Source organism: Hippopotamus amphibius, chromosome 5, assembly GCF_030028045.1.
Source record: "Hippopotamus amphibius kiboko isolate mHipAmp2 chromosome 5, mHipAmp2.hap2, whole genome shotgun sequence".
Lineage (NCBI taxonomy): Eukaryota > Metazoa > Chordata > Mammalia > Artiodactyla > Hippopotamidae > Hippopotamus > Hippopotamus amphibius.
Genome location: NC_080190.1, coordinates 56,976,829 through 57,119,140, shown reverse-complemented (window position 1 = coordinate 57,119,140; position 142,312 = coordinate 56,976,829). Strand labels below are relative to the sequence as shown.

Here is a 142,312-nt window from a genome sequence, read left to right as displayed (position 1 = left end):
ATTTATTTATTTTTTTCCACCAGGCTTCACCTTTTATAGCTTGTTGGGGAAGTTTGCTTTCTTCCCTCTGTGAGCCCGACCCTAGGCTGTTTGCCTTGCTCGGAGGCCCGATGAGCCCCTGACTGCCCAGGGCAGGATTAGGGAGTGCCCCCAGTGCTGACCTCGGAGTCAAGCGGGGTGGTTGGTAATCTTAAAACACAGTATGTTGTAGTGAACTGTGCAATTTTGGTTACAAAGATTTTGAATATCTTAGAGTCACAATATTTTATGCCTTTTAGGCATGGAGAAATAGAGGAAAAGTAGTAAATGTGTATAATTCTGAGTTCTCCTGTATAGTTTCTTTGTGTTGGGGAAGAGGAGGGTGGGGGTGGGGCAACCCCTGCAAAGAGAACGTTTCCCACCTACATTAGACCTGCAGGTCACATCCTTGCACCACACTAGAGCAGCTCCCCTAAGGGCTGCCCAGGACTCAGTTATTGGAGCAGAATTTATTTCACTCTGAGAGCAGGTCCACTTGTCACTCACTCAGTACGTCTGTGGCTGTTAGGAGTGGCCCCTACCCCAGAGCTGAGGCCACACTGGGGCTCCGTTGAGACTGTTGCTGCCGCCATGCTGGGTTGTAGTGGTTAAACCCACTGCTCTGGGGAACATTTCCTGACCAGCTTCCCACCTCCTCCTCCCTTCCTTCCTGGGCCCCATCCTGCCCTGCACCTGCCTGATTGCATTTAGCAGAGGGAAGCGTGTCCTGAGCTGCCTGCATCAGGGACGGGTCTCACTCAAGTTCTTGGTCTCCACCGCCCTATTCTAGGTGCCTGGCACACAGCAGGTGCCAGGACACGTAGAAACAGGTCCTGGGGTGTTCATCTCCCAAAATGAAAGCCTTTCCCCCAGGGACTCACAGAACGAGTGAGTGCACTGACGGATTGCTGTGCACTTGGCGGCTGTCACGTCATGGCCTTTCCTTAGGCCCTTCGTGGAGAACCTCAGGGTGGACAGAGGGCCCAGCCCTCTGGGTCCTGAGGTCCAGAGGTCACAGCACTTAGGCCTCATGGGTTCTTTTTATTTTTTTAATTTTTAAATTTTTATTCTATTTTTTATTTGGTTGCTCTGGGTCTTAATTGTGGCTGGTGGGCTCCTTATTTGCGGCTCCCTGGCTCCTTAGTTGGGGCATGCAAACTCTTAGTTGCCGCATGCTTGTGGGATCTAGTTCCCTGACCAGGGATCAAACCCGGGCCCCCTGCATTGGGAGTGCAGAGTGTTAACCACCGCACCATCAAGGAAGTCCCCGGCCTCGGGTTCTTGTTCACATTGGAGATGCCGCTGTAGACTGGGTGCAGATTACCATGTCTTGTGTGCGCCTGGCTTCTGGGTGTAAACATTTCGTGTGCACTTAGGTTTTCAGAAACAGGCCTGTCGTGATGAGCTGGGCATGGGTGCCATGCACCATGGCAGCGGGGTTCCCCATCCTCACGTGAGCAGGCGGCTTCACCTTCAGCAGCGGAGGGAAGGCAGCTGGGAGGCCTCCTTCCCTGCAGCCTTTTCAGAGGCTGGCGGCAGCAGCTGTGGATGAGCCGGCCCTGCCTCACCTGGGTGGGCAGGCGCCACCCTGGTGCTGCCTGGGCAGTTGAATACGCTGCCTGATGAATCATTTTCAAGATCTCTGTTTGGGCCTCAGGCTTGTTACCCAAATGTTTTATTTCCTTTTTTGAAGGAAAATGGCCACAAATTCTACATTTATGTGAGGCAAGTTATTTTTGTAGAGTCTCCCTTAATTTGTTTTGTGTTTTGATCTTTTCTCTTGATGAGATTCAGGTTATGCATTTTCGCCAGGACTACCACAGAAGTCGCTAGGTGTCCTTAGTGCATCCCCTCACAGGGGACGACTGCCGGCTTGACTCGTTACTGGCAATGACAGTGGTGGTCACTTGGTTAAGGTGGTATCTGCTGGGTTTCTCCACTGCTGAGTTACTGTTACGCTCTTTGTAATTGATAAGTGTCCTGTGGGGACATACTCTGAGACTGTGTAAACATGCTGTTTTCTCATCAGACTTTCATCAACTGCTTTTAGAACCTGTTACGGTCTGAATGTTTTTGTGTCGTTTCTCCCCCCTCCACCCCCGACCCCAGTTCACATATTGAAATTCTAGGGCCTGATTTGATGATGTTAGTGTAGGGGGGACCTTTGGGAGGTCCTTAGGTCATAGGGGTGGAGCCCTCAAGAATAGGATTAGTGCCCTCACCAGAGACCCCACAGAGCTCCCTTGCTGCTCCATCTTGTGAGGACACGGCGGAAAGGTACCAGCTTTGAGCCAGGATGAGGCCCTCACCTGGCCGTGCTGCTGCCTTAATCTTGGGCTTCCCAGCCTCCAGAACTGTCAGGAATAAACTTCTGTTCTTTAGAAGCTGCCCTGTCTGTGGTATTTTGTCCAGTCTGGTATTTTGTTATAACAGCCAGAACAGAGTGAGAACCCATTATCAGTTATTTCTGTCGTGGTTCCTGAATGGTGGTGATTTAATTACGTTAATTTTACATTTATCGTTCTGCTGTAAAGAACTTCCCCTTCACTTGTTTATCCATTTATACATATTAGAATGGACTCGTGGATTCTTACTTTATTCAATGAGTTAAAATGAGTTAGGATCATTGTTTATTTTTATGCTCACATTGTTCCACATTGGGCCAGTGGGAGTCCCTTTAAACTGACTACTGTGAAGGACAGCTCTTAAAAATGTGAATTTCCAGGTCTGTCACAGCCCTATTGAACCAGGTGCTCCAGGTGAGTCTCCAGGTGCAGTTTGGGAAAAGCTCCTTGAGTGGTTCTCCTCTTCTGTGGAATTTGGGATCAGCTGCGCCAGGCCCGTCATTTCCAAGTGTGTACCTCACGGAGCCTCCCCTTTCCCCCAGCCACTTGAAGCCACTGCTCTGCCCACTTCCATGCTGGGTTTCTGGGTCAGAGTCTCTTTGTACAGAAGCTCCTGTAGCTTAAAAAGTAATAAAAATAGTAAGTTTGAAAATCGCTGGATTAGGTGACCTCCATTCCAGGCCCAGCATTTCACCCGCTGAGCCCTCGCCTGCCCGCTTCCCTCCTCTGACCCACATCGCTTCCTCCCTCTGCTTCTTTCCTGGTGACAGCACTAAGGCAGACAGATGTCTCCTCACCAGAGTAGCAAGGGGCCCCTTGGTGCTCCTCAAGCTCAGCGGGTTTGGGGTTGTGGGTTTTTGGTGGTGGAGCTCATAATGCTCTGTTTGCTAAGAACAGAGTTTCATACAGGAAGCCAAGCACTTAGTATCCCTGGCCTGTAGGAGAGCCTGGTGGGGCTCAGAGCTGGCAGCCTAGGCTTTCCTGGACCTCCACCTGGAGGCCATCCCAGGTCCCGTAGTCAAGGGCCTGAGGGTCTCTGAACTCTGGGAACTTCCCTTCTCCCACACCTGTGTGGCAGGGCCCTGTGACAAGGGACGGTGGCCCACCCTAAACCCTGGCTGGCTTTGTAGTGTCTTTCCATGGTGAAGAGTCAAACTTCTGGACCCCTGTGAGTGGCTGCTGCCACTGTGTCCAATTTTGCACTGTTTCTGGCGGACTCTGAGTAGGGGAGTTGGGTCCTAAGGGGTATGGGTGAGAATAGGACTTAGACACTTCTGACTCTGAGGGTGAGTCAGAGCTGAGTGGGGATCCCGTGGACCTGAGCCCCTCCTTCCCCTCTCAGGGTGGCGGCGCCCTGGGGCTGAGGCACAATGTCCTCCCTCTCTGGGAGATTCCCATGGGCGGTGAGGCAGCCTACTCTGGCCTGCCTTTGTGACCACCTCTCCTACTGGAACCCATTTCCCTTGAAAGTCACCTGTCTCCTCCTAGACGTCTCCCCTTGGGCCTACCTGTTCCTTTGGCCTGTAAATGCTCCCCAGTACCCACTGGGCTCTGAGGACCTGGAACATCCAGGCCTAAGGTGTGCTATTTGGAGGTGTAGCAGGGCCTCCAGCTTCGTTGGGAATATGGCTGCCCTTCCCTAGGGTGGGCCTGTGTCAGGTACAAGCACTGGGAGGCTTGAAGGCCAGGTGGAAAGATTGAATCTTGGTGAATGCCTGAGTCTGAAGAATGAGCCAGCAGGATAACTTGGGTTCTAGCTCAGATGTGAGTGGATGCTTTTGTCCAGGTCAGCGTGGTTCAACTGAGTTCTTTGCTTAGGGGTCTCGTGTGGCCCAAATCAAGGGATTGGCAGGGCTGCATTCCTTTCTGGAGGTTCTGGGACAGAATCTAGTTCCTTGCTGTTTGTTGTAGGACTGAGGTCCTGTTTCCTTGCTAACTGTTAGCCAGGGCTACCCTTAACTCCTGGAGTCTCTCTTATCTTGGCATTTGTCTCCTCTATCTTAGGTCCAGCAACAATATATTGCATCCTTCTCATGCTTGGAATCTCTCTGACTACTTCTGCCCTCAGCTGGGAGAAAGCTCTGCTTTTAAGGGCTCATGTAATTACATTGGACCCACTCAGATAGTTTCCCAATTTTAAGGTAAATTGATTATTCATCTTGATTACATCTTCAAAATCTCATTTGTCCTTTTTTTATATGGTTATAAATTATACTTCCTGTTTTTGACTTGCTCAATAAAAACATGGCAACGAAAAATTTTTGAAGTCTTCCCAGAGATCTGTATAAAAACGGTGGATTGACACACCTAATTTTACTTCATCCTAAAAGCCCACAAAAGTTAAGATAAAAGGCATTTTTAAAAAGGAGTCAATCTACGAGAACATGGAGAATGGGAAAGGAAAGCAAAAAAAAAAATTTGCAAACAAGGAATTACTAGATGGGTGAGTGACCCAGTTTGAAATGTAGGAGTTGGTGTCACCATATTATTATTTTAGGGGGGTCTGGGGTGGGGAGGAGCATCAGAGGTGGCTAAATATAAGAACTGTTTGAAAGCAGGGGATGTGGTTAGAGCCCTTTCCTTTCTCCATAGTTCTTGGTGACTGCCTCTTCCCTTTAGCTGGACCCTGGAGATTCCTTCTGCTGAAGCAAAAACCAAGGGCCGGGGATTCTTGGAGGTTCGTATGAAGACCATCTCCACTCCCCAGCCTTCTATCCCACTTGGCTTCTAGAACACTGACAGCCAGCCCCTTACCTTCCAGGCAGGAGATTAAAAGAGACCTCACTGGGGAACCTGACTAGCCTAAGAGGAAAGAATGAAGATGCTGACAACAGGGATTTTCCAGCAGATGGCCCAGGCCAGATCTCCCTGCATAGAAGCTCACCTGCCCAGGGACTCAGTGCGTCTAGTCAGTTCTTAGGCGTTTACTCTTAGTCATGAGCATTACCAAGGATTGCTAATATTTGAAGAAAATAACTAACATGAAAGGAACCAAAAATAAAAGGGGAGGGGAAGCCACTTGAAATAAATATCCTATTTAGAGAGCATATTTTGAAAAAAAATCAGACATTTTCTCAGAGATAAGAGAAACAATATATCTATAAAAGATGAATAGGATGCTATACAAAAGGAACATTTAGAAAACAAAAAACTATTAAAAGTTTAAAACAATAAGAGCAGAACAAAAATATTAAAATTTTAGAATAATTAGAATTATTATGAAGTTGAAAGAATCAGAAAACAGACAAAGATGAAGAGATGGATAACAGAGCAGAAGAGGTAAGAAATTTAAAGAATCAGCCTAGGTTCCCATATCCATTAACAGACATACATGGTCTGAAAAACTTTCCTTTTGCCCTGAAGATTTCCTCCACAAAGGTGAACAAAGACTGGCTCTCTCATATCCTAAATGAGGCAAAGGGAGTTCTGGGCCCCCATCCAGATGAAAGTGGCTCAGAAGGTTCCAGGAGAGGTTTCTTCTGGAAGAAGAACTAGAAACAGAACACCTGATGTGAGTGAACTTATTGAGAAGAGATTTGGACAACTGGCATTGAATTTGGGGTTGGGGTTGAATATTAATAAATTTGTAGAAAATTAAACAAACAGGAAAGTAAGAATTATTAACTCTAGAGAACAAGAAGCTGTCTAGGGAAAGTAATCGTGGTTTACCTGGCTCAGTGTGCTGGCTCTCGTGGTCCTAATAATGTAAACTCTAAAAATTACTCTAGCCATCATTACAGTTTAGCTATAATTGGAGTGCAGATATGGGAAAGGAGTATGAGGGGGTGGTTTGGGGGGAGAAGTGGTTTGTACAGGAGTAGAGAGAGTAGTATCCTCATCTTCCAGGGCAGGAGGTGGATAGGTAATACCTAACACTGAAAAACCAGGGAATAGTAATACAAGCATATTACATGCAGAAATTCCTGAGAGGTATTTGGGATGTTAACATCAAGACCAGCTAGAAGTTGAGGAAGCCCCTGAAAAGGGCAAGGCCCGGCCTTGAGGCCTAGGATCTGTTGTTTTTCTCAGCACAGCTTTTATAATCATTGATTCTTAGATTATGTACAGGGATAATTTTGAAGAAAAAAACCCCAAAACCAAAAAACAACAGCAGATCTAGAACACGTGGCCTGTGATAAGAGGAAGTACTGTTTCATGAAACTCAGACGCACATGCGAGTACGTGTGCACTGGATTGGTGGTTAAATGTGTTTACTGTGGGCCATTGTCAGTGGCTTCTCATTGCCACTTCCCTTTGCACACTTCTAAATTGCCCAAGTATTTTACAGTTGAGCATGTGCTACTTTTTTTTTTATAAATTTATTTATTTGTTTATTGGCTGTGTTGGGTCTTCGTTGCTGCACACGGGCTTTCTCTAGTTGCTGCGGGCGGGGGCTACACTTCATTGTGGTGTGCGGGCTCCTCATTGTAGTGGCTTCTCTTGTTGTGGAGCACGGGCTCTAGGCGTGTGGGCTTCAATAGTTGCGGCACATGGGCTCAGTAGTTGTGGCTCACGGGCTCTAGAGCACAGGCTCCATAGTCGTAGCACAGGCTCCATAGTCGTGGCGCATGGGCTTAGTTGCTCCGTGGCATGTGGAATCTTCCCAGAGCAGGGCTTGAACCCGTGTCCCCTGCATTGGCAGGCAGATTCTTAACCACTGTGCCACCTAGGAAGTCCTTGTGCTACTTTTCAAATTAAATAAAGGGGGGAGAGGAGGAAGAAGGAATCTTACAAGTTAATATTATCCCAAAGTAGAAGAGCCCTGTTTTACAATGACTACAGAAGTCATCACACTTGGGGGGCCAGCATCCTCCACCAGCAATGGCCTCAGTTTACATTTTTAATGCAAAGGTGGTCATGGCAGGTGTGGCAATGGAAACCTTTTTAGGAAAATCACTTGTAAGTCTACCAATCCGCGAAACCATTTTCATGCTTTTAGCTTCCATTTTGACCTTTAACCACATGCTTACAAATTGTTTCATAATTGCAAACCAGGATGTTTAGATTTCCTTCTTAACTCATATTCTTTTTCTTCTTTTGGTTTCTTTCCTTAAGGCAAATTCTGAGTCATGAGTTTACTGGATTAAGGGTCTGACTTTTTTTTCTTTTTCTTCCTTTTTTTTTTTAAATTTTGAATGTCTGTAACTGCATTGCTTACCAAAGGGTAGTAACAGTTTACTCCGATGCCAGCAAGGTATGAATGCACCAGTCTCACCGTGGCTTGCCAGCAGCAGTGGTGGTGATTTTGTTAAATTAAAAAGTGTAAAACACTATCTGTGGGTTGTCTTTAAGTTTCATTTCTAGTGACTTTGTATATTTTTCCATTTATGAATTGTATTGTCCTTCCATTTCAGTATAATGCCTGTATCATTTGTCCAATTGTCTCATTTGTCCATTTGTCTCTTTCGTGAAGTGCGAATTTTTATATGTTGTAACTAGTATTTATCCTTTGTCATAATGGCTATAGCTGCAGGTAGCTTATCATTTGTGTTTCCTTAAAAGTAACTTTAATGTTACTTTTAATCGTATGGGAATTGAAAAACTTATCTGTTTTATATTGATATTTTTGTACTTCGGATTATTTTTTCCTGTTGGCTCAAAAGTGAAGACGATTAACATGAGCCTGAGGTACCGTGTTCTTATGCGTATGCGTACATGTAGCCTTTAATGTTGATGTTGATTTTAGTATAGTCAGTTCCTCTCTGATTGCTAACGGCTGTCTCAACACTTAATTCTGACTTTCCCCCTTGTTTTAAGAAGTTGATGTTTTTATTGATACTATGTATAAAATGGATAACTAATGAGAACCTACTGGATAGCACAGGGAACTCTACTTGATGCCCTGTGGTGACCTAAATAGGAAGGAAATCCAAAAAAGAGGAGATAAATGTGTACGAATAGCTGATTCACTTTGGTTTACAGTAGAAACTAACACAATGTTGTAAAGCAACTATACTCCAACAAAAATTAATTGAAATAAAAAGAAGTTGATGTTTTGCTAAACACATGAGTCCTATTTGCTACGTGAATGCTTTATTCTGTTTTAATAACTTTTGGAGTTGAAACAGTTTGAGGACTTGGAATTAAATTTTTCTGGAATTGTTTTCTGTGCAAAAACCACAAAATAGCTTTTGAAGATTCTTCTCAGGTGTGGTGGTAACTATTATTTGTGAAAAGTTTATTCATCTTCTGTTAGGAAGCAAATTTCTTAGTCTGTGTATGTATTTTAGGGTAAATGGTCTTGGTAGTAATTCAGTTTGTTAGCTGGTAGAGAGCTGAGTTCTGCCTTCCTCTGACGTGACTCACTCGGGTTAGTAAATAAGGTGAGAAGTCAGGGACCACAGTCACTCTGGAGTCATTTTGACTAACTTTTGGGTCAGATCTGGTTCCAGTTTCAGCACCACCATCCTCATTGCCTTCTGTTCTTTGGTTCTTTGTAAATGCGAGTAACACCTCAGACTGGTGGCTGCGGAGTGCTCATCAGTCTTTTCTCCTTCTTCAAGGTTCTGAGGCTGCCAAGCCAGACCTCTCATGCTCATTGGCTTCATTCCCCTCCAAACCCAGGGCCCTGTGTTGGAGGATGTGGCATAGACCAGACAAGTCGAACCGTTACCGCCTTCTGTTTACATTCTGGGACTTGCCTATGTGGAGGCCAGGACCTTCTGGTTGAAGTTCAGGACCTGCTTCTCCAGCCCCTGGTCCCAGAACAGAGCTGAGCAGCTCAGGAGCGGGAGGCAGCCTTTCCTCACTGCTCCTTAGGCCCAGTGTGGGGTGGGGTTGCTCTCCCTACCTCCTGGTCAGTTGAGTGGCTTCTCTTCCCTTGGGGGGGGAATAAACAAGTGGGTGAAGAAAGACTAAACTGTTTCTCTTCAACAGTTTCCTCTTCTGTGGGTTGGAATGGGGAAATAAGTGTCATTGAGACACCCCACCCCGAGACCTCATAAGGTTATTTTGGTCCAACAAAAATGGCGCAATGCCCGTGCGTGTGCTCTGGGCATGTGTGGCAGGCACATAGGGGACGTACCTGAGCGTGGCACATCATCTCATGGGTGATTAGAGTGTTTCTTTCTAATCATTCCCTGGCATGGACCTGGCTAGTATAGTTCCAGGCCAGTAAGTTACCAGGGAGTGAGAGCTTGGGGTGTATGTCATGGTTGTTGAGATTCTCTGGCTGTGGGTTTGGACCCTGACATCTGTGAAAGCAGAGTTATTTCTTGACTGGGAGTCTTTGTGGGGTGAGACCCTGGGAGCCCAGTGCAAGAGGAGGGAGTAGATGGTGAGAAAACCAGCCCCCCGCAGAGAATCCACACTTCAGAGCACTGGCTCCCTGCAGCCGGCGTGCCAAGGAGCTCCCTGGGGCCTTTCCGTGTTCTCCCTGCTTACCTGGCTGGAGCTGAAGGAGACCAGGGATCTCCACGTAGAGAGTCCCTCAGGGTCATGTGTCTCACGGGCCTTGGGCAAGGGGGTAGGGATGAGGTCTGCAACGCTGTAGAAAGCATACAGGCCCTTGCTAATTAGCTGGTTTCTTTGTGGAACCAAGATCAAGGAGAAAGAAGGGAGCCTGGCTTTGTTCACTGCTTCAGAGCTTAGGGGAGAGTTCTTCACTCTGGTTAGGTTAAATGATGTCCAAGGAGCACCCTTGAGGATTCCTGAACTTTTGGGTACCAGGCCTGAGCAGCCCTCCCCAATCTCTGGGGCCCTCCTTCCAGCTTCTTTGGGATCCACAAGGAGGAGGGATGTGCATTTGGCATTCTAAGGAGTAGAATTGTCCATAGAAAGAACAGGGTTTCTACCACTTAGAACATTTTTCTGCCTCATAAGTCATTTCTAGCCAAGTTGGCTGTTCTCTGTCTTAAACTTACTTGAGTTTTAGTTAAAAAAATTTTTTTCTTATGTGGATTAATCCACTCATCTGTAGCTAGGAAAACAAACCAGTGCTTTGGGCCTTTTTAATCTGTGAAACACAAGTGGGTGGATTTTGATTACTTTTAGTCAGTTGCCTACCAGGAGCCATCACTACCGCACTCCCAGTGTCTGTGTGCAATACAGCTGACAAGGTCCTTCCACCTTTGCAAGATCCCCAGAGGGACCACAGCCTTTGGTGCTCAAGCTGATACCGGGTCCATTAGGCATGGCAGAGTCATCTGGGGAATGTGTCAAAAATGGAGATTCTCTGCCTCAACCCAGACCTGCTTATCAGAATCTCCAGGAATCTGTATTTAGGGTAAGTCATTTTGATGCTGCCCGCTGGCCTCAACACCAGTGACATTAGGAGGATGCTGAGGTCCTGAGAAGCAGACTCTTTCCCAGGGTCAGGTCATGTGGCTGCAGGAAGGAGTCTCTATCTGGGAGCTCCTGTTCCTCTCCCTGAAGCCACCCTGTGTGGCCCAGGCTGTGCTCAGGCCTTCTGTGTGTCCTTGTGTCCAGTATTGTCCCTTGTTACCTGGGGTTGTGTTCACATGCGTTCTTGGTGGGGAGTTTTGTGGAAATGCTGCTCTGCTAGTGGGACGGGGAGGTGGAAACGGGGCTGCTGGGTCACTGCCCCTCCCTGGCTGGGTCTGAGGCAGGGCCTTGACCAAGCTCCCATCCCTCCCGGAGGCGGGGGGCCAGCGGATGGCGGGGTCCAGGCTCTGCCTGTTGGTTCTGCTCTGTGGGAAGGATGGTGGAGCAGTCAGAGCACCCATTTCCAGAGGGATGTGGTTTTCACGTCCCTGCTTGGCAGCACTTTCTCAGAACATTGCAGACCAGTGGCCAGGCCTCTGAGGCAGCCTCACAGGAAGGGATTTTGCAGTGGCCGCTCTGCAGCAAGGGGCAGAAGCTGGCCTCTTACTGGCGGTTGTGGGCGGGTTGTCTCCTCACCCCAGGGCAGCCTTGTTTGTTTTTGCCTTAGGCCCTGGATTACCTCTTGTTCGTCTCCTCACCCTGGGGAGTGGGGTGAATAGGGGGCTGGGTGGGAGCATTCCCCGTGAGCCTCAGATCCCACCCTGAGGGTCAGCTTGAGGCAGGCACCTCCTTCCTTCCCCACCATTCAGCTGCTGTTTGGCAGCAGGGGTAGTGGAGGAGTTAGGGGTCCACCTAGGCTGCCATTGGGGTTCAAAAAGGAACGTTAGTAAAGGTGGGCCAGGCCCTCGGAATTCATTCCCCTTCAGGATACCCTTCTTTGTGTAGGCTTTGGGGAATGGACACAGATAAAAAAGAGCGGACCCGCCCTTTACCCTGTGCAGTTCAGTGTGCTATAATCCAAGCTTCACTGCAGCCTCAGGAGGCCGAAACAGTGGTCCTGGCGGGCGGGAGGTTAGGCACGGGAAGCGGGAATGGGGTGAAGGCTGGCTGCTGTGGGCTCATAGGGTCTCTCCGCCCAGGCCAGGGTCCCCTGTCTTCCTACCTCTTGAGGGCTGAGCTTGGGAGGTTGTCTCAGAAACTGTCAGATGAACAAATATGGCTTTTCCTGACTGGCCACTGTTAGGCCATGCCAAGACCTGCACTTTCATCTCTTCTTCCCAAACGTGGCTTTCAGTGGTCGAGCTCTCATTTCTGCCTTTGGTTCCCTCAGCTCCTGGCTGCTCTGCCCCAGGTAGTGGTGGGTGGCAAGACGTCGACTCTGGGGACCACCCCCCTCCCCCAGCCTTGGTTTAGATCTTGGGCCCTGTTGTTTTTGTCTTGCCCTTGGGCAAGTCAGGGGACCTTTCTGAACTCTTGTTTCCCTTCAGGGGAAATCAATACCCAATGGAGAGGTAATGAGATAAAGAGATAATGTTTAGGAAGGTTCCCAGCAGACGTCCTGGTATTTAGAAGACACTTTTTAAAAATCACCATTCTTCATTCTTTCAAAAACTCTCCTCTTATTCTTTTGACTGTTTACGGAAAGTCGACGTCACCTGATTTTTATCTAACCTGTAGCTGGCATTGATAATAAACCTATGTCTGGACTAGTAAAAGAACACAGGAGACAATTTGGGGATTTCTGTACCCTGAGTCTGTATCTCGCCTTTGCTCTTTCCTTGGAGAGCAGGTTTTGGGGAGATGTTTTGAAGCTGAACGTTCTGTCTCATCACGCTTCCTCTCTCCACAGATCCTGCTTCTCAGAAGATGCACTATTATAGATACTCTAATGCCGAGGTCAGCTGCTGGTACAAGTACCTCCTTTTCAGCTACAACATCATCTTCTGGGTGAGTGGATGAGAGCAACCATGTTCCCTGGCTTAGTCCTTAATTAGTAAATCATGCTTCTTCGCGTACTTTTGTCAGGCCCCTGTGGGGCTCTGGCTGAGGTGGTGTTCAAGGTCCTGCCCTCATGAAAGCAGCGACGTGTGTTGAATTGACCAAAAAGTTCATTCAAAAAACCAGAAAAACTGGTTCCGTTCAATACAGAAAAACCCAAACAAACTTTTTGGCCAACCCAATAAATGATAAAATAGATCTTCAAGTGCTGTGATGGGGAATGCCAAAGTGATCAAAGACCAGGTTAAGGGGCCCTACCCCAGCCTTGGGGGTTCAGGAAGGCTTGGGGCTCTGACCCAGATGCGTGTCAATTTCCCTCCACCCACACCCCAGGAATGCCCCAATGAGACATCAGCTGCCGGGTCCTTTGTGTGCACTGGACTGTGGGCCCGGCCCTGTCCTGGGCTCTGGGAGGTAAGAGTGGACAAGGGCAGTAAAGCCCTGTCCTTGTGGTGCTGGTGTTCTACCAGAAGGAGTAAGAGCCTACTGAGCCTCAGAGCAGGGATGATGAAGCCACTTGGCCAGGGTGGTTGGGAAGCACATTCCAAGGAGGTGGCTTGTGGACTGAGACCTGAGTACTAGTGAAGACAACAGCCATGTGGCACCTTGGGAAGAAAGCTCCAGGTAAGGAGAGCAGCATGTGCAAAGGTCCTGAGGCAGGAATGAACTTGTCATGTACAGGAAACAGAAAGAAGGCCATGTGGCTGAGCTGAGTGAGTACAGGGCATAGTACAGGTGAGGACACAGACACAAAGAAGCCAGGTCATGTACAGCTGTACAGTTCCCAGTAAGTAGCTGGAATTACTTTCTGCTTCTTTTAGTAACTCTTGGTAGGTTGTAAGTTGCGTGGTGTCATCTGATTTTGGAGTGCTTCAGCAGAGTGAAGTGATGGATTGTGGTCCTGTGTTCTGAGATGGGAATTTGGGACAGAAGGGTTTGAATCATCTCTTAGCCAGCCACGTGGAGATGTCAGTTTCTGTACCAGTAGCCATCCTGGAGATGAACGTCTTGGCCACCATCAGAGGAAGGAGTGACCAGATCCTCAAAGGAGAGTGTATTGATTGAGGAGAGGAGCGGTCTGAATATTGAGGCGGGAATGCTGGAGGTGGGGTTGAGGAGGAAAGTCTACTCCAGAGTTGGCTGTGAGTGAATGGCCTGAGGTAAGAGGAAGACCAGGAGATTTTGTGTTGTGGAAGCCTTGCAAGGAAGCCCTTCATGTAGAGAGGAGTAGGATGAGGACAGAAAGTTGAAGTTGGCTTTGGCAGGTATAGGTTGTGACCTTGACCAGAACTGCTGGGGATGGAAATCCACGTGGAGTTGGCCCAGGAGCCAATGGGACATGGGGAAGTGGAGACCAGTGACTCGTGACAGTTCTTTCAAGGGCTCCTTCCTTAAAGAGGAGCAGAGAATTTGGGTACTGGCTGGAGATGGTGATTCCTATGGGCCCCTCCTAATGGGAGGGACTGTGGCTGTCCGGTGCCTGAGATGTGTGGCTTCCCAGACCTGCATTGCTCCCTGTCTGGAGGAGAGACTTCTGGCCCCACCTGGAGTCCCCAGCCCCCAGCCAGGTGCGCAGCTGAGGGCCACCTGGCTTAGGCAGGTGGTTTGACACTTTAGACACTTGGTCCACCCAGCGGTTGTACCCCTTGCCAGCTGGCCAGCTGTGCTTGCTTGGCCCTCTTTCCTGACCTCTGACTCTCATTCTGATTTTTGCAGCTGGACTGAAACTCTCCTGCTGCTGCTGTGGCTGAGGGCCCTGGAAATCTCCGTTTCTTCAGAGCCTCTTTAGGAAGATTCTTTCTTACTAACTTGCCCAATATAATACATTTGCAGCACCAAATTCAAACAGTGGAGTCCGTGAATCCAGCATTGTAGCAAGTCTGCTTGGTGATTGAAGCGGGCTGCAGAGTTATTGGGGTTTTGCAGAATTGGCAATGTGTGTGGTCGAGAGTCATTTTTCAGTTAGTGTGCACTGGGGCATAACAGGACAGGACAAAAAGGAACAGTCAGGAAAACGAGGCATGAGAGCTTGGCTGGGAAAATGAGTGGGGGTTGGGGTGGGGTGCTGGCGGGCCCCTCCCTGCAGGGTTCTAGGCGGTGATTTGTTGCCTTCATCTGCACAGGAGCTGGGACTGTGGAGTGAGCCTTGAGAATTGGGGCACAGAGCCCTTAAGGAAGTGCATGGTACAGCGGGGGCTCCTGGGTGCCAGTCTGGACTCTCACCTGAGCTGATTTCTTTGTGAAATATTGCTCTCAGCTGCCTGCTGCCTGCCTCACAAGGCTGCTGAAAATATATAAAGTGATATGCCAAGCGCTTACCTCCTCAAAGTTTTTTAAATGGAGAAAATACAAAAATAGAAAATATAATGAACCCCCCCACACCCCGCACCACCATGTTCCCATCAGCTAGCTTCAAAAATTACCAACTCAGCTGATCGTCTTTATTTTTGTTTGTTTGTTTTTTGGCGCACGGGCTTGGTTGCTCCGTGGCATGTGAGATCTTCTGACACAGGGATCAAACCCGTGTCCTCTGTATTGGCAGGCGGATTCTTTACCACTGCGCCACCTAGGAAGCCCTGATCGTCTTTAATTTATATCTTCCCCCACCTTGGATTATTTTGAAGCAAAGCACAGATAGATTGTTTTGCAGAGAGGTTTTGTTTGGTTTTGATAATTTAACAGTGAGCCATGGAGCAGAAGGATGACAGCCTTGATGGTGGACTTGGGCTTGGTAAGCAGGTTTGAGTATGCAGAAGCAATCTGTTGATTCTTTGACCAATTCTCGGTGCTGAAACAAGCAGAGGTTTTATTTAGCAGTTTGCCCCATCCAGAATTATTTTCACAGTAACATTCTTTATAGCAAACACCTGTAGCGCTCTAATTGTTTGTTTGTTTTTTTCTTAAGCTGTCACTTTCCAACTTCAGGGCCAAGATTTTTCCAGGGGACCTTTAATACTTGCTGGAGGCGAGAAATGTGGATGCCCCCCAGTGTGTGTGTCTGTTCTGAACTGCATGTTTTACTGGGTGAGCATGGAGCTGGGCTTTATGGGGTTCTTATCACAGGGATGTCAGGGAAATGCTGCCAACACAGCATTTTGAGGACACTAGCACTTTTTACCCTTTTCTGGTTTTTTAAAACTATAATCATTCCTTGGTTTTGTGTTAGACCTGTTTCTAGGACAAAATCTCACTTTGACAGAGGAAACTGTAAATCAAAACCACAATGAGATATCACTTCTCACCCATTAGAATGGGTATTATTAAAAACCAAAAAATAACAAGTGTTGGTGAGGATGTGGAGAAATTGGAATCCTTGTGTACTGTTGGTGAGAATGTAAAATGGTGCAGCTGCCATGAAAAAAGTATGGCGGTTTCTTAAAAGTGAAAAATATCATTACCACGTGATGCCGCCATTCTCTTTCTGGACATATATCTAGAAGAATTGAAGGCAGGATCTCGAAGAGAGATTTGCACACCCTTGTTCACAGCAGTGTTGTTCACGATAGCTAAGAGGTAGAAGCAACCCCGGGGTCTACGGAAGGATGAATAGTGGTCTGTACAGGCCATGGGATATTATTCAGCCTTAAAAATAAGGGAGATTCCTACACGTATTACAACATGGGTGAATCTTGAGGACATCATGCTGAGTGAAATAAGCCAAACACAAAAGGACAAATACTCTATGATTCCACTTATATTAGGTACATAGAGTGGTCAGATTCAGAGACACAAAGGAGAATGGTGGGTACTGGGGGCTGGAGGGAGGGGAAATGGGAGGTTACTGTTTAATGGGGACAGAGTGACAGTTTTGCAAGATCGAGTTCTGTGGATGGGTGGTGATGGTTTCACAATACTGTGAATGCGCTTAATGCCACTGAGCAGTACACTTAAAAATGGTTAAGGGGGTAAGGTTTATATTATGTGTACTTTACTACAGTTAAAATTCTTAAAAAAAAATCTTGCTTTGACTTGCAGAGGAAGGGAGGCTGGGAGAGGCTTACAGCCTTTGCCTTTGTTCATTCTCACCCCACCTGATTCCACAGAGCATTTGAGCTTCCCTGGTTTTGCTGAGTGAATCTTCTCAAGGGATGGTTCCGATGATGCCTGCAACTCCAGGATCACTTCCGACCACAAACACTGAGTTTAATCTGCAAGGGTTCTGATAAAGCCCTTGCCTGGATCTATTTCAGAGATGGATTAAAAGTGAAGAACCCAGGCTGCTTGTAGGCACAGCCGATCAGCCTGTGTTTCACAGAGAGCCCCCTGCTGTGGGCCTTCTCAGTTTCCTGGGCAGGTCTGAGCCACAGCTTCCCTGCTTGTAAAATGCAGGAATTCACTTCTACAGCCTGTTTCTGGGTAAGAAACATGGACATTTGTAGTCTGTGACCAGCAAGGCTTGAGGCCACTTCCTTCGAAGTAACAGATGCCTCCCATCAGTAGGGTGAGCATGTAATTTGTGGTCCAAGTTGGGAAACTTTTAAGAATGAAAGAGAGGTTATTAAGAATTTTGCCAGAACAACAAACGTGCCCCAGGACGGCCCCACGCAAACCAGGACTGTCCCTAACCCTAACCCTACCCAAGAGAGGCAAAGCCAGTCTGATATGGAAGGACCTGACAGCAGCTCCCTGCCCTTGCCCCCGTTTTTGGCATCTTTGTCAGTGGACGGTCTTAACTGTCTTTGTCTGGCCCTACAATGGGCTGTTGACTGGGTCATTCTAAGTGCTAGAGAATTGCCCTTAGTCGAGCTGAACTCTGTCCATGTGATATCAGACCCCAAGGCCTCGTCCCCAGGTCTGCGTGCAGATGGTTTCCTCTGTTTCCATTTCCTGGTAATTTAATGCAGTCAGAAAGGAAAAGTCTAGTGTTTTAATAATGTGTGTAGAGCATTTCACTTTCACTGCTGAGAAGGTACCTTTTTCTCTTCCAGTTTTATTTACTAAACTTTTATAATTTCATGGGGAGTCTAGAAGACTACACAAGGTATCCCAAGTTTGCTGTGTTCACTCTTCCAGGCTCCATTTTCCTGTCTGCGGTCACACATAGTTTCGCATCTTAGTGAGAGTATCCACGTAATCTTGAAGTGTGTTTTTATATCAGCATCACCTCGTATAGAACATTCCAGGTTGTCACATTGTCTTCCTGATTGTATTTTTGGAAATTCCCGTATTGGACATTTAGGTTGTTTCCAATTTTTCTACTATCCTAGATAAGGGTGCAGTAATTAGCTTTTGTAACACAGATTCTTCACTTCGGGGCAAGGAGAGAAATTATTTGCTGGGATAGATTCCCAGGAGTGAGAGTAAATGGGTCAGAAGGTGTGTTGATTGTTTTGACCGGCCTGACATATTTATATAGTTATATTCTCCAGAAGGGCTGCCCCAATTCATAGGAAATAGACTGCCTTATCTTTTGGTGCATAGGGGTGTGTGTTTGTGTGTGTATTTTTCTATATTTTGGCTTGCCGAGACAGAGGGCGAGGATTGCTTAATTAGAGACTCCACTAGGACTAGGAGTTGCTGATCCCTGTAGGGCCTTAGCTCCTGATCTCACTGGCTCAGGTGCATCTGAGGCTGGGACCACCAGGAGGGATTTTCGAGGATGGGCAGTACAGTCACTGTGATTATTCCCCAGGACATATGCTTAATACACACCCACAGGGTGGTGTCAGCTCTGAGTAACTGGTGGTGTGTATAACTCTGCTTCCTTGGCCAGTAAATAGGCAGCATGGCCCAGTCTGCTGGGGTGATTTGTCACCTATGGGGGAGTACTCTAGTCCCATCTTGTTTGTACCTTTTTCTCCCCCCCAAAGAAATGCTTTTTAAAAAAATCACTTCTATTGAAGTGTAGATTAAATAGAATAGGCCACTCTCCTTCTGAGATGGCTCACACTCTGTGGAGTGTGTTTCTCCCAAGGCTGTTCTTGCCTTTGAGATGGACTGCATTCTGTCTAAATAAATCCACTAACTAAATAAATAGAAAGAAAGAAAGAGGGAGAGGGGAAGGGAGGGAGAGAGGGGGAAGGAAGGAAGAAAGAAGGAAAGAAACGTGCCCATTTCAAGTGTTCAGTTCGCTGAGCTGGCAGCTGTACACTCCCTATAATCGTGACCAGCACAATGAAGATATCAAACATTTCCATCACTCTAGGAAGTGTCCTTGTGCCCTTCTATACTCCCTGCCTCCCCACCCTTCCTCCAGCAACCATAGATTTGCCTCCTGTCACTATAAAGCAGATTTCACTCTCGGATCCAGCTTCCTTTAGTTTAGGTGATGTTTCTTTCTTGTTTTTCTGTTTTTAATTTTATTAATTTCCTTAAAAAATCTTTTAAAATTATGTTTTTATATTTAAAAATTGTGGTAAAACATATATAACAAAACTTAGGATTATAACCATCTTTAAATGCCCAGTACAGTGGCCTTAAATGCATTCACATTGTTGTGCAACTATCACCACCACCTCCAGTCTGTTGAGTTGATTTCTGCTCTTTTTAGTATTTTCTCTCTTCTACTTGTTTTGAGATTATTATGTTCTTTTTCTAGCTTCTTAAGGTAGAAGATTAGGTCATTGGTTTTAGATCTTTCTTTCCTGTAGTATAAGTACAGGCATACCTCATTTTATCCTGCTTCCCAGACACTGCATTTTTAACAAATTGAAGGTTTGTGGCAACCCTGCATCGAGCAAGTCTATCAGCGCCCTTTGCCCAGCAGCATTGGTTCACTTTGTGCCTCTGTCATATTTTGGTAATCCTTGGAATATTTCAAACTTTTTCATTGTTACTGTATTTTTTTTAAAATTTTGTTTATTTATTTATTATTTTTTGGGGGGTACACCAAGTTCAATCATCTGTTTTTATATACATATCCCCGTATTCCCTCCCTTCCTTGACTCCCCCCACCTCGAGTCCCCTCCACCCTCCCCACCCCAGTCCTCTAAGGCATCTTCCATCCTCGAGTTGGACTCCCTTTGTTATACAACAACTTCCCACTGACTATCTGTTTTACAGTTGGTAGTATATATATGTCTGTGCTACTCTCGCTTCGTCTCAGCTGTATTTTTTATGGTGATCTGTGAGTAGTGATCTTTGATGTTACTATTGTAAAAAGATTATGACTCACTGAAGGCTCAGATGATGGTTAGCATTTTTTTTTAGCTGTAAAGTGTTTTTTAAAAAATAATTTTATTTATTTTGTTTATTTATTTATTGGCTGCATTGGGTCTTCATTGCTGTGCGCAGGCTTTTCTCTAGTTGTGATGAGCGCGGGCTACTCTTCGTTGTGGTGCTCGGCTTCTCATTGCGGTAGCTTCTCTTGTTGCAGAGCACGGGCTCTAGGCGCGTGCTCTTCAATAGTTGAGGCACATGGGCTCAGTAGTTGTGGCTCACGGGCTGAGTTGCTCTGTGGCACGTGGAATCTTCCCGGACCAGAGATCGAACCCGTGTCCCCTGCATTGGCAGGTGGATTCTTAACCACTGTGCCACCAGGAAAGTCCAGCAGTAAAGTATTTGTAAATTAAGGTATGTACATTGTTTGCTTGGACATAATGCTATTGCACACTTAAGGGACTACAGTATATTGTAAACATAATCTCTATATGCGCTGGGAAACCACGCAATTAGTGACTCACTTTATTGTGGTGGTCTGGGACTGAACCCAGTGTGCCCAAGGTATGCCTATATTTGATGCTCTACGTTTTCTGCATCCCACACATTTTGATATGTTTTCATTTCATTTGGTTAAATGTCTTGTATATGTGTACTGTTTATATAATGTGTCTTTTCTTTCCCTCTTTTGCTTACTTCAGGAGTTTCTCTTTATTATTGGATTTCAGCGATTTTTATCGTGATATGTACTAGTGTGTTTTCTTTGTATTCTGTTCAAAGTTCATTGCACTTTTTGGATTCGTGGGTTTATATTTTTCATAAAATTTGGGATGACTTTGATCATTATTTCTTCAAATATACACCCCTCCCCCCCCACCTTGAGCTCCTTATTGTCCCACAGGTCACCGAGGTGCTGCTCAGTTTTTTTCTTTACCCCCTCCACCATAATTAGGTAGTTCCTGTTGCTTTTTCAAGTTCACTCATCTTGAAGAAGTGTCTAATTGGTGGTTGAACCCATTTAGTGAATCCTTCATTTCTAATGTTGTATTTTCTGTTTCTAATAGTTCCATCTGGATCTTTTTTATATTTTCTAGTTCTCTCTTCATTATGTTTATTTTCCTTTAAATCTGAGCATATTTACAGTGTCTGTTTTGAAGTCTTTGCTAATTCCATCTTCTCTCTCATTCCTATGTCTTTTTCTAGTTATTGATTCTTTTCCCCTTGTTTTAGGTCATGTTTTTGTTTTCCCACTTGCCTATTTGGTAACTTGACTGAATGCTAGATATAGTTCTTCTGCCCAAGTATTCTTCCTGTCTTGGTCAGCTTGGGCTGCCATGACAACATACCACAGGCTGCTTGGTTTAAACAACAGAAGTGTATTTTCTCCTGTTTCTGGAGGCTGAACGTTTGAAATCAGGGTGCCAGCATGGTCAGGTTCTGGTGAGGGCTCTCTTCCTGGCCTGCACGTGGCTGCCTTTTTGCTGTGTTCTCAGGTGGCAGAGAGAACAGGAGATCTGGTCTCTCTTCCTCTAATCATAGAGGCTCCACCCTCATGACCTCATGTAACCTCACTTACCTCCCCACCTCCAAATACCATCACACTGGGGACTAGGGCTTCAAGATGTGAATTTTGGAAGGACATCTTTTGAGTCTGACATCTTTTGTTAAGTCTTGTATGTGAGATTCATTCATGCTGTGGTACACAATTGTATGTCGTTGATTCTCATCGTTGTAGGATATTTCATTGTGCGACTGTATCATTGGGGTTATTTGCAGTTTTAGGCCATTAAGACCTGTTGAAGTAATATAAAAACATACCAGGGTTGGAGACCCGAATTATTGGGATGTCGTGGGGTTCATGTGGCTGAGCTGAGGGAAATCCTGTCTAGGTCCAGATGGTGATAGTTTAGTGCAGGACTTGGCAGACTGGCTCGCTGGCTAAACCTGGCTCTCTGCCTGTTTTTGTACATACAGCTTTATTGGAACACAGTCCTGTCTGTTTCTTTACATATTATCTGTGACTGCTTTCCTGCTATAACAGCAGAGTTGAGTAATTGAAACAGAGACCATCCGGCAGGCAAAGCTGAAAATACTATCTGGCTTACAGAACTGTTGACCCCTAGCTTAGTATCTTGTTTTCTACTCACTGTTAATCACTGAACTGTGCCAGTGATGGCAGGGACCTGGACTGGCAGACATGGGAATGAGGCTGGGGTGAGGGTTCCTTTTCTCCATCGCCTGGGGCACTGCCTGTAACCTCCCTTGGAGGACTCTGCCTCCCCGACTTCCTTCCTTTCAAAGGCTGATACAGTCAGATTCCAGGGCGGGCCGTGGTGGGTGTGGTGGGCGTTGGCTCCCTGTTATCAGGGAGTCTGTGGAAGCTGCCCCCAAGCCCTGTGGGTAGTCCTCCCCTCTCCTCGCAGGGCCCCTTGCAGGAGTTCACTGGCTCTGTGGGAAGGGCACATGTGCTTCCGGTTTTTAGAACCACCCTTCTGGCAGGAGGAAAAGCTGGTGCGTGATAGCTGTGTGACCCTGAGCAAGGCACCATCCTGCCCTGAGCCCATTTCCCTCTGGGATAAGGAAGCTGGGCCCCCACCTCCCTTCCGGCTCCTAGAACTTCCAAACTCCCACCAAGATGTGGCTTGGTTTAAGCTTTTTTTTTTTTTTTTTTTTTTTTAAATGTGGGACTGTTTTGAAAGAGGCATTCCTTTTATGCTCTGTTTAGGGTCCAGAGTGATTGCAGTCTGGAGGGGGCAAGGCCTCCTGATCCTGACAGATGTCCCGGACTCCCCCTCAGTGAACTGGCTCTCAGGGCCAGGTTGGGTCTATGGCCTGTACCCTCTGGCATCCTTTCAAGTGACCATGAGCATCTCTGGTGTTTCCTGGACTCACCAGGCCTGGAGTCAGGATTTCCAGTTCTGGAGAGTGAGTGCCAGGACCATTGGGTTTCCACCTGGCATGACTTATGGTGGCAGGGCTCAGGCAGTGGGAGGTGCAGAGGCCCTTAGAGATGATTGGTCTCCAACTAATCAGTTTTGCAGGTTGGCAAACTGAAGTCCAAGAGAGGGGTGGCTTGCTCAAAGCCACAGGGTAAGTTAGGAACAGAGCCGAGACAGTTCTGTCTTCTCCCACTCCCTGCCCTGTTTTCTTTCCATCATCCTTTCCCCACCTCACTTGAAAAGCCTCCAGAAGGCACCTGTTTCCTTAAACTCTGCTTTCTCTTGTCTCCAGAAGCCCAGTAAAACAGATGCCCCTGGAAAGGAGGACTTTGTCTCAGTACAAAGCTGTGAGTCACTGGGGGGTAGGGCACAGAGTGTCTTCCCTCCAGCAAATGCTGATGGTGTCTTGAAGGTCCCCCAGGCCTCTGTTCTGCCTCCATGGCTGGGCAGGGCTCTCTCAGTGCCCCAGGGTAAGCACATCACTCGGGATACTTCTCCAAATCCTTACAACCCTCCTGTGACCCAGGAAGGGTCATCCCCATTTTGCAAAGGAAAACAGGTTCAGAGAAATTTCTGGACTCGCACAAGTCCTGTCACTAGGAAGTTGCAGGGTGGAGCCGGAACCAGGACTGGCTGACCCATGCTGTTTTTCAGTGCTGCCCTGGACTTCCTCGGGTTTCAGTGCTTACTCTTGGGTTTCCTTCTTGGTTGTTTTTTTTTTTTTCTGAGGCTCCCTGAGGTGGCCCAGGGGCAGGGGCTCTGTGAATGTCACCCTGCCTCAGCTAGAGGAGTCTGCGAGAACCAGGGGCCGGCAGGGCACGGCCTGAAAGCGTGCTCTGTCCTGAGCTTGTGGAGGAAAGGCCTCTGGAGCCTGCAAGACTTGCCTGAGTGCTTTTACACACACCGAAATGCAATCTTACGAGAGACCAAGGCCACTAAATGGTGGGTGATGAGGGGCTGCTTTTGACCTGCTTGGTGTTGGAATCTTCCTCCAGTCCAGCAGGGCCTGGGCCAGGTGTCTGCACTTCCGTGGAGTGTCTGGAACCTGCTGGGGAAAGGTCTGCCCACTCCCTGAATGGACTCCGTGTGGCTTGCAGAGCAAGGCGGGGCTGGACCAGCCCAGAATGCCCCCGAGGAGACCTCGTACCTTCTTTCACAGGGGCCTTTGCCTCAGGTAGAGAGGTCACTGTTGAATCTTCACAGTTGACCGCCTCAGAGGCTCTGACCGGACGCGGAGTGATCCTCCCCACCCCGCGGACTTGCATGCCACTGGGCGCTGTGACTGCCCCTTGTGGTAGAGGGCTCAGGCTGGTGCCTGCCCTTCCTTCCTTGGGTGGCTGCCCTATGGGCAGTTAGATAACGTGATGTCAGGACAGTCAGAGACACGTAGGTTTGTTTCTTGACTTCTCCACCAGCTAGCTGTGTGACTTTGGGTGAATAACCAAATCGTTCTACATCAGAGCTTTCCCATTTGAAAATTGGGGGTAATAGTGCCAGTGTTATGGGGTGTGGAGGGTCTCTTTAGGTGTATTGTGTTTAATGCAGCACCTGGCGCCCAGGAAAGGCTGGTGCTACTTGCCTTGGTGACCACTGCAGGGTGCGCACCTGATGGTCCAAGGCTGGCCTCCCTTTGGGCGTGGCGGGAGGTGGGCTCCATTCTTTGGGAAGGAATTTAATCAGGTCATAGAAGAGAGACAAAGGAGGCTACTCTGAGGCTGGAAGGCACCTGAACTGCGTCACTCCCAGATGGTCGGCAGCCAGGAGGGGAGCCAGGCGAAGCTCGCCAGAGTCCTGGCTCATTCAGGGGCTGTCGTGTGAGCTCACAGACATGTCACTTCCCTGTCTGGTCCTCCCTCAGTCTCCTTGTCTCTAAAACAACCGCTGGTCCCTGTAGTTCCTGCCTTGGGCCAGTGTTCATTGAACCCATGATCTGACACGTGCCCGTACCCCAAACCCCCCACCCCCCAGCCGGCCCTCAGTTCGCGTCTTTCTGGTGTAACGTTAACTTTAGTTCTTCCTTTAAAACGGAATGGAAAAAAACACAAGTTCGTACTCTTAGAGCTCTGTTTTGTGAGAGAAGGAGAACTGGGCTGCGGTGGTGGGGAGCTGGTGTCTCAGGCTGACCATGTTTGGCAGCTGGTTTCCAAGGGGCAGAACTTCCTCACCGTCCCTCGTGGCAGCAGGTGGTGGGTGGGCTGTCATGGAAAGTGGTCAGGCAACCCTGAACAAAGTAGAAAGCACCTCTGCCCTCAGAGGGCTTCCGTGGGGGAAGAGACACAGTAGACAAACAGCTCAAGCTCACGTGGTCTAGGGTAAGTGCCGCGAAGAAGCTCTAGCAGGGAAGGAGGTCAGGAGGGACGGGTGGGGAGCAGTCTGCGTAGGGTGGCAAAGGGAGGTGTGTTTGAGGAGGTGAGATTTGAAGAGACCTGAATGGAGGGAGGGAGGAAGCCAGGAAGGGATATGGAGGAGGACCATTCTAGGCTGATGGAGCAAGTCAAGGCTCCGAGGCAGGGATGAGTTTGGTGAGTTGCAGAAGCAGCAGCAATACCAGGGTGGCCAGGAGGGTGGGACTGGGGCCAGGGAGCCGGGTCGGAGATGGTGTTGGAGATGCAGGCCACAGCCTGGCTGCCCGGGCTCTTGTGGGCCATGGCGAGGAGTTTGAACTTTATTCTAGGTGTGGAAGGAAGTCACTGGAGCATTTTGAGGAGGGGAGTGATATGATATATCTTTTTAAAGTATTGTTCTGGTCGCTCAGGGACCTGTGGGGAGATGGTGAGGAGGCCCTAGCAGGAGTGAAGCATGGACAGGTGGGAGCAGAGAGGGTGTGCTATGTGTTTTGAAAGTAGCATTAACAGGGTCTTGGTAGGTTGAGGAGTTGGAGGGAGAGAGCTGTCAAGCCTGAAATCCAGGTTTTCTGCCTTGAAGGAGTAGATGGTCAGCGGTGCCTTTTAGTGAGAAGGGGAGAGTTGGGGAGGAGCTAGCTGCTCGGGGGTTGGGAGACCACAGCTCTCTTTGGGGCATGTGAAGATTGAAATGTTACTAGTCGTATTCGGTGGAAAAGTCAAGTAGACATTGGGGTGTTTGACTCAGGAGCAGCTATGGCTGTAGGATGGGATTTGTGAGTCAGCCGTGTGAGTTATGAGGTCATCTAGAGGGCTCAGGGGAGAGCAGGGGTCCAGGACTGAGCAGTGAGGTTCTCCAGCATTTAGAGGGCTCTGAAATAGGAGGACAAGCCCACAAAAGAGACTGAGAAGGAGTGACAGGGAGGGTGGAAGACAACCATGTGTGTACACTTCATGTCCCCAAAGCCGAGTGCCTCAGTGGAGGAGGGAATGACCAGCTGTGTTGGGTGAGATCAGGTAAGCTGGGACAAAAGACTTGACCCCCCAGCTTGGCAAGAGAGAAGTGACTCATTGTAGATCTTGAGGAATGGTGGAGATAGATGCCTATAGGATTCAGCAGACAGTGACTGGTCACCTTCGGGCTTGCTTACCATGCAGTATTGGACACTCGGGAAGGGAAGGGAAGTGGTCGTGCACCCCATCAAGGAAAGCGAAACCCTTCATTAACTGGTTAATCCAATGGGAGGGCTGAAAAGTGGGAAATCAGCACGATGTGGTGGAAAGGACCGTGTGTCGGCTGCTTAGAGCCTAAGTTCCGGCAGCAGAGGGATCTTTGTCTGCGTGGCCAGTGTGGTCTCCATTGCTTGAGGTGGTGCCTGGCACTTACTCAATGTCTGTTGAATGAATGAGTGAGTGAGTAAATGAATGGACTAAACAGAGAGTTGGGATCTGGGCCTTCTCACTTACTGCTTGGAGTAGTTACTGAACTTGGTTCGCTCGCCCAACTTGCATGCAGCAAAGCCAGTTCTTTTGCTACCAGGTTGTGGTGAAGGGAAGTACAAGGGTTATTGCAGAGTACCCAGCAAGGAGAATGGGCAACTCAAAAGACTCGAACTCCCTGATGGCTTTCAGGCAAGCGTTTTTAAAGGCACTGTTAGGGGTGAGGGTCTCAGGGTATGTCATTAACTTGTGGACTTTCTTTTGATTGGTTAGTGGTGATGTAACTGGGTGATGCTTCAGGAATGTGAATCATCTGCCTTCTGGTTCCAACCAGTCTGGAGTCTAGCACTTCTTGAGGTCAGCGGGTAATCTCCATCCTCCACAGGGTGGAGGGTGGGGTCTTAGCTTCTGCAGAACAGCTCAAAGATAGCCTCAGATTGTTATCTAAATCCCTTCTCAGAGGAACCAGGAGTCCTGTGACTCTATTGTTCTAATCAGTAAGTGCTTGAATCTGCTCTTTGGAATGGGGTGGGGGAGGGGAGGCCAACAAGAAGCAGGAAGCACAGAGGGGCTTGTACCCAGGAAGGCCCTGCAGGGTCCTGCTTGGTTTCGGTGCCTCCTTTTCTTTGATATTCTTCAAGTTTGAGGGGAACAGAGACAGGACAAGAAAGGGAATAAAGTTGTGGGTGGAGAGATTAACGATCAACTTGTCAGAGAACTCGATTTCAGGGGGACTCGGTGTCAGAGTTTTGGTCCTGGCCCCCCTGGCCCATGTGCTGCTTTGTCAAGTGGGGGATCAGGTCTCGCAGGACTCCTTCACTCGGGGTCCACAGACTGCTGTCGGGACCAGCGGTAAGGAGCCTGGGAGCCCTCTGAAATTCCCTCCACAATCATGGGCATGTGCACATTTTCTGGAAGTGGCCTGTGAACCAGAGGAGGGTGGGAACTCCCGGGGCTTTCTCTGAAGGCCTTTCTTCCGAGTCCAGACTCCTAGGACTTGCACTGACTACGGTAGGCAGGAGTGTCCTGAAGCTGGAGAATGCACTTGGGAAAGTTGCAGTCACAGGAGACCTTGCCCTGTTGTTTACCATGAGGTCCTAATAAATGGCAGAGAAATGCTAGCAAAGTATAAAGCAGTTAAGCAGAAAAATAGGGGGCTGCTTAATTTGCAGAGACCACGAGGTGTGTGTTTTCTATGGAAAAGTCTGCGAAAGAATCTGTAGAGTGTATTTGGGAGTCCCTTTTTGTCACGGTGCACGTGAGGCACCTTACCCCCGGTGGGTTCCTGCTGGTAGGAGGTCAGGTTTGGGGGACACTGCTTTTCTGGAGTGAGCACATAGCTCAGTGCAAGCCTCTTTTAATTCAGTAACATAACCCAGTGTTTCCCACGCGTGCCCTGTTGTGTGGAGTGTCGGTCCCAGGGGGAGGGGGAGGAGGCTGAGCCTGGCCAGCAGATGGCCTGGGCAGCTGCTTGTCTATGCTTGGAGTCTGTCTCCAGGGCTGGAGGCCTGAGGTGGGCGGCACAGGGGGTGCTCTGTCGTAGGCAGAGCCTCACCTGCACTGGGAGCCCGTGAAGGCACCTGGGGCAGCCGTCACAAGGGGTGATGTCTTCTTACATACCAGGCAGTGCATTGAAATGAGTATAGGGGGCTTGCAGAAGGGGGAAGAAACAGGGCATGGCCTGATGTCTCTGACTCCATCATCTCTCCTGGACAGAGTCTGCTCCGAGATCTTTGTCTCTGTTCCCTGCAGCTTGGGGCCAGCCAGGGTTGAAGGAGTTTGTCCCAGTGGTCAGGGAAGATAGATGTGGGTTACCTGAAGAGCCTCACTGTCCCATTGTTCTGGTGTCTACACCAGACTGTAGTCCCTGTCATCTGCAGGGGCCAAGGGGCCGCCCTGGCCTTGCTCTGCCTAGCCTGGACATGAGCCAGGAACACCCCCTGACTAGCAGTGTGATCCCTCCTCTGAGAGGCGTGTTCATGGAGCTGGTTTCTGACCTAACTTTCTCTCTCTCTTCCCTCTGCCCCTGCTCAGTTGGCTGGAGTTGTCTTCCTCGGAGTCGGACTATGGGCGTGGAGCGAAAAGGTAGGTGTGACTGTCACTGGGACCCTGAGCATCAGTCTGCCCAAACCAGGTTCAGCTTTAATTGTCCCTTCCTCCAGACTCCTCCCTGATGAGCATCTCTTGTGCAGGGTAATGGTTTGTAGTCATTAATCTTTACAGAGCCAGCTCTTGGAAGTTACTGAACTTATGATGAAAACTCCCAGGGTCCTGCAGCTGGCCCTGCTTCCCTGTGGTAGGGTCTCTGCTAGAAGCCCAGGCTGGGCTGGTTGGGATTTTGAGCCCTGTGACTGTGGGGAGCCCTCTCTTCTGTTCCCAGAAGCCCAGAGTCACCCTGGGGCGTGTCGGCAGCTGTGTCCAGGGCAGGCCTGGGGTCACCTTCTGGAATGGACCCTGTCTGTGCCTGTGGGAGCCAGCATGTCCCTGAACACTGTTGTGAAGTTGAAGCTCTTGTTCTCGTTCACGGAAAGGCCCCCTGAGTCAGGAAGCAGGGCTCTGGGATGTGTCCCCTGGGGACCCTGTGGGGCAGGGGCAGGTCTTTAGCACCTTTGAACCTCCTTGCCCAGCCTCTGGAGGAGAGGGGAGGAGAGGAGACCAGGCCCTTACAGTCCGGAAGGACAAGGAGCAGTTGGAATTCCAAGGAGCGGACTAGACCAGATATGGCAGGGTGGAGCTTTGATGCCACATTTTGCTCTGCAGATAAGTGGGTGCTGGGGAGGTGGAGAGACCAGGATGGAAACAGTGGGAGCTAAAGCTTTCTCTTGAGCCTCAGGCCCAGGGCCCTGTATTCCTTCAGTGGAACCTCTCTTTGCTTCCAGGAGGAGGCAGGAGTGCTTAGGTCTGTGGGCTTTCTTGCCATGCCCTTAGGAACTGGATAAGGTCTGCCTTTGGATTTGGGCCCCTTTAAAAGCTTTCAGTGCAATGTCACTTTGCCCTAGTGACCAAGAAGCTGGTGCAAACCGTGACTCATAGCGCCACCGTGTGACCACCTCCGGAACAGCAGCATCTCAGCCAACGGAGCCCTGAGCTTAGGCCTGGCTACCCTGGCTGCCTGCGTCCAGCTTGGGTGCCTGGTCCGGCTGCTCTTTTCTCCTTCCTCCTCTGAATCCTGTAGAACTGCTCTGACCATTTCTGTTGCCATTAGCCAGATGTGACCAATTATATCTAAATTAATTAACATGGAATACAAATTAAAATTCAGTTCTTTAGTTCCACTAGGCCACATTTCAAGTGCTCAGTAGCACATGTGACCAGTGGCTACCATTGTGAACAGTGCAGATATAGAACATCTGCATCATCACAAAAAGTTAGTGGACAGCGCTGCCTTCACCTGTCCTTGGCGGGTGTGCTGTTCACAAGCGTGTTCACGTTGAAGCTGTTTTCATCCCGAGATAATGGGGTTCTCCATGAATCGAATGCAGAGTTAGCCGCCAGATGGCCAGAGGCCAGGGCCCTAGGGTCCCTTGACCTTGGGCCACAGGGTCCCCCGAGGTCCCCTTCCACCCCAGGCCTGCGTCAGAACCCTGCAGGCTACAAAAGAAGTGTGGGGTCTGCCTGGAAGGAGGTCACAGCCTAGATGGAGACCGGGCATAGGAGGGCAGCTGAGGGCTGATGTGGGCAAAGATCTGATGGGCAGAGGGGCCTCTAAGGGGCAGATGGGCAGGGGCCACGCAGTGGCACGGCTTTTAATGAGAAGACTGAGCCTTGGACAGCAGGTCCCTGTTCTCATGTAGTTCCAGACACAGCCTCCCAAGGCACCTTCGACTCTCTTCAAGGCTGATGTTACCCTGCTTTCTCTGCCTCTTTCAGGGGGTGCTGTCCGACCTCACCAAAGTGACCCGGATGCATGGAATTGACCCTGTGGTGCTGGTGCTGATGGTGGGAGTGGTGATGTTCACACTGGGCTTTGCTGGTTGCGTGGGCGCCCTGCGGGAGAACATCTGCCTGCTCAACTTTGTGAGTGGCCCCAGATATGGGGGTGGGAGGATATCGGGGGGTAGGGGTGTGGGCTCTACTGGGCAGGCCTAGCCCTTATCTGAAGGGGGTAGCAGCTCTCACACCTCCCCGAAGATCCGGCAGTAGGGGGAGGAGGCAGCCCTTGGTACCCTGCTGCCAAGGAAAGGTAAGATTTCAGGAAACAGGCAGGTAAACTAGATCCCCATCTTTGGAGAAGCCGGGCCCCTCTGGTTTTCAGGCGGAGTCGGCTGCTTCCTGGACTGCTTCCCTCCCCTTCCTTTGCCTTTTATCTCCCCTCAGAAGTTCTAGTTGTTTGTTTGCTACCACCTTTGCCCTTCCTGGCGAAGCTCAAAAGCTGTCAATAATGTTAGGGAACATTTTCCCTCCCCCAGGGCGTGTGAATCTGTTGAATGTACAAAGCAGAATCCTTAATTTCCTGGCAGAACTTTGAGTTACTAAGAATTTGGTTTTATATTTAGATACACATTCATTTTGAAATGCATTCAGCTAAAATTAAATAGCACCTGGTGGGGAAAACACATGATCATGTTTTGCAATATATTATTTTGAATTTATTAGATCAAGCCTTTTTTCTGGGCTTAATTTATAGAGCAAAACACATGGGTTTTCTCTCTCTCTCTCTCTCTCTCTTTTTTCTCTTAAAGTTATTATGTTTGGTTATCTTGCTTCTCTGTGAATGGAGATTACATTCTGGAGGACCTTATATGAGTGTCTGTTTGTGCATGTGCAGGTCTTATTGTGAGATATTGCCAGTTGTGGCCTAGCTGCTTAGTTGCTGTATGGCCAGTGATAATCGCTGTGAAAACTTGAGCTCTACAGGCTGGAACCCCACCTTGATGGGAGGGGGTGTGGACCTGGGGCTGCGGTGGGCTTTACAGAATTCCACCACTATCATGGCCAGGGACAGCTGTGCTTCTGCAGAGGTTTTTTGCAGGTGACTATTATATACACACATAGGGTCGGTACTGACAACGTTAGCAACCCCAGAGTTGTAAAGAGCCCTGCCAGGGAACTCAGATATCCTGTATCTCAGGTACATAACCTGAGTGAACCTCAGTTTCCTTATCCCTAAAGTAAGGATGACAGATTTCTACCACCTGGGATGGCTGTACGTATATAGTGTGTCTGGGGCACAGTCTTTGCCCTCAAGGAGCCGGTAGCATTCATTCCCGTGATGGGGTTTCCTTGGAGTGGGGGCTACTTCATAGGCGATGGTTGGCACATTGTCTTGGAGTTTTCTCGTACTTTCACTCATCTGACTCTTACCAACAATGCAGTGCTGTGGGTGGGGATGAGTTGCCTAGAGTAGCCAGCTAATAGCGTGGCATTCCCCAGACTCCAGCGTGGGTCTCCTTGCGGCAGGCAGAGGTTCTGGGTTGGACAAGGGTGTGTGTCCGGCTGGGGGGCTGGAGGTGTGGTGACCCCCGCTCCTGTGCTCGTCCCCCTGCAGTTCTGCAGTGCCATCGTGCTCATCTTCTTCCTGGAGCTGGCCGTGGCCGTGCTGGCCTTCCTGTTCCAGGACTGGGTGAGGGACCGGTTCCGGGAGTTCTTCGAGAGCAACATCAGATCCTACCGGGACGACATTGACCTGCAGAACCTCATTGACTCCCTCCAGAAAGCTGTAAGCACCACCCCTGGCCTTATCCCCGATAGAGCTCAGCTTTCCTGGCTTCAGTCTGTATTCGAGGCTCGGGGGCCAGGCTGGTGGGGTGCACAGGGGGCCTTCCCTCCTCAGCTCTGTCCGCAGCCGGGAGGCCAGGGAAGGTGCCACCCCCACCTCTGGTCAGGTTAGCTTTGTCTGCTCGTGGTTGCTGGTGGGCCAGGCTTGCTCTCAGGGTGCCCTCCCCCATTTGCTTTGGGCAGGCTGTTCAGCTGTACATGGGGCTCAGATCTCTGCAGCCCTGGCCATGCGGGCGGCCGCATTCCCCCCGGGCGCCTTGGGCCCTGAGGGGCAGAGCTGGGCGCGTGACTCCCTGTCTGAGGCTATTCTTGTCCCCTTCCTCCCGGGACCTTTTCCCCTTCCTGTTTGAGAGGCCAGAGCTGCCTGGAGGAAGCTTCTTCAGATGGAGAAGAATGTAACCTCCCTGGAATATGTCCCGGGAGGTCTGTCTAAGCAGTTCCAGGCTGTGGCCTTTCCTCCATCTGGCGTCTGTCCCTCTCGTGTGTGGCTGCACCTGGAGGCTGGGACCACTGCTGTCCCGCATCTCCTTCCCTGGGAGAAACCCACTCCCCACCATGCCCGCCTCTGCAAGGCGGTGGTTTGACCTGTGCTCGGCCAGAAAACCTAGCTTCCTCAGGAACTTGGTTTTTTTTTTAAGCTCTTTATTGGAATATAATTGCTTTACACTGTTGTGCCTCAGGAACTTTTTGTATAGAACACTTTCGTTCTGAGAAGAAAATAGAGAGCGTTAAAAATAACCAAGATCTGTTCTCCTTATGAACCAGCACTTGTTTACCCCTTGTTTCATGTATCGTGGGATCCACCAGAACCCACTGATGTGACCGGAGATCCTTCCTGTGTTGTTAGCAGTGACCTGTATCTGTCTGTGAAGTCCCCATCCCGCCCTCTTCTGACACTACTCCCTGCTGTGCCTTTTCCTTTTGTGTCCAAGGCTGCCATGCTCGCTTCATTTCCACATAGCCTTGGGCTTGCTGACGTCAAGGGTGGTTCCTCTCTGCACTGGCCTTAAAGACATTGTAGTTTTCTCCACTGCCTTCCTTTTCTTTTACAAATACCTTTTCCCAGAGGTATTTGGTAATCGATGGAGCTTCCTTCTAGTGAAATATTAGGTACTTGTTAGAGCCCCAGGAACCACAGAGGCGTGGGGGTGGGGGCGACAGGATTTTTTTACCTTAGAAATGAAAGTGAAGCAGAAATCCTGGTTGTGGGCTTGTGATTAAGGCCATAACCATGTCAGCTGTAAGGACAGGTGCAAAAACGACATCTGCTCTCAGATTGGGATGCCACTGACGTCAGAGTGCTGCTTTCACTGTGTTCGGTTTTACAATTTTTTAGACAAACGGGGTTTTTCTTTGCTGCTTCACCAGATAGTGGGGGGGTTCTGGGACGGGAGAGTGGAGAGCCCGGGTCAGGGACAGAGGTTTGATTGCGTTACTTTTCACCCCAGTCATAACTCTCCTTGGGAGTAGACGTCAGCAGCTGTTTTCTGTAAAGAGGCACAAAAGGTGACTGGGGCCAGCTTGGACCTTTCTTGGGGAGGAAGGCATACTGTCCACAAGGAGGTGTTCCCTCGGCGGGGGGGGCCGGGGGGGGTAGTAGAGGACTGCATCAGAAAGAGAACGAGAAGCCCGCTCTGGTGGGGTGGAGGGCAGGTGGGGAGGAAGGGAAAGTTCCAGGGTGAGTGGGGAGTGAAGCTGAGGCCAGGGCCTGCCAATGTCTTGGGCCCAGACAGGGCCTGGGTGCAGTTTCCTTCTTAAAGGGCCATCTGGGTCACCTCGCTCAGATCTCTATGTGAAGGGAGGTCCGTGGGGCAGGCTTTGATTTCTCTGTTTGGCACCCCACGTCTCTAAGACAGACACCCTGTGCTGGGCGACCACAGCCCTGGCTCAGAGCCCCGATGGTTCTCGGCTTTGCGATTGCAGAACCAGTGCTGCGGGGCATACGGCCCTGAAGACTGGGACCTCAACGTCTACTTCAACTGCAGTGGCGCCAGCTACAGCCGTGAGAAGTGTGGGGTGCCCTTCTCCTGCTGCGTGCCGGACCCCGCGGTGAGTCGGCCCTCACGTGGACGGTTCGTCCGGAGCAGGCGATGCCCGCCTCCCTGAGGGCTCCGGCTGCTTCTCTTCTGCAGATGGAATGAGTGCCTGGCTCCCCCTCCGCTTGCCCAGGGCTCTTGTAGCTCTGAAATCCTATACGTATAAATTCCAGGAATGTTTTTACATGGCCCACCCTGGCTCTAGTGTGCTGGGTGAAGCAGGAGAAAAACAGTGTTCCCCGTCCCGTGAGGAGCTGTCACTCAGGGGGCCTGGACAAGATGCTGTGACTATAATGAGCCCTGGTCTCCTTCCTCTGGAGAAAACGCCCCGTCCTCAGAAGCCCGGGGCAGTGGGGTACATCACTGCCTGGGGGGGGTACGGAATTCTTTCACTGTTCCTTCTTTTTCATCTGTCTTCATCCCCAGTCCACAGACCATGGCCTTGGGTTCCAGAAACTGAGCTCCTGGGTGCCTTTTTTTTTGGCCACGCTGTGCAGCGTACAGGATCATTGTTCCCTGACCAGGGATTGAACCCAGTGCCACAGCAGTGAAAGCACCAAGTCCTAGCCACTGAACCGCCAGGGAATTCCCTTGGGTGCCCTTGAAGGAGCACTGAATGTTTGCATGAACCTAGCCTGAGCAGAGGGGAGCCCGTACAGCTCTCAGTGCAGTCACACTGCCTGGTGCTGGGCTACGGGGCTCTGGGTGGGCACAGCATTATCTCCATGACCTGGGCAGGTTCCCTAGCCTGGGAGGGGCTCAGGTCTGCGGAGGCTGCACAGTCGGTGTCTGAATCTCCACTGGACTGAAATCTTTAGCAAAAAGTACAGCTTTTCCCTTCTAGCTCAGGGATTGGCAGACTACGACCCCTGCATCAGATCTGGTCTGCTATCTGGTTTTGGATGACCTGTGAGCCACGAGTGGTTTCAGCTGTTTTTTAGTGGTTGAAAATAAATCAAAAGAAGGGTAATATTTTGTGACGTGAAAAGCATATGAAATTCAGATTTCAGTGTTCATAAATAAAGTCGTATTGAAATACAGCCATGCCCATTCATTTGTATATTGTCAATGACTGCTTTCATGCTACAACAGCAGAGCTGAATAGTAGCTATAGTCAGGTCTGAAATATTTATTATTTAGCCCTTTCACACAAAAGGTTTGCTGACCCCTGTCCTAGCACGAAAGGTTAGCTGGCAGCATGATGGAAGGACGTGAGCTATAATGGAATTGGTGCAGGTGTTTGTTGGTGTTTGGTTGCGACTTTTCTAGAGCTTTCTACCACCAGCTTCTCAAGAGCACAGAAATGACTGATCGCTTTTGCTTTTCTTACAGCAAAAAGTTGTGAACACACAGTGTGGCTATGATGTCAGGACTCAGGTAAGAGCCCCAATGCATATGACTAAATTCCTCAGGTTTATTCCGTAGGGTCCAACTTCCTGATTTAGCACGAGTGCAAATTGGAGTGGGAAAGCCAGGGCAGACTAAGCTCAGAGGTGCCACCTAAGCTGGGAACCAGGTGAGCAGAGGTACATGGCCACACACATGCCCCCCACCCAGCTGCACGGGGACAATAATGGTTGTGATTTCAAGCCCTGTGAACGGAAGTCACAAAATCTAGCAGTTGCTACATTAGTGGAAAGAGGTCAGGTGGAAGTTTGGGGGAACAAAGACTATATGTTTAAGAGACTCCTTGGAGTCTCAGGAGGAGTCTGTTACGTAGGGGTTCAGGGCAGAGCTGCAGGAACATATGGCTTGGTCCAGCTGCGGTATGGCGGCAGTGGTGACAGGGAGGAAGACAGGCTTGGGGCAGAAACGGTGCTCCGTCCTCTAAGGGCTTCTTCAGGCTACAGGGAGTGTGAGCTTGGATATGAAGAGGCGAGGGCCCGCCCCAGTCCTTGCTCTGGTGGCCTCTGGTGATGTGAATGATGGCTGTCCTGAGGGAGCGAGAACTCGTGGAAACTGCAGATACCCCTCCTGTTGGCCATGGACACTAGGGACGTGACCCTACAGGTTGGGAAACCTCAGCTCCCTCTGCAATGAGCTGTGCTTCACAGGGATGGGCCTGTGTCAGCTTTAGCTGCTTCTTTTTTTTTTTTTTTTTAATTAATTAATTTATTTATTGGCTGCATTGGGTCTTTGTTGCTGCGTGGGCTTTCTCTAGTTGTGGTGAGTGGGTGCTTCTCTTCATTGCGGTGCACAGGCTTCTCATTGCGGTGACTTCTCTTGCTGTGGAGCACAGGCTCTAGGCATGCAGGCTTCAGTAGTTGCAGCACGTGGGCTTAGTAGTTGTGGTTCACAGGCTCTAGAGCACAGGCTTAGTAGTTGTGGCACATGGGCTTAGTTGCTCCGTGGCATGTGGGATCTTCCCAGACCAGGGATCAAACCTGTGTCCCCTGCATTGGCAGATGGATTCTTAACCACTGCGCCACCAGGGAAGTCCAGCATCAGCTTCTTTAGTTACAAGTTTTGTCATGGCTTGTATTAGTTGCTAGGACTGCTGTAACAAGGTACCCAGGTTGAAATAACAGAGATTTATTTTCTCACAGTCCTTGAGGTTAGAAGTCTGGGATCAAGGTGTGAGCAGGGCTGGTTCCTTCTGGGGCCCCTCTCCTTGGCTTGGATGGTGCCTTTTCCTCCCTATGTCCTCACATGGGCTTCCCTCTGTGTCTGTCTGAGTCCTAATCCCTTCTTCTCACGAGGACACCAGTCATATTGGATTAGGGCCAATTCCAACGACCTCATTTTAATTTATTTACCTCTTTAAACAGCCTATCTCCAAATACAGTCACATTCTGAGGTCTTGGGGGTTAGGACTTCAACATGTGAACTTTAAAGGGACAGAATTCAGCCTCTAACACTGTTAATGATCGAATGTTCCATCAGTGTTTCATGGGTGAGGTTGCTGGGGGAGAGGGGCCGGGGCTGGTTTCTGTGTGTGGGGTGGTGGAGACACGGTATCTGCACACGATATCTCCGTGTGTTTACTGAGCCTCCCCTGGGGTCGGGATAGGAAGGAGCCAGTCAGCTTGTGACTGCTCCTGCTGGTTCTGCTTCCAGGAGCCAGGCTCACCCGGGCTCAGGGACACACTCTGAGAAGCCACTGTTTCTTCCCTCTCCTGACACAGAAGACGCTGAACTCTCTTCTCTCAGTTTCTCTCTTTAAAGCATATCTTCCTTCCCCAAGCCTCCCAGTCCCCTCGCTTTCTCTACACGTGGGCTGTGGAGGTGTGCTGAACAAGTTGATCTTGAAATCTGTGGAGGCCCTAACAGAAAGAGGTTAAAGATCACAGACAGAGCCTTTGCTTAGGCAGATTATTAAATGCAAACTGCCTGGGGTGGGCAGAGACTGAGGCAAGTAGATGTGTTTCTCCTGGGGAGTTCTGTCTGTCCGTCCGTCCTCAGTGCCTGCCTCCCAGATCTCTCATTTCCCCCGAGAGGGAGCCCTCTGGGGAACCAGGGTGAGGACGGCCTGCATGTCTCAGGCTCAGGTCGCTATCCCGTTTACCTGCAGCTGAAGAGCAAATGGGACGAGTCCATCTTCACAAAAGGCTGCATCCAGGCGCTGGAGGGCTGGCTCCCGAGGAACATCTACATCGTGGCCGGTGTCTTCATCGCCATCTCACTGCTGCAGGTTTGCTCCCGCTGCCCTTGTGGCCACACCTGTTCCCTTGAGCCAGATTTCACACGGGGGAAGATGCTGGTGGCCGAGGGCACGTGAGGCACGGGGTGAGTAGGCTGGCTAGTGTCTGCCGAGAGAAGAACTGGCGGGAGAGAGTCAAGAATTCGGTGAATCAGAAAAACCAGGCGTTTTTCTCATGTTGCCCAGGGCTTGGAGGAGAAGTCAGCAGCCCTGGGAGCAGCCCCTGAGGCAGCTGAGGCGGCCGCTCTGTAGAAAACCTGCCATTTAGAAAATGTTCAGCTCTGCCTTGAAGAGGGTGGCGGGGGTGGACTTGGGGGTCACCCGTTGTCCATGCACTTTTTCCTCCTTCACTCAGCGGTTGATTGATCTCAAAGCAAGACCGAGAGCCAGAAACATCTGGAAAAGGAAAAAAACATGTACTCGCAAAGCAGGCAAGGGACTCAGACTTCAGAAGGACTGGCTCCTCAAATACCAACCACAACAAGAATTTAAAGTGGGGGTGGGTGGGGGACAGCAAAATTCCTCAGGTCACCAAGTTCACATTAGTCTGTTCCTCGTAGAAAAACGTGGGTCTTCCCACACGATTGTCCTGGTCACCGAGGTCACAGCAGCATAGCCCAGACTGGGGACAATCTTGTTTCTACTGTGGAATCCAGGTTTACAGGGAACATCTGAGATTTGTTATTTTGGGAATCAGAGCCTGTCAGGGGGACCCTGTCGTTCTCAGTCTCACCCTGGGTACAGAACGCATCCTGGCCTGTGGTCTGGGCCGTGCGTGGTCGTGTCGGGGGCAGGGCAGGACGTCTGTTTGGCTTCTGTGGTGCCTCCTGTTTGCCCCTCCTAGGCTCTAGGGACACCGCAGAGCAGACCCCGGGCGCGTGTGTCTTCACGGGCGGCCTCGTCTCGTTTTGCCGCGTGCCCAGTTGCTGCCGTCCGTCCTCAGCCTCCGCGAGCGGGCCTGATGGTGGAGGGCAGTGCGGGGTCCCCGGTCCCACCTCACCCTCTGGGCCCCGAGGCTGATGCCGCTGCCTCTGCTGGCTTTGTTTTCAGATATTTGGCATCTTCCTGGCGAGGACCCTGATCTCGGACATTGAGGCGGTGAAGGCAGGCCACCACTTCTGAGGAGCCGGGGTGGGCGAGCAGAGCTGAGCCACGCTGTGGAGGCCGAGGCCCTTCACCGCGGTCGACGTCACGTCCGGGAGGACGGACACGGACGCAGAGCCGGCACCCTGCCTCCAGCATCCGCACGGACGTCACCTCTCTGTTTCTGCCTGCTGGTGCTAAAGCCCGAGGGGCCCCCGCTCACCCGCACGGACGTGTGACCAGCACCCCCACTGGGGTCTGCCCTGATTCAGAGGCTATGTCTTTAAGTGAGGGAGGTGACTCTGAGGGACAGACGGCTCTGGTGGCTGCACCCTGGCCTCCTCGCCACTCCTGTCATGGGTGCTGGCCTAGGGGGCGGCCATGTCTGTGGACCTCTGAGCGCCAGCGGGGCGGGCGGTGCCTGCACAAGTCGGGGTGTCGGCAAGATCCTCAGCCACGTCCAAGTGAAGTAAGCCTGAGCCAGTGCGTGGGCTGGTGCCACGGGAGCGCCTCGTCCACTGCCCCCCCAGCCCCCCAGGGCGGCAACAGCCTCCAGCCTCAACAGCATTACGCCCTGGTGGCACGAGGGGGCGGTGGGCACGGCCCTCCTCCGAGAGTCAGCTCTCCTTTTCCTAAAGTGTGTAAATAGTTTATTTATAGGGGTCAGAATGTTCGCACACCACGTCTGCATTTCCTCTGGCATTCTCCTCTCAACAGCCTTACGCGGTGTCTGGGACTGACGCCATTCCTTTCTGTTCCCTTGAGTGTCTCATGAACCAACTCCATCAGCTCCTCCTTGTCACCCCTAGTAACCCAGCTGCACAGACGTGCTCGCCCTTCATCTGCACACCCCCAACACGCGGGGCCCCCTCCCCCTCCCCACTTGGCCTCGCTGTCTTCTGGTCTTGGTGCTACTGAAACTGTTCCCCGGAACTTGAATCCTGCCCCTCCCCCACTGCCAGGCCAGGGAGCCCCAGCCAGAGATGGCCAGCCAGCCAGACACCTTTGGCCAGGGGTCCTCTCCAGGCCACATGCTAAGGACCGGCTGGCCGGCCTGGCATTCGCCTCCCCCCGGAGAGAGAAGCCCTGTAGCCAGGCCCCTGGGCCGAGCCACGGACCCCAGCCTGCGGCTGCGTAGAGGCTCGGATGTTTTGTTGCTGACTTTCTTAGTGACCCTCCACCCCCCCACGGGGACATCTGTGGTCACTGTGTCCACCTTTCCTGTCAGGGCTATTGGGGCCTTCTTGCTCTTGGAAATGAAGTCTGTCTTATGTACTGAATAACTCCCCGGGGGTAGTTGGGGCATTTGTGCATCTTTGACTAGGCTACACTCTAACGCGTCTCTGGATCTTGTACCAGTTCTGTCCTCATCATTCAGGGATGGAGTGCTAGCTTTACTTACTTGCCGAAGTGTACATGCTAGTGTGGTGTATACTGGTGGGTGTTTGTGGATGACGTTGGTTTCGTTTTTTTTACAATTTTCTCTGTAGACTAGGGGAAGAAGAGTGCTTGTGTTTTTAGGAAGTGTGATGCTTTTCTTTGACTGCCAAACTCTTTTATGGAATATATCTTTATAGTACTGCTGTTGTTTTGATTGTTTTTGTTTTGGGTCATATCAAGATGGCATTAAGCATCTCAGTGGTAAACTCGGCTACCAAGGGAACCAGTGGGATCGGGTGTGGGTAGGCACAACAGGCAGGTAAGTGGTTGGCACAACCTGAAATAAATTTCATCCATTGATTTTTTTTTTTTTTTTAATTCTGTGTGCCACTTTCAGTGATTCTTTGTATGGAGGTTACAACTGGAACAAGCTGGCTATGGTTTAGTTATGTCCAGCTGGAACCACAAGGTAGAACTTTGACTCCATAGGCCTGGAGGAAACATTATTTTAGGTTATAACTGTACAGCCCCAGGCAGTAAGGTCCAGGCAAAAGAGGTTGGGGACACTGGGTTGGAATCGGGGCACTGATGCTGCATGAGCTGTGTGTGCTGGAGGGGGTGTGGCCTGTCTGTGGAGGGGGTTAGCGGCAGTGCCAGGTACATCTGACCCAGCCTGCCCTGGGGGAGTCAGTGGCCCCAGGCCCTCACTGCTGGGGTGTGGACACCAGCAGAGCTCCTGGATGGCTCCTGCTGTCCTGTTTATTCATGTGGACCTGGTGGCCGAACCCCTTGCAAGTGTCTTCACAGGTCACAGCACAGTTCAGGGTGAAGTCTAGCTGTGACTTTTTCAGAGTTGGGTTTATTTTTCAATTCATTTACAAAACTTGCTGGCCACTTTGAGCCATCTCATTGGACTCCAAGTTGGATGAGGATAGAAAGAAATGCAGGATGAGGGATGCTCACATGGCAGCTCCAACGCACTGGGCTCTCTGCACGGAGCCACAGTGCAGCCCTCCAGGCCACTCGCCGTCCAGCCTACCCTGAGTGCCCAGCCACTCTGTCCTCTCGGGCTGAGACAGAGGCCAGCTGTGCCTCTGCACTTCCTTCCCCTCCTGCCCCCCTCCCCCCCCCAACTCTCGCTTTAAAGTTTCAGGGTCTTTGCTTATCCTTCCTGTGACCCTCCTGCCCACCTCCTCCTGGGGCTTCTGCACTGTTATCTTTCCTACCTGCTCCCCTCACCCCATCCCACGTATCCCCATCCCAGAAAGCTTGCCTTGGCCCTCTTGCCCTCTTACCACCCCCCACCCCCCACGCCCATTCCCAGGCTCTGTCCCCCTCCCACCACTACCTGCTACTCTCCTCACTTGACTGAAAGCTGCTCACCCCAATCCCCAGACCCCATGCCTCTCTTGGCCTCTGCAGCTCCTGACGCGCTGGACCACCCTGTCCTCAAAGTCCTCTGCTTCTGCTGCCCGGGCTCTCAGGTCTCCTCTCCTGCCCATCCTTGTCCTGCCTCCAGCAGCACCTGCCGGTGCTCATCGGTCTCCTGGGGCTCCTGTGCCCCCAAGGCAGGGCTGTGAGGCAGGCAGGAAAGCCATCTGTGCTGGTGCATGAGACTGCGCTGGGCTCTCCCACGTGAATAACAATAAAAATTAATGAACCCAGAACTTCCTGGAACATAGGAAGTACACAGAGTACCTAACAGTTAAAAACTGATTCAGTTACCAGAACTGCTCTGAGGAAGCCATTTTTGTGCTCAAAACATGAGAAAGGTAAGGTACTGGTCGAGGATTTGGAAGAGCTGGGCTGAAACTCTGGGAGCCTTGCCCCAGAACCTGCACCTGCAATTCAGATAGGAGGTTTGGTGCCTGTCAGCCCTGATTCTGAACTCCTTTTGGCACCTGCTGAGCAAAACCAGCACCAAGGGCAAGGCTGAGAAGTATCAGTTTCCTGAAGACGATCCATTTACTGGGCTCTGTGGCAGGTTGACGAGCATCTTGGGAAAGTCAGAGAGTGCGGTTCCCCGCCTCTATACCTGGATTTGGGTGCCTGCTTTGGTTTGAGGGGCCTCTGGGAGTGCATGACATCATCCCCAAGGAGCTGGGCCCCAACCTGTGCTGGAGGCCGGGGCTCTGAGCAGCAGGCTCGCTTCCCTGCACAGCCAGAGCTGCCGTCCACCCGGCAAGCCTGCTGGGCGGTGAGCTGTCAGGCTTAGCCTTCTCTCCAGGAGATGCTACTTGGGGGCTGCCACGGGGGCAGTAATGGGAGTGCCTGTGAGTGTAGTCCACTGCACTCTTAGCGACCGGGGTGGGGTTGGGCGGGGGAGAACTCCCCAGAAGAGGAGGCTGGGTCAGAGGCCAGCAGAGGAAGGAGGGGCTCGGTCTCAGCAGCAGGGACCACCTGCTTGCGTCTTGGCCAGCAACCTGAGCATGGACTGCAGAGGCCCAGAGAAAGGGGAGGGGTTGTTGCAGTGGTCCCAGCACCCAGGGGATCCTCCCCGCCCAGGTATCAGGAGCTCAGCCCTGTCACCTTGAGGTCCAATGCCCTCAGCTGTCCTGGGTGAGTGGAGTGGCTGTATGACCTTCGTGGGTGGGCACTTTCTAGTTCTAGGGTCATGTGATGTGTCTGACCCCAGTCTTTGTAGAATGTCGGCCTCCAAACTGTGGTAACCTGTCGCCAGGGATGGATCTTGGTATAGGTGCTTCCACATGCTTGTCTGTCATCCGAGAGGATGCTGTCCAGCCTTCCAGGGCAGACGGCCTCCTGCAGCACTGTTCTCCTTCATCTTGGTGCTCTCTCCAAAAATCCAGAGACTTATACAACTTTAGGTCCTTTTTAGCTCCTTGTAATCTCAGCAAGGCCTGGCTTTTCCTCTTCAAAGACAATAGTAAAGTTATATTCATTCTCAAAATGCTTTGGGGGTCTCCAGGGCACCTAGGGAAAACTTGACATGGGCACCATAGAACGGCGACGGCAGTATAACTTTGGGAGGGAGAAAATTAAGGCTACATTCAAATGGATACTGTCCTGGTGAACTTAACAGTTTCAGCGATTCCAGCTTTGGAGAAGAGGACGTCTCTGCCTTATAAAGGTCTGGGAGAGTTATTTCTTCACTCTGCTTTTTTCCCATGCTTTGCGTCTTGTACATCAGTAGGGGCTTCAAAAGCATGGTTTAATAATTACCAAACTAAATTATCACCTCGGACTGTAATTTTACTGCCTCAAATGATTTTTAAACTCTTTTTTTCCAGTATAAGTAGAAGAAATCCGAGCATAGAGTGTAAAGTAAAAAGTAGGTGTCCTGTTCTCCAGAGGCATCCACTATTAAGTACCTTCCTAGGAAATGTCCATGCATATCCAAATATCTTTTCCATACAAACAAGAATTGTATTTTACAATTAATTTTACTCACTGTATCTCAGAAATATTCTCTGTGGCCACATGTGCATCCACAGTGAGTTTTCACAGTCCACTGCAGGACTGCCATGAGTGAATGGACCTCTAGAATGGGGATTATGTTTACAGTCACAGGTAATAGAAAACCCAGTTGAAACTGGCCTAAACAATGAAGGGAGGTTTTTGGCTCATGAACCTGGAAAGTCCAGAGGTGGGGTGAGTTTCAGGATTTGATCCGAGTGACTCAGTGATGCCAGCGCTGAGGATCTGGTTTCCTCTCCCCTGTCTGCTCTGCCTGTCACAGTGTTCCCATCACCCAAGCAGAGGGAGGCAAGACCCCACCACGGACCACCTTGAGCCCCTCGTGAGGACGTCATGGTGGTGAAGTCATTGAGGGAAGCCCCCCTACCCCTGCCCCAGCCCCCTGTGCTTGTCCATCCCACTAAAGCCACGTGGTGGGGAAACCAGGCTCCTGTGGGAGGAGATGGACGTGGGGAAAGCTGCCAGCCACCCCCATTACATTCCTGTGGATGGACGTTTTAGTTACGGGGTGTTTTGCTCTTACAAGGGCTTGTAAGAATCCCACGGCATTTTGTTTTTAGAATTACTTCCTAGAAGATTTTGTAAGAAAAACATGTTTTTAAAGAAGTTCTCGGACTTCCCTGGTGACGCAGTGGTTAAGTGCTAATGCAGGGAACTCGGGTTTAATCCCTGTTCTGGGAAGATTCCACATGCTGCAGAGCAACTAAGCCCATGCACCACAACTACTGAGCCTGAGCTCTAGAGCCCGCGAGCCACAACTACTGAAGCCCGCGCGCCTAGAGCCTGTGCTCCACAACAAGAGAAGCCTGCGCACCACAATGAAGGGTAGCCCCACTCTCTGCAACTAGAGAAAGCCCGTGTGCAGCAATGAAGACCCAACACAGCCAATAAATAAATAAAAATATTAATGGGCCGGCATCGTAATGAGCAGCTGCTCGGGACTGGGGTGTGCCTATTGTTGCCAGGTCACGGTTGTGAGGATGGCCTGAGCACCTGGGATGTATGGATGGGCTGGTTCTGGGACAAGAGGAGTGGTGGGGAGAGGGGTGGGTGATGCCTCCTCCAGTAACCTGTGGCCTACAACAGCACAGCTTCCACAGGGAGGCTGAGCAAGGTGGCCCCGCAGTCCACCTTTGCCTTCGGAGGTAGCTGGTCATGTGGGAAAGGAAGGATTTGGGTGGCATCCTTGCGTACGGATGAGGACGTGCACTGGAGATCCAGTGCTGCCCGAGGTTGCCAGGGAAGGAGCTGCAGAGCCTGGCAGACAAGCCTGTGATGCGGCTTTGGGGTTCAGAGGGCTCACTGCCTGATTGCTGGAGAAGGGCAGCATGCTCTGATGGGCTCTGCCTTCCTACGTGGCCACTTCCCCAGAAAAACTAGGCAGTGGACCCAGGGTGAGTGGGGAAAGGAGAGCAGGGGGTCTTGGCTCTGTGCGGGTGCATTCCCATGGAGAGCAGGTGGGGTTGCGGTAGATCTGTTTCCTCTAGCACCTTTGAGTCTTTTTTGTAAAATAGGGATTAAAAAACCCCCAATACGGGGTTTTGAGGATTAGATGAGATGAGGTGGGTAAAGCGTTTTGACATAGGTCTAGATTACTTAATGGACACCCCCAAAATGACTGTTAATGCAATTATTGAAGAAAGTTTATCTGTAACTACCAGTCTCCACTGGGCTTAGCTGCCTGGGTTATGTGAAATACAGTTCAAGTTCCCAGCCAGGCTGAAATGAAAAGACTCACTTCCCTGTCCTTTTAGGAGCAAGGCTTAGGTCTGTGGGTAGCTCAATAGGCATTTGGAGTTCAAGGTTTGCTTGCTTTCTGTGTCATGGGGGTGGAGAGACAAGAGAGGGGGTTTATTGCCAGGAGTGTGGATCCTGCCAGAAATCAACATAGCCTGAGAAGTTGCTCCTGGAGCCCCCAGAGGAAGCAGAGTGGTCCTCACCTGCCAAGGGGGTCAGGCTGTCTGCAGAGGCCACCAGAGGGAGCCAGCAGAGGGCCACAGCCTGTCTTCGAGGGCTCCAGGGGAGATGATCTGGGGGAGAACAGGGATTAGAGGAGCTTGGACAGGAAAGAAGAAAGGGCCTGAATAGATGCTCTGAAACCAGCAGGATGACACGTTTGGACAGGATAGGGGGAGTCTTGGCTGGGGAGACCCCATCAGGTCCCACTCCTGGTAAGGAGAACAGAGGCCCAGGGAAGTGCTGGGACCCGCCAGAGGCCTCAGAGTGAGGGGCTGCTCCCACCTCTGACAAGTGAGGGTGTCCATCCCCGAAGCAGAACAGCCTCAGCAGGACTGGAGGGGTGTGTGTGTGTGTAAGACATGTGCATGGAGCCCTGCTGTGCTAGCCCAGGACCCCAGGAAAAAATCTGTGTCTAAGACCATGTGGGTTTTAGAGTCCCAAGGTCAGGAGGGCAGCCAGTGAACAGTGCCTCAGTTGTGACTCTTCTAAGGCAGCGTGAGCCCAGCATTCTCACCTCCGTGCTTCACCTCCGTCCTCACCCTCACCACCCAGCCATTTCAGCCTCGCTGTGCCTTTGCAGGGAGCCTGTGGTTGCAGGCCCAAGCAGTCATTCTGTGTCAGCTGGGGGGTCGGTCGTGGGTTTTTTTAGTTTTAGATCTGTTCTTGTTTCATTCTATTTTTAAAAATCAACACAGCTGTGGTCCTATATATGGAGAATTGGTCTCTGGGAGGTACTGAGCACCCTGTCCCTGGAGGTGTGCAAACCCAGGCTGGATGCCTCCTGTTGGGGATGATATGGATGCGCCTGGGGTGGGGAGTTGTGCTGCATGGCAAGTCTTCCCATCCCTGAGAGGCAGTGGTCCTCCCTGTGCCCTTTGTTAAAGATTATTTTCAGAAAAAAAACAAAAGAAACCCCAAAACTGGCATCACTCGTGTTAAATGTAACATATGCACGTCAAAGGTTTTATTTAACTCTAATTAAATGATGGAGCTGGTAAGATTAACAACCAGTTCGAAGGAGAAATCGCAGTGGGCTATAATCTATATGGAGTAAAGGAATGTTGAGACTTTTTTCAGAGGGAAAGGGTCCATGGGGCCTCATTCAAATACACTGTATGCACGTCCATAGACAAGAAGGTTTTTGGCATTAACTCTACAACTAAGAGAGCTGTAAACAGCTCAAAGGCAATGAGAATCAGAATCAGATAAGTGGAAGGCTGTGCTCTAAACCATGCAGAGTTTTCCACCAGAGACACCCACACTGTCTTGCTTATTCCAAATTTCCTTCTACCTCTTGTCTATCTGATGGAGTTCACTTTTAAAAGTAGGACACAGGCAGGGAATCCAAAGGAGCCAACTTCTCACTGTGAAAAGTGAATCCCAGGGGTCAGGGTGTCTCCCAGGTGCCCTTGGTAAGGGTCAGCCACTGCGAGAGGCGTCCTGGGGGCACTGGCTGCCCTCTCAGTAGGGACTGGGTGGCTCAGGTCGTCTGCTGCCCAGAGAGCACGGTGTCAGCAAAGCCTCTTTAGACCCATGTTCCTGTCTGCTCCTGCAGACACGTTGAACTTGTCTTCTGTCCCTCTAACCCTAAATCCCAACCACACCCCAACCGGCTCCTCCCCGTCTCACCCATCTCAGCTGAGGGGACAGCCATCCACCCAGGGGCCAAATCCAGGAGTGTGGGTATCACCTGGGCTCTGAGGATGAAATCAGCTCCTCCGTAGAAAACAGAACATCAGGTCACCTCTTCTAAAAGTTAAACCTCTCACGTGCCTTTGAATCTCTTTTCAAACATAACTGCATTTCAAAAACTTAAGAAAAAATTTTTATTAGAGTATAATTGCTTTACAATGTTGTGTTAGTTTCTGCTGTACGACGAAGTGAGTCAGCTATGTATATACATATATCCCCCCCTTCTTGGACCTCCCTCCTACCCCTTACCTCCCCTCTCTGTGGATCTCAAAAGCATTCTTGGAAGCTGCAGCGGGTAGAGGTCTTTGTAGGATTCTCATATAAAAGAGAATCTGTAATGATGTTCTAAGAAACTGGGGTGTGGGGCCCAGCCCCTGGATGGTGAAGTCCCCTCCTTCCTCCCTGCAACACAATTCTTACACCTGGCAAATGTATGCATTCAAAGTTTTCAACTGTGTGTTTTTTTTTCCCCTACACCCCACTCCCCACCTTCCTCCACCCCAAGGCTGTACCAGGATAGGTGTTAGCCACTGGCCTTGGAGGCAGCAATATGGGTGAGGCTGGAATGGGCTCATCTAGGACCAACATTCATTCCTTCTGCCCCAAGTATCTGACACTGAAGTGCAACAGTCAGGCAGCCTCATAAAAAACCTACTGCGGGCAACACTGCTGGGCAGGTGGGGTATTTTTGACATGAGAGGAAACTGAACTTGCCGGGTCCACGCAGCTGGAGAGTGGCAGAGCTGGGTTTACAGCCCAGGATGTCCACTTCAAGGACCGTTCTCCCTCCCCCTGAGGATACCAACTCACAGTGAGCATAGAAGCGGGCAGGTGTGTGCGTGTGCTGGGGGCATGCATTGCTGTGGCGCAGTGTGAAGGCAGCACAGTGCTAGTGAAAGAGCCAGAAACCGGGGACTGTTTCCTCTGTAAAGTGAGGATAGCGATTCTAACACTACAGCTTGGGCAACAGAGCAGTGGTTCTAGACCAGCAGCCACCGTATCACCTGGCAACCTGTTAAACGTGCAAACCCTGTGGTCCTGCTCCGGGCCCGTGGAATCAGAAACTCAGGAATGGAGCTCAGCAATCTGTGTTTTAACCAGCCCTTCAGTGATTCTAACGCAAGCTCAAGTTAGAGGACCATTAAAGTCAGAATAGACTAACCATTGTAGCAAATGTCCCCTAAACTTTGATGGCTTTGAAAAATGTTTCTTGCTCATGTCACAGTCTCTGGTGGAGGGCCGAGGGGCTGAGGTGGCAAGTACTCTGCTCTGCGTGGTCCTTCAGGGACCCAGACTCCTTCCACCTTGTGACGCCACCCTCCGATAGGTCTTTGAGGTCTCTAGTCTAGTCAGTTTTTGGCTGGGGAGGAGGGTGAGGACCCAGGGAGGGAGAGTCTTAGGAGAGAGGCCTGGATGGCCTGCACATCACTTGTGCTCACGTTCTATTGGCCAGAACTCAGAAGCCACGTCAAACTACCAGGGCTGGCAAAGGTCTCGCTGTGTGCCCAGGAAGAAGAGGCGAGACCAGATATGGGAGGACACCAGTGGTCTGTGCCCCAAGTCCCACAGCTTAGGGAAGTGAGGACTGGGATTGGAATCCCCCTTTGAAGAGAACTGAGGGCCCAGCCTGTGGTTGGCTGCTTGCCTATCTCACAGCTTCCGCTCAGCCTTCTTACTACTCCAAAGAGCAGCCTGAAGGCTGCGGGCACCTCATCAAGCTGGGTGGATCCCATGGGGCCAGGGATGTAGTCTGTGAGCAGATGAAGGGCAGACGGCGCATGAACTCCTGTCTGTGCCCTCCCGGTGTGACCACTGGGGAGGTGAGGTGCTGCTGCAGGGCCCTGGAAGGACTGTCCAGCTCAGAACGGGTCCAGGGGGTGGAGGTGGAGGATGGGAGGGCAGGAACCTGTTCGGACTCAGTAAGACTAGGGTTTAAGTCCTGGGTCATTAGCAGCTGTTTGACCTTGACAATAAAATTGACCTTGGGATAATAAGATTGCCTGCTTCATAATCGTGTTCTGAGAACTAAATAAGGTGGGGAAAGAAGGCCCTTAGCACAGTGCCTGCTGCCTCACGGTGGGCGTGTGGAAAATATTAGCAGTAATCTCTGGTTGCCCTTCTGAGGAGGGCCTGGGGCTGGGTTGCCCAGTGCTCACGGGAGTTCTCAGCTGCTTACAGAGTGAGGGCACTGCCTCTCCTCTTTACTGGGCAGATGGCCTCAGGGCCTGCTGGGGCTGGGCCTGTGGTTTGGAGCTGACTCTGTCTGCAGCTGAGAGGAGCAGCAGGCAGGGCTGGCCCACTGTGTGGTCTTTAGTAGGTGCTAGGGGACCTGGGGAGGGCTGTGTGGGTGACTGCCCATATCGAAGCCTGTTTGCCATCTGCAGCCCCAGAGTTGCCTCCTGCCCTTTGAGTTAATAAGAATCCATCCTGGGCTGAGACTGAGTCAATCTGTTGTACTGAGTGGCCTGGTGCCAGGGGAATTCGGATGTAGTAGAGTGTTTTCTAGTTAGCAGGACTGGGGCTCCTGGAGAGGTTTAGGGGGCAGGGGTGCAGGCAAGTGTAGGTCATCTGTCTGCATCAGACGGCTGATGGAGATGGGGCAGCTGGCTCAATACTTCCTCCACCTGAGGACGCAAGGCTTCCTACTCCACCAGCTGTGTGCAGGCCAAAGGACTCGGCATCCTGTGAGCAGAGGACTTGGCTTCTCTGGAAACCGCCTTTTCTTTGCTGGGTCACTGGCTTCCTAGGGGGAGGTGATGGAAGGGGAGCTGGGGAGCAAGGAGGCTGGGTGGCTGCAGTCAGAGAGAGAGTGGCGCCCAGGAGGACCTCCTGTGGGAAATGGGCCAGCAGGAGGGGCCCTTAGAGAGGGTCTGGCCCAGGTCCTTAGTGTCATGTCACGTCCACCTGTGCAGCATCCTTGGCGAGACAAATGGAGGGTGAGCCAAGCCACTGCAGTGGTCAGGACGCACTGGTTGCATTGACCTTAACGCAGACAAAGTTAAGCAGAAGGGGACTCCTATGACAGGGAGGGAGGGTGGGGCAGTCACAGAGAGGAGCGGGGCCGCGGGAGCTGGACTGGATTTCGCACTTCCTGATGTTTTCTCTCCATCAGTATCTCCGCCTCTATGCATGTTGGCCCATCTCTCCTACTACACGAAGACCCTTACCCCTGCAGGGAGACACACGTGCCAGCAGCCTCACGTTACAACCGTACTAGAAAATCGGCCGATTTTTCTCAGTGTTTGTGTATCAATCCCAGGCCCAAGTTACATGCCTGTGTGGGACTCAGGACTTTTTCCTTTAAACCAGAAGGAGTCTGGGGACACAGAATTAGCTATCAGCGCCCACCACCCCTGCCTAATATATCGATTCACCAAGTTAGTGAGGAACAAAGTCCCACATTAAGGAACAGGAAACAACTCCCACTGTCACCTACTGTGAGCCTGGCCAGCTGACGCTGACGTAATTTACCTCAACTATTGAATGCTGACAGAAGCCCTGGGCAGCGCCCTGATTACTTGAGAACCTCTGCCTGGAAGTCAGGCCCGGCTGGCCGCAACCCTGGGCTCTGAAGCTGTGCTCATCAACACGTCTGTCTGTGCTCTCGTCTGTCTGTTTACAAATGTCAGCATTGGTGTCCTTGCCCTGTTACAGGCACTCTGATCCCAGCAATCCCATGGTGGGGAAAGCTCCAAGCCCGCCCCACGAACTCTGCTAATTCCTGGCACCCCTGCCCACGTGCCTCCCATTCCTGCGTTCCTTCATGGTCCCTTTTCTGTCCCTCCTCTCTCCTGGCAGGATTGGATAAAATTTACGTCTTTGCTTTTCTAAATAAGAAACCTCACAACAAGCATTTTGTAAGTTAAATCATTTTGATGAAGACCTGGGGCAGGGTGGTCCACCGTCTCAGATGTGTGGCCGAACCCTCACTTCTTCCCCTGCCATCTCTGGGCTCAGGAACCCTGAGTTTCAGTTCTGTGTTGCATGGAGCAACTCAGCTCACCCCAGCTTGGCCTCCCAAATGTGCATACCCAAACCTAGCACGGTTTCCAGAAGTTCGTGAGCCATTCCTTTTAATAGGACCTGCTTACTCTCTTTAGAAGGCAGTGGGTGTTAAATTACTCTTTTTCCTGATATGTAAAACTGGGGCCATCCTGCACATGCTTTCCCCCCTAGTAATACATCATGAGTACCCTTTTATGCCAACAGGTATTCTCAATGTCAATTCTAATGGCTGTATGGCATGTCACCTATAGACATGCCATGATTTATTAATCTAAACCCCTTTTATTGAACCCATCAGTTATTTCGAAATTTCTACGATTATGACTAATGATTTAGTAATTATTCTTATGTATGCCACCAAACCCCCAAGATCATGACCACTGGGGGCTATCCTGGTAGAATCACAGGTAAAAGGCAAGGATCCAGCTAATCATCCCAGCTCTGTTCATTGAACAAATATCCATCCTTCCCACCTGTCCCCCATTATTAACCATCATTTTTTTTTTTATTTAAAAAATTAACTGTCAAAAAAAATTAACTGTCATTTTGATCACATACTAAATAATTACATATGTATTTGGATCTGTGTCTGGGCTTTCTTACTTCAATCTACCTGTTTTTTTGTGTCAGAATTGAAATGTTTGTTTTAGAAGTCTGAATACTGGCAGTATAGAGTTCAATATTCCTCAATATTTTCTAGGCTGTTGTCATCGGTTCATTCTTTCCGCTAACTTGGGGATGATTTTATCAAGTCTCTCCCCCACATCCCTGATAACAGGTGTGGCTTGAATTGTATTAAGTGGAGGAATTATTTGAGATTGTATTAGTTATGCATTGCTGCATGACACATTACCCCAAAGTTTAGCAACTTGAAATAGCACATACACATCTCACACCCTTTCTGAGGATCAGGAATCTAGGAGCAGCTTGGCTGGGGGATTCTGGCTCACGGTCTCTCGTGAGGTTGCACTGAAACTGTTGGCCAGGGCTGCAGCATCCCCTGACCAGATCCTCTGCCAACCCCACTCACGTAATGGTTGGCAGGAGGCTTCAGTTCCTTGACATGTGGGTCTCATGACATGGTGGCTCCCCAGAGAGAATGATGAGAGAAAGAGAGAGAGAGAGAGATGGGAAGAGAGAGTGGGAGAGAGAAGACCCAAGAGGAAAGCAGGAAAAGTCTTTTATAACCTAATCTCAGAAGTGACAGATCATCACTTCTGACGTATCCTACGGATCACACGGACCAACCCTGACATGTGTGAGAAGGGCCACACAAGGTCACAGGTACCAGGTGGCAGGGACCATTGGGAACTAACTTGGGGCTAACACAGAGGTGAATTGAACATGTTACAGTATTAGATCTTTCTGATTGTGAATGTGGTATGTATCTATAGCAACTCAAATCTTAGTTATGCTCTCAATGAGGATTTTTACTTTTCTTCATATAGGTTCCCCACAATATTTGTTAAATTTATTCCCAGAGTTCACATCTGGTTCCTATTGTGAATGGGATCTCTTTCACATTGTATTTTCTAAGTAGTTGTTGCACTTATAGAGGAACACTATTGATTTTTATGGCCGTGATTTTTCAGTGGAGCTTAACGGGTGACAAAGCAGAAATTCCTCTGGACTTTCACTGAGCCCTTGGGTCGCAAAACTGAGACCAGGTAAGATCCTAAATGTGCTCTTGGGAGCAGCTTCCTCAAGTGACTGCGGGCCAGGGAGGTGGGGGGAATGTAAGGAGGGCCTTCCTGCAGCGCATCTTTCTGTGGTGGCTGTGCTCGGGGCTGTCTGAGGCCAAGATGACAGGGTTCTCTGGTCAACGCTCGACCCTACCTTTAAGGGAGCCCTGTGGTCAGGGCATGGGGGGACAGCCAGGGCAGGCGGCCTGTGGCAGGGCCAGTTCACCTAATGCCTCACATACTTAGCCCATTTGCCCACGACTTCCAGGTACAAGTCTCCCTCAACTTCTCTCCAGAGCCCTGTTCTGGACATCTCCCCAGCATTTGCACAGGCTCTGGTCAATTCCAGAATGAACATTCCTTCATCTGGTTCTCGTTTCTAGAAGCTACAGTATTTATCCAGCACCTGCCGCACGCCAAGCAGTGCTCTCAGCACTGAGGACATCAGCGACACACCTGCCTTGTGGTGCTTGTTACAAGTAAGGAGAGAGAGACAAAACCAAACTGTAAAATGGTATTTTACAAAGTAAATAATACTTTGTAAGAAAGTAAGCAGACTAGAAAGAAGAAGAATAGAATAGAAGAAATAGAGCAGAATGAGGTTGGTGGGGGGCGGGGATCAAGACTACAGACCAGTTAAAAGTTTGAGCAAAGACTTGAATGGGGTGAATGAGCTAGCTGGGTTCTGGGCCGAGGGAACAGGTATAAGGAAGCGGGAGTGCTGTGCCAGGGGCTGTCTGAGGGGGCAGGAGGGCGGGAGGCAGATCCTCTGAGCCTTGGGCTTTGAGTAAAACGGGAGCCACTGTAGGGTTTTCAGCAGAGTAATAACATGATCTAAGTTTTAAAATGATTTTAGGTGGAAGCAGAGGTAACTGATAGGAGGCTCTGGGATAAGGAAATATCCCCCAATTCTGCCCTCTTGGTCCCCACTGGCAATGCCACTACAGTCCTCACCACTTCCCTCCTAGACTTTGGCCAAAGTCCGCTGATGCTTCTCCCAGCCTCCTGCTTCTCTGTCTGGGAGAAATGTCTCCAAGCCCTTCTCCAGCGTAGAAATGTCTTGCGACAGGAAGGGTTTATCCCTGCCAATGTTGTAGCCTCCCTGGGTAGAGGGGTCTGGCTTGGTCTGCGTGTCCCTCTCTGGGGTGGGGGTGCCAGTGTGGACAAGGCTTGCACGTCCTGCCCCACCAGTACTGAACTCCGGACGCCCATTTTCTCGGGTCACATTTTAGAACTTCTGAAATACATTTATTTCAGCCACATGAATTATATATGTTACTCACTGTATAAAGCAATACAGAATTGTCTAAACTGGGTTTCCTCCCCTTTCCGAGAAGAAAGAAACCATGTGTGTGTTTCTTTCATATTTTTTCCTTTGTCTATAGAAAAATAATCAAACATAGAATTTTAAGAATGGATCACACTGTGCACAGTATTTTGTGAATCGCCTTTTCATTTTTCTGCCCTGGACATTTTCCCCAGCCAAAGCAGACAGATGGACTCCATTCTTTGTGACAAGTGTTAGCGTTCCTCACCAGGCGGTCCCCTCCAACCCACTGAAGGACATTCAGGTGGTTTCCAGTCACTTTCGTAACAACTTTGCGTGCGAGTACCCCGCCCTCAGAGGGAACTGCGTTAGCATGCAAAGTTAAACACATCGCATCTGCCAGTGGAAAACGAAAACAAAGTAAAACCATAGGGAGGCGGCAGAAAACCCTGTGTGAACACCGCGGGGCCGCGTCGCCTCGTTTGTTTCCATTCGCAGGGAGCTGCCTCGGCCGGAACCGCGGCGGGCCCCTTTGGCCTGTGCTGCCGCTGCCGCGGGGTCCGGGCCCTGGACGGCCGTCGGGGACCCGCTGCACCCAGACCCCGGCGCGTCCTGGCGCGCGTGGCCGCCGCTGTGCTGCTCGGGGCGCCGGGCTCTCCACGTGCTGGCGCTCCGGCTCGGCTCGGCCGCCAGGGGGGGCCCCAGGCCGGGCCGAGCGGCCTCCTCCGCCCCGCGAGGGTGACGTGAGGGCGGGCGTCAGGCCAGAGGTGGCGCCGATCGGGGCCGGGCAGCTCCCACCCGCGCCCGCCCGAGACTGTCTTTCCGGAAACCGGATCCAGCCCGCGCCCCGGCTGCGCAGCGCCCTCGGCCTCCTGCCCCACTGACCAGGGATTGCCGGGGAGCGCTCCGCCCTCTGCGGCAAAAAACGTGGCGCTGGCGGGGTTCTTTCCATTCGGCCGCCACCCACCCTCTCTCAACGGTGTCACCACCGCTAGGATGCCACCATCACCGCTCAGCCAGAGGGCTGGACCTCACGCCCACAGCAGCCCGCCCATCCCCGCGGCCCCGTACTGCGCTGTCTTTGCCCTCTTCTTGTAGGCGTCTGGGGGACCCAGAAAGTAAGAAGCTGCCAGAGGGAGGCTAGACTCCCTTCGTGCCCTTCCTCCCCTTCTCTCCTCCCTGGACTCCGGGCTCCCAGCCAGCCACAGTTAGGACAAGGGAGATAAGAGCTGTGTTGGAGGCTGGGAAGGCCACCGTCTAAGAAACCGAGGGAGCCGGGACGCCGAGCCCTGAAAGGTCTGGGATGGGCAGGAGAGAGAAGAGGGCACGTGGCGTCCAGGGCCACAGCGCTACATGGCAGGAGCCTCTGCGTGGAGCCGCCAAGGTCTGGGTCACATGGGGACAAGCCAGCCAGACCTGGGGGAGGGGCAGCCTGGCCCTCTGCACTTCTTGTGACCCCGGTGGGCTTAAAGGTCATCTGAAGCCGCTTAATCCTTACTGTCATGGGTCAGCCTTGCAGGAGAAGAGCTCCCACTCACACCTGGGTTCCATGACTTTTGGATGCCTGATCCACCTTTAGTGCTCATGGGGAGGGAAGGGGGCGTGAAAGTCACCAGCCCAGCTAGGCCACAGTGGCAAACCCCATTTGTTTGTTTTCTCCTGGTTGGGCTGCAAACCATCAAAAGATTTATGGTATCCAGTAGACATCAGATTTGAAAATTGGATGGAGTCTCAGGGTGGCAGCCTATGGACTGGGTAGCCACAGGCAAGTTGCTTACCTTCTCTGAACCCCAGTTTCCTTGTCTGAATACAAGGGCAGCTGAGAGTTGCTCTGAGAACCTGTTAGGGTGAACTTTGGGTCTCAGCATGAGCAACACCTACCCATCCTCATGGCCAAAAACAGGTGGGTTCCCTCCAAGCAGAAAGCAACATTCCCCTCTGTCCGGGGTGCTTCACATTCAAGGCACGGAGAGGACAGAAAGGACGCACTTGCATTCTTTGTCTGTGATCATTTCCAGGTACCTGCAAGAGCAACAACATAAAAGATCAGCAACGATCAAAACTGACCCCACATTGAGGGTTAATCTGCCAGCACACGCATAGCCTTAGAACCTCGTTACAGGGAAAAGGCAGAGGGTGTCTGCCTCCTTCGTGTCCTTGAATTCCATGATCAAGCTCCTCGGGTGTCTCTACTGATTCAATTTTGCTTTCTTCCTTAGCTGCAACACAGAAAGAAGGAAAGTTCTTTTCTCCTCCAAGGCCGAGAGTTAGAAGGATTACCTCAGTAGCCCAACGTCCTGGAAAAGAGGAAGATTGGCAATGATGCAGCAGGTAGCACCAGAGGCTGAGCAGCCTAGAAGCTCCTGGCTGCCTCCTCTGGCCTGTTTGATGTTGGCTCAAAAGACATGGAATTAATAGGCAAAGCTGCCTCCACCTCCTCCTCCTCTTACCTGTAGGGGGAGAGATCAGTTTCTGGTTGGCTAGGGCAGTGTCATCGATACAGCTGGTGTCATCGTTACCTTCCACTAACAGATCACTCGACACCTGCTGGGCCAGGTGGGGCTGGGCCTGGGCATTACCGGCAGAGCTGGGGGCTTTGACTCTCCCATTGTCCCAGAGCCCAGGGGAGGTCAAGACACAGGCTCTGCTGGGATGTGGTTCTATGTGACCCAATAGAAGGACTGGACAGCTCCTGGTGTTGGATCCCCCTTGCAGGTCCTGGCTGCCTCTTTGCTTCCTGCTGCCTGGTCCCTGTTGCTGTCCTGGGCAGAGGAGATGAGTTCGTCGCTGGCTGGGAGCTGAGGCAGAGTGATGGTGCTGCATGGAGAAGGGGCTCTGGGAGTGGCCCTGGCGTGAGGAGCCAGGGGTGAGGAGTAGCCTGGGGTGTCCTGCCTGGCGTGTGCATCCCAGGTGGCACCATGCTGCAGCAGATCCTGCATGACATGTACATCGACCCTGAGCTCCTCGCTGAGCTCAGTGATGTGCAGAAGCACATCCTCTTCTACAAAATGCGAGAGGAGCAGCTGAGACGCTGGAAGGAGCGTGAGGCTTGGGAGGCCCTGGCCCAGGTCGAGGGCCTCAGATCCCCCAAGGTCAAGCGAGGTATGTGGATGGGAGTCATCAAGGGGCTGACCCCTGGCCTCCTGGAAGGTGGAAAAGTTGTTGATGTCAGGCTATGTTCTTCTTTAAAATGAGCAGTGGTGTGATGAGGGCTGGGAGCTTGAAACCCTTGTTCTGTGGGCATCCCATCCCATTAGCCTGGGTGTCTATCTTTTGACCAGGTGTGTAGGGCTCCAAGGCAGCACAGGGGGCTGCCTGGGGACCTGATGGCATTGGGGCATGGGGACTTGCTTTGTCTTGTGGGAGGCCCAGGTTCTGGGAAGACACCATTGGGATCTCAGATTGTGCTCAGACCCTGTTGGTGACTGCCTGGTGAAGAGAGGCCATGGTCTTGAACCTCACCAATTGTTCTAGACAGAGGGCCAGGGTGCAACAAAGACATGCCATTCCTCCCTCCCTTGCATGTATGGCAGCTCCAGCACCATGCCGTGTGCCCCTCCTCCCTGTCCTGTGTGAGAGGATGCTTTGGGTTGTGTTGGAGCCCCACTGGGCCTCTGGAGAGAGGGTGTTGGGGAATGTCCTGTGCTGAGTGACCAGCCCCAGTGGCAGTAGCAACTGCAGACAAGAAGCAAAGAGTTCAACCCACATTTCAGGTGGTTACTAAACAGTGATGTGCCAGTCAAGACTGTGGGTGCCTGTGAGTGAAGGTGCCCCTGAAACGGGTGGGCTGCTGAGTTGGTGCAGGACTCAAGATCCTGCTGGGGAGGGCACTTTATGTGGATGCTGCACTTTACAGTTTGCAAAGCCCATTCATCTCTCTCGTTCACTCCCCACAACAACCCTCCTCTTGACCTCCATACTGTTGACCAGAGTGAAGTGTAGACTTGATTTGTTTGTAAGTTTTCAGTCCAGGACAAAGTTCTATTTCTGGACTGGACATACAGGCCCCTTGGTGACCTGGCTCCCTCTCTCTACTCCAGGCTCTCTGCTAGACAGCCCCTGCCACGTGCCATAGGCCACACTCGTACCCATCCGGACATCTTGCTCTGGCCTCTGTCTTTATACATGTGGTTCTTCCCATTGGGAGTGCTCCCCTGCATTCATCCTCCTGACAAACTCCTTCAGTTCTAGCCTCTGCCTCTTGGAGTCTCTTGGGGATGCTCCTGGCACAGGGAAGTACTTGCTCCTTGGCGGCTGCTGGGCACGTGGGACCGATCTCTGCCCTAACACTTAGCACACTGTCAGTGTCATTCATTGTCTGCTTCCCTGGCTCTCCCAGGGGACTCAGAGCCACAGGATGAGACCATTCTCCATTCTGTCTTCCATCCTTGGGTCTAGCACTGAGCTGGCACAGAGTGTAAAATTCCCTTTTGAACATGACACAGCACAACCCCAAGGAGGGAGAGCTATGACGTGGTTGTGTGTGGCTGGTGCCAAGGCTGGGGCTGCACTGACAGCTGCATCACGGCTGGTGAAAATGACAGGCCGCCTCTCCTGCCCCACCCGGCCTGAGTCCTGGGGCCTCATGTTGTCTGTACGGTGGCTCTTCTGGGAGGAAGACAGATGCTTAAAACTTTAACTGCAAAAATATTTTTAAGGCCATTTGTCACACATTGACATCTACATTTTCATGTAGAAATTATACATTAAACTCATTTGGGTTTCTGGTGCAGAAGATTCTTTTCCAGATAATTAATCTTCTGATTTATAAAGAATGGAGAAGAGGAGGAATGTGTGTATTCCAGGTCAGGATCCCGCTCGGATCTCAGCTCTTTTCTTCAGTCCTGGTGTGGAGCTGTCTGGGCAGAGCTTGGGGAAGCCCTGGGGGGCAGGCTCAGCCCCAGAGGCTGAAGAGCTTCTTACTGTGAATTTGGGGTGCTTCCCATCCTGGGATCACGATGAAGGGTTGCAACAACCCCCCATCTGGTCTATGACCTTTAATATTGACCATGTGCCTGCCCTCACTGAATGTCCCCATAGCCCTGGGACCCCATCTCAGATGAGGAAGCCACGGCTCACAGAAGTGACACAGCCCATCCAAAGTCACCTAGCTGCTAAGAATGGAGTTGGGATGCACATCCTGTGACTTTGACCTTGGTCCAGTGATTGACGTTTTTCTACTCATCCACTGCTGAGCTTCAATTCAGTGGATGGTCTGTGCGTGCATTCATTTGTTCATTCACTCATTCATTCCCTTAGCCAACATTACTAAGTGCTGACCTCGGTGAACTGGACAGAGCTTTGGCCCTTGAGTCCATGGGTAGACATATCAGATCCCAGGGAACATGCCAGCGGGAGTGACAGGAGGGAGGCCTGGGGCAAAGCAGCCCCATGATGGCTCAGGGCAGGGTGTGTGGGGACAGACTCCATCGGCTGGATCTTTCCTCTTCCTTCCTTTCACAGGCACTTCCTTCCCAGCTTTTGCCTCCTTCCCTCCAATTTGTCCTGAAGGAAGCGTCTGCTGTGTCCTGTTGTATGTGCCAGCCCCTTGGCATCCCCGAGCACAACTTTCTCAGTTCCGATCAGCCTGGGATGGCCTTGCACCTCCTCCTGCCCGTGGATCTCTCCAGTCCTGGTTGTGCCCCGAGACCTCCCTCCCACCCTCTCTCTTCAGAGGGTGCTTCCCACCTGCTAGTGGGCCTGACCTCGCTGTCCTGAGGGCTTGTCAAGGCAAGGTGCGCCCTGTCCCTGAGAACTTCTCTGCTTTCTCCTGCAGAGGGCAGGTATAAACACTGGCGATAGGGATTATTCCAGTTTACAGAACCTCGGGGGTTGTATTGGTCTTGGGACACACGTTTGGGGTGCACGGAAGTAAGCTGGGATGAAAGGTGATGGTCATGACTGGGCATGTCTCACTCCCTGGACCATGCAGGTGTGTCATTTTGTTTCCACTTTATACTTCCCTGAGAAGCTTCTGGTGTTCTGCCCTGTTGTGGAAGATACAGACCCTCAGCTTACGTTGTTTTCCCACCCGCGGCCATGTTTGCTGTTTGTCACATTTCTGACAAAATTTAGTGTCCGATGGGAATTTGTGTTGTTTGTTGAGACTCTGGGAAGGCGTTAGGCCATGTCCATCCGGCATTACCATGACCTTCAAAATCGGTTCCCATTTTAGTGCCCTTGCGCCACTGCAGGAACTCATACCCCGCCACGTGAGGAGCTGCAGCCTTCACAACCTCCTGGCCCCTTCTGTGCTTGGTCAGTTATCCCAGTTTCTTGGGGCCGGAGCTGGGTGTCGCCTGGGAGACAGGACTCAGGACACGTGTTCCTACTGTTGTTGTGACCCAGGACGCTTCCCTACCTGGTCTTGCTGGTTCTGCCGTGTTTGGCAGTTTCTGTCAGTACTGAATTTGTTCCTCTGTGACCATTTCCTTATCTGTCTGGACATCCTCTGCCCGGGACCCAGACCTCTTTCCCCACCCTCCTTCCTGCTTTCTTCTTTAACTGTGGCTGACACGGGCCACATCGTAAACCAAACCCGCAGCCTCATGGAGGTGCCTTATTCTCACGCTCACGGCCAGCCCTGTGCCTGCCCCAGTCCAGGCTGTCCAGCCCCCCTTCTTCCATCCCCCACAGCTGGGGTCAAGAGGCAGCTCCCACCTGCTAGGCTTACTTGTCTCTGCCCGCCCAGCCTGTGCTGCTCCCACAAGCAGCCCTGACCTGGGGCTGGAGGGAGACACCCGATCCAGCATCCTGTCTTAGCTCTCAGCCACTCCTGCTGTGCATCTGCCCTGGACTTGGTGCCCAGGTGGGCCTGGTCCACACTCTGATGAATGCTGTGCGACACCGTCTTTCTCACTGGGCATCTGCCTTCTCTCTGTTTCCTGGGAACCATGCAGTAACCATAACAACCTTGCCTGCTGGGCCTGGGCCCTCCTAGCCTCAGTGTGTTCCCTTTCTGGGCATGGGAACCTGTACTTGCTTGCAGACATCCCCAGCGCACCCGTGTTCTCAGTGGTCCCCTGCCTCAGGCTTATGCCCTGCCACCTTTCTCTGCAGAGCAGCCAAAGTGTCCTTTTAACACACTAATTAGCTCAGGCATCTCCCTGCCTTAGTGGCTTCCATTGCACTCAGAGAAACACGAATGCTTTTCATGGGCCTCTGCCCCTTCTCCAACCCGAGTTCCACCCTTTTGTGTCCCTCTGCGTGGAATGCTCTTTCCCCAAATCCTCGCGAGGCTGGGTCCTCCCCCTCATTCATTTCTCAGTTAAATGTTGAGCTCCTCACTGACTACCTGCTCTCAAGGAACCCCACCCCAGTCTTTCTCTTACAACATCCGGCCTGATTTCCTTCAAAGCACTCACCACATCTGAAGGTATCTTTTTGTGTGTGTGTGTTTGTGGTAAAAGACATACAACATAAAATTTACCATTTTAACCATTTTAAGTGTGTGATTCCGTGACAGTTAGTACATTCAAAATGTTGTGCAGCCACCACCTCTATCATTCCCATCACCCCAAAAGGAAAGCCCTTATCCATTAAGCGGTCACTCTCCATCCCGTCCTCCCCCAGCCCCGGCAACCGCTGATCTGCTTCCTGTCTCTGTGGATTTGGCTTTGTTGTGGTCTTCTTTTGTTCATGTATCTGTTTGCTTGCTTGTGGTCTGTCTCCTCCACTAGCCTGCAAGTGCTGTGACACCATGGCTGCGGTGGCACTGTCTCCATCCCAGCATCTGGAGCAAGGCCAAGGGATGTAATTGGAGGATGGCTATGGGTGGGGAGCTGCGAAGACCCTTACATGTGTGGTGTGTCAGAGGGGCTTGATAGAAGAGACAGCTATTAAAGGATTCCTTTTTTGAGTAAAAGGTTGTGAGCTGTGCAGTGTGACCCCTGCCCTAGGCCTTGAAAAACCTTCAGTAAAAGCCTAAAAATCCTAATATATACTTGTGTTTGGGGATATAGTGTAGAAGCTGAAGTACAATCTATACTATATAAGTAATGGCAACTCTGTCACCTTTTCATTCATGCTTACAACTCATTTCCTTTTCATTTCTTGTTTTAAGGTTTCGACTTAGATTTTAGTTTGACCAACACCATGTTTTTCCTTTGCATCTGCTTAGTGTACATTTTCCTGTATCTTTTCTCTCCTCCAGCCTTTTGATACCATTTTGTTTTAAGGGAGTCTATTGGAAAATGTATATTTAAATAGCAGATGTTAGTTTAAAACTTATTTTAAAAATATACTCAAACTTATCATCTTTATCAGGAATGAAACATCATCTACTGAAGATAAGAGACTTAAGGATATTTTAATATTCCTCGCCATGATTTTGTTGGTATAATCAAGAATTTTAGATTGATTTTGTTTACTTATCTTGCAAGACATTTTTTTTTTATGCCCATAGTAGTTTCATAATCAAATCACAGTAACAGTAATTACTTGGACACTAACTCTACTTTGTACTACTTGTTCCTCACATTTTTCCCTCTGAGGGGAAAGTGATAAATATTTCATTCCCCCTTTGCCCCCCTGTACAAGGGATCTGGCCAACCAAGCAGCACACCCCTCACTGTTTGGATTCTCAGCACATCCCACAGAAGTTATTAAACATCAAGGGAAATCCACGTTTGAAGCTGTCTCCTGCCCCGTCCCTGTTCTTGCTGTCATATTGTGGTAGGCATGCTGATTTTCTTCAACTCCCTTTTTGAATTTTTCTGTTAGTTCCAACAGTTTTTCAGTAGATCCACTTAGAGGGCGGCGACTGTGCAGGAACACTGGGGAACCAGGGGCATGGATGCCCTGACTTTCTGGACCATAGCTCTTTGGAGCTGCTACTCACGGCCGCTTTCCTGGGCTCAGTGCGACAGTGCTTCTAGGACAGTGCTTTGGGGGGAGAGGTTGGGGAGCCACTGACAGAATCTACTCCCCCCGCCCCCAGTTTCTCACAGTGCCGAGTTATCCACCAGCAGTGTCCCACTCCTTCTGTTAAGATGTTTCCTGTCCATGTGCAAATATTCAAAGAACAATTCTGTGGGGAGGGAGAATGTTTGATCTTTTTCATAGAATATATGTGATGGGGAGAGAAAAAGAGGTGTTTGGCGGTGGGGGAGGGTGTCCAGGGTCCTGTGCAAGGCAGACAAGTGGTAAAAAGTCCCCTGTGCCACGATGATTAGTAAATTGGGGCTGAGTGTGGGTCTGAGGGACCAGTGAAGGTAGCAGATCAGCAGTGGGGGTGCTGCCAGCTTCCCAGTGAGAGCCCTGAAGTCAGGGAAGAGGAACATCACGAGAAGTGTATCTGTGGTGACACCAGGCTGTCCAGCTGACCCCAGAGAGGTGTCCTAGTGTCCATCACCTGTAGATAGGCTCTCAGGGTGCACGTGGAGGGCAGGCAGATCCTGTCCACTCTTTCAGACTTCCGTACCCAAAGGGATGCTCCATTAGCTCATTTCCTGAGGTTCGAGGGTGGGAAATGACAGTGTCACAGATCACTTCTCCACTTTTTTGTTGGGTTGATGCTGCTTTCAGCATGCCTCTACCATGGTGGAATGGCACCAAGTCCCCTGGATTTTCATCTTGGTTCCACTGGGGTGACCTTGGAACATCACCTGTGCAATGGGCAATAATAACCCTTCCCCAACAGTTGTTGGGAGGGTTCAAAACACTTCTTCAACGAGTGAGAAAGCTCCCACCACCACGTGGGGCACAGAAGAGCCAAGCCACGTCCACCTCCTTCCTTTCCTCACCCCTTCCGTCTGCCTCTGGTGGGAGATGCCCTTGGAATTTATTCAGCCTCTTCCTGAATGTTCCCATGGGACCAGGCTATGGGACCAGCTTCATCACCGCCTGGCCAACCTCAGTTTTTCTGGAGTCTCAGGGATGAGGGTGGGGGTGGGACTTTCCTGTGTCTGTCAAATCATTATTCATTGTGTGGTTTCACTTCTTAGGGTAAACTGGGGGAAATTCAGTTATTCCAGTAAAAGGAGACCCTTGGCTCTTGGAATGCTGATAAGCTTTCCTATGGGTGGAGCAAAGATGTGGTATTACAGTGGGTGGGAGAGCTAGTCTGCGGGAAAGTGCTATGACCTGCTGAGAGTTGGAGGCACAGTGTATGGCCTGGGACCACCCTGGCTGTGACTGTGCGGCTGGGTGTGGGACCCCTTAGTCATGGAGAGAGGGGTTGGGGGCCAGACCACTCCCCCCGTCTGGACTAGGAGACCCAGTGTGGGCCTTCCATGCAGCTGGTGCTCTGCCCAGGTGTGTGAATTGATCTGGAGGGAGAGACCCCACTTCTGCCTCCTCAGCCCTGTTCTGCCTCCATATGGCAGACAGAAAGCTGCATCAGCTGTGCTAGTGAGCGAGCTCCTCCATGGTACAGCCTCAGCATCACTAAGGGGCATCACTCTGCTTGCCTGCAGCTCAGTTCCTTCATCTGTGAAGAGGGAGGGGCTTTCGGGATGGCTGTGAGGCTGAAGGAGCCACTGTGCAAAGTTCCCACGCTGGCCCTGGCTGGGGGGCCTCTGCCACCCACCGGCTCACTCCCTTTCCTCCCTGCCTTCCCTGAGCTCGGTGCCGGGGTTCTGACCTAGGCAGCTCCCCCAGCATCCACGGCTCCCCGTCTCCAACGCCAGCATTTGCAGAAGCTGCAAAGCCCCAGACTCACCAGGTGGGCCGCGGGAGGAGCAGGCAGAAACTGCCGTGAGAGAATGTGGGGGCACCTGCCGTGATGGCTCTTGGTGCCCAGCAGGTGTGGGTGTCCCCAGGGCTGAGGGTGCAGTTTTCTTGGCTGTGGAGAGAGATCAGCCCTATATGGAGCCCTTAATTGTCAGCTCTGAGCATCCTGTATCTAGAAGGAGAGAACTAAAGGTGTGGCCTCGTCCAGCTGAAGGCTTTTGGTAGGGGAGCCGGAAGGGGTTCCCAGAGAGAAGGCTCAGGTTCTGGAAGCTAAGGAGGAAGGGCCAGGGCTGCAGGAAGAATGAGGCCTCAGAGCAGCTGCATTCTTTGGAACGAAGGAGAACTCACCTGGATTGAGCGCCTTGCCTCCTCTGTGTCTGACCTGTCCTGGGGCCTTTAAGTCACCCCCTTAGGGACCTGAGATTGGGTCCTTTGTATTTCATGAAATCTAAGATGCCATAGCTTAAAAGATGCACTATTTTTATATACCACTAAGAAAGCTGTAAATTAAACCATGATACACCATCGTTGATAAGACACATCCTGATTTCAGAAATGTTAAGACGTGTGTCTTCAAATTAACGAAATAGGTTAGTATCTCTGTTTGAGTTGAGATAGAGTTAGAATCTGGGTCCAGGCCTACTGGGGCTCCAGCTCCCCCTCTGTAGTGCACGGCATCTTCTTCTTCCTCATGGCTGCTTCCACGGTGAAATGACATATTCCAGTAATTAAAGACCAATGCAGAGAAAGCAAAAGCAAAATTCTACAAGTAATCAAAGAAAATATGAGAGAATATTGGGGAGAGTGAAGGCTTCCTTAAAATAAGACACAACAAGAAAAATAAAAGGAAAATAAAGATATGGCTAGATTTTAAAAATCTTCTTGATAAAAGATACCAAACTAGCTTAAAAAGAGAACAAAGCAGGAGATAAATGAGAGAAAAATATTTGCAACCTTTATAACAGGCAGAGGACTCCTATCCAGAGAATAAAGAAACTTCCTAAATCAATTAGCAAAAGACAAATGGTAGAAAAATGGGGAAAAGATGTGAACAAGCCATTCACAGGAGTGAAATTTTGAATCACAATGACCATGTGGAAAGGTGTTCAGCCTCACTAGCAAAGTACATCATTGCAAATGAAAACAATAATACTGGTAAAAGTGAAAGAAGTTTGATAGTAGTAGTGTTGATGGGGGTCCGGCTGTGGAGGGACATACAGACAGGGACAGATTTTCAGCAGGTTCCCAAGGAGCTTGGGCCCACGCGGACGGGTTTCTCCTGTCTCTCCCACTTTCTCCCAGATGCTGCCAAAAGCCCATGGGCTGTATATTTTAAAAAAAAATTTTATTGGCGTATAGATGATTTACAATGTTGTGTTAGTTTCAGGTGCACAGCAAAGTGAATCAGTTATATTTATACATATATCCACTCTTTTTTAGAATCTTTTCCCATACAGGTCATTACAGAGTATTGAGTAGCATTCCCTGTGCTATACAGTAGGTCCTTATTTTTAAAAAAAATTAAAAAAAAATTTTTAAATTAGTTAATTTATTCGCTGCTTTGGGTCTTTGTTGCTGCACAAGGGCTTCCTCTAGTTGCGGCAAGTGGGGGCTACTCTTCATCGTGGTGTGCGGGCTCCTCATTGCAGTGGCATCTCTTGTGGCAGAGCATGGACTCTAGGCACATGGGCTTTATTAGCTGCGGTACATAGGCTCAATAGTTGTGGCTCACGGGCTGTAGAGCGCAGGCTCAGTACTTGTGGTGCACTGGGCTTAGTTGCTCCGCGGCATGTGGGATCTTCCTGGAGCAGGGCTCGAACTCGTGTCCCCTGCATTGGCAGGTGGATTCTTAACCACTGCACCACCTAGGAAGTCCCCAGTAAGTCCTTATTAATTATCTATTTTATATATAGTGTCAATAGTGTGTATATATGTCAATCCCAATCTCCCAATTTATCCGTCCCTCCTTTTCCCCCCAGCAACCATAGCTGGTTTTCTACAGCCCATGGGCTGTTTAAACAGGTGGAGTTTTGCTCAGCTCTGGGTGGAGGGAAGTCCTTCTGCCTGTTGCAGGGCCCCAGCTGGGGCGCTGGGCTGAGCTGCCTGGGTTGTATTTTCTCCTGTTGCTTCAGGGGTGATCATGCCTGCTACCTCCCTCCTTCCCTGTCAACTTAATGCTTCCTCTTCTGCTTGGAGGTCAGTAGGAGCAGTTTCTGAGAAAAGCCACCAGCTGGTTATCTCCTGACTCCCTATAACCTGACACCAGGTCTCAGCTCTGCTCAGAGGAGCTGGGCTGAAGCAGCAGGTTGCAGGTGGCTGCCTGACTCTCTGTTATCTCTCCGAGTGGCTAGTGGCATCACTGCTTTCCAGGTTTTTCTCACGTAAAAACTAGCATAGCTTCCTAGGATTCTCACATTTGGGACCAGATTTTGCATTCAACTTTGGGGTTTAAATTCTTTGTGTGCATTTCCTCACCTGTTTCCCCCATGTCCTTTCAAAATGACATGACTTAGGGCCTCAGGGAGCATTTATTTTTATCCTAGCACCTCACGGATGTACTTATTATATGACCACCACAGTTGGGTTTTCAGTACACACCATAAATGATTTCAAACATTTAAAATTTGTTGTTTCTTTTTTAATGGCTGAGAATGTAGTCTACCTTGGTGAATGTTCTGTGTGCACTTGAAAAAGAGAATATTCTGCTGTAGTGTGGAGTGTTCTATAGATGTCAGTTGGGTTAACTTGGTTGATACGTTGTTTAGACCTCTATACCCTAACTGATTTTTTTCACTATAAATTACCTTGTCACATAAATTACCAGGAGAGTTTTTGTTGCTGTTGGCACGAACAGCTTTATTGACATATACTTCATATACCATACAAGTAGCCCAATTAAAGTGTACACAAGTCACCCATTTAATGTGTACAACTAAATGGTTTTTAGTATATTCACAGAAATGTGTAACCATCACCATAGTCAATTTTGGAATATTTTCATCATCTCAAGAAAACCTATACACTTTAACTAGTACCCCCCAGACCCCTCTCTCTCTTCTTCAGCCCTTGGTGACTGCTAATCTACTTTATGTCTCTATGGATTTCCCTATTCTGGACTTTCATATGAATGGAATAATATAATGTTAGGCTTTTGTGACTGGTTTCTTACACTTAGCATAATGTTTTCAAGGTCCATCCACAATGTAGCATGTATCAGTATTGTTCTTTTTTATGGCTGAATAGTATTCCATTATGTGGCTGTACCACATTTTGTTTATCCATTCATCGCTTTTTTTTTTAATAAATAAATTTATTAAAAAAAAAAAAAGACTTTGGTAGCATCTCCCTCCTCCCTCAAGCCCTGAACCTGGGGGTGTCAGAGCTGCAGAGTGAGTAGGGGAGGGGCACCTGAAAGGAAAGGCTGCACCCCTTCCCCACTGTGGGATCTAGAGCCACGAATTGAGCCTGAGTTGGGGGGATGAGGTATGCGTCTGACTGAACTGGACTTTTTGAAATTTTTTAAATTTTATTTATTTATTTACTTATTTATTTATTTATTTTTTAGCTCTTTATTGGAATATATTTGCTTTACACTCTTGTACAAGCTTTTGAGGTACACCAAAGTGAATCAGCTGTATTTATACACATATCCCCATATCCCCTCCCTCCCACAACTCCCTCCCACTCTCCCTGTCCTGGCCCTCTAAGGCATCACGCATCAACCAGTTGATCTCCCTTTGTTATACAGCAACTTCCCACTAGCTATCTATTTTACAGTTGGTAGTATATATATGTCTATGCTATTTTATCACTTTGTCCCAACTTCCCCTTCGCCCTCCCACCCCAGCCCTGTGTCCTCAAGTCCATTCTCTACATCTGTATCTCCACTCTTGCCCTGTCACTAGGTTCATCAGTACCATTTCTTCAGATTGCATATATATGAGTTAGCATACGGTATTGTTTTTCTCTTTCTGGCTTACTTCGCTCTGTATGACAGTCTCTAGGTATATCCACCACATTACATATAGTTCAATTTCATTCCTTTTTATGGCTGAGTAATATTCCATTGTATATATGTGCCACATCTTCTTTATCCATTCATCTGTTGATGGGCATTTAGGTTGCTTCCATGTCCTGGCTATTGTAAATAGTGCTGCAATGAACGTTATGGTACATGTTTCTTTTTGGATTATGGTTTTCTCTGGGTATATGCCCAGTAGTGGGATTACTGGGTCATATGGTAGTTCCATCTTTAGTTTTTTAAGAAACCTGCAAACTGTTTTCCATAGTGGCTGTACCAGCTTACATTCCCACCAACAGTGCAGGAGAGTTCCCTTTTCTCCACACCATCTCCAACATTTATTGTTTCTAGATTGTTTGATGATGGCCATTCTGACCGGTGTGAGGTGATACCTCATTGTGGCTTTGACTTGCTTTTCTCTAATGGTTAGTGATGTTGAGCATCTTTTCATGTGTTTGTTAGCTATCTGCATATCTTCTTTGGAGAAATGTCTGTTTAGGTCTTCTGCCCATTTGTGGATTGGGTTATTTGCTTTTTTGGTATTAAGGTGCATGAGCTGCTTATATATTTTGGAGATTAATCCTTTGTCCGTTGCTTTGTTGGCAAGTATTTTCTCCCATTCTGAGGGTTGCCTTCTTGTCTTTTTTATGGTTTCTTTTGCTGTGCTAAAGCTTTTAAGTTTCCTTAGGTCCCATTTGTTTATTCTTGATTTTATTTCCATTATTCTAGGAGGTGGGTCAAAAGGGATCTTGCTTTGATATATGTCATAGAATGTTCTGCCTACGTTTTCCTCTAGGAGTTTTATAGTGTCTGGCCTTACATTTAGGTCTTTCATCCATTTTGAGTTTATTTTTGTGTATGGTGTTAGGAAGTGTTCTAATTTCATTCTTTTACTTGTTGCTGTCCAGTTTTCCCAACACCAATTATTGAAGAGGCTGTCTTTTTTCCATTGTATATTCTTGCCTCCTTTGTCAAAGATAAGGTGCCCATATGTGTTTGGGCTTACCTCTGAGTTCTCTATTTTGTTTCATTGATCTACCTTCCTATTTTTGTGCCAGTACCATACTGTCTTGATCACTGTGGCCTTGTAGTATAGTTTGAAGTCAGGAAGCCTAAGTCCACCAACTCCGTCCTTCCTTCTCAAGATTGCTTTGGCTATTCGGGGTCTTTTGCGTTTCCATACAAATCGTAAGACTTCTTGTTCTAGTTCTGTGAGAAGTGCCGTTGGTAATTTGATAGGGATTGCGTTGAATCTGTAAATTGCTTTGGGTAAGATAGTCATTTTCACAATATTGATTCTTCCAATCCAAGAACATGGTATGTCTCTCCATCTGTTTGTGTCGTCTTTGATTTCTTTTATCAGTGTCTTATAGTTTTCTGCATACAGGTCTTTTGCCTCCTTAGGCAGGTTTATTCCTAGGTATTTTATTCTTTTTGTTGCAGTGGGAAATGGGAGAGTTTCCTTAATTTCTCTTTCTGCTCTTTCATTGTTAGTGTGTAGGAATGCAATAGATTTCTGCACACTAATTTTGTATCATGCTACTTTACTAAATTCGGTTAGTGCTAGCACTTTTCTGGTAGAGTCTTCGGGTTTTCTATGCATAATATCATGTCATCTGCAAAGAGTGACAATTTTACTTCTTCTTTTCCAATCTGGATTCCTTTTATTTCATTTTCTTCTCTGATTGCTGTGGCTAACACTTCCAAAACTATGTTGAATAATAATGGTGAGAGTGGACAGCCCTGTCTCGTTCCTGTCCTTAGAGGGAGTGCTTTCAGTTTTTCACCTTTTAGAACGATGTTGGCTGTTGGTTTGTCATATATGGCTTTTATTATGTTGAGGTAATTTCCTTCTATGCCCATTTTCTGGAGAGTTTTTATCATAAATGGATGTTGAATTTTGTCAAAACTTTTTCTGCGTCTATTGAGATGATCATATGGTTTTTATCCTTCAATTTGTTAATATGGTGTATCACACTGATTGATTTGTATATATTGAAGAATCCTTGCATTTCAGGGATAAACCCCACTTGATCATGGTGTATAATCTTTTTAATGTGCTGTTGGATTCTGTTAGCTAGTATTTTGTTGAGGATTTTTGCATCTATATACATCAGTGATATTGGCCTGTAATGTTCTTTCTTTTGTGACATCTTTGCCTGGTTTTGGTATCAGGGTGATGGTGGCCTCTCAGAATGAGTTTGGGAGTGTTTCTCCTTCTGCTCTATTTTGGAAGAGTTTGAGAAGGATAGGTGTTAGCTCTTCTCTAAATGTTTGCTAGAATTAGCCTGTGAATCCATCTGGCCCTGGGCTTTTGTTTGTTGGGAGATTTTTAGTCACAGTCTCAATTTCCGTGCTTGTGATTGGTCTGGTCATAGTTTCTATTTCTTCCTGGTTCAGTCTTGGAAGATTTTATTTTTCTAAGAGTTTATCCATTTCTTCCAGGTTATCCAATTGATTGGCATATAGTTGCTTGTAGTAGTCTCTTATGATCTTTTGTATTTCTGTGGTGTCAGTTGTTACTTCTCCTTTTTCATTTCTAATTCTGTTGATTTGCATCTTCTCCCTTTTTTTCCTGATAAGTTTGGCTAATGGTATATCAATTTTGTTTATCTTTGCAAAGAACCAGCTTTTGGTTTTATTGATCTTTGCTATTGTTTCCTTACTTTCTTTTTCATTTATTTCTGATCTGATTTTTATGATTTCTTTCCTTCTGCTCACTTTGGGGTTTTTTGTTCTTCTTTCTCTAATTGTTTTAGGTGTAAGTTTAGGTTGTTTATTCTATATTTTTCTTGTTTCTTGAGGTAGGACTGTATTGCTATAAACTTCCCTCTTAGAACTGCTTTTGCTGCGTCCCATAGGTTTTGGGTCATTGTGTTTTCATTGTCATTTGTTTCTAGGTATTTTTTTATTTCCTCTTTGATTTCTTTAGTGATTTCTTGGTTGTTTAATAGCGTATTGTTTAGTCTCCATGTGGTTGTATTTTTTTATTTTTATTTTTTATAAATTTATTTATTTATTTATTTTATTGGCTGCGTTGGGTCTTTTTTACTGTGCATGGGCTTTCTTTTATCGTTGCAGTGAGTGGGGGCTTGTCTTCATTGTGGTGCACGGGCTTCTCATTGCCGTGGCTTCTCTTGTTGCTGAGCACGGGCTCTAGGCGAGTGGGCTTCAGTAGCTGCAGCACATGGGCTCAATAGTTGTGGCTCACGGGCTCTAGAGTGCAGGTTCAATAGTTGTGGCACACGGGCTTAGTCGCTCCGCAGCATATGGGATCTTCCTGGAGCAGGTATCGAACCCGTGTCTCCTGCATTGGCAGGCGGATTCTCAACCACTGTGCCACCTAGGAAGCCCCATGTGGTTGTATTTTTTACAGTTTTTTTCCTGTAATTGATATCTAGTCTCATGGCATTGTGGTCAGCGAAGATGCTTGATACGATTTAAATTTTCTTGAATTTACTGAGGCTTGACTTGTGACCCAAGATGTGATCTATCCTGGAGAATGTTCCATGTGTACTTGAGAAGAAAGTGTATTCTGTAGTTTTTGGATATCCATTCATCTCTTAATGGACCTTTGGGCTGTTTTCACTTTTGGCTATTGTGAATGATGCTTTTGTAAACATTCACGTACAAGCTTTTGTGTGTATGTGTTTCCATTTCTCTTGGGTGTGTACCAACAAGTGGAATTGCTGGATCACTTCATAACTTTATGTTTGATAACTTGAGGAATTGGCAAATTGTTTTCCAAAACGGTTGCACCATTTTACCTTCCCACCAGCAGTGTATGAGAGTTTCAATTGCTCCACATTCTCACCAGTACTTGTTATTATCTATGTTTTTGGTTAAATCCATCCTGGGAGGTGTGAAGTATTAGGCCATTGTGGTTCTGATTTGCATTTCCCTGATGAGTAAAGATGTTGAGCATCTTTTCTTGTGCTTATTGGACATCTGTATATCTTCTCTGGAGAAATGTCTATTTAGATACTTTGCCCATTTTTTGACAGAGTTGTCTTTTTATTATTGAGTTGCAAGAATTTTTATATACTCCAGACACAAGTTCCTTATCAGATATCTGATCTGTAAATATTTATTCCTACTCTTTGGATTGCCGTTTTACTTTCTTGATGGCATCCTTTGAAACACAAAAGTTTTAATTTCAAATTTTGATGCTGTCCAAGTTGTATATATTTTCTTTGTTGTTTGTGCTTTTGGTATCCTATCTAAGAAATCATTGTCTAATTTAAGGTCACCAACATTTATACCTATATCTATATCTATATTTTCAAATTTATTAACACAGAATAGCACATGATATTCTCTTTTAATCAGTTCTTGTTTTACATTGTCTTTCTAATTCCTAACGCCATATATATATATTATATATACTGTATACACATACCATATATATATAAAAACATATATATGGCATATATATAGCATATAACGTATATATTTTAATTTAAGCATGCTGGGTGGTTTCTTATTTTATTACATTTTTCAAAGAACAAATGTTTGGTTGTTTTTATAATATATATGCTTTGTATTCACTAACATTAGTTGTATTCACTAATTTTTTCTTCATTAATTCTTTTCTCCCACTTTTATTTTATTGTTCTTTTTTTAATGTCTTAGATTGAGAGCTTAACTTATTAATGTTACATCTTTTTTAAAACAAAGCTTTTAAAATTTCTCATTATAAAATATTTAAACATATAGGCAGAATAGAAAATAGTATAATATGTACTCATGGACCCATAATGTCTTTATTAAGTGTTAACTTAGTGCCTTCTTTGTTTTCATTTAAATACTTCATATACAGTTGAGATCCACTTTAATGCCTTTCTAAAATTTCACTCCCCATTTCTCTGCCCATATGCAACCCTATTACAAATTCAATGTGTATCATCCTTTTCCATACTTTAATATATATTTTGTAAGCAGTATGTTACCTAATCATTATATGAATAACATTATACTATATGCAATCTGAATTTAACTTATTGGTTTTGTATTTAAAAATTATTCGTTTATTTGTTTGTTTATTGGCTGCGTTGGGTCTTCATTGCTGAGCGCGGGCTTTAGTTGCGTGAGTGGGGGCTACTCTTTGTGGCGGTGCACAGGCTTCTCATTGTGGTGGCTTCTCTTGTTGTGGAGCACGGGCTCTAGGCTTCAGTAGTTGCAGCACATGGGCTCAGTAGTTGTGGCTCCCGGGCTCTAGAGCGCGGGCTCAGTAGTTGTGGCTCATGAGCTTAGTTGCTCTGCGGCATGTGGGATCTTCCCGGACCAGGGATAGAACCTGTGTCCCCTGCATTGGCAGGCGGATTCTTAACCACTGCACCACCGGGGAAGTCCCTGGCTTTGCATTTTTTAAGGAGATATGTCTGTGTTGTTCAAACCTTGTTATCTTTCTTGCTGTAGAGTACTGCAGTATAAGAACATGCCATAATTTATTTATCTGTTTTCCTTGATTGGTCATTTATGTTGTTTCTGATTTGTAATATTTTGGACAATGTTTCCATGAACCTTCTTGTTCAGGTTTCTCTGGGCACGTGTGTACTTGGAAGTGCTATTCCTTGGTAATAATGTGTAGTATGTTCAACTTTACTAAATATTTGCCAAATACCTTTAAAGTGGCTGTATCAGTGCCTTCTACCATCAGCAATTTATAAGAATTATCATTGCTCTATATCCTTTTCAACAATTAGAAGTTTTCATTAGACTTTTTTATTCTTTCCAGTCTTGTAGGAATGAAATGATTGTATTTTTCCATCAACACACACTCACAGTAAAACTGATGATGGTTTCACTCCTTGATGAAACAGTAAACCTTATTCATTTTATTGTATGACAAAATGCAAGGATGCATAAAGCATTTCTGCTGCATGTATGATGGGTGTCTTGAGGAAAAGCACTGTGTGATTGTTTGACTTATGTGCTGAACTAGCCTCTTTATTCATGGAATGACAGTTTTAATTGAGAGAAGATTGACAAACTATGTCTTTTTTCAGACTTGGGTATTTTAAAGTGAGTAAAGTGAGTCTGTCACTTCAGGGCAAACAATGGATAAAATTTATACCAGTGATAAAACTCCAGCTTTCAAGCAAAAATTAGAATTTTTGGAAAACTTGTATCAGCCACAATGAACTTACTAGATTCCCAATACATAAAGGCTTTTCTCTGAGGTTCACAGTGATATTAACAAACAATTTTATGATATTGTAGAAGAAAATGGGTCAACGTTTGGAAGATCCACTTGACTCAGTGAACTAGTATTTTCCAAAGGACCTATGAGAAATATTGCAAACTCATGCATCAGTAAAAAATCCATTCAAAGTGCAAAATAAACCAATGGATTTTAATTTTATTTTGCTTAAGGAATTTTAAACTTTTTATTTGAAAGTAACTTTAGACTTAGAGAAGAATTACAAAATTGTTCAGAGAATTTCCATATACCCTTCACTCAGCTTCCCCTAATGGTAACATTTTATGTTACCATGATACAGTGACACCAAAACTAAGAAATTAACATGACCAATGAATTTTAATATAACAAAGTACAATAAATTCACTGATATGGTTTCAGGTTTTACATCACAACTAACATATAAGAAACTATCATTTCAGTTTTGGTATAGTATAAAAGAAGATTATCAATAATATCTGAAAACCCATGAATTTTTCTCTTTTCTTCTCTTTCCAATTATATGTCTGTGTGAAGTCAATTGTTTTTTCATACAATTCAACTAAAATTATGTGTTGCAACAGAGTCCAGTTGCTTTCTATTAAGCTGGACATTAAACAGATTTGCAAAACTGGAAAACGAAGCCACTCTCCCAATTAAATATTTTAAACTTTATAATATATAGCTATTTTTTTTCATAAAAATGTTATATATGTTATGGATTTGCTATTATTTTATCTTTTATTTTTTGGCTGTACCCTGTGGCATGTGAGATCTTAGTTCCCTGACCAGGCATCAAACCCATGCCTCCTGCAGTGGAAGTGCAGAGTCTTAACCACTGGACTGTGAGGGAAGTCCCGAATGGCTATTATTTTAAATCAATATATATTAAAAATTTTCTCAGTTTTAATTTTGAATATGGTAAATATTGATAGATATAACCTACATAAACAAAAATTCTTTGAGACACACAATATTTTTAAAGAATATAAAGGGGTCTTGAGAGCAAATTATTTGATAACAGCTGCCTTAAAGGATACAATGCAATGAGTTAACTTTTCTACAGTGCATCTAGACTAGTACTGCCATTCTTGGGGACACTGAGAAAAAAAATCACCATTCAAATTATGTTTTATAGGGCTTATTTCTCTCACAGGACCCTAGTGGATAAAGATTGTTCTAGACATTAATAAGTTAATACATGTAAAATATGTTGAACCATGATTAGCAGATAAGCCTCTGTAGATGTTAGCTGTTACTATTGATTTTATTAATTGGTGCAATCATTTGACAGTTGTGTGTATTCAAGTATCTTCTCTCAGTCGGTGGCTTGACTTTTTAATTGTCTTTATGGTATTTTTTGTGTGTAGAAATTTTAAGGTTTAATCTATATCCAAATATATTGACATAGTCTCTTCTAGTTTATTCCTTTTATGTCTTTTAGAAGAAATTCTTCCCTTCCCCAAAGTAATAATGATATGCTTTTATATTTTCCTTTAAAAGTGTCCAAGTGTTCTTCTTCACAAACTCATAAAACCACCTTTGTCAAGGTCTTTGGTGACCTCCATGTTGTTGAATCCAGTGATCAATTCTGTCTTTATCCCACTGACCCATCAGTAGCCTTTGATATAGTTGACCTCCCTTTAATTCCTGAAATTCTTTCTGCCCTTGGCTTCTGGGATACTGCTCTCTTTTGGTTGTTCTCCTGCCTCACAGGCTTCTTTGTCCTCATCTCACTGGGGGTCCTCCTCCTACCTAAGTGTTGGAGTGTGCTGTGCTTCGATCCTTCGATCTCTCCTGTTTTCTTTCTACACTGACTCTCTTCCTGCTCTTGTCCAGTTTTGTGGCTTTAAATATCTATACACTGATGCCTCCAAAAAATTCTATTTTAGTTCCAGCCTCTTCTCTGAACTCTCTGTTATTCAACTGCCTATTGGATCTCTAATAGACATCTTAAACTTAATTTGGCCCAAATGTTGATTTATCCAAGCAGTTTCTTTCCTGTTACTCCTTTCAGTAACATGACCATCCATTCCATTGCTTAAGCTGATAAGGTAGAGTTTTCTTGCTCTTTTTCCTTCACAACTCATATACAAAATTTAAGCAAATATTGCTTTTTCCTTTAGAATATATCCTAAATCTTAACCACTTTATACCTCCACCACCAGGACCATCTTAGTCCAAGAAATGACTGTCTGTCCCCTGGACTATTACAAATGCTTACTGGCCTACAGCTTTTCTTGTCCCCTGTTTTTTACACAGCAGGGAGAGTGAGCATTTTGAAATATAAGTGAGGGGTCTTCCCTGGTGGCACAGTGGTTAAGACTCTGTGCTCCCACTGGGTTCAATCCCTGGCCAGGGAACTAGATCCCACATGCATGTTGCAACTAAGAGTTTGCATCCCACAACTAAGGAGCCCATGAGCCACAACTGAGGGGCCCACATGCCTCAACTAAGACCCAGTGCAACCAAATAAATAAATTAAAAAAATGTATATAAATGAGATTATATCACTTTCCCTCTCTCCACTTCTCATGGCTTCGCATCTCACTCAGAATAAAATCCAAAGTCCTTACCAGGGTCAACAGTGTCCAACATGGTGGGACATTGAATGAATTGAAGCTGCTGCTTCTCCAACTGCATTTCCAGTTTCCCTTCTTGCTCCCTCTACCACAGCCACAGTGTCCTTCGCACTATTTCTTGAACTTGCCAAGCACATTACCAGCATCTAATCTCAATCCTACTCAGGCCCCAGTGTCACCTGGAGCACCTTGATTCCCCTCTACCCTATAGAAGGCACATTCCTGGTGACCACCATTTGCTTCAGGACCCACATGGCAGCCTGGGGCTTCCAACCTGCTCACTGTTTCACACTTCTGTTTGGTGTAGAGTCCATGGAGGCATTTACGTTGTGTTTGGAGAAGAGAGTTTTATCTTCACTATGACATCAAAAAGAAAGCCTTTAAGCCTATAATTTTTCTTTTGAGCTTACTATTACCTGTGTTCATATTTTTTTGCTATAATTTTCTCCCTAGAGAATGTGTAATTTCAGTTTTGATCTCCCCTAAAATCCATGGGTTCTCTAGGAGATATTTTCTTTCTTTCTTTCTTTTTTTTTTAAAAGATTTATTATTTATTTATTTTAGCTGCGTTGGGTCTTTGTTGCTGTGCGTGGGCTTTCTCTAGTTGTGGCGCGGGGGCTACTCTTTTTTTTTTTTTTGCAGAAAAAAATCTTTTCCCTTTATTTGATATAGACAAGTTTAGAAATGATCGTCATTACATTAACAATAAAATCAAAACAACTGCTAACTACAAGTTGCAAATTTGGCAAAAAACAAACTATCCAACCAAGCCCCAAAAGAGTGGATAAGAACTTCATCACTAACCTATTCTCTTCCTGGCTCTTGTCTCGGGGTGCTATGGAGGGATTAAGTGAGGGTTTATAACCCCTTCCCTTCTAACTGAAAGCTCCACGCCCTCAAGGGAATGGCCAGTGAACATTCCAGTTTGCACACACCTCTGGGGTTTCACTTTACATCCCTTGTTTGGGTATTTGATAGAGCATCAAGTTACTCAAGTAAGAAGAAAGATTCCACTGGCTCATTCAACAAATATATACTAAGTACCACTCTGTGCCAGGTACCATTTTAGGCCCTGGGTCTACAATGGGAGGTATGACAGACCCAATTCCTGCACCCATGGTGCTTACATTCTGGTTGGGGAAGAAAGGGGGCTACTCTTCATTGTGATGCATGGGCTCCTCATTGCAGTGGCTTCTCTTGTTGCAGAGCATAGGCTCTAGGCGAGGGGGCTTCAGTTGTTGGGACACATGGGCTCAATAGTTGTGGCTCACGGGCTCTAGAGTGCAGTCTCAGTATTTCTGGCACATGGGCTTAGCTGCTTCATGGCATGTGGGATCTTCCTGGCCCAGGGATGGAACCCATGTCCCCTGTATTGGCAGGAGGATTCTTAACCACTGCACCACCTAGGAAGTCCCTGGGGGCTACTCTTCATTGTGGTGTGCAGGCTTCTCACTGAGGTGGCTTCTCTTGTTGTGGAGCATGGGCTCTAGGCATACGGGCTTCAGTAGTTGTGGCACTCAGACTCAGTAGTTGTGGCTTGTGGGCTCTAGAGCACAGGCTTAGTAGTTGTAGCGCATGGGTTTTGTTGCTCTGCGGCATGTGGGATCTTCCCAGAGCAGGGATTGAACCCGTGTCCCCTGCATTGGCAGGCAGATTCTTAACCACTGTGCCACCAGGGAAGTCTGCTAGGAGATATTTTCTTGATGGCTGTTTTACCCCATTGATTTCTAAGTTTTGTATTATTATTTGAGAATATGGCCTATAAAATTTTCTCATAATTGCAAGATCAGAAGAAGAAAACTATATTGTCAATATTTAAGGAGTAAAGTTCTGTAGTTGTTAAGTAAAATTTGTTGACTATATTATTCAAATCCTCTGTGTTATTAATTTTTAAAATCTATTTGGTCTACCAGCTTCTTAAATAAACCTAGTAAAACCCTCCACCGTGAGCATACATACATTTTCAAATTCTCCTTGAGTTGTGAGGAGTTTTTGTTTTATGCAGTTGTTTGCTATGTTGTTTGTTGTATAGTCTTGTGACTGTTATATCTTCTTTGTGGGTTGTATCTTTTATTGTCACATAATATTCTTCTTTGTCTTGTCTAACACATTTGTCCTTGAATTTCCTTTGTCTGACATTGCCACTTCTGCTTCCTTTTTCTTGCCTTTTCACAGTCTATTGTTGATTAGCTCTTTATTTTTAAACTTTTTTTTTTTAACATGTGTGTTTTACTTAGATAGCACACAATTGGATTTTACTTTTTTCCACCCTCCTCAGGAGAAGGAGAACACCGGGGTCTTTCCCAAAGCAGTGTCTGGATTTTACTTTTTATTTACATCTGACAGTCTCAGATTTTTAATAGGGAAATTAATTCTGTTCCCATTTTTGTGTTAATGAATATACTTAGGGTTTAGGGCTTATGTGTTATTTTTCATTTGTCACCTTTATCAATTAAGGATGTGCTTGGCTGTAAGTAACAGGATGAACAATTAATAGTTGCCTAATTAAACAAATCTTTCATATTTATTTACTTTACCACATTTCATTGAATAGTTACAGAACTTTATTCCTTGGAGTTCCTTATTTTTCTCAAATGATAAGAATTCTGGAGGTGTACTGCAATGGGTAGATTAGTTTAGCTGCTCTACAAGATCATCAAGGCCCCATCTCCTTCGGTCTTTCCACTTACTCACCCTTAGCATGTGGCTTTCTTCCTCATGGCTGCAAAAGTCCTCCAGCAGCTCCTGGCATCACTTCTTCATTCCAGGCAGGAAGAAGGAGGTAAGGTAAAAGAGCAAAGAGTGAAGGGATTTCTCCTAAGAAGTCTTTACCTTTTTTTTTAAAAATTTTTTTTTTTATTGTGGTAAAAGTCACATAATATAGAACATACTATTTAGCCATAATTCACCGTACAGTTCAGCGGCACTAAGTACATTCACATTGTTGTGCAACTCTCACCATGATCCATCTCCTGAATTTTTCACCTTCCTAAACTGAAACTCTGTTCCCATTAAACACTAATTCCCCATTCCCTCTACCCTCCAACACCCAGTCCCTGGCATCTTCCGATGTACTTTCTGACTCTATGAATGTGACTATTCTAGGTACCTCATATAAGTGGAATCAAACAGTATTTGTCTGCAACCTTAAGAAGTCTTCACCTTTTGTTTAGAGAATGAGTCCCCGTCATTGGGACTAATGCCTACATCTCCCTTGTCAGAAATGGGGATGTCTAGTCACTTCTAGACCGGTTACTTGCCAGTGAGAATAAATTTACATGATGGGTTTAGATTAATTTTATTTGTTCTTTGAGGCTGGGGTAGAAACTTGCCTCTCCTGAAACAGAGGGATCTCTGTTACTCCCCAAACAAATTGGGGTTTTTAGTAAGGGAGGAAGGTGGCTGGAATGGGTTGTGAGGAAGTAACTGACAGTGTTCGCTGTAATAGCTACACATTTTCTGTTGTTTTCTCTTTTCCCTTTAAGTATTTTTGCAGGATTGGTAAGCCTCTTATCAGTTAATTTTGCCTGCTATTAATTTGGAATTCTACAGTTCTAGTAGTGGTTGCTTCCCTGGTTCTATCAGTCATAATTAAACTTACGTTCCTCTGTTACTACATTGCTTTTAAAATGCTAAAAAATAACAATGCTAGGGGAATTAATGCTGCCTTCTGCAATAGATAAGTGCTGGAATTTCAGTGGGTTAATATAATGAAGGTTTATTTCTGATTACATCGCAGTTGGGTGTGGATTGGGTAGCTGTCTGCATGGCTTGCTTTCCAACACTGACTCATGGATCAGGCTGCTTTTTTCTCCACCATCTTGGAGTCATTTATTTCCCGTTGAACGGATGGGAGAGAGACTGTGGAAAAGGCACGTGGACAGCAAACAGCCTCAGCCTGAAAGTGGCACGAATCACTTCCCCTTATGTTCCACAGACTAGAATTCAGTCGTCTGGCCCCATGGAACTGAAGGGAACCTGAGAAGAGTGGTCATCTGCTGGCCTCAGGGAGTGGAGCTGGGGTGCTGGACATGGTGTGGTCACTGTCAGAAACTGTCATTCCGGTCGCTCACGTGTTTTGTTCTTCTCTGCATAAATACACTCACCATCTCCCTAAGGGGACACCTGCACGTCTCACCTGGTCACTGCACTGACCCAAAGTTCACAGTCTACACGTGCTTTGCATTAGGCTCTCTAAGGTCCTGATATGGCTAAAAAGATATGTCATCCTAACACCACCCACCTTTTAGACACGATATACATTGGGGGAGCAGGATCAGAATATCTGCTGTGGAAAAGTGGGGAGTGTGAGCCCCACCCAGCCACCAGTCTGTAGCATCCTGAAGTCCTGCAGGTCAGGCTCTGTGACGTCCCCGTGCCCTGGCAGTGATGGGATGGCCTTGAATGGATGTTGTCTGTGCCCTGGAGGCTCCTCTTGTTCATTATTCCCCCTGGCCACATCCAGAGTGAGTGTTGAGGATCGCACCCTCCTTGGACCCGTGTAGCCTTGGAAACCTGCCCCTTGGTCATGGAGGTTGGGTGCCCAGCGGTTGTTTAAGTCTTGAACAATCAGAGGCTTTTTCAGTCCAGACTCAGAGACTTAGGAGGCTTCTGATCTGTTTGCTTCCATGTGCCAGGAGCAACATCTAAGATTCTTCTCTGGACGTATTTCACAAATTGCCTGTTTCTCTTTGCCTCTTTACCCCAGTGCCTCTACCTTTCAGTGGAAGGTCATCTACATTAGGCTGTTTGAAAAATAAGTGTGAGAGATTGCACTCTGAGTGTGCTTGCGAGGAGCAGAGGCTGCCCTGAGGAACAGAGACAAGGTTGGGAGAAAATCACACAAGGGTGTTTTTTTCAGGAAACACCTATGAGAGAAAAAGGATAGGGAGCTGGAGGAGGCTGGGAGAGCCATCTCACTGCAGTGCAAGTGTGACCTTAAGTGAAGGAGAGGGGAAGAGCAGGTCGGGTGGGTGGAGGTGTTCCAGGCAGGCACGCAGTCCAGGGAAGGTCTGCCAAGGCCTCCGGGAAATTGCCCATCAGAGGAGCCCCGTGTCTCCCAGGAACCAGCCTGCTGTGCTCAATCAAAGGCTGGGAGCCGCCTCTGGAAGCATGGCCTTGGGCAAACACAAGGGCGAAGGAGCTGGAGTGCGCGGTCAGTTATGCTCCCTGTTGTGGGATGTCCGTGGAGCACACTCTCATGACCAGCACAGAGTGCTGCATCCTAGGGCCCTTTATTCACCTTAGAAGTGCTACTGGGCTCCGTCACACAAAACCTTTAAAAACCCCATCTCTTGCAATTTGGGCCCTAGAAAGAGATGGCTTTTCCAAACCTACAAAGTTCCCAATTTCTGTGTTCTCTCTGTTCCCTTTCATTTCTACTCGCAAAGGGCTCAGTTCTTTCTTGAACTTAACATCTTGCCGAACACAGCTCCTAGCCACCAGCCCACTACCGACGTCTGTCTTTCAGTCTCTTCCCTTAGAGGGACAGGTGCAGAAGGCACGGGGGTCTGCCTTTTAAGTTAGAGTGTCTGACAGCTTTACCAGATGCTTTGCCCCCGCATCACATGGGTCTCCAGACGTCCAGCCTGCTGAACATCTCTGCGACGGCAGCGACGCTTCGTTGAGACTCCTGCTTCGGCCAGCGCCCCGCTTTAGGAACAGATTTCCACCTTAGTCATAGTCATCAATGGACTCTGTTAGGACAGGCAAACTGAAAAAGCTCAGTGACTTAATCCAACACAGGTTTATTTCTTGCTCAGGTTACAGGCTGATATGGGGCAAGGAGACTCAGGGGTCAGCTGCTTCATCTGGTCGCCATCTCCAATTCCTTGTTTCCAGCCAATGGACAGGAGAGATAGAGACAGAGAGAGAGAGAGAGAGGAGAGAAGACTCCCGGGCTCCTAACTGCTGTGGCTTAGGAGTGACGCAGGTCTTCCTTCAGCGAGTGCTGTGCTGTCACCTGATGTCCTCTGTGCTGAAGATCTCAGGGTCTCTGGGCTTCGGACACCAGTTCCAGCCTTGAACATCTGCTCCAGCAGGCTGGCTTGGCTGCCGTGTCGCTCCCTAGAGGGAGTGGGAGGGGGAGATGGCCGTGGACCTGCACTCAGGTCACTATCTCTCTGGGATCCTCTTTGCAGGTGACGATGTTCTGTAGGGTGGTGTGATGGCTGTGCACCCCTGGCCAGCCCAGGTCATTCCTGACTCGTGACAACCCAGACCTGTTTTTTTCTTCCTTCCTTGCTCCTCCTGTGTTGTGAGGCAGCGAGTGACAAGCATGTCCAGTGGCTCCTGGGGGCAGATGGCGAGGTCTGGGTCTGGGTCATGGGAGAAGGCCCCGGAGACAAGCCCTATGAAGAGATCTCTGAGGAGCTGATTGCAGAGAGGGCGCGGCTGCAGGCGCAGCGGGAGGCCGAGGAGCTCTGGTGAGAGGTGCCAGTGGGTGCTGGCGGGGTGGGGCGCGGGCCTGAACACGGCGGCAGGGGGTGGGTTCAAATTAAGGACGATAGGTTACGGGTGGGAGGGAGGAGGTGCCAGGCAGCTGGCTGTTCGGAGCTTTGCTGAGATTAGGTGACCAAAGTGCTAGTCTTACATCAGGTGGAACTTGTGGGTTCAAATCCTGGCTCCACTAATTAGTGGTGAGCTGATCTGGGACCTCAGTTTTCACATCCGTGATTTGGGCATGACAACACCTTTTCTATATGGGTGTAGTTGGATTTATTGAGATAATACATGGTATCCTCTTGCCTTCTTTCCTCGCTAAGTTGTGCCCAGGACAGCAGAACAATTTGAATTCACTTTGTAAATCTGCTTGTTCCTCTTCTTGTTACCTCCCTTTCTCACACAAGATGGACAGTTGGGCCCCTACTGTTACCGGGGGGTGGGGGTCAGACTTCTTTCATAAACAACTTTTAACATATTTTTTGCCAGACCTGGAAATTCATATGAAGTCAGCTCCAACATTTTCCCCCAATTTTTTTTGTAATAAACTGCATGTATTTAAAGTGTACAATTTGATATTTTTTTTCTTATTAGTAATGTATGTAAGGCAATCCCAATCTCCTAACTCATTCCCCCCAACCACCTTCCCCCCCAATTTTTTTTCCTTTAAGAACTTTTATTGAGATACAATTGACATGCAATAAACTGCATATATTTAAAGGGTACAATTTGATTTTTTTCTTATTAGTAATGTATATATGGCAATCCCAATCTCCCAAGTCATTCCCCCCAACACCCCCCCCGATTTTTAATGAAAGTGTTTTAATCATAAAATGGTAACATGTAAACAACATTGAAAACTATAAGGACTCAATTAAAGAACAACTCAATACCCACTGCCTTAGATGCCCATGGTGAGCATTTGGGCAATACACGCTTTGTAAACTGCTTTATGCACACCCTGATACATTGATTAATACAGATCCACAACACTGTTCAAGATACCTGTATAGTACCCCATCACATGAGAAACCCAACTTATTGGTCCTGTTGAGGGACGTTTAGGTCGTTTGCCATTTTTTGGTTATAAAAATCCTCTAATGAGCATCTCCCTACGCCTTTGTAAACTTGATTGAGAAACGGGATTTCTGAGTTTGAGTTTTTTTTTTTGTTTTTTTTTCTGGCTTCCAGAGCAATTCTGCTGACTTACACTCCTGTGCAGGAGAGTGCCTGTTTCTCCCCACCTGTGCTGACACTGAGCTTTGTGAACCTCAGATACTTGCGCTTCTGATAGACCAAGAATGATTACGCATGGTTTTTATTTGAAGTGCTGTTGGCATGTGGTCCTTAAGTTTCCCCTACCTCCTGATGCCTGCTGGTGTTCTCTTGGAAGGAGACGGAAGGAGGCAGAGATCACCAAGAAGTTCCGGGATGCTCTGGCCAATGAAAAAGCCCGGGTCCTGGCGGAGAAGTGGAAAGTGGAGATGGAGGACCGCAAGGCTGCCAAAGTTCTGGAGGAGCGCATCCATGAGGAATTCAAGGTAGGCCAGTGCCTGGGCGTCTGTGTGAGGCCACCTGCGCAACAGATCAACCCTTGGGGCTGATCTCTGGTTTGGAACAGTCCTTGGCCAATGAGAACTTTACGAGAACAGAAATTTGGCATGTCTGAGCAGGAAGGAACTTGACATACCTTTTGGGGTGATCCACATCTCCTTGTACAGATGAGGAAATTGAGGGTCAGACAGGGGAAGAGACTTACCAAGGCTGTGTGTAGTTGTGGTTGGGGACAGAGCCAGGATCAGAACTCAGCCCTCTACGTCCCAAACCAAGGGTCCTGAAACAAGGCCTGAAAAGAGCTCAGTTTGTGGTCAGACCAGCCTGGGATCCAGTTCCAACTCTATTGCTTACTGCTGTGTGACCTTGGGAAGCTTGCTGAACTTCTCTGAGTCTTCACTTTCTTGTTTGTAATATTAGGGTAATAACAAAACCCTACTTGAGATTTTTGGAGGATTCAAGGATATGAGAAATGTATATTTTTTGCCCAGGATAGGAGGTAGTTTGTAACCTTGCATATCTACTCATTCTGAGAGAGGTAAAGGAGCTGGTAAAGGAGCTTTACTGTCCTCTGGCAAGAAGCTCAGGTTTCCTGAAAAAACAACTTTTTTTTTTTCCTGGCTCCTATTTTGAAATTTTTTTTTTTCTACAGGAATAATATATTTTGGGGGGATAGAAAACTCAGAAAATACTATAAACAAAAAGAAAAAATAGTAATCATGCTGAATCTCAACAACTGTATTATTTCATGAATTGTATATTAGTGGCATTTGCCCATTTTTGAATTTTTAAAAACTTCCCCCCCATAATGATTAAATAATGGGGACATTGGACCCTTAATATCATTTCTATTGTGAGTGTTTTTTCTGTGTTGTTGTTGCTATTTTCTTTTTTTTTCTTATTTTATTTTATTTTACTTATTTTATTGAATAAAAGAATCTTTAAATTCTTTAGTGTGTTGCTATTTTCTTAATTTTGGTTATAGTGGTCTGAGATGTTCAGAAGTTTAAAAATTTTTTTTCACATTTGTTTATTTATTTTGGCTGTGCTGGGTCTTAGTTGTGGCACATGGGACCTTTAGTTGCAGCATGTGGACTCTTAGTTGTGGCATGCATGCGGGATCTAGTTCCCTGACCAGGGATCGAACCTGGGCCCTCTGCATTGGGAGCGTGAATTCTTACCCACTGGACCACCAGGGAAGTCCCCAGAAGGTTAAAATTTTTATTAGCCAACTATAGCAATCTTTTTCTTTATTATTTGTTTTATGCATAGAAAGATCTGTGCCATCACAAGCTTATAAAAATACGAATCTACATTGTTTTATGTATCTTCCCTGATTTCATTTCTTTGCACTTAATTTTCCTTCACTTTGGAGTGTGGTATGATGTACAGCCCTCACTTTATTTTCTTCCATATGGCTAGTGCATTATCCTAACGTCATTTACTATGTAAACCATCCTCTCTCCTCTCACTGGATTTGCTGCCTTGATTCTTACTTCTTACTTACTTTAGGAGAGTTTTGTGGATTTTTCTTCTTTGACTGATTATTCCTGAGCCAGATTTAATTGTTTAATTATATGTAGCTTTAGCATAAATTTTACCATCTACTAATGTCAGAGTCTATCATTACTCTTCATTTCTAAAATGCCCTTGGCTAATCTCATCCATTTTTTCCTATTAGAGATACTTTCAAATTATTTTCTCACTATCCGCCTCCCCCACCCAACATCAAAAAAACCACATGGTGGTTTTCATTGGAACTGCATCAATACTATTGCTGTATTTGTGGAGGATGAACATTTTTTTAAATATTGAACCATTAAATCTTCGTGTTCAGGACTGTGGTATGTTCTCCCTTTCATTCAAAGCTTCTTTTTTGTCTTTGATATAGGTTTTTTTTTTTTTTTAACACCCGAGAATGCACTGGCCACCCAACCCCAAACCTTCTCCATAACATATGTACCTGTGGGCTTCTCGTTTTTGGACTTTGTTAAAATTTATTGTTTTATTTAGGTGCTCTACATTTCTTTTCTAATTAAACTTTAGGTTTAATATTTTTATTGTTACTATGATTGTGCTCATTATTTTAAAAACTTTTGCAATTGCTAGTTACATCATATTTATATTATTATCGGTCTCCTTAGTTAACTTTCCCGTGCGTTGCATTTTTTTTCTAGGAGATTCTTTGCAGGTCTTTTTTTTTTTTTTTTTTTTTTGGCTGCACCACATGGCTTGTAGGATTTTATTTCCCTAACCAGGGATTGAACCGGGCCCTCAGCAGTGAGAGCATGGAGTCCTAACCACTGGACCGCCAGGGCATTCCTGTCTTGAGTTTTTAAGTGAAGCAATATTTACTCTCAAAGCACTTTATTTAAAAAGAAAATCAACCTTGAAGAAAAGTGGAGAGAAAAATGAAATGAATACTCATATGTTATCCACTCAAATTTACCAATTATTAATATTTGCCACATTTTCATCCTCTTTCCTTCTTTCCTTCTCCACACACACGCACGCGAACACACACGCAAGAATTTACTATACATATATGCACTTTTTGGTTGCTGTCCTTTTGCCGAACACTTTGAGAGACAGTTGCAGACGTGGTACACTCTAACCAGGGGTTAGCAAACTATTTTCTGTAAAGGACCAGATAATCAACATTTTGGGCTTTTTGGGTCCTAATGTCTCTGTCACAACTACTCCACCAGGCCATTGTAGCACGGAAGCAGCCACAGACAATATGCAGACAAAAGGGTGTGGCTGTGGTCCAACGAGACTCTTACATAACGCGTGTCAGCCAGATTTGGCCTGGGAGCCTTAGTTTGCTGCTTCCTGATGAAACCCTAGTCCTTCAGCGTGCATCTAAGGTGGAACAGGACACCTGTCACAGCCACAATAAATCATTACCACACTGATTGAAATTAACAATATAGTTCCATAATAGTGATGCGAGTCACAGTGGAGAGATATTTAGTTTGTACTGTTGGATTTTGCATATGATTATTGAAGTCTGCTGGGGAAGAAAACCAGTACTTTTCATGTATCTCCAACGGTGAGAGTCACCAGTCCCAATCTCTGGACTCCCTCCTCCCCAGAGGTGGGCTGAGTCCCAGATGCTGGGAGGGTAGTTCAGTGGAGCTGGGCTCTTGGGGCTCAGTTCCTAGCAGAGATTTTCTGGTTGACGTTCTCCTTGAGGACCTCAGTGATGGAGGGATATAAATTGTGGGCTGGCTCTGTGTTGGGGTTCATGGAGGGGTCAGTAAAGCCAAGCATCAGGTTCACTGAGGGACCCAATTGCAGGCTTTTGGTGTTATTTCCAAAGAAGGTTATCGTTATTATGTGTTTGTTTTTGTTTTAAAAATTACTTCTCTAAGCTTGGATGGGTTTAATATGTGTTTATCATACATAGCAACCGTGAGGAATACGTCTACATTTTGAGGAGCCTCAGAAATGCAGGTAGCATCTTCAGGGCCCTGGAGGGGCTCATTAAAGGACATCAGATCAGACTCTGGTGTTGCATGGTCCATGTTTCTGAGCTGGGATATCTTCTGTCAGAGCTGCTGTAAAAGATCTACCCTTGTATTGTGACGAGCTCTTCATCACAGGAAATGGTTACGTGTAGGCTGAAACAGTATCTGAAAAGGTTTCTGTTATGGATTAAATATGTCTGGTGGTAAATTCCTGGCCTCTCCCTTTGAGAAGTGGGGTCTGCTTCCCCTCCTCTGAGTCTCCGCTGGCCTTGTGGCGAGCTTTGGTCTGCAGGGTGCAGTGGAAATGAATCTGTGTAACTTCTGAGGACAGGCTGTAAGAGATCTGTTGCTTCTACCTTTGCCCCTCTGACAATGCTCACTTTTGGAAGCTGCCTCACGAGAAGCCCTCCTGTCCTAGACTCCCATGCTGCAAGGACACCCAGGCTATAGCCAAACAGAGGCTACGCGGAGGAGCACTGAGGCACCAGGCATGTGAGTGCAGCCTTCATGGTTCTTCCAGTCAATGACCTCAACCAAGTGATGGACCTTGGCTGACACCATGTGGGGCTGAAGGGCCAACCAGCCAAGCCCAGCCCCAATTAATAGTATATAGAATCACAAGCACATAAAATGGTTGTATTTTAAGCCACTAAATTTGCTGGTAGCTTGTTGTTACTTAGCAAGAGATAACTGCAACAGCTTTGCCAAAGGGACTTACGCAATAACTGCAACAGCTTTGCCAAAGGATCTTACGCATCAGGCTAGAGATTGGTTTAGATAATTTTTATTATGTCTTTCAACACCAAGATTCTAGCACAATGTGAGGCTTGCATGCAGCAATGCACCAATAACATTCATCTAATTTAATACTTTTTTTCCCTCTGAGAACGTAAGTGCCAGTTGTTTGGGGGAGGGAGGTGGTGGTAGTAATAAACTCCCTGCTCTCAAAAAGCTTACAGGGTGCCGGGGAGAGAGAACTCTATGAGCAGCCCTCAGTCGTAACCATGCCCAGGGGACAGTGGAGGGCAAAGCTCCCTCCAGGAGTCCTGCATGAGCAAAGACAGGAAATGGAAAGGAGATCTGTGGAGTGATAAATGGTCTCCTGGGGGGAGAGAAGAAGCCACATGACAGATGGAGCCAGACATAAACCTGGAAAGGTAGGCTGTGGAACCCTTGAATGCTACGCTAAGGAGGAAAACTGTTTTCTGTGGGCAGAGCAGACCTGCGAGGATACAGAGGGCCGTGGTTGGATTAGGTGTTACGAGGATAACTTGTAGTGATGGTGTGATTCAGGTGATGAAAGTTTGGGGGCAGGGAGAGCCAGTTAGGAGATCTTTGCAGTGGTCAGAGTGGGAAGTGATGAGGGTGTGGACAGAGTCTGTGACTATGGATAGATAGAAGGCGATGGACATAGAGAAACGATGGCGGTGAAATCAGCAAGGCTTGGCATCAATTAGATGTTGGGATGAGGGAAAGCAGAGAGCAAAGCATCTGAGCCCCAGGCTGAGGGATGGGTGGATCGCACCACCCTCGTGCCATGGGGAGCCTGCGAAGGAGGTGCAGACTTGGAGGAAAGAGAATGTGCTTGGAATGGCTGTGCTGAGGTTGTGGGTTTTGTGGGGTTTTTTTTTTTTTTTCCACCCAGAAAGGAGAAGGGTGAGGCTGAAGAGAACCTGTATGAGAAGCCTGGTGGTGGAGGGAGGTTGGCTGGGCTCACTTTGGGCAGCCTGGGTTGAGGATGTAGGCAGATTCTGCGAAATCTCTTGGTCATAGGAAATATCCTTTTTTTCTGTTTAAATTATTATTTATTTATTTAGGCTGCGCGGGGTCTTTGTTGCTGCACGCAGGCCCTCTCCGGCTGTGGCCAGCAGGGGCCACTCTTCACTGCGGTGCACAGGATTCTCGCTGAGGTGGCTTCTCTTGTTAGGGAGCATGGGCTCCAGGAGCACAGGCCTCAGTAGCTGCAGCACACGGGCTCAATAGTTGTGGCTTGCGGGCTCTAGAGCGCAGGCTCCGTAGTTGTGGTGCACGGGCCCAGTCGCTCTGTGGCACGTGGGATCCTCCTGGACCAGGGATTGAACCCGTGTCCCCCGCATTGGTGGGCAGACTCTCAACCACTGTACCACCAGGAAAGTCCCTGGTCATAGGAAATTCCTTTTAGAAAATGGGGGGGAAAATCCCAGAACCTTGTGTAGGGCTAAAGAAGGAACTTCAAAATAGATGATACAGACAGCTAGAAACCTATTTTTAAAAATCATTCTGTTGTGGCTGGCACCATTTGAATGCAATTTACATGCATATAGAAGTTTTTTTTTTTTTTTTTTTAGAAAAAAGGAGATCATGAAGCCAGGTAAAATTTGCATTTTTTTCCTCTACTTTCTTAACTCATAAGACTGCTTTTGGATGCTTCTCCCTCTGCTTCCAACCACAGAACATGAGCAGTAAAGATCCTGCTCTCTCCCTCAGGGCCTACGACCTCCCTTCCCCACCTCCAAGTCTCCTGCCCCCTCCCGCCTCCTCCCAGTTTCCCTGATGAGAACAGACACAGCACAGCTTTCATTTTTCTCTAGTTTCTATTCAAGGCCACTCTCTTTTTGTTTTTTCTCCTTTAAGACTGGAGTTCATCGTGGTCACCTCAGGACATCCTCCACAGCTAGAGATAGTATCCCTGCCTTATTCCCAATCAGGTTATGAGAGATGGGAAAACCCGCTTTCCATTTTCTCTGGAAAATTGTAAACTGTATCTGAGTTTCTCTTGGCCAAGGCTGGCATCAACAAGACACCGTGGTGTGGTTTACCCTTTCCCTCTCATGGATCATCACAGACCCTCTCTTCATCAATTCGTTAATTCACTCACTCTTCCGGTCAGTGCTTATGAAGCACCTACTGCCTGCTAGGCCCTGTGCTGGGAACTGGCGATGGAGGAATAAATGACACAGGCCTGGCTCTGTCCTTTGGGAGTACGTCATCCCACAAGGCACGATGGTATCATTGGGGCCGGGCTAAAAACAAAAACGACTATGCCTTCCAGAAAAAGCATCTGTCTGTGTGACATTTTCCATTGGGGTGAGACGGGCCGGGCCTCTGTGGTCTCCTTCCGTGTGCTGTTACTGATGGGTTATCAGGAGAAGGGGGACTGAATAAGCTGGGCAAATCAGAGGGCTTTGGGCTTCCCAGAAAAAGGCAATCGACTCCTAAGGTGAAAGGCAAGTGTTTGCTATCTGCCTTTTGGCTGCATTGGTCCTTGGCTGCTAAACCTAAGAAAGATGGCCTTTTCTTTGGTGTTCACAGATGGGCCAAAGGATTCTGAAAGGAGCAACAATGAGCGTTTTCAGGCAATTTTAGCTCTGAATGAAGGTTGAGCATTTTAGCAAAACCAGGGCGAGAGTGATGCAATACTCTTTATTTGTAGTTGAAAATGTTTTCTTTGTCGACCCGTCCCTGTGAAGAGCTTGCCTTGGTCACAGTAAGTGGCCAGTTATTTTCCTTGGAGATGGAGGTTGATGCAGGTTTCTTGCTCTTAGGTGTTGTCCCACTCTCAGGAGAAAAGGATTGAGTGAACAGTGGCACTGCCTGCCATTGATCTGTCTGTCTGTCTGTTTATTTTTTTATTGGTAGTAATTTCCCCCCCCATCTTTAGGGGGGAAAGGTGTGATTGAGGTGTGATTGACAAAGCACATTGTATGTGTTTGAGGGGTACAATGTGATGTTTTGATATACATGTACATTGTGAAATGATTACGCAATCAAGCTAATTAACATATCCATTACCTCACCTAGTGACTTTTTGTGTGTGTGATGAGAGCACTTAAGATTTACTCTGAGAAAATTTCAAATATACAATACAGTGTTAATTTATCATCCTCATGCTGTATATTAGATTTCCAGAATTTATTCATCCTGCATAACTGAAACGTTGTGACTTTGCCCCAAACGCAGATTCACTGTCTATAAACAGATGGATAAAAAAAGTAGTATATATGGATATAGAGTGGAATATTATTCAGTCTTAAAAAAGAAGTAAGTCCTGCCATTTGTGACAACATGGATGAACTTGGAGAACATTATGTAAAGTGAAATAAGCTAGACGCAGAAAGCCGAACGCTGCAGGACCTTATTTAAATGTGGAATCTACCGCCGTTGAACTTGTAGAAGCAGAGAGTAGGATGGCGGTTGCTGGGTTGGGGTGGGGAAGTGGGCACTGTCGTTTCCCTTGCTGCTTCACGTTGCCACAGTCGGTTGGAGTAGGAACGCTGCATTCGGTGGGAGGTGCTGGGTCAAATGCCATTTATCAACAGTACGCCAGTCATGACTCTTCTCTGGGATGTGGTGTCCTTGTTACGGGCTGAATTGTGTCCACTGCAAATACATCCCAACCTCCAGTATCTTAGAATGTAACTGTATTTGGAGCTAAGGTCTTTAAAGAGGAAATTAAGTTAAAATGAGGTCCTAGGGTGGGCCCTAATCCAGTATGATTGGTATCCTTATAAGAAGAGGAAATTTGGACACAGACATGTATGAACACAGAGGAAAAACCATGTGAAGACACAGCGGGAAGATGGCCATCTACAAGCCGAGGAGAAGCTCTCAGAATGAAACCAACCCTGCTGACGCTAGGACTTCTGGCCTCTCGAACTGTGAGACAATAAATGTCTGTTGTTCAAGGCACTCCCCCACCCCCTGGTCTATGGTGCGTTGTTTTGGCAGCTGGGAAAGCTAGTACACCCGTATCCTTACAAGGAGTAGGACTGAGGGGTTGAAGCCCCTCTGTCTCTGACATGCCTTGACTGTCTGGATTTCCCCTGAGATCCGCTCCTGTCTGGAAGACTCCCGTGGGCAGATGATGCTCTGTAGTCCCTGGGTGGAAGCTGTCTTGGTTGATACCATATGTGTTGTGTGACGTGGTAATCTTAGCTAGATTAGGGATTCCTGGGGGAGGAATGGGAAACCCATTGTGCAAACTGTGGAGTGCTGTGCCCATGTGACGCTTCATTTTTGTGCTGCTGAGATGCTAGTGACTGATGGAGGTGAAATACAGCTTTGGGGTAAGATTCAACTTCTGCTTTGGAGTCAGACAGACCTTGGTTCCACTTCTGCATCTGTCGTTAACTCTCTGTTCTAGTATTTCCCACCTTAAAACCAGCCAGCCAACCCACCCTCCCTCCCCGTTTCTATCTTAACCCCACATTCCCCGCTGGCTGCCGCTTCCTGTCGCTGCTCCTTTATCACAGGAAATGTCTTGAAAGGGGTGTCTGTGGTCGCGTCTCCTGCCTGCCCCACGTTGCCTGGATGGCTGCCCACCCTCTGCACTAGGGCGGCTGTCGACGAGATCTCCCATCATGTGCCAAGGCCACATCCTGCTGTCCCTTGGGGCTTCTCTGTCCTTATCTTTTGTGATGTCTCAGCAGCCTGAGCTCAGCCTACAACTCTCTTTTTACTTGAAATACTTTCCTCTCTTGGCTTCCCCCACGGACGTCACCCCTCCTGGGTTTTTAATCTTATTCCTTGGTCTGCCTTCTTAGTCTCCTTTTCTGGCTCCAACTCTTTCTCTCAACCTTTAAATGGCTCAGCGCGCCCGAGATACTCTCTGCTTTCTCTCGATCTGCATCCTTTCTCCTGTTGATAACATCGAGTCCATGGCTGAGAAACACCACCCCGAGCAGAGGCGCTCTCGGTCAACATCTGCAGCCGGCACTCGTCCTCGAGTCCCGGGAGCATGCGTCCCACTGCCCATGGCAGGCCTCTTGGATGTCAGACGGCATCTCAAACTCATTAAAGATAGACTCTTGACTGGTTTTCCTTCCAGCTATAGTGGATGATTCTCTACTCAAACGTGCCAAACCCGTTTCCAGTGCTGGGACCACTGCGCCTATGGTTCCCTCTCTCTCTGGAAATTTCTTCTCCCTGAGACTCCCTCATCAGCCTTCTTATTGTTTAGGTCTCAGATCAGTCCCTTCTGAGAGGGCTTCTGGTCACACTGCCTGAAGTAGCCTTCTAGTATTAATTCTTCTGTTTTAATTCTCTGCACGCTTTATTATTTCTGATATATTTTTTATTTTACTTGATGAGTGTTTTTCTTTTTTTTAATAATTAATTAATTTGGTTATGCTGAGTCTTTGTTGCAGCAGGCAGGCTTCTTAGTTGTGGCATGCATGTGGGCTCTAGTTCCCTGACCAGGGATCGAACCCAGGCCCCCTGCATTGGGAGCATGGAATCTTAACCACTGCGCCACCAGGGAAGTCCTTTGAGAAATATTTTTCCATCATTGGAAGGCAAGCTCTGAGAGAGTGGGGCTGTGTCTGCCTTGCTCACAGCTACATCCCTGGTGTCTGGACCAGGCAGGCCTCCTAGATGCTCAGTAAGGATTTGGTGAATGACTAGACGAAGCCACGCAACTTTAGCCCTTAAGTCCCGACTCCTAGAGAGTGGGTAATTAGAAAGTTGGAATTTTACTTATTTTTTAAGAATTAAAAAAAAAAGATCATTGAATTGGAGAAAAGTCATCAATCTGTGCCATTTCAGAAGCAACAAAATCCTTGTCTTTTTCTTAAAATGAGGGACTCAAAACTCACAGTTACCATCGTCTTTTTTTTTCCTTCTTGATCCATTAAATTATCAATGGACTGAGAAAGTTATAAGCCACAAAAACAGAGAAAATGAGAGGAGGGACGAACAGATGAGAAAACGTCCACAGAAGTTTGGTTTCTGGAAGACAGAGGGAGAGTGGTGGGGGGTCAGCAGGGCACCTGCAGGAAGAGGGCTGGTGGCACTGAGCTGGCTCAGTCCTGAGTCCCCACAGGCTCGGGACTTGGGGGCAGCAGATACAGAGAAGGATGGCACTGAGGATGTGGGATTAGTGGCAGGTTTCTATGTGGAATGGCTGGACCCTCAGGTCCCTGTTTTCACCTGTTTCGTCCAGGCTACTTCATCCCTCCCTCTGACTAGGAGGAGTTGGGGAGTTGAAGGGGCAAGGTTGGGGCTCAGCGTATCAGGCTGACTGGAGAGAGCAGATGGCAGGTGGGAAACAGGGGAGGAAGCAAAGGTCTGAACTCCAAACAGTGGGACCTGCAGCCAGGGTTGTCCCCTGGCGTGTACAGGGCTGGCAAGTATTTTTTGGTGTTTTTTTGTCTACAAAAAACGTACTACATAAAATCAGCCTATTCGCTCTATTTTGGTGGCCCAATCTCATGTGATCCTATGAAAAAAATTGTGTTGGCCAGTAGGATTCATCTGCTTGCTGGGGCCACCCTTCTGGAACCAGGGCGTGGCCACTGGGCCCCAGGATGACTCCATAAATATGAATCCTGGAGCTCCTTGGGGCACTTGATTAACCCCTTGTGCGGAGAAGAGGGTCAGAGAGCACCTTGGAGGGGAGAAGCAGGCATGAGGGCTCATGTGGGACCTGGTTTGGGCTTGGGGCACCTTACCTGGACCACACTGCTGCCCCTGCCCTGGGGGTACTATTTCTGGCCAGTCCTGGGGAACTTGCAAGGGAAATTTGCAAAATGGCACCTCAAAGCATCGGTTTCCCATGAAGTGTGGGGCTCAGGCTAGAGGTCCTGTTTGCTTGAGTCTAAGGGCTGTTCTGCATCCTGCACAGACTTGTGGGATGCTGGTGGTCTGACACCACCCAGGTACTACAGAGAAGACACTGAATAATCTCAGAGGAAGTACCTTCAGATACTTACACTTGAGGGTCCTCAGTGAAATGGCTGATCCCTCATCCAGTCTCCCTAGAATTAAGCCCACCTCTCAAGGAAACCCTGAGTACACACTGTGAGTCTCTGTTTCAGATACATACGTACTTTCTCTCTTGAATGTGAGCAGTCAGGAAAATCAGACATCAGAGGAAAGCCTCCTGTATGAATGACAGGCACCAAAACAAAACAAAAAACCTAAAAGAAAACAAAAAAGCAAAGAACAGAGGGAATAGATCTAAATCAGAATATGGAGGAGAAAAATCTCTAAAATCCTCAGAGATGAGCTATTGCATTCATGAAACAAGTATAGGGCTCAATGAAGCAAAAAGGAACAACCAAAGAATAAGAAAGAGGGCTTGGGAATTACAAATGCACTAGCTGAAATAAAAAATTTAGTGGAAGGTTTAGGGGATAAAGTCAGTGAAATCAACCAGGAAGTAGAACAAAAAGACAAGAGACGGAAAATAAGAGAGAAATGATAAGGCACTTAGAGGGTCAAATCAGGACATCCAGCAGTTGACACATAGGAGTTCTAGAAAGAAAAAAGCAAAATAAGAGGAGAAGAAATTATCACAAAAATTCCAAGCAGAGATGTCTTAGACTAGAAGGACCTGAAACTCTAATCAAAAGCACCCTGAGTGCCTAACACAATCAATGAAAGAAAATCCACACCAAGGCACGTCTATCAAAAAAGTTCAGAATTCAGTGATAACGAGAAAAATTTGTGCCTTATGCAGAAGAATGAGAATCCAAGTGGCAGCACTGGATGCTAGAAGCCAAGGAAGTACAGTCTTCCAAATTCTGCAGGAAAATGATTTTTAATCAAATTCGACACTTAGCTAGAAGTTACATGCGAGGGTAGCATATAGATATTTTCAGACTAGACTATATATAGATATATAGATTATATATAGAGATATCAATATATAGATAAATATATATATATAATATAGATATTTTCAGACAAGTGTTTCTCTGTGCAACCTTTTCTGAGAGGTATTGTGAGCTATGTTGCTGCAAAATGAGGAAGTGGACAAGAAAGAAAACATGAAACAAAGAAACAGAGGCTTCAACTCAGGGGAGGCTGAGAGGCAAGTCCTGGGAGAACAGACGGACAGGAGACCTAGACGGCAGCCAGCTGAGATGGGGAAGGAGAGATGCATCTGAGGGCGGGTGTCCCTTGGAAAAGATCACTGCTGTATTGTCTGTTATAACACAACGAAAGATTTACTGCAGATCTTAGAGAAGTTTGGCAAAAAGTCAATACTCTACTTCAAGATAAACCAGTTAGTAACTCAGGAAAAAAAATACTTGAAAGGAAAAGCCATCATACTACAATATTTTACTGAATTTCAGATGCCATTCATTGTAAAATCTATTATTATTTTAAGAAGAAAGAAAAAAATCCGTTGGCTATGAAAAAAGCAAGTTTTAAGCTGTAAGACATATGCATATTTTAGAGATGTTAGAAAGTTAAAAAATGTAATTCTCAGAATTGGTGGAAATAACACCTGTTTGGCTTTACAGTGAACTGTATTTAGTTCTGCACCCACCTTTGATTTAACCACAAATTGTGATGTAAATCTATTGTGAGGGCAAGGAGAGGAAAAGTATGGGTATGTACCTGTGTGGGAAATATAAGTGCTAAATACTCATGTACCAAAAATGAAAGGTAGTAATTAATGTCTAGAATTGATAAATCAAGAATTAGCAGCATTATTCAGACATGGATGTAACCACGTGAAGGATAGCTAAAATAATTGAGAATGGTGACCTCTGGGAACTAGATGAGGGTGGGGTAGGTTGGGGTGAAGTGGTTTGGAGAATTGATTTTTTTTTTTTTATAACAAGTCTTTTGGCATATGATCGATGTGTGTGCATGTTGCTTTGATTAAATGAAGATAGAGGAAAATACACACACACACACACACACACACACACACAGCCTTTTGGGGCTTGACAGCGGGACAATAATTGGACATTTAGGGCCCCCAAACCTGCTCTCTCTCCAGAAATATCTTCTCTGGAAATAAGGTTAAGATATAATCATATCCTGCTTAACTGGCCTCCAGGGAGATGAGGTGCCCCCCATGCCTACCCTCCCTCTTCCCCCAGAATAGAAGTGTGACCAAAGGTGGCCCAGGGTCCCCTTATTATTGCAGAAAGTTTTAGAGCCTACAAGTTGTTCACATAGTTCAGGCCATTTGATCCTTACCATGGCCTGATTAGGTGTAACTGTTGCCATCTCATGTGTGTAGAGATAGAGCCTGGAGTGGCACCGCTGGCCCACCTCTCCATGTGGCAGCTCAGCCCTGCACTGCTCATGCCCTGCTGCCGTCACCTAACGTCATTCTGTTATTTTAGAGGAAAGAGGAAGAGGAGAGGAAGCGAGGAGAAGAGCAGATTCGCCTCCAGGAAGAGCAGAGGGTGAAGGAACTCTACTGGACCCTGAAGCAGGCCCAGCTGCAGAGCCACCCTAGCGAGAAGGAGGAGCGTGAGTGGGAGGAACAGTGTGAGTAGAGCTCACTTTTTGGGGACGAGGAGGCTGGCCTGCCTTCCTCACCCACTCTCCTCCCACCTGTCTATTTGCATCATTCCAGTTCACCCACTTAGCCCAGAAGCCTTTCCCTGGGGTCAATCATGTACCTGGTCCTGCTAAGGACCCAGGATTAAGGGCTCCATCCTCAAGGAACTTACTTGCCTGCTGGGGAGGTTTCTTATACTAAAGAATAAAACCCTACCTTTACTGAGTTACCGATAATTTTCTGACTCTGTGCTAAGTCCTGGAGATCTGGAGATGAGGGATCATGGTCCTTATCTTGGGGGAACTCACCAGCCAGGCAGGAGATAGACACACAGGCTAAGGGCTTTGAGGGAAAATGTACATGTTCTGTTGGAGCACAAGGTGGCTATCCAGGTGATGTTCCAGTTGAGGAGTTATAAAGTGAGGCTTGATGGTGGCATAAGGATAACAGACAAAGAGGCTGGAGAGGGCCCTTGGGATGGAGGACCCAGAATGTGACAAAGGAATGTGATGTGCTTAGGAAGTTAGGGATGTATGGGGTGGCTCTTAAGCTTGGAGAGTGTCAGGGGTGGTAAGAAGTTAGGTGGGAAAGAGAGGGTGGAATCAGGTTTGAAGGGTGGTATTTTAATATGTTGTTGCGATCTGCTTTAATCAGGTATGGTTAGATATGCAGATATGGAAATAACTGTCTTGCAGGAAGAAGTTTTTGCTCAGATTCCTAGAAATGGAGAGCATGGCATGCCATGCAGGGCCACATGGGGAAGCACCAGGGTGAGTCTGGAGGCTGAGGAAGCAAGGGGAGAAAGTGGGCAAGAGCCTTTATTATGGTTTCTTTGGGAAAGGTAAGGTAGGGCAGGGTAAACAGGCTCAGGATTGACTAGTTTGAATAGTTTCAGCAGGCTCTGGGGACAGGGGCTGTCTCTGGTTCTCTGATACCCAGCCCTGGGGTGATTAGGGCAGATGGATAGATTGTGGAGTGTAAGAACAAAATAAAGCAGGTGGTTGGAATATGGGCTTTGCATTGGTTGGTTTGCATTTGAAAGGCACACCTGCAGGTGAGTCCTTTACCAGCTTTAGGAATTAGCCAGCTCTTGGAGGGGCAGCCTCTGAAGGATCAGCAAGGCCCCAGATGTCAGAACTTCAAAAAATACAGAAAATAAAAAGGCATGATTAATATGGGTGGACACTGGAAACTTCTGAGGTTGAGTAGCATGATTCAGGCTGGGTTTAGGGGTGAGAGAGAGGAGGAGGCTGTTGCAGTGGTTCACTTTAGAGATGAGTGGAATTAGAGCCACAGCAGGGAGAGCAGAGATGTGAGGTGCCTTCTGCTGGGCATCATTGTGGTCCTCAGCGCTTTTTAACCATATGCCAGATTCATTAAACAGACAAAAAAATTGAGATATAATTCACATACCATAAAATTCATCCTTTTAAAGTGTGCAAGTCAGTGGTTTCTACTATACTCGCAAAGTTGTGCAACCATCACCACTATCTAATTCTAGAATATTTTCATCACCAGAGAAAGAAACTCTGTGCCCACTGGCTGTTACTCCCCACCCCCACACACCCCCGGAAACCACTGATCTAATTTCTGTCTCTATGGATTTGCCTCTTATGGACATTTCATATAAATAGAATCATATATTATGTGGCCTTTTGTGTCTGACTTCTTTCATTTAGCATGTTTTCAAGGTCCATTCACGTTGTAGCATGGATCAGTCATTCACTGCTTTTTATGATTGAATAAAATTCTAGTGTGTGCATACACCGCATTTCTGTCTATCCATTTATCAGTTGATGGACATTTGGGTTGTTTCCACTTTTTGGCTGTTATAGATGACATTGCTCTGAGCATTTGTGTATGTTTCTGTGTGAACGTATGTTTTCAGTTCTCTTGGATATATATGCAGGCGTGGAATTTCTGGGTCATGTGGTAACTCTATGTTTAACATCTTGAGAAACTGCCACACTGTTTTCCAAGGTGATTGTACCATTTTACATTTCTACAGGCAATATATGAGGGTTGCAATTTCTTCACATCCTTGTCAGCACTTTTTTTTGGTGGTGTTTTGCTTTATAGCCATCACAATGGATATGCAGTGCTATCTCATCATGATGTTGATCTGCATCTACCTAATTACTGCCACAAAAATACTGAGGATCATAAAAAATACATGAACAATTTTATTTCAACAAATTAGATAACCCAAAAGAAATGAATAACCTTCTAGAAACATACAACCTACCAAGACTGAATCATGAAGAAATAGAAAATCTGAACAGACCAATTACTAATAAGAGTATTGAATCAGTAATAAAAAATCGGCCAACAAAGAAAAGTCCAGGACCAGGTGGCTTCACTGATGAATTCTACTGAACATTTAAAAAAGAATTAATACAAATCCTTCTCAAAATATTCCAAAACATGGAAGAGGAGGGAACACTTCCAAATGCATTTTAGGAGGTCAGCATCATCCTCATACCAAAGCCAGACAGAGACAATACAGGCAAAGAAAATTACATGCCAGTATCCTTGGTAAACATAGATGCAAGAATCCTGTAATATTTTGCTACAAAATATCTGTACATTTGGAAAGGCCCCGTGGAGGAAATGGCATTTGGTTTGGGAAAAGTGGGGAGGTAAATAAGGTGGGGAAGGGTCTTGTAGCAGAAGGAACAGCACTGAGCAAAAGCAAGGTCATCATGTGCATAGAACACAACACATGTTTTGATGTGGCTGCAACCTGGGGTTCGTGGTGGGTAATGATGGAAATGAGGCTAGAAAGATAAGATGGGGATGAGCTAAAGAAGAAGTCATTCATTTAAATTTGGAATGGATGAAGAGAGATAGGTGAAAAAAAGAAGGCAGGGCAAAGTTTTATATTGAAAAAAATAGCGAACAATTACAGAGTGAAGTCACACGAGGCTACTGTGGTCTGGGGAAGGAGCCCTGGGCTGGAAGCCCTGTCCTAGCTCTGCCACTTCCTAGCGTGTGACCTTGAGCAAGTTGTCACTTGGCTCCATTTCTCAGTTTCTTCATTTGTGAGATGAGGGTAATCTTGGAGAGCTGAGGGTGAAACGAGAGGGGGGAGGCACAGGTGCTAAGTTGTGAAGGGCTGTCACTCACCAAGTGTCCCTCTTTTCTGTAGCTACACGATGAGACGGAAAGTTATGGGCTGGGTTGGTGTTTCGTTGGGGATGGAGGATGGAAATCATTTGGCCCCAGTGCTGCCTGATTGTAATTAATGTACGGTGTGGCAACTGAAAATGGAAAAACCTACCCTAAACAGAGAAAAGACGTGATAATTCAGGCCCATGATTTTGGTTCCTCATTTTATGCTTTCTTAAAGGATGATGGGCTAAACTCTGGAGGCTGTCATTCAAATCCAACAAAGCCATTCTGCACTCAATTAACTTAATATGAAAGATATAGCGGGCCATTAATCTACTGGGAGCCGCAGTTTTTGATAAAACACCTAAATTAAATTCTCCAAGTTAGAAAAAAAGGGAATTGTTCCCTTTAATATCACTTGAATACAGGTAGTTATTCAGTTCAAACAGCAGAGCAGGCTCTGGCTCCTGAGAAGCTCTGAATATATCAGGCGGAAATTCACTTAGTAATTTCTCAGCTGTGAATTTGCAGGAGTGTGAGTTAGGTAACATCTAGTCATCCAGAGATTTACAGATAAGCCAGCCTGGCTTGGCTGATGGAATCATGTACAGAAATTGGGGCTGTGCTGTTGTGAACCCCTGCCTCCCTCTCTGAGCTGCGTGATCCCCGTGGTGGTCCTCAACCCGCAATCTGCCCTCTAGAGTCGCACCCCATGTGGGGGTGTGGGCAAGAGCTGAGTGAGAAAACGTGTGCTCAGGCCCGGGAGGGAGTCCAGTGATGCTGGATCGATTCTCTTCCCTCACAGAAGGGCGTATGCTCGGGCGTCTGGGTTTAAAGTCAGTGATTCTAAAATGTAGAATGCTTGATACAGGCTTGTGGAGGGGCTTGTGGAGATGGGGTGTGGGTCTGGAGACGGGGTGGGGCAGAGAAGAGTTTCGGCTTGCAGGAAAGCTGAAGGATAGCACAGAAGGTTTTTTTTCTCTCTGCTGATGGGATGGAAAATTTTGTAGTTGCTCCTTGGGCATAACCAGTTTGAACTGCTCCCCAAGCTCCAGGTGCCATATATTTCTGGTTTTACAACTCAGAATAATGCCAGCTTGAGTCCCCACATGACTCATTCATGTCCTGCTTAGGGTTCTCTCTCCTCTTGAGTTGCTCAAGAATCCCTGGGGGCTTTATGTTGTCCCAAAGCGGAGTCATTCCGCGGTTTACACTGGCGTGAGGAGCATTCTGGTCTTAAAGAAGCCCTGAAATTGCTCCTGGTGGCCACAGGGGGTCACTGTTTGCAGCCATCAGGATTGGAAACAGAACAAGGATGGTTGGTAGGTGACCTCAGAAGCCTCGGGGTACAGGTACAGAGAGCCCCTTACCTTGCCCTTGTTTAGCTGTGGGTGAACCTCACTGGCCTTCCCCGAGGCTCATCAGAGTTCATTGTCTTGGCACCCAACCCATCCTCTCCCCAGGTGACAGCTGCTCCAGCAGGCTGAGTCACCAGAGGCCTGTATGTACATCCTCCAACATCTGGACCACCCATTTCCCTTTCCCACAGGTCAGGAAACGTCCCCTTCTCACAAAGTTTCATTTTTCCCATGTCTCTGATAAGAGTTCCAGCCCCTGTTCTTTTTTTTTTTTAAATATACTTTGATATTGCGTTATTTATTTATTGGCTGCGTTCGGTCTTCGTTGCTGTGCATGGGCTTTAGTTGCGGTGAGTGGGGGCTACTCTTCGTTGCAGTGCTCGAGTTTCTCATTGCAGTGGCTTCTCTTGTTGCAGAGCACAGGCTCTAGGCTCCCGGGCTTCAGTAGTTGCAGCATGCCAGCATGTGGGCTCAGTAGTTGTGGTGCAGGGGCTTAGTTGCTCTGTGGCATGTGGGATCTTCCCGGCCCAGGGATTGAACCCATTCCCCTCTACTGGCAGGTGGATTCTTAACCACTGCACCACCAGGGAAGTCCCCAGCCCCTATTCTTACACCACTTCCTTTACACCACCACCTCTACCCCTTTGTACCTTAATGGGGCTGGACCCTTTCTAATGGTGGTATTCCAGTCCCCTTATCTCACAGTCAACACATTAATAACAACAACAATAGATCACATTTAATGAACCTCCTGTAAGTGCCAGGAACGGTCCAAGCCCCGTCTATGTGCACTCTCCCTGATGTCTCAAAGCAACCCTACGAGGCCCTCATTTTACAGAGGAGGAGATAAAGTGTAGATATGGTAATTCAAGTTGCCCAAGGTTCCCACGAAGCAGAAAACGGAGCAGAATTTAACCACATCTACACACATACACAGTTTAAATCTTTATTGGTGCCTCTTCCTGTATACAGGATTATTCACTAATTTTCAGAGACATTATGCTATTCACCCAAGGGGTTACTACAAATTGGTATTGCTTTGAAACATTTGGTTTCTCTGAAGGCTGTTACTTGCTCATCTGAATTCTATTCAGCACCGAGTCTTTTCTGTCTGGGCCGAGGTAGGGAGAACTGGGGGCACGTGCTCTAGAGACGGGTCTCGTGAAGAGCAGCCCCCCATGATCTTCCAGAACCTCGTGCCCCCCTGGACCGTCCCCCCTGAATCCCGCAGGCACCTCTACCTCCATGCCTGCAAAGCTCAATCCTCCTCTTCCCCCACCTGCTTCAACACCAGGCTGTCAAAGGCGGAAACTTGGCTGTCACGCCGGTCTCTCCTTTTTGCTCCCCCCAGTCCCCAGACGACCAAGTTGTAGAGATTCGACCTCCTCAATATTCCTGGAGTTTACACCCCTCCACCCCATTGTCCTGACATTGGCCCCCACTGCTCTTTGCCTAGGTTTCTGTGGTCCAAGCCTTCACTCTTGTTCCTGGCCGATTCATTCCCAGCACCACAGCCAAGTCAGCCTTTGAAAAGTGCAGACAGACAGCATCCCTGCTCTCCTGCTTAAAGCCTTTCGTGGTGTCCATCCCCCTTTGGTGAAGCACTAAAATTCATTAGGTGGTATTTATTGGTCTCCTAAATGGCCTTTTCTGTTTCTGCCTCTTCACCTCTTGCCCCCTCCCCACAGGAGCTTCCCTCCAGCCATTCCAAGAGGGATGTTCCATCTCCCTCTTGCCTCCTGGCCTCTGCCCCTGAGCTCCCCCTGTCGAGCATAGCCTCTCCTTGGCCTCTCTTGGTTGAATCCCGTGTGTCCACCATGCATCAGCTTAGATGTCCTTCTCCAGGGGATTTCTCTGCCTGGATGAAGTGCCCCCTCTCTGGGGCCCCACAGCACCCTGTGTACACCCCATACAGCTCCATTCACCATTTGCTGGCGTGTTTCCCCTCCCAGGCAGTAAGCTCTCTGAGGGCGGGGACTGTGTCTTGCTAATTGCTGTATTCACAACCCCTAGCACCAGCCAGGTAGCCAGCTGATATGGTGACCTTGTGAAAATTAGAGAAAGGCGGCGATTCTTCAAGATGCTACACTGCCATCTACCAGGAAATTGTTACAACATCTGTATATATCAATGATGGTCATGGGCAACTGCACCCTCTGGAGTTGTGCGATGCACAGCTTGGGCCTGCACAGCACGGAGTTGGCACAAGGGAGGCATGACACACACGTGGTGAATAAAGGTGTCTTTAGTGCCTGCATGTGTTATTAAAGTTATTTAAAAACCCTGCCTTTTGCAATGACTAGCCTGGCCATATTTCTGGAGCTATGTAACTACTCACAGAGATGCTGCCAAGAAGAACCCCAACTCCTTCCATTTCTCTTCAGCGATGGAGAGCTGAGCAGGAGCCGTGGGAAAGGCCAGGACATGATTCCAGAGCAGCCTGGCAGTTTTGGCAGCCCTTGGACGAAAGAGGGGACGGTCTCTGTTTTCCATGGAGGGAACTAAGACCCAGAGAGATGAAAACTTGTCCTGGGCTACACAGAGAGTTAGAAGCAAAGCCAAGCAGAGTGCTCAGCTGTCTCCCTAGCACCGAGCCTGGGGCAGCTGAAACTCCTAGGTCCCACGTGGGTGAGGCTGGACTCCCAAGACGGTGGGACTTGGTTTCTTTTGAGCAGGAGGGTTGCCAGCCAGGCAGTCTTGGAGAGAGTATCTCAGTCCTGGGAGGTGGCCCCAGGCCGGGCAGATGTGGGCACATCCTCATGACAGGAGGGCCAAGCTGGAAGGGACCTTTCCCCCTGATCTGCAGGTGAGAGAACTGAGGGATGGCAGCAGGGACACAGCTGGGGACATTTCTAGCTAATGGTGACACCTGGCTGTGCTCTGACCTCTTTGTTCTCAGCCCAGTGCTCCCCAAGCCATAATGTTACAGAATGTCCTTTTCTTAAAAAAAAATTTGTGATAAAATATACAACTTAAAATTGACCACACTAATCATTTTAAGTGTAAAGTTCAGTGACAGTAAGTACATTCACATGGTTGTGCTACCATCACCACCACCGCTCTCCAGAATTTGCATCTTGCAATACTGGGACTCTGTCCCCATTAAACAATAAATCCCATTCCACCCTCCCCCCAGCCCCTGGCAGCCACCATTCTACTTTCTACTCTGTGAATTTAACTACTCTAAGTGCAGTATGTGGAATATACGTGAAGTCATACAATGTTTGTCCTTTTATGTCTGGCTTATTCACTTAACATAACGTCTTTAAGATTCATCCATGTTGTAGCATGTGTCAGAATTTCCTCTGTTTTTAAGGCTGAATATACTATTCCTTGTATGTGTTCTACTATATTTTCTTTTTCCCTTGATGGACATTTTGGGTTATTTCCACCCTTTGGCTATTGTGAATCATGCTGTTATGAACACGAGTGTACAAATATTTGTTTAAATCCCTGCTTTCAATTCTTTTGGGTACGTATTCAGGAGTGGCGTTGCTGGATCATATGGTAATTGTATGTTTAATTTTTTATGGAATTGCTGTACTGTTTTCCACAGCAGCTGCACCATTTCACATTCCTACCAACAATGCACAAGCGTTCCCATTTCTGCATATCCTTGTCAATACTTGTTATTTTCATCTTTTTTTTTTAAATTAAAAAAATTAAAAAATAATAGCTATCCAAATAGGTGTGAAGTGGTATCTCATTGTGGTTGGTCCATTTTTCAGTCTTTAAATTCAGCTTTTCTTCTGGTCCTTGGTGTTTTCATGTTGCTCAGCTGTCTTTACAGTATTTCTGAGAGATGAAGTTCATTCTCCCTTTAACAGATGGAGAAAGGAGACCCTGGAACCTACCTTAGAAGTGGGAATGGCATGGTCCCCCTTTGCTTTGCATGTAGTGCAGGCCCTTGAAGTGCCTGCTGGACAGGCCCGTGGGGCGTCATCTTGGGCCAGAACTTGGGCCGTGGGAGGAAGCAGAAGATGACTTGGTTGGGACCCTCACCTCTGCAGTGGGTCCTCTGGGGTATAAGGACAGTTTTATATTTGCTGCCTCAGGGCAAAAGATGCTTATAATTGTTTTCACTGGGATAGAAGAAAAAAACTTCGAGCTCTGGCTGAGGGAAGAGTCATATGATACAGTTTGAATCTGTCCCGAATTCAGAGAAAGAACAGAGGCAAACTTTCAAGATTTCAAAGCTTAATTTAGGGTAAGCTGGGAGTTCCCTGGTGGTCCAGTGATTAGGACTCAATGCTTTCACTGCCGTGGCCCTGGGTTCAATCCCTGGTTGGGGAATAAGATCCCACAAGCTGCTTGTAAACAGACCCAGATTCCATGTGACCGAGCATCAAAGTCATCCCCTCCTGGACTGGCCAAGAACTGTTTATGACTGCATTTTGAACATGGCAATGCCAAGACTGATGAAAAGAAAAGCTTTAGCTAACACTCACAATGGTGCTTAAAATGTACCTGACACAGTTCTAAGTGGTTTATATTATTAGCTCTCTTAACAACTTCATAACAACTTTATGAGGTAGGGACTATTATTATGTCCATTTTACTTTTGAGGAAACAGAGGCCCAGGGTGGTTAAGTAAGTTGTCCAGTGTCACACAGCTGGTAAATGAAGCTGAGATATGAACCCAGGAAGCTTGGCTCCAGAATCAGGCTTTGGGAAGTTTGAAGAAAGGGTCAGGGTCAGAGGCCTGATTTAGTAAGACATTGCTTTAAAAAGAGTACTTCATAGTTTATAGCGTTTTATATGTTTCATTTAATCTTCACAGTAACTCAGTGTGACAGACATTCATGTCATTCTCATTTTGACAGAGGCAGAAACTGAGGCCTAGAGGCATTTAGGGACCTTCCTAAGAAGCTGGCATGGTGTGTTAAGGAGGATGGGAGAGAAGGGACCCTGTGCACTGTTGGTGGGAATGTAAATTAGTGCAGCCATGATTGCAAACAGTAAAGCAGTTCCTCAAAAAATTAAAAATAAAGCTACCATATGACCCAGCAATCCCCCTTCTGGGTATATATCCAAAGGAAATGAAATTAGGCTGTTGAAGAGATATCTGTACTATCATGTTTACTGCAGCATTATTCACAATAGTCAAGCTACAGTAACAACAGAAGCATCCGTCGACTGAATGGATGAAGACCATGCGATATATATATGTAATATATATAATCTATAACTATTACATATTATATATATATGTATTATTCAGCCATGAGAAAGAAGGAAATCCTGCCATTTGCAACAACATACATGGACCTTTAGGGCATTATGCTAACTGAGAAAAGTCAGACAGAGAAAAATGCTAGACGATATCACTTATATGTGAAATCTAAAAAACCTGAACTTGTAGAAACAGAGTAGAATGGTGGTTACCAGAGAACAGGCGGGGGGCGGGGTGGGGGCGGGCAGGGAGGAGTTAGGGAGATGTTGGTCAAAGGGTGCAAACTTGCAATTAGAAGATGAATACATTCTGGGGATCTAGTGCACAGCCTAGCGATTATAGTCAGAAATAATAGGTTATATACTCCAAAGTTGCCAAGAGACCAGATCTTAAATGTTCTCACCACAAAAAAAATGGTAACTATGTGACCTGATGGAGGTGTTGGCTAATGCAATGGTGGTAATCATTTTGCAGTATGTTAAGTGTATCACATCAGCACACAGTACACCTTAAGCCTACATATGCCAATTATGTCTCAAAAAAAAGAACACAAGAAAAGAAAAAGACCCAAGAAAGCCCTCTCGGAGCAGCCACTGACCCTGTCTGACTCCACATCAGTCCCTTTTCCATAATTGTGGCTGGGTGGCAGGGCTGGCTTCCTGCTTGCAGCCTCAGCCTCGTCCTCACCTCTGGGCGACCTCCGTGCTGCTGCCTGGCATCTCTGAGCTGGTCCGGCTGCCTGTGCGTCACAGTTGGTCTAAGTCGGTGGACACAGCTGTGCAGAGGAGAGTTTGCAGACATGGAGGGAGCTTGGTGGCACCTGAACACAGAGTGTGGGGAGGAACTCAGAGGCCCACTGGGCTGGAAAAGAAAGTGGGGTGCTCCTTAAGGGCCAAGGGGTTTGCCCTTTGTCCTGTGTGCACTGGGAACCACTGAGGGCTTCTGAGGAAGACAATGGCAAAACTGGCGCTGGGCTTTAGGAGGCTGGGTTTAATTCCTCTCTGACCCACAGCTTGGGCACTCTCCTAGCCGAGTTCCAAAAAACCTGTCTTCCTAGTTTGCACGCGACTTCCTTGTGTCACTGAGCGTGACTCTCTCAGGGGCTGTCGACACTCCAAGGACACTGGCCTTTATAGAGCACAAGCATCTATCTATGTTTAGTTTGTAGTCTAGTGACTGCAAAGCCTGTGCTGGGGAACCTGGGGAACCTTGTTCGAGCCTCGTAGTGGCAGGCACTGTGGTGTTCTTAGCACTCGGAACTGAAATTTAGGTTTTTTTAGCCCTCGGGTGGATTCCTCCCTCTTCTTTTTCTGGAAAAAACTCCTGTTGACCTTTCCAGACCCAGTGGCATGCTCCCTCTCCTGTGGTGGCTCCTGGCTCCCTCCTCATAGGATGTGAGTGCTGCTGCCCTAAACTCTGACAGTGCTTGATGGGTCCCTGTTCTCTTTGTGCTAGAGATATTCATTTGTCTTATTTTCCCAGCTAGGCTCTGAGTGCCTGGAGGGAAGGTTCAGGGCTTCGCTGTCTCTGTGTCCAGCTCCGGGCCTGGCAGAGTTAAATGCTTAATTGGGCACAGTCATCCCAGCACATGTATTGCCTGCTGACTGATACACAGGTATTCTAGGCGCTGGCGTGCGGCAGTGAATAGACCAAAGGAAATTCCCCTCCTGCCCTGCAGCTCTCAGCTTATTAGACCCTCTGCATGTGACCTCCACTTCCATAAATACCTTCTGAGGGACAGACTTCCTGCTGCCTTCCTCAGATCTGGGGGAAGTTATGTTTTGAGAATGGACTTTGACAACTTGAGAAGGAGAAGCGCTTTCTTTACGGATGAGGGCCATGTTCCTTGTATCCTCCAAATGCTAACACAGTACAGTTCTCTGACATTGGTAGGTGGTAGGTGCTTGCTACACAGGTATTGGATGGAGTTTGGAGTAGAAATAGACTATAGGTAAGATTTTACTCGGGGGGATGGGGCAGCAGGTGACCTGCTTGGGCCAGGGCAATCCCTGGTCCTGCACAAGGAGAAGAACATAGCCAGCTCCAAGAGTTCTCTACAAAAGGATTGGCTTTTAGAGGCAGATGGGGCCCGACGTGATGCAATCAGACCACAAAATAATTGGTTTTAATTCTAGACCATGCCTCCAATAGGTTTTGTTCCCTCTCTTGGCACTTTCCCAGCTCTGGGACACCCTTTTGAATTTTAGAAGCAGCAACTTGCAGACGTCCACCCTGCCTTGAGGAACAGGAAAAGACAGAGGCTAGAGAGGGGGCGTTGTGGCATTCTGGAACCTGTGGCATGACACAGCTATCAAAGGATCCACTCCCCTCCCTCCAGCACACTCATGCACCAGCTGTCAAGGCCACAGGAAACCACAGAGAAAGGGCACCGTAACTGGGATTCCAGGGTGCCCAACAACTCATCCTGTGGTAGCAGAAAGGATGGTTCCTGGCCAGGCTTGGCCACTGATTTAGCTGGGCAAGTCAGCGTCCTTCCTTGGAACTCAGTTTTCACATGAGTAACATGAGAAGGTTGGATGGGATGGTCTTAAGTGCTCTTGTGGCTTTCTGTAGGAACGAGCAGGGGCTCTGGTGTCAGAGACACCTGATTTTAAAATGAAGGAAGCTTGAGCAGTGGGTAGAGTGGTGTAGAGAGTGGTATAGAGGGTTGCTTGGGTTTCAGAGCCAGACACCTGGGTTCTGATCCTGCTCTGCCCCTTATTACCTATTTAACTTTGGACAAGTTGCTTGACCTCTCAGAGGCTGGGTTTCTGTGCAGACATAGTGATGCACCCTCCTCCCTTGGTGGTTGGAGGAAGTGTCTATAATGAGTTATCTCAGGGAGGACCCTGAGCTCAGGGCTCGACACAGAGAAAGCCTGTAATCAGCATGGGTGATGGCGGTGGTATTTGAGATGCTAACCACTTCGACAGGTGCCTTTGAGGCTGGGCGCAGGGTTTGAGAAGCTGCTCTGAGCAGAGCACTCCGAGGAAGCAATACACATGGGGATGTAAATTTCTATCCAAAAGTTGCTTGCTCATCCTGAGGGCAGGGCCACAGGAACAGCCAGATCACCCTAAAGTGTCATGAGTGGCTTCCCCCCACAGGGACAGGCCAAGCCTCCACGCAGCCCACGGGGGTGCATCCGGTGAATCCTGCGACTCTGGGTGAGTCCCAGGGCTCCTGGACCAGTCCCAGCTTGCTCAGTGCACGGCCTGGGCTGCGGGTCTGGGTGAACACGCTCTCTATTCCTTTCCAGTGCGTCGGTCCAAGGCAGCTGATGAGGAGAGGAGCCGCCGAGCTCAGCGCGCCCGGGACGAGTACCGGCGCCACTCACTCCGCGCCATCCAGAAGGGCACGGTCGCCGGCCTCAGCTCCAGGTTCCGAGAGCTGGGCCAGAGTCACGAGCAGGAGGCGAGACTGTACCATCACCTCCCGGGCCCGGGACCACCTTCACCCCTGGCCGTGCCCGGCAGGTGGGTCACGGACTCTCCCGCATCCGCATCTGCGTTTAGCTGCGGGAGGGCCTCTGGCTGGGGCGTGAGGGCATCAGGGATGCAGTCCGGCTCTGCCTCCAACTTGCTGTGAAATTTGGGACTAGTCATTTCCCCTCTGTGGGCCTCAGTGCCCTAGTCTGTGTAATGGGGAAGAAGTGGGGAAGAGGAGTCCGGGTTGGAGATTCCTACCAACTCTGGAGCTCTGGGCGGCTTCACCTTTTGGGGATCTAGGATTCCTTTGAGAATCTAAAGAAAGCTGTGTACCCTCTTCCTTGCAAAATATTTGCATATAATTTCAAGCTCTTAAAGATCCGTAGACCCCAGGTTAAGAACTTGTAATATAAGACCTCAAATGGGTTAAATGTGGCCCAGCAGCCTGGAACCAGAGCTGGCTGCTGCCTTTTGCAACCTCAGGCAATGCTGGCGCATCCCCGGTTCTGACAGCAGGTTGCAGTTGAGCACAGTTGAGTGCAGGAAGGTCCTCACACACATTGGGCTGATGAGTGGTTTGGCAAGGGCACTCGGGTGACTGACTGCCCATATTTGCCAGGACTGAGGGTCACGTGGTTTCCTGGAGCCTCTCCACCTTCCGCCTGTGCCCACCTCAGGCCAGCCCTAAGGCTGGTTCCCCTCCTCATCATTGCTGAGCATCTGCTGCCCTAGGGAGGGCTCAGGGGCTGGATGGTGAGTGCCTGCTGCTCCCTGAACCACAGTTAACCTGCAGAAGAGTCCATGCAGCCCCAGATGGTGGAGCGTTGTCTGGGTTTTGCTTTAATTGGGATTTAGGATTATTCATAAAACCTCCTCTTCCTCTCCTTGCAGCCTGGGGAGAACTGATCACACCTGCATTCCTTCCTTCCTTCCTTCCTTCCTTCCTTCCTTCCTTCCTTCCTTCCTTCATTCCTTCCTTCCTTGTCATGTACATGATTCACAAACCAGAAAGTTTAAAAAGATACATGGAGAAAAGGGTGACTCCCATCCTAGCCCTCCAGCTACTCAGTTCCCTCGTCCCCACACAGGGAACCACTGCTCTTAGTTTACGTGACCTCCCAGTTCCTTTTTGCAACTGCCAACATGAAAAGTCATAGTTCCCTCTTTTTTTTTTTGCATAAAAGATTGCCTATCAAACACATGGTTCTGCATCTGGGTTTTTTTCCATGTAATTATACATTTTAGAGGTCATTTCATATCAATTCTTACCTGCTTATTTTTATTTAGTTTTTCTTTTACAGCTGCTTAGTATTCTATTTCACAAATGTGCTCCAATGTATTTATCAAAACCTCTATTAATGGACGTTGGTGTTGTTTGAAATCTTTGATTATTACCAACAGTGCCCTTCATGAGTAACCTTATAGACATCAATTTTATACACATGCAACTATTACCTACAAGAGAGAGTCCCAAAAGTGGGAGCAGTGGGTTGAGGTCTGCGTGCACTTATAATATAAATATTCATAGTTCCCATCAACTTGCCCTCCACAGGGGTGGTACCTATGAACACTCTCATTGTGTGTGAAAAATAACATCTCAGTGAAAGTTTAACTTTGCATTTCTATTTATGTGTGAGATGAAGTATTTTGTATACGTTGAAGGGCCTTTGGTATTTCCCTATCTGTCTGTTCATTTCCCTTCCTGCCTCTTCATTGTGTTATTGGGTCATCACCTATTTCTAGGAACGACTTGAATATTAGGGAAAAGAATCCTTTTCTTTGTGATAAACATTTATTCCCCTTGCTTTGTCATTTGTCTTTTGACTTTTATGATGATGTTTTCTGACATGCAAGAATTCTTGAGTTTCGTGAGGTCAGATTTTCTTTTGTTTCCTGGATTTGGAGACATGGTTAGAAAAGCCTTCTTCCTCTTGTGCTTTTTTTTTTTTTTTTTAGGAAGCATAATTTGTCCTTCAGGCCCAGAAGACAGAGCTGCATGGACCATGTTGCAGTCTGGCTCTAGGCTCACTCTGTGTGGCTGTCAGTAGGGGAGCAGTGACGGCCACAGAGAGCCACCTTGGGTGGGGCGGAGGGACCAGGGACCATGCAGATGGAGCAGCAGACGCAGGACCAGAAGCCATGAGTCAGCTTCCTCCCTGTGGCTGCCCCACCACAAAGGTCCCCCGGCCTCGCTACCCTCAGCACTGTGGTGCTGGCACCGGCGGCCAGTACATGCTTGCCTGGCTGTGCTGGGGGCAGACACATGGCTGACGGGAGAGAGTTCCAGGTGCAGGAGTGAGGCTTCTGGCCAGGTACCCTCTTGGAGCACCTGGTCCTAGCATTTATATTGTGGGGAGTCAGATTCTCGGTTTAGAAACAGACGGATAAGAGTGAATGAATTTTCCTTGCTGTTACTTATAACCTCCCCTTGCTTTCTAAGGAGAATGAATCCTAGAAACCGGAAGTGTTTTTTTCCCCCCTGAGCACAGTTACTTATTGGGGAATGCAAGTGTGAAGGAAGAGGCTGGGACAGGGCTGCAGCGTGCTGCTTCATAAAGAGGAAGGGCGTCTGAGGTTCCCGAGAAGAGGGAAGTCCTGAAGGGGGGATACAGGGGGGCAAAGCTGGTTGGAGGGGGTCAAAAAAACCTGCAGAGGTGCCAGTGGGAAGGAAGGGGTTTTGAGAACAGACACCACTGATGATGGCGTAAGCCGTTCAATGGAACCTCACCCTCTGTGTTTCTTATGGCATCTTTTCTAAAATCTGCAGTGTTCACTACTGTGTGTGTGTACCTGGACTCATTTTAGGGCAAGTAAAAATAGAAGCCTATTCTGGGGTTTGCCAGGAAGTGCTGGGCTCAGCATCAAAGTGTTTGTTGGTGCAGGGGAAATGCAAAGACTTCATGAGGGGACAGCTGACGTTTATTTTATAAAAGACGATGACAATGGTGGTGAATTTTAAATGCCAGTGCTATTAGGTGGACAGACAGCAATGACAGTGTGAGAATTTGCCAGGTTGCTGTCATTCATGTGGAAGGATGAAAAAAGTTGTAGTTGTTCAAGGTGGACCCAAAGTCAGCTCTTCTGATGCTCTATTTTCTTTTTCATCTATTTTTTTTTCTTTTGTCTGTGCCACACGGCTTGTGGGATCTTAGTTCCCTGACCAGGGATTGAATGCAGACCCTTGGCAGTGAGAGCATGGAGTCCTAACCACTGGACCTCCAGGGAATTCCCAGATTCTCTATTTTCATACCATACATTGTGATCGTGCTACATATCAACTCAACACACAGTGGTGCGTGCAGTTACGGGGATGAGCTGGCAAACTCTTCCTGGGCTTCATGTTAGTGTGGCTCTAATACAGCGAGCTCTTACGTGGCCCCATCTCTGTATACATTCAGGAGCTACAGTATAGACATGAAAACAATTAAAATCTGGGCTTGCTTTTTAAAAAAATTAATTAATTATTTAATTGGCTGTGTTGGGTCTTCGTTGCTGTGTGAGGGCTTTCTCTAGTTGTGGCGAGCTACTCTTCGTTGTGGTGTGTGAGCTCCTCATTGCGGTGGCTTCTCTTGTGGAGCACGGGCTCTAGGCACGTGGGCTCAATAGTTGTGGCTCACGGGCTCTAGAGCACAGGCTTAGTATTTGTGGCACATGGGCTTAGTTGCTCTGTGGCATGTGGGACCTTCCCGGCCCAGGGATTAAACCCGTGTTCCCTGCATTGGCAGGCAGATGCTTAACCACTGCACCACCAGGGAAGTCCTGGGCTTACTTTTGAGAAAATATCAAAAAGCATTTGATTCATTACTCAGACCTTCTTCTAGTGCCCCTAGTCATCTCACGCTCAGGATCTTCAATCCATCACTGGATACCGCATCAGAAGTCAGCCCATACAGCTCCTCATTCCCTCCCCTCTCCCTTTCCTCTGTCCTTATTCTTCTTATTTCTTCGTGGTGAAGCTCAGACTCTCTCTCTTCTCTCTCTCTCTCTCTCTTCCTGGCTGCACTGCGCAGCTTGCAGGATCTTAGGATCTTAGTTCCCCAACCAGGGATTGAACCCAGGTGCCACACGGCAGTGAAAGCACTGAGTCCTAACTGCTTGACCACCAGGGAACTCCCCAGAGTTCTCTTCAATGTGGGTTTGGGGAAGGCGGAGGACACGCACACATTAATGATTTTGCTTCTATTACATTAGGATCCTTCTTCATTGACGCTGATGCCCTGGCCATTCTAGAGGGCAAATATGCCTTTTGTCTCCCTCAGACATCCCTTCCTGTCCTGTTTCACACTTGCACCTGCGTGGCTTTTTTTTCAAACTAAGTGATAACAGGTTTTTTTCGGGAAAAATAATAGCAGCTGGTACATTATAATCTGCAAAGTGCCTTCAAGTACATGGCTGATTTAATGTCCTCCACAGGCATGAGCGTGGGCGTCGGGCTTGGTCACTCTCCCTTGCTCCCCTCTCCCCCCTCCCCCCTCCTTCCCTGACTCTCCCACACTGGGTCTCTGTCTCAGCAGGACTTGGGAGCGGCCCCTGCGTCCAGTCTCCAGAGAAGTCATAGTCCGCTGGTTTAAGGAGGAGCAGCTGCCTCGCAGAGCTGGCTTCGAGAGGAACACCAAAGCCATTGCCCCCTGGTTCCACGGTAGGGTGGCTTTCCGGATCGGATCCCTGGGACAGATCATTTCCGAATCTCAGCCTCTCTCTGGGCTTGGGACAGGTCCTGAAGACCACTGCAATCAGGGCAGTCGAGGACTTTAGACTCCGCTAATTCTGCTCTGGCCCCACAAAGACTGGCTGGTCTCCCAGAGCTAAGGCTTAGGACTCCTGGCTCGCATTCTGGGAGTGGAGTAGAGAGCCGTCCCGTGTCTGTCCTCCCTTTGCTCATTGAGTGTGCTGAGGTCGAGGCACAAGCTTTGATTTCCCCGGGGCATGTGCTGAAACACTGAGTGACCTTTAGGGAGAGGGTCAGAGACCAAGTCGCAACACCTGTGAGCGGGAGTCCAGGGGACCGCAGGCCCCAGGGCTCTGGACGTGCACCGCCCTCTCTGCTGGGAAGGGATGAACTTGACTCTTGCCTACTACCCTCACCTCACAGCCTCCGTGACTGTCAAGGGCTCCTCAGAGGCATCTTCTGTCTTTGCATGGGGCCCAGGTAGGTGTGTGAGTCCCCTCAGGGCCTGATGAGTGAGGTTAATCTGGGAGCAATGGGAAAACTGAGCCACATGAGAGGTTAGGCTAGCTTTCCTGGTTGGCCATGGGCTCAAAGCGGCCAGGGCCCTGTGTCTTAGACATCTCTGTATTCAGCCCTCACCTCTGCTTCTTACCTGCTCAGGGATCAGGTACAGAAACACATCCCAGACAAATGCACCCTCTTTCTCTGTTGCCACTGATGTTGAGTTCTCCACCTCAGTGGCATCCCCATTGTGTCAGCCAGATTCTGCTTAGCGATGCTACAGGGACAAATGATCCCAAAGTCTCAGTGAGGTCTGCCAGCCAAGACTCATTTCTTACCCATGTTACATGCCCGATGGGAGTTGGTTGTGAACTCTAATCTGGGCCTCAGACTGAAGGAGCTGCCTCTGTTGGAAACACCAGTGATCTCATGACAGAGGCAAAAAGCGAGGCATGGCCAATGACACGCTGGCTTCTGCCTGGAACTGACATATGCCATTGTTACCCACATTTCTCTGGCCAGAGCCAGCCTGGCATCTGTGGTGTGGATAGTTTGGAATGATAATAGAATCTGTTATGACCATCATCTACTTTCAGACCCCTTCCTTCTCCCGGGCCTCCACATACCCAACAGAAGGACGCAGCAGCTCTTCATGGCACAGAAAGTCGACCGTCAGCATTCATGCGTGACTCAGCTGTGTGTCCCTGGAGCTGGCCCCGGGAATTCCCTGCCTCTACCTTCTGTCCCCATTGTGTGTCCCTGTAGCCCCTGTGAGAGGTTCCATTTGAATCACTGCTTTCCTTTTCATTCGTATATTATCCTCATCATGGAAGTGCAAAACCAGCATCTTAGGCGTAGTGCAGCTGAAAAGTCCTGCCAAGGTGGGGGTTTGTCGGAACTGCTGGCTGCTCTGCTGTACCTGCGGCAGCCAGCGGAAAAGGCACGGCAGAGCTGCTCAGATTTATCTTTAGCTTTATTTTCTATCCTGATGAAGAAAAATGTAAGTTTTGTATTGTCACAGAACAAACAGAACCATGATTTAAGTCTCGCAATCTACGTAACTGATTTCGTGTTCTTCTGCCCGTTCTACCATAAAGCGTGCAGGAACGTTGCTAATACGCCGACCAGAGCTATTTAGCGTCAGAGTTTTCATTGATCTGTGACAAGATGAAAGAAAAAGGCTCCCATATGGAGGGCGGCCAACTATCTTTGCTTGGAAAGAACTGTGTTGTGTTCGAAGATAACCTTTCCACAGTTTCAGTGTTCAACTGTCCTGTCTCTTATGCATTGATGTGGATAGTAAAGAGTAGTTATTTTTAAAAATATATATATTGCCTTTGCTCAGAAAAGCAAAAAAGAGAAAAGCCGCGTGTTGGCTTTCACACTTTTTACTTACACCTAAAATCCCAACGTCTGGAACTCCTGGTGCGGTCCAACTTCTCTTCCAATGTAGCAATTCCCCATAGCATCGCTGGTGGGACTCCCCTCGCTAACCTATACAAGAGAAGAAGCCTCGTGCCCCGCAGTCCATTGTTAGGAAGTCTTTGCTGCAGGTTGGCTGGGGCTCTGTTCTTGACTGGTCTGGGCTGGCCATCTCCTCTGGGGCAGCTCTGCCCTGTGTAGCTCGCATGCTCCTCCTGGGACCGGCGGGGTAGCCCAGGCATGCACGTCTCCGCAGCCAGACAGCACGTGGCAGCACGCTAGGCTCTTGACGTCTCGTCTCTGAACCAGCACTGTCACTTTCACCTTGCGCCCTTGGCCACTATATGTCACAGAGTTGAGGGGGTGGGAAAAATATTCTGCTCCTTTTGTGTGAGGAATTGCAAAACCATGTGTCAAAGGGTGTGAAGACAGGGAGGGGAGGAGAATTTGAGCCAATAATGCAATCCATCACAATCCCAATATAAATCTTTTCTTTCCTAGTGAAAGCATTCCTAGTTAATTTAGCTGGATTTTAGATGCAGGTTAAAAAGGACTACTGTGACTTCTGTTTTCTTCACTTCTGTCAAACACATTTGGATGTGTTGAGGTGCAATCCAAAGAGCTATGTGAACAAGGAGTCGGAAGACCTGGGGCCCCCTCTAGAACCTAGCAGCCCTGTGACCTTGGGTGTGTCCTTCCATGCCCCATCTGTGATGATAACATCGACTCCCCGGGATACGTATGAAGATGAAGCCAGCAAACGTGCTCTGTCCACCATGACGAGCCTGAGTGCTGATGCCTCCTGAAGTCCGAGGTGGGCCACCAGAGACCCCGCCTCCCCGGGGAAATGGTCTGGAGAGGCGGGCTCAGAACACAGAGGGGGAGGGGAGGAGGAGCTGGCTTCCTGCTGGGACCACAGGGTTCTTGATAAAGTCCCCACTGTTAAAAAGAGAGAGAAAATGGTAAAGTCATTCCTCGTTTCTCCTTTGTTATGTTCCAGCGGTTCTCAGAGAGACCTCTGGTTATACAAAAATACTCCTGAGAAAAGCTAGTGCATATAAGCTTGGCTTTGGGGGGAAAAATCTATTTTTGGACTTCAATATGTATCTAAAACTATTAAGAATACCCTCTGTCTAACACTGGCTAATCAGAACCCATTTCTCTTCCTGAGCTTTACGTCTAGAAAACAGCCACACTTTGTGCATGGTTTATGGTCTCGGCAACAACAGCCGGCTGTCTGCGGCTTGTTCTTAGGGCTCGGTGGGGTCTGCGGCTGTGCAGTGGATGGTGGAATTGGGGCTCGGGTGCTGGGAATGAATCTCCTGATGGCCTGTCTTGCATGCAGGTGGGGTGTTCACGTCACACCTTTTCTGACAAGCACCATGTAGACAGTGCAGCCTGCAGGGGCCTGACAGTTGCAGCTGGCTTTCTGTGCAAAGCAGAGCTCCCAAGAGGAAGGGGCACTACTTCCTACCTTCCCACGCTGCGACTTCAGGGCACATGTGGAGGAGAGGAGTGTTGAAGGTCCCGGAGCTGCAGGGTTCTAGGATGGGTCCATCCCTCCAGGCTCCTTGTCCCCCTTGCTCTTGACCACAGCGCATCCGAATGTATTTGAAGCGGGGATAGGACATAGAAGTCATAGCAGTCGTTTTTAGTGGTTATTTGGGGGAATGTTTGTCTTGCAAAAGCAGGGAACAGAGCTACCACTCCCCAATCTCTGGAGTCCTGTCTGGAGAAAGGGAGATTGTTAAAGGGGGTTGGGGGCTGGGAGTTCTAAAGAGACACATTTCACTTCAATAGGAGAAAGATGGTTGCAGCTACTATTGGGCAGTGGGATGGCTATTGGACTCCTTAGATGGGTGACCCGAGGGCCCTTAAGAGCTTTCTGTCCCTAGCATCTGTGATGCAGTGTGATTCTGCCACCATTGCCCCAGGACCACTGGTCTTGCCCACGCTGAGCCTCCAACGTTTTCTCAGGTGGTCAGGAGCATGGGAAAGGTTGGCCAGGATGTGAGGCTGGCCAGAGAGCGGGCGCCTGGGCGGAAGTCTGCAGGCTGAGGAGTGAGGGTGTTCTTCTCCCAGTGACTGCTGTGCTTCTTTGCTTTATTTGTGTCTCTGTTACGGGTGCTGTTTTCAGTCCGGAAACTGAGGCACCGGCAGTGGGCACCCCATCTGAATGGCCTTCCAGGAGTCTTGCAGCAGGGGCAGAAACACCAGGCTGTCCTGCCGGGAGGCAGCCCCTGGGGGGGTGGGAAGGATTGTGCCTGGGGAGGCAAGGCTGAGTGGGAATGGGGTCTTGATGGGGTCTTGCTCGCCTACCACCGCCCTCTGCCCCCCGCTGCCCCATAATTACATGCACTGGGAGATCACATCCTCTCTGAGCTGCACAGAACAGAAAGGCTTGAACTGGCTGATCAGTGTTGACCATTGGTGATCCTCCAGGAAGGATGCTGCTGTGAAGTCTTCTGCATTTGCCTGGCTGTGTAGATGTGCAGAGTGGCTTGATGTACACCATCTCACAGGTACTCTCAACTTCTACTTGAGCTGGTCATGTTAGCCCCTTACAGATGACAACACTGATGGCCAGAAAGCTTGAGAAACCCTCCCTATTTACTCAGCAGTAAGCATGGGAGCTGGGACAAGATACAGGGCTTCTGGCTCCCAGTTTTTCTTCCTCCATTCTGGTGGCTCCTTGGATATGCTGCTAACCAGGGAGGGAGATTGGGGCAAAAAAGTGCCTCCTCGGGATTCAGAATCCCTTACTGTGTATTCACTCAAACGTCTTTCATGCACAGCTTGAGTTCTTTATTTTAAACCTCACCCCTCCTCATTCCATGGGCCTTCTAGAGCAGAGCTGCCACTGGTCCCTGGCTCAGCTTGAGGGAAAATCTGGGAATGCTGTTTGGTCTTTGGGATCACTCTCAGGAACTAGAGTGTCTGGGGCTGAGATGGAGAGAGTGAGTTAGTTGAGGCTCTTGCCCTCAGCTTCCAAGATCAGTGGAAGGATAGGAAACTACAGTGAGGCTTTGGAACCTGTTGAGAGGTGGCAGCCAGAATGGGGGACCCGGGCAGTGTGGACCCAGGCACCAAATCCATGTGAAGCAAGGACTAGCTGAAGAAACCAGGGGCTGAGAAAGTAGTGGTGGTGCTATGAGGATTAAATGTGTAATATTTATAAAGTGTTTAGAACTTGCAATAAATGTTTCCACTTGTTATATGGAATAAATAAACACGGTGGCCTTTGGAGATGCATACCAGGATTTGAAGCATGTGAATGGTGGCTTCATACCCTTAGGGTATGCCACTGCTATCACTTGGAAGTAAAGAAAAAGATGACATCAAATGACTATTCACAAAAGGAAGATGGTACATATTTAGCCTTCCCCACAAAAAGTAAAAGTCGGAATTTTCTTTCCTTATGAATATGATACCCATCTTAAATTTTTTAAAAAAAGCTGTGAGGGGTAACACATGGGCCACTTGGAAGAATGCTTAGCATGTCATGATCCATCATGTCAGGTCAGATTGCTAACTTTCCTCTCCTGAGCAGAATTTGGAGTGGAAAATTTCCACCAACTCTGATCCCAAATGCAAACATTTCTAAGGAAGGAAAAAAGTAGGTCAGTTGACCTACTTTCCTCTTAAGGTCTTGCTTAAGTTGTTCCAACTAAGAAATAAAGGAATCTTTTTCCTTTTTTTTTTTTTTTTTTAAATTGTACACTGGCTATAGGGTCTCAACAAAAGATTACAAAGAAGAGCAAAATTATTTTTGCTTTAGGAAAGCATTGATTGTAATGGTGTGCCCAAGATTTTAACTCTTTCCTTTCTGCTGTCTCTAGTTCCATGTGCTTGATTTCAGACCCTTTGTGTCTTGCCTACCTAACACTTTTAGTTTGGATCTTTTGCTGAGATTGTTTTCTGATGCACAGCTGTGGGTAACTAAAATGTGTGGGAAGGGACAGGAGTTGGGGGACCTAGATGACTTGGATTTGATAGAACTGATTTTCTAATTTTCTATCAGGATTAAATGGAAGCGTAAACTTGATTTCTGTTGATGCAATTGATTTAATATACTTCTGACAGTCTCATCATATTTCTGGTGGTTACAAGAGGTTCCTCCTACCTTGCTAACTCCAGGAAGTTTCTATGATAGATTAGACTCAGGAAATTGCCTTTAGGGTTTTTTTTGCTCCAGGACCTGTAGTCTAGTTTCCCACCAGTCCCGAGCCCCAAGCTCATCCCAGCCCTGGCACCCAGGGCTCCAGCTCATGCCTGAGCCCTTGGCCTCACATTTTTGTGATGACAGGCATGGAGTTGAGATGGAAGGCTTGGGGTGGGGGGGACACAGCTGCTGTCTTCAAACCACTAATGTCCTCAAGGACGGTGGCCTCAAGAAATGGAGCACTTGGTAAACATCACAGGGTGCTGACTTTGGTTCAGTCTGACCATCTTTGTAGCAATTAGTTGTCCTGAGATGGAATAAACTACCTCCAGGAGCCGTGAGCACCCGCTGCTGGGATGTGTAAACAGACGCTAGATGGCCCTTCAGTCAAGACAGTGAAAGCACGGGTTGTCCAGTGTGATGGGGATTAGATCAGATGACATGACTTTTCTGCCCCCATCTTCCCACTGTGAGCTCTTCTTTCTCTGTTTATCTGAGAAACAAACGTGGCGGCTTTGACATTTGCTAGAGAATAAAGTCCGGTCACTGTAGTAGTTGAGAAGCTTTCTGGAAATGACTTATGTAATACTTATGCTTGATTGTTAAAATTTTATCGGACTCACATTACCTTCTGTCTAGTGATTAAGTGCTTTATGTATTCCCATGTCAGAGTCATTTGCTCACAGCTTTCATTTAAAATGGTGATGCTGCTTTTGGGTATTTTGATTCCCATTCCTGCCCATCAGCCCCCGGAGTGCACGAGGCAAGAGGGTGTCCCCTGCTCCAGGATGCAACCCCCTAGAAACACTTCCTGCGGGGGATCAACATGGCTTGCGTGGCTTGCAGTTAACGTGTGTCTTCTCCTGTAATCATCACAAATACACTGTCTGCCCCCTGCAGACAGTAAGGCATTACCAACATTTGCGTAGCAACATTTTAAGCTTAAGTGTACAAAGAAAATGCACTTTTATTTTTCTATAATTTCTCTGATCTCATGAAGTTATCACCAACCCCTTCTTCCCCTCTGGGTAGCAGGGAAAAAATAAACCCTAGTCCATCTTGTTTAACATCATCCTATTCAATGGGGTAGTCTTTCATTAACTTGGTCCCTTTGGGGAGACTAGGTCTTTAGGATTGCCTCCCCTCCCTCCTTGCTTCTCTCCAAGAGGGCATCTGAGTGTTAGAGGCTTCCCTGCACTTGTGGTGAGGTGGTCAGCGGCAGGGCTGCCATGCAGTTGTGCAGGCTTCGCTTTGTCTGAGGGTGTGCAGCTGAAGGGAAGAGAGAGGCTGAGGTCTGGGTCCCCGCTCTGCTTTGAGGCCCTGTCCCTGCATGGGACTGTGTCTATCTAGAGGTGCACAGAGGCACCACTTGGACTGGTGGCATCCTTGGGCAGGGAGTACCTGACCTGTTACCACTCCTTAGGTGTGCACTGGTCTGTATCCACGAGGTGTGGTTGGTTGGCCTCATGTGTGGGGTCACATTGGCCTTCGTATTTTAACTGGTAATTTAGCGACCATTTCTTTTGTGCTGGCTTTGTGTCCAGTAAATATCGAATATACAGTATCTCATTTACCCTTTGCACAACTCTCTGGAAGAGGTGATAATACTAGCAATTAGGTCCACGGTGCTTACAACACGCAGGGCCCTCTTCTAAGCACATCACACACATTAATTTCTTTGATGCTCATAACAACACTGTGTGCTTGCTCCTAGCATTAGCCCCATTTCACAGGTGAGGAAACTGAGGCACAGAGAAGTGAGGCCACTTGCCTGTGGTTCACTGTTAGTAAGTGGGGGTAGTGGGACTGAAACCCTGGTGGTCTGGCTCCACAGTCCACGCTCCTATTTGTGACACACTGTGGCCTTGCTGCCATCTCAAGGTGAGGAACTAGAGGCTCCAAAGGTTAAGAAACTTCCCCAGAGCACGCAGTGCCCAGGAGAGTCAGTTCCTTTCCAGTCCAGCATGTCTCCTTGAGGGTGAAGAGATGGCTATTCCTTTAGGAGACATCCTGCTGTCTCTGGGCCGTGGGGCCAGCTGTTTCAGCTGCCATGCCTTATTTTTGGCTGGGGCAAGTGTCTGTTCCTCCTACGACCAGTGCCACCTCCCATAGAATTCCTGAATGCCATCCCAGCCTCCACACACCGTAAAAGGAGTAAATGCAATAAATGGAGGCTTCGTGCAGTGAATGGGGTAAAACAGGGAGTTGTCTGTTTGGGGGTGCTGAATTCCCTGGGCAGGAGTCCCAGGGAGCAGGCTCCCTGTGTAAGGCAGTTAAGTCATTTGTTGGTTATTAACATTAAGCTTCTGTTGTATGTGAGACACGATGCTAAGTACAGGGCATGTGGTGGTGAACAAAACTGACAACTTTCCTCCCCTCGTGGCACTTACATTTACTGAAATTAACAGAAAAGCTGATATACTCAACTGAGAGAATTTATTGGCTTATATGACTGGAAAAGCCCAAACACTGGGCCAGCTTCAGGCTTTTCTTGATCCAGGGAGCTGAACTTTTCAGCAGCTGGCCTCTCTCCATCTCTCAGCTTTGTTGCTCTCCATGTTTTTTTTTTTTTTTTAAGCTCTTTATTGGAATATAATTGCTTTACACTCTTGTACCAGCTTTTGAGGTACACCAAAGTGAATCAGCTGTATTTATACACATATCCCTATATCCCCTCCCTCCCGCAACTCCCTCCCACCCTCCCTGTCCTGGTCCTCTAAGGCATCACCCATCATCGAGTTGACCTCCCTTTTCTATGTTATTTTTAGTCTCAAGCAGTAATACATCAGCCTGTGGTTGCATGCCTGCACTCATTCTCCTAGGTTCAAATCCAGCAGAAGAGAGGGAATACTTTTCTCTCAAATAATTTCCTGTATTAGTCCCAATATTCTGCCTTCTTGACTCTGGTTTGGTCACATGCCTACTCCTGAACCAGTCACCATAGCCAGAGGGATGAGCTCTCCGATTGGCTGGGCTTGAGTCACTTGACCATCATCCCTGGAGCAGGGAAGAGTCCATTCCACTGCAACTGTATAGACTGAGTGGGATGGTATGGCTTCTGAAAAGAAGCTCACCATTCCCTTGCCAGAAGAAGGGCAAATGGTCCTGATTGGGCAAGACCATTTGATGACCACCATATTGAGGAAAATAACTGTCCTAGTGGAACTCGCAGCCCAGTCAGCGAGACCAACATGAATCAGATAATGAATTTATACTTCCAGTGGAGGTTAGTGCTGCAAGGATCCTTGTGTAGCCAGTGTCCGAAGTTGTTTTGCTGGGTGGTTGCAACCCTGTCATGAACAGTGGCATCAGGGCTTTGAACCTGGCATGTCCGCTTGGAGCAAGCAGTCATGGGCCTAGAATGGTGCCTCTTGCGCATAATATATCTGGACCCAGAAGCTTGTCCAGTGAAACCCTTGTCTCAGCAGTTAGCTGTGGCTAAATTTCATTTGGCGTTATAAAAAATGAAGGCATTTGAACTCATTCATCACAATCTCTGTGGCTTTAGGATGCTCTGAGAAATGGTTGAGAATGAAGAGCTCAATAATTCCAGCCCCCTTAATGATATCGTCTGGAAAGTACAGCAATAAGAAAGGAAAGTCACAAAAATGAATGAGAAATAGCTGAGCGGTAATGGAGGCGTTGTCGGCCGGTGAGGCGTAGCTTTGGTGAAAGCTTTAAGAAATATGCATGTCAGATAAATTGAGACCCATAAAAAGTAAAACGTCGTGTCTGGCCTGCCTGCCTTTCTTTCTTTTCAGGGAGAAGCCCTAACAGAGAAATAAAAGGGGCTCATTTGGTTACTCAGGTTCAATTCCGAGCTAATGATTTCATGGACCGGTATGGAGGCGGCGGAGGGGTTGGGAACGGAATCCCGGGTCTGCTTTAGGATTTGCAAACGTGGATTTCTGGGTCCGCTAGAGCAGAGCGTCTTTTGCAAGTATGCTTAAAGTGCCTTTCCTTTCCCGGGGCTGCCACTGGTTAGCACGGATGGAGCAAATATTGAAGATTTTGAGAGCAAACATGGAGTAGTTGCTGTTTGAGAGCATCTGCATGGAATCCAGGGAGGTATCAGGGGAGGTGTCAGGAAGAATGCTAGGGGATTGTGCTCGAGGTGCAGTAGCAGGAGTTAGGAGCAGCTGGCCTCACCTCTCAGGGGTTCTGGCTGCAAATCCTGCCTGTGATGGTAATGTGCGGGTGCTGGGAGCCTGGAAGCCAGCCTGGACTTTGCTGTGCCAGCATTCCCTTCTGCCTTCCCCACCTTTTCACCTTCGCCCGGTGCAACCATGCGGAAGCGGGCTGCTGCCCTGAAGGGCCTCTGTCCCCTGACCTTGGCCCTGTCTTTTTGGGCAGAATCCCCACAGAGGGCACTGCAGTTAGTCAGATTGCCGCTGACCCCCAGGGAAGCCTTGGGCACCTGAGGGACCTGTGGGCCCGCTCAGGTCCGGGGCCTTGTTCCTCTTAGTCCCCATCAAGGGCCTCCATCTGTATGCTGGGATTCTGCCTCAGTTTCCGGGTTACACCTCTGTTTGTTTCTGCCGCTGACCCTGGTGAAAAGTAGGGCAAAATGAAAACTTGAGTGGAAACATCACCAATCCTTGGAAGCCCCTGTGTGCTTCTCTCCAGTGTAGCCCTCTTCCATCCACCAGATACAGTGCCTATCCTGAGTATTTGGCCATCATTTCTTTGCTCCATGTATTGTTCATATTTTGATCTCCAAACACTAGAGTGTTTAGCTTTGTTTTTCAATTTAATATAAATGGAACTATAGTGTATTTATTTTTCAGATATTAGCTTGTTTCATACATCATTGAAAAAGTTTGTTTTTTTTTTCTCATTGCATTTTCCCACTTCTGTTGTCTGGAGAACAACAGAACAACAATGCCTATCTTTTAGTGGTTAATTCAGATGATTTAACATGCATACTTAATGTATTATCAAGTTAATATATATCTTTACCCTCTTCTTAAACCAACAGATTTTTTTTAAACTCCAGTTGTTCTACTCTCAACTAATAAAATGTTGTCCAGTATTACAGTTCTATCTTTTTCAAACCCTCAAATTACACATTATTATTATTTCATGTCAATATATATATATTTTTTAATAAATTTATTTATTTATTTATCTTATTGGCTGTGTTGGGTCTTCATTTCTGCACATGGGCTTTCTCTTGTTGTGGCGAGTAGGGGCTACTCTTTGTTGTGGTGCATGGGATCCTCATTGTGGTGGCTTCTCTTGTTGCGGAACACACACTCTAGGCATGTGGGCTTCAGTAGTTGTGGCACATGGCCTCAATAGTTGTGGCTCATGGGCTCTAGAGCGCAGGCTCAATAGTTGTGGTGCATGGGCTTAGTTGCTCCGTGGCATGTGGAATCTTCCCACAGCAGGGCTCGAACCCATGTCCCCTGCATTGGCAGGTGTATTCTTAACCACTGCGCCACCAGGGAAGTCCTTATATATACATATATATTTTTTTAATTGACTTACAGTAACCATGCTCATCATTCCTTCTAGCATCTCAGACTCTCTGTCCAGAATTATATTTCTTCTAATTGAAGACCATCCTCTGGAATTTTCTTAGTAGGCAAATCTCAAATTTTTTCTTTCTGACGATGTCTTTATTTTTCCCTTCACCTTTAAAGAGTTTCATTAAGCACCCTTATTTTTTTCTCAGCACCTGAAAATATTATCCCATTGTCCTCTGGCTTCTATTGTTGCAACTGAGAAGTCAGCCATCAGTTTAATTTTTTATTCTTTGCAGGTAATCTGCCTTTTCTCTCTGGTTGACAAAATGAGACATTGAGTAGCTTTGTGCCATGTCACTATTATGTGTCTTTGATTAATTCTCAGCATTCATTCTTGAAATATTCCCTCCTCTTCATTCTCCTCTCCAGTTTGGGGATTCAGATTATACATGTGTTAGACCTTTCATTCCATTCTCCATGTCTCTTCACCTCCTGAGATATAGATTAAACTTACATCACATTTATATAAGTGGCCCACGGATGTGTCATTCTTGGTCTTCACTGTGAGTCTTCACTCACTTACCCCTTCTCTCCTTTCACCTCATCATCACTCTTTTCTGCTCACATAGCATCTACCCAGCCTTCAAGGTACACGTCCCATCCCCACTCATTGCCTCTATAAATCCTGCCCTGACTTCTACAGGCCTCATTAATCTCCTCCTTCTTGTGTCTTTCACAGCACTTACTGTCTTATGCATGAGATAACATGGTGTGGAGCAAAAGGCACTGGACTTGGAGTCCAAGGACCTGAGTTCAAATTCTGGCTCCACCACTTAATAGCTCTGTGACCTTGTGTAAGTCACTTCTCTTGCAAACCTTCAGTGTCCTCAACTATGAACTGACGTTGGTAGGGTTGTTAGGAAGACTAAATGAGATGAGGGCCACTGAGTCCCCAGATACTGGCCAGTGCTGACTTTGATATAAGGCTTCTCATATGACCCTTGGTGTATCCTTGCGCCTTTATGCCTCACAGTGGAAGCCGTTTCTGGTAGAGTAGTGGCCTGGGAGCTGGATATCATAAGTTACAACTGTGGAAATAGAGCTGTGGAGCAACCCTTAGGTGAGAAAGCCCTCACTGAATTGAAATCCCTGCCTTGTATGACTCCAGTCCATACCCTTCAATCCATTTCCCACATTCTTCTTCTGTTTAGGAAAGATCAGATCACTGTCCTTAGAATTGACTCCATAATCCTTTTTAATGGTATGGAGAGCACCTTGGGGCCTGACCCCTGCCAACCTTTACACATCTTGCCACTGCCCAGCTCCTACTTTTTAAAAGTAATTAATTAATTATTTTTTGGCCATGCTGTGCAGCTTGTGGGACCTTAGTTCCCCAACCAGGTATTGAACTGGCACCCTCAGCAGTGAAAGCACAGAGACCTAACCTCTGGACCACCAGGGAATTCCCCCCAGCTCCTACTTTAGTCCTCCCTCCAGCCACAGAGAATCGTGTTCTCCTTCCTTTTGCAAACTGCCCTCCTTTCCGTGCCTCTCTGTTTTGAACTTTCTGTTTTCAGTCTAACTGGCACTTCCATCCCTGGGCTCCAGAGCTGGATGGGTTGCCTCCCTGAGCCCACACCCCATGGCCTTTATCACCACTGGTTTCAGTGAGCACCCCGGCCCCCCGCCTTTAAAAAAATTCTGCTAATCTTGATTTCTGTCCAGAATCAGAGATTCTGGAAGGCAGGAATGGTTTCTCATTCAGTGCTGACTCCCAGGGGGGCCTGGCTCCTGGAGAGTTCGTGATAAATATTTATTGAAGGGAGGAAAGAAAAAGGAAGAAAGGAAGGAAGGGGAGAACGCTCTGGGAACTACAGGAAAGACTACATTTCCTTTTGCCTGGGGATGAGAATTGGCTCAGAAAGAATGTGAAGCTGTATTCTGCAATAATCATTCCAGAGCAGCTTACCCTGGAACACCATCTGGTAAGACCGTATCCCTCAGCAGGAGACCCTGGTTATTAGCAGAGTTAGAGAGTTTCTGGAGCTCACTCCCCAGCCAGAAGGGGTGAGGCGAGGCCCTCCCCTCTTTCCTAGGCCAGGAGGTTGTAGAGTATTTCAAAGAAGAGGTGGGATGGGATGGGATGGAATATGATTAATGATAATTCCTAGTACACTTGGCTTTGAAGTGATGCCGGGGAGAGAGAGAGAGATGGAGGACAGAGTGAATGGGGCAAGAAAACGTAACAGCTTCTCCACACAATCATCCTACATGGCCTTCAGCCACTAATTAATCCTCTTAGGGGTCAGATTTTCTGTGAAATTCTTTGCCATCCTGAACTATGAAGCTGTATCACCTTTGGTCTTGCGCAAACTTACAATTTTGATTCCCCGGTAGGTATCAAAGAAGGAGCAGAGTTCACAGATGCTTCCTGTTTGAGATACCTGGAGAGTCTCTCAGGAATAGCCCAGGCTGGGGTCCAGGGGCCCAAGTGGTGCCCTTCAGAGGAAGTCACCCTAAGCAGCCTCTGTTAGAGAGGATTGTGTGTGTGGGATGTGGGTAGCACAGCTTGGCAGTACTGTGACCATTGCTGCTACCAGCACAAAGTAACATCCAACACTAGCACGTGTGTAGTGTACTCAGTGTGTCCAGTGTAAATGAGTTACATTGCATTAGACAGTCATTAACGTTCTCAGGAGCATTCACAGGTGTGATGAGCACATTCATGCATTAACATAACGAATTCTCAGACAACCCTATGATGTAGGTGTTATAATCATTACCACTTAATAGATGAGGACACTGAACCAGGTTTCAGAGGGGCTTAAGTGACCTGCCCAAGGCCACCTGGTCATCAAGTCCCTGAGCTGTGGTTTTAGTCCATCTGCATGATCACTGCTTCAAACAAGCCCCCCAACATTCCAGGCACTTGGAATACAAAGATAAGATTTCTGTGTCTGTTCAGGTCTTCCAGGTGAGGGCAGGGGTGGGCAGGTCATCTAGGTCTCCTGACTCCCCATCCTCTTCCCACCACCCTGCCCTCCAGAGCCTGACCCACCAGACACGTGGCCTCTCGTGCACTCCCCAGAGGACAGCGATGCCTGAAGAGCCTCTTGGGGGATTAACACTCATGTACAAACACCTCCAAGGCCAGACTTGACTCTCATACTGTGATGAAACCACACTGTGTAGGACTGCAGAACTTGAGAACATTTTATTCTTTTTATTTTTATTTTTTTTATTTTTTGGGGGGTACACCAAGTTCAATCGTCTGTTTTTATACACATATCCCCGTATTCCCTCCCTTCCTTGACTCTCCCCCCCTCGAGTCCCCCCCCACCCTCCCCGCCCCAGTCCTCTAAGGCATCTTCCATCCTCGAGTTGGACTCCCTTTGTTATACAACAACTTCCCACTGACTATTTTACAGTTGGTAGTATATATATGTCTGTGCTACTCTCTCGCTTCGTCTCAGTTTCCCCTTCACCCCCCGCCCCCTCCCATACCTCGAGTTCTCCAGTCCATTCTCTGTATCTGCAGAACATTTTATTCTTTGAGCTGAACTGGAGCTTAATTATTTGCCCCTATTAAGAAACTGTTTGCCTGGTGTCCACAGGTAGACGGAGGAAATCTTTTTACTTCTTAAGAGGAAATACTATTTTCAGGTGCTCACTCATGGGTACCAGAAAGATAACTGAGGCAGTAATCATAAGTCATTCTGGTCTAGTCTTTAAAGCAGGACTCTTAAGGCTCTCCACAGGGCAGTGCTTGTTGATTCGTATTTGTAATCGATAGATACTATAATTCCGGCTCATTACTAATTCTTTGCTTACCCAGTTTTACCCAATTAATCCAAATTAGTGTGCCTTAATTTGGAGGAAAGCGTGCTAAGTTGGGGTCCTAGTAGAAACTCTGCCCTCAGGCTCACTGCTAGTTGCTCTGAGCCAGGATAGCCCCTCATTGGAATAAGGCAAGTGCTGGACAGCTCCTGAGGCCCCTCCCTTCTCTAGACCTTTGGCTGAGGCTGCCGGCCAGGGATGATCTGGGGAGGGTGATGGCTGGGGAAGGGGTTGCGGAATCTGAAGACTGTTTTTTTGGTTTTGTTTTTCCTTTTTTAAACCAGGAATTATCAGTAGAGAAGATGCAGAAGATCTCCTTGAGAATATGACTGAGGGTGCATTTCTGGTCCGGGTCAGTGAGAAAATCTGGGGTTACACCCTCTCCTACCGCCTGCAGAAGGGGTTCAAGCATTTTCTTGTGGATGCCTCTGGGGATTTTTACAGCTTCCTGGGAGTGGATCCCAATCGCCATGCAACGCTCACGGATCTCATTGATTTCCACAAGGTATCCCTCTTAGGGGTGCTGATGGGGGGTGGGCAGGGAGAGCCATGCTGTGGGCATTCTAAGAGATGGGGATGGAGAGTGAGCAGGCAGCCCCAGAAAGTCCTTAGGGTCACAGGGTTCTAGACCATTCCGGTGGAAGAGACCAGAAATTGTCTAGACCAGGCTCTGGGGTCCCTGCTGACCCTCTACTCATGCAGCCACCTCCAACCCTGGCCCGCAGGCTTCTTCTCACCTTGAGTACCCGAGTGCTTCCTACTGTCAACACTAAGGGGCTGGTGGACCCGCCTTCTGTCCAAGCCCACGTCTCACCCCCAGCTCATTCCAGGATGTCCCTCTTGAGGACATTCTAGGCAGGCCTCTGGCAGCTTTGTTAGAGTTAGCTGAAGTCAAGCAGGCAACCCTGAGGTTAGAGAAGCTTTTCTAGCACAGTTACAATGCCTCTTGTTCCAACTACAGCTTTACCACTTAGTATGTGTGTGACCTCAGGCAGGTTCCTTAGTCTCACTGAGCTTTTGTTTCCTAACCAGGCAAATGGATGTACATAATACTTAGCTCAGATCCTGTGAGTCTTAAATGGGGGGATGTACATAACAGTGCCCTGTGACTGTGAAGTGGTATGCATGTTCTTGTTTCCCACAACTCTGTTTGTTATTTGTTTCCCTGCTGTGGACTTCACATTGGGAAAGATGTTTCCTTTCAAAGTGTATATAGAAAGAAAAACTCTTGTGTTAATGTGGCTGTTGGCATCCGTAGTCAGTGGCACGGAGCCAGCAGTGGAGCTCGGTGACCCAGAAGGGCAGGGCCCAGGATTCTGGGAGACAGAGCTGTGGCAGCTCAGGGGTCCCTCATCTCCCTGAGCTTCACAGCTGTAGCAATGTTCACAGAATTACTTGACTGCCTCACTGGGCTTCTGCTATAATACGGACTCTTGGATTTATATTACTTTTTCTTCATGGATGTCCCCAGGGCTCTAGGGCAGCTCTTACCTTGAACTTATAGGTAAACCTCATAGAAAACCACCCAATTAAGACACTGGGAGGAGAGGACTGCCCAGAAAACTGGGCTAACCAGGATCAAGGCAGATTTCTCCCTGCATCCTGAAGAGGCTTCTGGCAACCACAGGAAGGAGGAAGGAGGGGTGTGTGGATGCTGGCACCTTCTCTGTGGTGAGCGCCGTGCCCATTGCTCTCACCCACGTTCTCTTCGCCACGGCTCTGGGAAGGAGGCATATTAGTCCCACTTCACAGATCAGGAAACCAAGGTCAGGGAGTTTGAATAACTTGTCATGGCTGGTACCAGCTAGGTCCAGGAGGTAAGCCTCAGGCTGTCTGCCTATAAAGCTTGTGCTTTTTCCTCTAAATCACATCGTGTGCTCTCTCTGTCCAATAGAAGCTGCTTTGATCTCCTTGTCCCTGGGAGGGTGAATGTTCATCTCTCAGAGATACTATGGACGGATTCCTGCATAGGAAGGCTAGACCAGATGTCTTTTGAGGTCTTTACCCTCTCCCCAATCTAGGCTCTGAGGCTGCCAACTTAGTTTCTAACACTAAGGAGAGATCTTGTCTATGCCCCTGTGGAGAGCTGGTGGCCAGCTTTTATAAATTAACATTTTAATTACACAATTAATTTATATGACATTCTAAGAAAAATCAAGTACTATACAAAGTGAAAGCCTTGTTCACTTCAGATCCCCATTTTTATCCTCTGCCTTGAATTACCCGTCTGCTGTATACCCATCCACGTATTTCCTGGGCATTAATGTAGAAATTTATGTACATACTTTTTTTGTTATGTACATAACAAGATTTATGTCCATAGTTTTGTTATTTTTCACACAAATTGGATAATCCTTTACCAAGAGCTCAGCAATTTGATGTTTTTAAACTCGCTTAATATGTCATAGAATGTATTTTTTGAAAGCATGGTCCCTGAAATCAGGCTGCCACGTTTTAAATCCCAACTTCATTACTGTATGTGAATTTGGGCAACTATTCAAATTTGGAACCTTAGTTTCCTCCTCAGTAAGATAGGGTTAATGATAGTACTCACCTCTTAGCGTCACTGGGAAGTTTCAACAGGATATCACTGTGTAAAGCACTGAAACAATATACCTGACATTTATAACTTATCAGGACATGCTGGCTGTTATTGAAATATGTCTATGGGACCTTTTCATGTCCATGCATGCACCGCATCCTTGGTATGGATGTATCTTACAATTTTGTTCTCCATCCTCCTCTTGCTGGTCGCTTATGTAGCTTCCAGGTTTTCATGATCACAAGCAGTGCTGCAGAGACTTGCTTGCAAGTATCACTTTGGGCACATGTGCAAGTCTTTCTCTACGATGGATCCCTCAAACTGGAATTGCTGGATAGAAGACTATGCACATTTTATTTTGAAAAGATCTGTCAGATTGCCCTCCAACGATGTAGCACCAACTCATGCTTCTTCTAAAACTATATAAGGCTGTTTCCTCACATGGCTGCCAATATTGGGGATTATCAGTCATTTTAATTTTTTCCCATCAGATGGGCAGAGAGTGTACCTCACTGTTGTTTAGCTTGCATTCTTCTGAGTACCACTGATGCTGAGGATTTTTTTTTATATGTTTAATAGATTTCTTCTGTGAATTGTCTGTTTATATCCTTTGTCCATTTTTCTACTTAGATGTCTCTTTCTTACTGCTGTGTCAATTCTTCCAGCGACTAAATTGCTCTTGAGTTATGTCCATTCTGCTCTGTGGTCTTCTACTGAAAAAAATTTTTAACTTAAATGGACATCTCTTTCATTTCCAGGTTCTTTAATTGGTTCTTTTACTTTATAAAGTCCATTCTTGTTTCATGGATGATTTATCTTCTTATTCCACTGAGGAGGTTAATACACATCTCTTAAAGACTCTTTCTGTTTGTTTTATAAACCTGGTATTTTCCTGGGAGTCATTTCTATTGTTGAGTTTGGCATCTTTCTTTTATGGTTATGATTTTCCTTAAATGTTTATAAATTTTGGGCTTTGAGGAGACCTTTGAACTTTGAAGTTCCTGTTTATCCATCCGTGGATACAGACCCTGTTTCCCAAATCCAGTCTGTTCATGCGGTGAGGGTTGGAGTTGACGGTGAGTAGCTCATCTTTGGGCATGTAAATGTCTGAACTAGTTGGATCTCTTTGGCTTCCCAAGGAACTGTGTGCCTCTCCTCACTTCCTGACCTGCCTGAGGCAAAGACCTCTGCCATTTGGGGTTCCCCAGCCTGTCCCACTGACACAGGCTCTCTCCCCTGCCCCATATTCACACCTCTGACAACCTCACTGTCAGAGGCACACAGTTCCTCTTATTTTCCCATGCTTTTATGGATTTATGTCTTCTTATTTTCCCATGCTTTTATGGATATATTTGTTTATAAAAGCAAATTTTCCTGTCATTTCTATAAATTTGAATGTGGAGGAGGCAGATACATATTCTTAGTCTTTCTGTCTTGAACTGGTCTCTCTCTGGTGGACCTTTATTTCCTTTTTTGATTATATATGAATTCTCTTTTTTTTTTTTCCTTTTAGGAGGAAATTATCACTGTTTCAGGGGGAGAGTTGCTGCAGGAACCCTGTGGACAGAGGGACAGCCCACCAGACTACCATCTGTTGTTTGAGTAATTTTTTTTGCCCCTTCTCAATTGGACTTCGTTGGGCATCCTATTTTTGAACCCAAGAACTTCCCAGCTCAAATCGTTATGGCCTTCTGGAAGATCCACCACCATCCAGAGGGACAAGTAGATTAGTATATTTCAAGAAATATGAAATATATGGTGTATGTGCTAGTGGTTCCTGACCCAGTGCTGAGGACAGAAATTTCTAACAGCTGATGCATCTCTTTCCTGAAAAATTTAGATATCACCTCAAAAGATGAAGCCTTTTTTGTCATGGCTGCCCTGAACTGAGCTCGTAGAACAAAAGGATCATGTTTTAATTATCCAAATAATTCCAGTGCTGAACTCTGAATTTAACATATGGTAGACATTCAATAAATGTTTGTTGAATGATTGCACTTCTCTGAAAGATTTCCAACATGCATCAGCAATGATTTCTAGTAAGTTATTTTCTATTTGTCACTGTTTATAAAGTCATGGAGATTAGAGAAGAAATATTGTAAAGGATTTATATGGAAGGCATAGATACTGTATTTTAAATGATAATCATTGTCAATCTCATTGATATTATCATTGGAATTACCTGAGGCTTCTGAGCCCCAGCTTCCAGAACAGATGACTGATACGGCCCTGCCTTCGTATTTCCCTCTTCTTCTGCCACCCTTCCTCTGTCTTGGAATCATATCTTGGCCCTGGTTTTGCAATATTAAGGCAGTAGTTTCATGTATTGCTGCAGATGTGCCTAAGCCCCAGGGAGAATTATAAATCTGAGAATGGTTGGTAGACATCTGATAAGGCCTTTGCTTTCTAGGATGTGGTCTTGTTTATGCAGGTTACTCAAATGATTACCTCTGCTTCCATAGTTCTTTTGATTTTGATTCTACTGTCCATTTATACTGAGTACGTTCTTCATATTAACAAGAAAACTCTCCCAGTAACTCCATAACTTTCAGTGATGGTGTCTATTTGTGCATACTCGCGTTTCACATTTATGGCATGCTATCATGGGAATATTTTAGGCTCTAGAATCTAGAAGACTTGAGTTCAAATCCCACCCTGAAACTGACTAGCATTATAATGCTGGCAGCATTGTAGTTGATGGGAGTAAAAGGATGAATGGGCTCCATGGCCATCAATGAACTGCTTACCTTCCTTGATAGTTGCATCAATCATCGCTTATGTTCTACTCCACCTCTTGCCTCACTTGTTCCTCAGATCACCTTGGCCACCTGTTTCACTCCAGTTGCCACCCTGAAACCACTCCTGCGTGAGCTCTGCTCTTCCCCCGTGTTGGTCAGCTTTACGTGAGCATCGGCCATGGTGCCTTGCCGCACGTGGTGCTATGGGCCGCCCTTCTGTTACTGCAGAGGCATTAAGACACCATGCAACCAAGGAGAGGCGGGAGGTTAACTCCCCACACGAGGCACCTTTGATCAATGGGAGACAGAGGCTGGTGATCAATTCTTCTCCCTTCCTTTTCCCTTCTGGGGGGACTGTTTTGAGAGGCAGTTCTTCACACGCAAGACATATCAAGACAGTCCTACAAGACTGAGCAACTAGTCACGGTGAAACCAAACAGCAGCCAGATCAGTACCGCCCCGCCCTGAGTGTTCTTTCTCCTTCTCTGCCTCACTCCCCTTTCTCTCTCTCCTGCTGCCCTGGGACTGTGTTCCTGAGTGAAGCAGCAGCACACAGGCATCTGCTGCAGGCTCAGGCTTTTGGGCGCGCCAGGGTAGGGGCCCATCGTACAAACCTGTTCAATACTATCAAATTTGCATCCTCACTCCATGGCCTTCCTCTTGTCTACCTGCCTCACAGGACCCCTGAATGGATACAATAAAGTGATGGAGGGAACCAGCTTTCTGAACTGTAAAGTGCTTTAAAATCTGAGTATTATTATTATTACTATTAAAATTACCTTCTTTCTATTAGACTCGAGAGGAATCAAATTAGAGTTTTGGCTGCTACTTACCAGCCCTGTGCCTTGGTTCATGTCATTTAACTTCACTAAATTTCAGCATAACTGAGGAGAGAATTTTCTATACGGCCATCACTAGGCATTCTGGCAGGTTAGTTACATGAATATGAAAACTCTGCCAAATGGAAGGTATTGCTGATGACAACAGCTTTAACAGCAGCACAGTCTCATGTTTAGCAGGGACGTGTCGGGGGATAAGACGTGATGATTTTCAAGGTGTCGGAAGAAGCTAACAAGAAGAAAGTTCTCGTTCCTGAGCAGCTTTGAAAGCAGACCAAGATGGGTTGAGAAACTGATTTCCCAAGCTGTTGTTCCTGTCACCCCTAATTAATATGTGAGAGGCAACGGCTGAGTTTTCCATGCCTAATACATTTATTTCCTTTTATTTGGGGCCTGCACTTTCTGCACGTCTCATAGATTTCAGGTTTTACCTGGCCTTAAAATAAATTCCTTGTAAGTTGTCCTGCAAATGAAATTACTGGCTGGGAAACTGCAGTCTCGTCTTGAGAATTTTATTATGCTAATAAATGTCAGGAATCTCAAATGAAGGAATTGTCTTTTTTTTTTTTTTCCCCTGAGCCCTACAAATATAATGAAAAACAGTCAGCCAGCTACCAGACCCAGCAGAGGGGAAATTTACAATCCATAACTAGAAAGAGAAGGTGTAAAAAACACCGCACACTTAATGGAAGATAACTTTCAAGGGATGAAAGGGTAAGTTGGGGTACAGATTCAGGGGGGTCCCTATGTGGTAGAGTTGGAGCTGCACACTTGGGAAGTGGGGAGGGATATCTAAGGAGCATGGGCTGGAAAGGGCTACTGAGAGGCCTTTTCAGATCCTTAAAAGGGACACGTGGACAGGAAGACCTGAGTGCCTGGGGAGTGTGCCCCCTCCTGTACCCTTAAACCCTTCATTATCCTCAGCATAATTTGGAGGCAGAAAACCCTCATTTTGTGACCCTAAGCAAGTGTCTCCAATTCTCTGGGCCACAATTTCTCCACAATGCCTGTCTCAGAGCATGGCTGGGAAAACAACATAACATGAGATTGAGGTTAAACTACAAGTATTGTTTAAATTCTGTGTGTGTGCATGCGCGCACATGTGTGTAATTCTCACAACCACGCTGAGGGAGACAATGCCATCATCCCTATCTTGCCTGTGGGGAAACTGAGGCAGGAAGAAGTCCAGAACTTTCCCAGGGCCACTTACTTCTCTGGGAAGTTGTATTAGAGCACTGGGATTCACCAGTCTGGCTTTGGAGTCTGCGTAGACCTTACAGCAGTGCTTTTCAAATTAGGATATGCAAACGAACACAGGTGATGTTCTTAAAATGATGTTCTTAAAATGATGTTCTTAAAATGTCCTTCAGTGGATCTGGGTTGGGGCTGAAGTTGTGCATTTCTAACAAGCTACTGGGCGCTGTGATGCTGTTGGATTCTCAGCCACAATTGGCGGAGTGAGCCTTGCAAATTAGAGCTGCAAGCCAAATTCGGCCTCTCTGCCTGTGTTCTGCAGCCTGAGAGCCAAGAGTGGTTTTTACATTTTCAGATGGTTGGAAAAAATTAAAAAGAAGAATAATATTTTATGACCTGTGAAAATACATTAAATTCAAATTTCAGTGTTCACCAATAAAGTTTTATTGGAATACAGCTTCGCTATTTGTTTATGTAATCTTTGGCTGCATATAGCCTGCAAAGCCTAAGATATTTACTATCTGGCCCTTTACAGAAAAAGTTTGCTGACCCCGGCTTTAAATTATGGTGCATATGTGAAGAATTCTTTTGCTTTCTTTCTCTGCTTTATTCGAAATTCTACTTTTAGGGAAGATTCTAACAGCATCATTTACACGTCAGAGAAACCTAAGTAAATGTGTTACATATTCCCATTTTAAATTTGAAACTCATCTCATTTCTAGTAATCAAAAAGGACACTCGTTTCTTTGTCAAAGAATTTTAACCAAATGTAATCAAGGACTATCACAGTTATATAGATACTTTACAAGGGCACAGGATCATTTGCTTTCTAGAATGTACCATACTTCCCTACACTTACCTGTGTGTGTATTTGTTTTGCCCTTCAGCCTGTGAGGTCCCGGAAGCCAGGCAATGCCATTTACCTGTGTGTTTTATGGTGCCTGGAATAGTCCGTGTGGTCGAATTGCATTTGTTATGGGTTGGGGACAAATGGGCTGTGTGAATTTCAAAGGGCTGCTTCCACCTTTAGGGGAGCCCTATGGTTAAAATGCCCAGGCTGAGCATCATGGCTGCTTTGGGTTGGAATCCTGAATCTACCACCTTCAGTTGTTAAGAGGAATAAACAAACAAACAAACAAACAAGACTGATAATGTCAAAAAGCTCTGCTAACAACTAGTCTGAAGTGGGGGAACTGAGAATTTAAACAAAAATTACATCTTGGCAAAACTCGTCTATGACTTGCAAAACAGATATGCTGAGCCAATTAAATAGTAACTCCCCATTCTCCTCTCCCTCCAGACCCTGGCAACTGCCTTTCCACTTTCTGTCTGAATTGATGTGATGACTCTAGATACCTCATGTAGGTGGAATCATAGCGTATTTACCTTTCTGTCACTGGCTTAGTCCACTTAGCATAATTTCGTCAAGATTCATCCATGTTGTGGCATGTGTCAGGATTTTTTCCTGTTTAAGGCCGGATAATATTCCATTGTATGTATACACAACATTTTGTGTACCCATTCTTCTGTTGATGGGCATCTGGGTTGCTTCCACCTTTTGGCTGTTGTGAGTAATGCTGCTATGAACATGGGTGTATATCTGCATGACTCGTGTGTTCTGAACAGCTCCTGGGCATTCTAGCAACTCCCTAGTTTACAGATTTTGGCCAATCCCTGCCAAGGTCATTGTGTGTGGGGCGTGCTCATTACCATACTGTAATCTACCCCTCCTTCATCACACACACTGAACATTTGCACAGCGAAATTCATCATAAGGGACACATTCTGCCCAGATTCTCAGTCATCAGCCAAGCGTCTTGGTCACGTCCGCAAGCCTATGGGGCAAGAGCAATCTGCACCGATAACTTGGGTGTTGCCCCCAAATTCAGCCTAGACCTTCCATAACTTGGTTTGTTCTTCATTTATCTTTTCTTGACTCCTTTAATCTGTATTACACATTGCTGTTTGTGCTGGCATGACTCTGGTCAATTTTGTTTTTATTCTCACATGTTCATGGGTTTTTGGTGGCTTTTTCCATTTGGCTTGTTCTGATTGGCTGTAATGACTGCCTTTCGTTTCGCCATTCTTTAGTGATTCTTTTTCCCCTGAGCAGCTGCTGGGCAATTTAATAAGGTGGGGGGGCCCATCCCCTTACATGTTGCATGTGTATTGTTTTCAGCCTCATATTTGTACTGGTAGTTGGTTGTTGAAAAGAACTATGGAAAGGTCTCTTGAAGAGGAAAATTAGAAACTTGCACTCAGCTAAAAATAACTCCATGCTTGTTCTGCTTTTGTAAAATATGCTTGCTGCGCCGAGAAAAAAAAAACAGGATGACCTAATAATCCAATGTAACCATGAGATGTTTTGCTAAAAATGGAGTGTTCTGCACCTACTCTTGTAATTTTCTGTTTGGAAACTTCC

The 142,312-nt window shown here is 47.5% G+C and overlaps 2 protein-coding genes across 6 annotated transcripts in view; both read left to right on the top strand.

Moving 5' to 3' along the window:
- Positions 1-40,456, top strand: part of TSPAN14 (tetraspanin 14) — a 54,911-nt gene extending 14,455 nt beyond the window's left edge. For 2 of the 4 annotated variants that reach the window (XM_057735735.1, XM_057735737.1), the window contains exons 2-9: positions 12,436-12,533; positions 28,438-28,488; positions 30,274-30,420; positions 31,892-32,062; positions 34,045-34,170; positions 35,490-35,534; positions 37,669-37,788; positions 38,848-40,456. In XM_057735735.1, the coding sequence (XP_057591718.1) occupies positions 12,453-12,533; positions 28,438-28,488; positions 30,274-30,420; positions 31,892-32,062; positions 34,045-34,170; positions 35,490-35,534; positions 37,669-37,788; positions 38,848-38,919 (813 nt within the window). In that variant the 5' untranslated portion in view covers positions 12,436-12,452 and the 3' untranslated portion in view covers positions 38,920-40,456. Of the gene's footprint in view, positions 1-4,367; positions 4,505-12,434; positions 12,534-15,489; positions 15,609-28,437; positions 28,489-30,273; positions 30,421-31,891; positions 32,063-34,044; positions 34,171-35,489; positions 35,535-37,668; positions 37,789-38,847 lie in introns of those variants that run through there. The other 2 variants (XM_057735736.1, XM_057735738.1) reach the window with 2 other exon arrangements.
- A 16,765-nt stretch (positions 40,457-57,221) lies between these two features.
- SH2D4B (SH2 domain containing 4B) lies at positions 57,222-136,799 on the top strand. Of its 2 annotated transcripts, XM_057736327.1 has the most exons (8): positions 57,222-57,419; positions 84,020-84,183; positions 85,593-85,740; positions 99,288-99,435; positions 112,350-112,566; positions 117,030-117,157; positions 132,862-133,082; positions 136,633-136,799. In XM_057736327.1, exons 1-8 carry the CDS (start codon positions 57,222-57,224, stop codon positions 136,723-136,725), a joined length of 1,317 nt encoding a protein of 438 aa, XP_057592310.1. In that variant the 3' UTR covers positions 136,726-136,799. The 2 variants fall into 2 exon arrangements, with proteins under 2 accessions (XP_057592310.1, XP_057592311.1); XM_057736328.1 differs by lacking the exon at positions 132,862-133,082 and having other exon boundaries at positions 117,033-117,157.
- Positions 136,800-142,312: the final 5,513 nt, after the last annotated feature.

Bases quoted from the DNA above. Each gene is read 5' to 3' on its own strand.
- SH2D4B (XM_057736327.1), top strand. From the start codon at position 57,222: ATGCTGCAGCAGATCCTGCATGACATGTACATCGACCCTGAGCTCCTC. The intron at 85,741-99,287 runs GTAGGCCAGTGC...CTGTTATTTTAG, and splicing joins GCATCCATGAGGAATTCAAG to AGGAAAGAGGAAGAGGAGAG. The intron at 133,083-136,632 runs GTATCCCTCTTA...TTTTCCTTTTAG, and splicing joins ATCTCATTGATTTCCACAAG to GAGGAAATTATCACTGTTTC.